Source organism: Antennarius striatus, chromosome 13, assembly GCF_040054535.1.
Source record: "Antennarius striatus isolate MH-2024 chromosome 13, ASM4005453v1, whole genome shotgun sequence".
Lineage (NCBI taxonomy): Eukaryota > Metazoa > Chordata > Actinopteri > Lophiiformes > Antennariidae > Antennarius > Antennarius striatus.
Window position 1 is genome coordinate 14747517 of NC_090788.1, and position 139984 is coordinate 14887500.

General features: G+C 40.3%; 12 protein-coding genes across 24 annotated transcripts in view; 6 read left to right on the forward strand and 6 right to left on the reverse strand.

The window, feature by feature from the left end:
* Positions 1-990: 990 nt before the first annotated feature.
* Positions 991-11118, forward strand: adad2 (adenosine deaminase domain containing 2). The gene is made up of 10 exons (XM_068331754.1): positions 991-1028; positions 2105-2243; positions 2565-2703; positions 3322-3462; positions 3976-4111; positions 4855-5073; positions 8768-8982; positions 9142-9370; positions 10363-10495; positions 10653-11118. The coding sequence occupies exons 1-10, from the start codon at positions 991-993 to the stop codon at positions 10761-10763; spliced, it is 1500 nt and encodes a 499-aa protein (XP_068187855.1). The 3' UTR covers positions 10764-11118.
* Positions 11119-11862: 744 nt separating this feature from the next.
* On the reverse strand, positions 11863-20594 carry LOC137606426 (adhesion G-protein coupled receptor G4-like). The gene is made up of 17 exons (XM_068331677.1): positions 20463-20594; positions 20207-20336; positions 19356-19456; positions 19059-19263; positions 18796-18961; positions 17962-18108; positions 17006-17131; positions 16873-16918; positions 16681-16784; positions 16098-16219; positions 15608-15876; positions 15399-15513; positions 14655-14733; positions 14292-14493; positions 13635-13736; positions 13297-13461; positions 11863-12518 (listed from the first exon to the last, which is right to left on the reverse strand). Exons 1-17 carry the CDS (start codon positions 20578-20580, stop codon positions 12391-12393), a joined length of 2325 nt encoding a protein of 774 aa, XP_068187778.1. The 5' UTR covers positions 20581-20594; the 3' UTR covers positions 11863-12390.
* A 187-nt stretch (positions 20595-20781) lies between these two features.
* On the reverse strand, positions 20782-27730 carry LOC137606495 (uncharacterized). The gene is made up of 14 exons (XM_068331755.1): positions 27652-27730; positions 26545-26669; positions 26200-26434; positions 25777-26067; positions 24690-24787; positions 24540-24601; positions 24378-24426; positions 24162-24187; positions 23817-23971; positions 23613-23732; positions 23444-23517; positions 23294-23361; positions 22008-22050; positions 20782-20906 (listed from the first exon to the last, which is right to left on the reverse strand). Exons 1-14 carry the CDS (start codon positions 27728-27730, stop codon positions 20787-20789), a joined length of 1545 nt encoding a protein of 514 aa, XP_068187856.1. The 3' UTR covers positions 20782-20786.
* A 492-nt stretch (positions 27731-28222) lies between these two features.
* On the reverse strand, positions 28223-41915 carry LOC137606327 (four and a half LIM domains protein 1-like). The gene is made up of 6 exons (XM_068331539.1): positions 41794-41915; positions 31505-31688; positions 31243-31417; positions 30442-30611; positions 30016-30202; positions 28223-29450 (listed from the first exon to the last, which is right to left on the reverse strand). The coding sequence occupies exons 2-6, from the start codon at positions 31658-31660 to the stop codon at positions 29299-29301; spliced, it is 840 nt and encodes a 279-aa protein (XP_068187640.1). The 5' UTR covers positions 31661-31688; positions 41794-41915; the 3' UTR covers positions 28223-29298.
* A 568-nt stretch (positions 41916-42483) lies between these two features.
* On the reverse strand, positions 42484-58033 carry LOC137606277 (sodium/hydrogen exchanger 6-like). Its single transcript, XM_068331468.1, has 16 exons — positions 57647-58033; positions 56880-57079; positions 55721-55798; positions 55395-55471; positions 55133-55245; positions 54869-54974; positions 51362-51503; positions 50992-51097; positions 50471-50559; positions 49305-49418; positions 48985-49096; positions 48170-48323; positions 48033-48063; positions 46906-46994; positions 46595-46700; positions 42484-45957 (listed from the first exon to the last, which is right to left on the reverse strand). The coding sequence occupies exons 1-16, from the start codon at positions 57921-57923 to the stop codon at positions 45634-45636; spliced, it is 2118 nt and encodes a 705-aa protein (XP_068187569.1). The 5' UTR covers positions 57924-58033; the 3' UTR covers positions 42484-45633.
* A 2720-nt stretch (positions 58034-60753) lies between these two features.
* LOC137605962 (cytokine receptor common subunit gamma-like) lies at positions 60754-65812 on the forward strand. Its single transcript, XM_068330945.1, has 8 exons — positions 60754-60869; positions 61840-61930; positions 62643-62812; positions 63051-63184; positions 63271-63436; positions 64082-64187; positions 64544-64601; positions 64908-65812. The coding sequence occupies exons 1-8, from the start codon at positions 60812-60814 to the stop codon at positions 65157-65159; spliced, it is 1035 nt and encodes a 344-aa protein (XP_068187046.1). The 5' UTR covers positions 60754-60811; the 3' UTR covers positions 65160-65812.
* A 1377-nt stretch (positions 65813-67189) lies between these two features.
* snx12 (sorting nexin 12) lies at positions 67190-72382 on the forward strand. 3 transcript variants are annotated; one of them, XM_068332031.1, is made up of 5 exons: positions 67190-67620; positions 69048-69143; positions 69444-69568; positions 69693-69783; positions 70232-72382. In XM_068332031.1, exons 1-5 carry the CDS (start codon positions 67462-67464, stop codon positions 70235-70237), a joined length of 477 nt encoding a protein of 158 aa, XP_068188132.1. In that variant the 5' UTR covers positions 67190-67461; the 3' UTR covers positions 70238-72382. The 3 variants fall into 3 exon arrangements, with proteins under 3 accessions (XP_068188132.1, XP_068188131.1, XP_068188134.1); XM_068332033.1 differs by lacking the exons at positions 67190-67620; positions 70232-72382 and adding exons at positions 67732-67924; positions 68691-68719 and having other exon boundaries at positions 69693-70191; XM_068332030.1 differs by lacking the exon at positions 70232-72382 and having other exon boundaries at positions 67191-67620; positions 69693-69835.
* Positions 72383-78771: 6389 nt separating this feature from the next.
* slc7a3a (solute carrier family 7 member 3a) lies at positions 78772-91149 on the forward strand. 2 transcript variants are annotated; one of them, XM_068330856.1, is made up of 12 exons: positions 78772-79091; positions 85333-85912; positions 86058-86219; positions 87129-87309; positions 87407-87522; positions 87782-88004; positions 88095-88234; positions 89880-89982; positions 90145-90374; positions 90497-90663; positions 90794-90902; positions 90992-91149. In XM_068330856.1, the coding sequence occupies exons 2-12, from the start codon at positions 85546-85548 to the stop codon at positions 91141-91143; spliced, it is 1950 nt and encodes a 649-aa protein (XP_068186957.1). In that variant the 5' UTR covers positions 78772-79091; positions 85333-85545; the 3' UTR covers positions 91144-91149. The 2 variants fall into 2 exon arrangements, with proteins under 2 accessions (XP_068186957.1, XP_068186958.1); XM_068330857.1 differs by lacking the exon at positions 78772-79091 and adding an exon at positions 79845-79933.
* A 2405-nt stretch (positions 91150-93554) lies between these two features.
* LOC137605923 (ras-related protein Rab-39B-like) lies at positions 93555-98366 on the reverse strand. Of its 2 annotated transcripts, XM_068330859.1 has the most exons (5): positions 98088-98366; positions 96874-97106; positions 95629-95899; positions 95163-95348; positions 93555-94925 (listed from the first exon to the last, which is right to left on the reverse strand). In XM_068330859.1, the coding sequence occupies exons 2-4, from the start codon at positions 97086-97088 to the stop codon at positions 95193-95195; spliced, it is 642 nt and encodes a 213-aa protein (XP_068186960.1). In that variant the 5' UTR covers positions 97089-97106; positions 98088-98366; the 3' UTR covers positions 93555-94925; positions 95163-95192. The 2 variants fall into 2 exon arrangements, with proteins under 2 accessions (XP_068186960.1, XP_068186959.1); XM_068330858.1 differs by having other exon boundaries at positions 93555-95348.
* A 1516-nt stretch (positions 98367-99882) lies between these two features.
* On the forward strand, positions 99883-106108 carry rab38c (RAB38c, member of RAS oncogene family). Its single transcript, XM_068331213.1, has 4 exons — positions 99883-100178; positions 101471-101601; positions 101808-101945; positions 103243-106108. The coding sequence occupies exons 1-4, from the start codon at positions 99986-99988 to the stop codon at positions 103402-103404; spliced, it is 624 nt and encodes a 207-aa protein (XP_068187314.1). The 5' UTR covers positions 99883-99985; the 3' UTR covers positions 103405-106108.
* Positions 106109-106961: 853 nt separating this feature from the next.
* Positions 106962-130775, forward strand: LOC137606700 (phosphatidylinositol-binding clathrin assembly protein-like). Of its 4 annotated transcripts, XM_068332086.1 has the most exons (19): positions 106962-108194; positions 114443-114585; positions 115504-115579; positions 116080-116182; positions 116685-116778; positions 116859-116970; positions 118365-118471; positions 119785-119826; positions 121611-121696; positions 122980-123082; positions 123532-123665; positions 124390-124487; positions 124703-124816; positions 124908-124938; positions 125071-125212; positions 126101-126124; positions 126477-126533; positions 126673-126792; positions 128285-130775. In XM_068332086.1, exons 1-19 carry the CDS (start codon positions 108065-108067, stop codon positions 128297-128299), a joined length of 1731 nt encoding a protein of 576 aa, XP_068188187.1. In that variant the 5' UTR covers positions 106962-108064; the 3' UTR covers positions 128300-130775. The 4 variants fall into 4 exon arrangements, with proteins under 4 accessions (XP_068188187.1, XP_068188184.1, XP_068188185.1 ...); XM_068332083.1 differs by having other exon boundaries at positions 126673-130775; XM_068332084.1 differs by having other exon boundaries at positions 125074-125212; positions 126673-130775.
* Positions 120090-139984, reverse strand: part of rbm14a (RNA binding motif protein 14a) — a 21875-nt gene continuing 1980 nt past the window's right edge. For 2 of the 6 annotated variants that reach the window (XM_068332087.1, XM_068332088.1), the window contains exons 3-8: positions 139484-139668; positions 138761-138931; positions 138558-138658; positions 138039-138320; positions 137706-137929; positions 133505-137510 (exon numbers count right to left, since the gene is read on the reverse strand). In XM_068332087.1, coding sequence (XP_068188188.1) covers positions 137027-137510; positions 137706-137929; positions 138039-138320; positions 138558-138658; positions 138761-138931; positions 139484-139668 — 1447 coding nt within the window. In that variant the 3' untranslated portion in view covers positions 133505-137026. Of the gene's footprint in view, positions 121364-121819; positions 123068-133504; positions 137511-137705; positions 137930-138038; positions 138321-138557; positions 138659-138760; positions 138932-139483; positions 139669-139984 lie in introns of those variants that run through there. The other 4 variants (XR_011037899.1, XR_011037900.1, XR_011037898.1 and 1 more) reach the window with 4 other exon arrangements.

A 139984-nucleotide genomic window follows, 5' to 3' on the forward strand; every position in this document is an offset into this window, starting at 1 on the left:
ACACACTCATAACATGTTGTACAACGCTAAAAACGTTGTATAAATGTTGTTTATGTCATGTCACTGTTTTTGTTACGTAGTTAAATATTGTAAATGTAAATTAAGAACAATAGATGGATTTTTTTTTTATATTCATATGACACAAACTGCCCAATAAAAAAAATTGATGATGTGTCCAAATATCTATATGACGGACGGATGGATGGATGGAGGGATGGATGGATGGATGGATGGATGGATGGATGGCCAGTGCCTCCTGGGACTCAGACAGCTGAACACACCACCACCACCTCCTCTGAAGGATTTGAATTAAATTTGAAGGTAAACGCAATAATATCTGACTATTGATGATTTATAAGTGAAAAAAAAACCTGATAATTTATAAATGTAAAAAAAATGTGTTTCACACAAAGTCGTTTTGAAACGTGATTTTCCGTGAGAGACACAGACTCGTTGCTAGCTTAGCAGCTAGGTTGAAGTTTGTTTTAATGTTATTTTTTTTAAAAAGTTATCGTGAAGGTATAAACGGTGGAGAATGGAATAAAGACGTTCACGTTCGAGCGGACCACTGGATTCAGTGATGGATGTGGAGGGACAGCGGGACGTTTTGTTTGAACACGTGTTGTCTAAACATGACTCAGCTATCTTCACACGTGCTAAAGATGGCTAGCTAGCGTTAGCTCCAGCCTGCTAACCCTCATCAGTCCCTTAGGATAAACTAATAATGTCCGATCAATAATAGATAAAACCAGCTGGGGATTACGTTTTTGTATAACTATTATTTTATTTTCTCTTTCTGCTGACAACCAAAATCATACTAATGTCCAGTAATGAAATTGTGGAATTAAGGGTTGCTTATAAAATCGTTTGTAAACACACAACAACAACAACAACAACTCGCAATCTAACTTTGTTCATATTTCCACAGGTCATTTTAAAATAATGGCAAATCGTCGAAGACAAGTTGCTGCTACTTTACATCCTCGGGTGATGGATGCTGAGTTTGATGAAGGTGATGCTGAACTGAGGTAATGAATAACAATAGAAACATGAAGCAGGTCAAGGTGAGAGATTTTATTTATAGCCCATCGTGTACCTGAAGGATAACCATGTCTTTGACAGGAGGATAAAGAAAATAAGAGTACAAACACTGTGATGAAGTCTTATACACATGTACACGCAAATATTCAATATTGGAAGGCAGCAAATAGAAGCACATATTTTATAAACGCTGTGAGATTTGTTGTGAATGTGATACTCAATCTAAACCCTGCTTTCCATGAGATATTGATGACTTTGATGAAACGTTTTCTCTATGAATAAGATGAGCGGCTTGACGATTTGACACCAAAACACTAACAGACTGAATCAATATTATTGATGAGAACAAGTTTTTTTAAATCTCTTGATGTTCATTCACAAAATAATTATGAACTGTGTATTTGCCGACCCGGGTGGGGGTCCTGATGGTCATCTTGTCCGGGTACATGAGACTAATCAAACCATCTGTTTGCTGGTTCTCCCTGAAGTTTCCCTCAGGAGAGATGCACTCAAGAGTATCTCAATTTTATCTGCTAAAGCAAATAATTGGCCGAAATTATTTCAACCTACTCTCAGCCATGAAAGGGGTAAGGAGACCGGTTCGAAGCCAGGCTCGTTGGCCTGCAGGTTCAGAATAAAAGTGCAAATCAGAATATGTTAGAGGTTTGGATAGATTCTTGAAATTTACATCACCAGACCTTGGGGCTGTGCAGTTATGACTTTAAATCAATATTTCTTTATTTGATATGCTGACTTTGACTGGACTAGATCAACTCAAATGCTAATAATGACCTGTTGGTTTGGAAATTGCTAAAATAATCACATTTTGCATTTAAAACTGGTTTTCCTCAACTAAAATTTTAAGATTTGTATGAATTTAAAATATCAGAGGCCTAAGATTAAATTATAACTAGATAATTAAACTAACTAAAGTCAGCACCTGGTCAGAATTCTTCTTTAAAATGGTGTTAGTGAAAATTTTAACTATTGGTTGATATTTTTATGATCAGCTGTTCAATGCACTGATAGTTAAATCTAATTGTGGTTTGTGTTGCTTTTACAGACAAAATCTGCCTCCTTCAGAAGATCAGGAAAAAACTTTCCTTTCTGGTAGTGCTGAGACACCCGGAGTGGAGAAGGATTTTATCCACGCTGATTCTGACAGCGTCCCGTTGGGAGACGACATCAAGAAATTAGAAGAGGTGAAGTCCGGTTTTCCCACTATCAAACACCTTACATCTGGTATATTTCTTCTTTCATGTGGAAGGTGTGGTCGACAGGCCAGAACAATGTGAGAGTAGGAGATCACATGTGTTACCAGAAAATTAATTTGGGCAGCTCTTCCCACCATTAACCTTAGGATAGGACAGAATTGCATTCTGGATGGGAAACAAGGCCCTTCTCACAAACTCACATTGCACGCATGACACCAGCTTTCCTAAATTTACACTGGGATGGACTGAAGCCTTAGAAGAGGAGTAAAACTTTGCCCTCCTATTTACTATTTATTTTGTTTTCTTCAGGATGACTCAAAAGATGACCAGGCTATCATCTCTCTTCCCAAATCATCATCATCCGCTGAAAGCCTCACTCGAAATGAGGAGCTCTTCCCTGAGCAGATGGTGGACTTAAGTGATCAAGATGAGAGCCCAAAGACTGAAGGTTCAGTAGTAGGATTCTCACCGACCGACCCTATTCCAGGTCTAACTTGAGTCTTGACGGCCAAATAAGCTGCAAGGCCTGACCTGAAGCACTGAAAACTATTTTGATGGCAGGTCATGCTAATATGTGAAACAAAAAGCCCTCAGTGAACAATCAAATCACAGTAACGTGTGACAGGTTCATAATTCTCAATGAAAGAATGAAGCAGTTGATGATACAGTCATAATGTCTGAAAATAGAAGTGGGAACTATATTTTTGTATATCTGAATTACCTTTTCCACACTCTCAGAGATTGTTTAAAACATGTTTGTATTATAGAAAAGTGTTCCTTTAATATATGGAAGTGCGCTGCGATCCATGAGTCTCGGAACGCAGCGCACTTCCTGATGCTGTCAGCCAATAGCATGCGCGTACGGTACCACGTGACTACCTACTAAAAATCCGCAATGTAGTGAAGTTGTACATCTTGAAGCAAGAAAAAGCGAATGCTGTACTTGTCATCACTCAAAGTTTGAAAAAGTGTGTTCAGAACGGACTTTACAGTGTAAAGTTCAAAATACAGCATTATCTATCTCTGGTATATGGTTTTCCTTCCATTTTATTTATCTTTTATTCAGTTTGGCAAAGTGCCTGGCATAAAGATCACATGGCAGTACTGAGTAGCGAGAAGTTTGACGACCTTTTGAAGATGAGTCCTGATTTCTACAGCTGTAAGAGCCACATTTCAGCGTTCGTCTTGATAAGAAGTAAGTATGTCAGTGGAATCTTTTAGATTTCTTTCACAGATCTGTCTTTTTATGTTTTTAACTTGATGAAGGAAGCTGTGCTTCTTTGCCACGGTCATACAGAAATACAATTACCAAGGATTTCAAGTACATATAAACATTCTTGTATCGTTAAAACTACCTTAAGAGGAAGTCCAAATGAAATCGTATTTAGTCCTCCAAACAGGTAACACAATACTGGCATGTGTGGGAGAGCTGTGTGTTTTGATCTCAAGAAAACACATATGGTATTTGTTTTACTCTTTAGTCTGTCAGTTTCTAGCTCTTTGAGACAGAACCAGAATCAATGGCATCTTGGTCTTGCTTGCTTTCTTCTAGGTTTTTTGTATTTTAAATACATTTTTTTAGAATGTATTTTTAATATTTGTGAACACTTACTGTAAACACCCTTATATTTCCGTATCACCCTGTCTCTGGTGGTTGCTAGCGACAACATTAGTATTAAAAATGAAAGAAAAAAAAGATGTTCATTTCCTCCATTGAAAGTGTCGAAGACGGGTGCGCAGTACGAGGTGGTGGCATTGGGAGCTGGCCATTCAAGCGGCCAAGAGTGGCTGCGCTTTGATGGGATGATGGTTCATGACGGCCACGCCATGGTCATCGCCAAACGTGCTCTCCAAAGGTACACACCGCTGTTAAAACATAAACTAAGTAGAATCACCTCACAAAATTCAGTTTCAAAGGCAATATGATTTATAACGTCCCCAGTTTCAATACAGTACTCATCACCTATGATTAGTATTTGACCAATCATGGGTGATTTCTCCTAACCCTATTTAAGAGGTGCCTTTGCTTTTTTCCGTGCTACTTAAAACATGCTTGAACACACTGCACAGAAATAACTGATTCTTAAAAGTTCGTTCTACAACATGAAGCCTGGAGGGAAATACAGAGCAGTCCTCTCAGACTTTTACTCCAGGATAAACGATTCTAGGTTGTTGGATAAACCTAAATAAAATAGTGTCATAAAATAATTTCAAAACATTACAAAGAGAATATTTCAAAGCGCTAGCTCATCAACTTGCTGGCAGCTTATTTCAAAAACTTGAGACAGAGCCAGTAAGATTGGAAAAGCCAAAAAAAAAACCTTTTGGGGAAATCAGAGTGACGGTTGATAACAGGATGACTGTTTAAAGCAGACTCTTCAGTCACAAAAGAGCAAACAGTTTGTCTTTCCATTGTTTTATTTTGTTTTTATGTATTACACAACATATGAAGAGTTTCTGGACTGAACGTGACACTACAAAGTGTAAACATTCCCTTTCCCTGATGATCATTCATCCTCTGGTACCGTCGTAGGTGTTGTTGCGGTCGACATGCCGTTGTGGCTCAAAGTGAGAATGGTCTTTTCTGGCTTGTGTCCAGGTTTCTGTTTAAACAGCTTCTGTTGTTCTTTGATGCCGATCCAAAGGCCAAGAAGGACTGCATTTTCCAAACTGGAGCAGACTGCCAGCAGCTCCAGCTCAAACCTGCCATCAGTCTTCATCTCTACACCAATCACTGTCCTGAAGGAGCTCCAAAGAACTCCCAGTACAGCAGCTGGTTCCTCCCATCTTTTAAATGTTTCTGTTCCATGTGTTCTGTGTTAAACATTATTTTGCAGTGTATAAGCGATACTCTTTAGGGGTTTTTAATGTTGCTACATACAGAGCTACAGTAATCTCTCATTACTCGCGGGGAATGGGTTCCTGGATCACCCGCAAAAAAATAACTCGATAACAAACTATTATTTACGGTAATTTAAATATTTCTGAACCAGAGGATCCAGATGATTGCCCACACTGACATTTAACCATCTTATATCTCTATTACCTTTTCCCACACTTAGACTTGCAGCACCCCCGGTGCTTCTTATGCTGGGCAAGGATGCTGGGCACACGATATTCCATGAACGGTCTTTATTATCTTTATTTGCGACCAGCCTCAACAAGGAACAAACAAGAACTGACAACAATCTCCCGCTCGTGCTTTCACTCTCGCTCTCACGCCCCCTTCTCGGTCTTGCGAACACATGCAGAACAAACACACAGACGCCAACAGACACAACAGAACAACACAGGTTATCACAGACCGTTTAAAACACTTCGATATTAAAGAAAAATCTTGAAGCACAAACAATAGAGGGATTACTGTATTACTATGTAAGGGCAACAAAATGCAGTAGTTGTTCATATCTTTTGAATAACTTGGTATACTAGCTTCAAACCTATATTGAATTTTATCCAAATATAATTTTATGTCATTTCCATGTCAGCAAAATTTTGAAGGTGGATCTAAACTGTGATTTAGTTGCTTATAGTGTTCTACCAGCTACTTATGATATACTCGAAACTAAATATACTCTACAAAAATATAAACGCAACACTTTTGTTTTTGCTCCCATTTTTCATGAGATGGAATTAAAGATCTATAATTCATTCCAGATACACAATATTACCATTTCTCTCAAACATTGTTCACAAAACTGTCTAAATGTGTGATAGTGAGCACTTCTGCTTTGCTGAGATAATCCATCCCACCTCACAGGTGTGCCACATCAAGATGCTGATCTGACATCATGATTAGTGCACAGGTGTACTTTATACTGCCCACAATAAAAGGCCACTCTGAAATGTACAGTTTTGTCTCACAGCAAATTGCCACAGATGCCACAAGCATTGAGGGAGCGTGCAATTGACATGCTGACAGCAGGAATGTCAACCAAATCTGTTTCTCGTGCATTGAATGTTCATTTCTCCACTATAAGCCGTGTACAAAGGTGTTTCAGAGAAAATGGCAGTACATCCAACCAGCCTCACAACCGCAGACCACGTGTAACCACACCAGCCCAGGACCTCCACATCCAGCAGGTTCACCTCCAAGATCGTCTGAGACCAGCCACTCAGACAGCTGCTGAAACAATTGGTTTGCATAACCAATTTCTGCACAAACTGTCAGAAACCGTCTCAGGGAAGCTCAACTGCATGCTCGTCGTCCTCATCGGGGTCTTAACCTGACTCCAGATCATCACCGTAACAGATTTGAGTGGGCAAATGCTCGCATTCGATGGCGTCTGGCACATTGGAGAGGTGTTCTCTTCGTGGATGAATCTCGTTTTACATTGTTCAGGGCAGATGGCAGACAGTGTGTGTGGCGTCGTGTGGGTGAGCGCTTTGCTGATGTCAATGTTGTAGATCGAGTGGCCCATGGTGGTGGTCGGGTTATGGTATGGGCAGGCATCTGTTATGGACGAAGAACACAGGTGCATTTCATTGATGGCATTTTGAATGCACAGAGATACCGTGATGAGATCCTGAGGCCCATTGTTGTGCCATACATCCATGAACATCACCTCATGTTTCAGCCAGATAATGCATGGCTCCATGATGCAAGGATCTGTACACAATTCTTGGAAGCTGAAAATTTCCCAGTTCTTGCATGGCCAGCATACTCACCGGACATGTCACCCATTGAGCATGTTTGGGATGTGCTTGACCGGCGTATACGACAGCGTGTACCAGTTCCCACAAATATCCAGCAACTTCGCACAGCCATTGAAGAGGAGTGGACCAACATTCCACAGGCCACAATTGACAATCTGATAAAGTCTATGCGAAGATGATGTGTTGCACTGCATGAGGCAAATGGTGGTCACACCAGATACTGACTGGTTCTGAGTCCCCAGGCCCCAATAAAGCAAAAAAAACCCCTGCACATTTCACAGTGGCCTTTTATTATGGGCAGCATAAGGTACACCTGTTCACTAATCATGATGTCAGATCAGCATCTTGATGTGGCACACCTGTGAGGTGGGATAGATTATCTCAGCAAAGCAGAAGTGCTCACTATCACACATTTAGACAGATTTGTGAACAATGTTTGAGAGTTTCAAGTTTATTCTTATATAGCCTAGATTCACAATGTCTCAAAGGGCTTTACAATCTGCACATGGGCGATATCCCTCTGACCTTTGTGCACTGCCTTCGAGCAGTACGACCCTCGGATAAGGAACAACTCCCCCCAAAACCCTTTTAACAGGGGAAAAAATGGATGGGAGAAACCTCAGGAAGACTACAGAGGAGGGACCCCTCTTCCAGGAGTGGACAGATGAAGCAATAGATATCGCATGTACAGATTAACAAAACAGTAATAACAACAATAACAATAATAAATGTATGACAAAGGCACGCTGATCCATCCAGTAGAGCGAGTCACCACCAGCCGATGAAGCACACAGAGGTCACCAATTGCCGAGGATCCACCACTCTGAGGACAGACCAAACAGTGCCTAAGTCATTGTTCTCAAAAAAATTACAGTGTAAGATTACCCTGCCAAAACCCAAAAACCACAGCAGAACCAAATGAGACGAAACCAGACTCCCCTAGTGGATGGTGAAACAGGACCATTGTGCAGCTTGTGATATCACCGGCCATGGAAGCAGACAGAGGTAGTCGATTGCCGATGATCCGCCACACAAAGGCCTGAGAGAGAGAACAGAAGGAGGGAGAGAGATAGAGAGAGAAGGGACAAGAGTGGTGCTAGAGGGACCAGAATAGCAGAGGATTAATGGGAGGCAGGGGTCTAACTAAGAAATCCTACGGCTCGTCGGCAGGACTTAAACATTGAGACTGCCACCCCGGATATTACTTGTATGTTAGGTAGAACAGATACGTTTTGAGTCTAGATTTAAAGATATTTACGGATTCAGACTGTCTAATACCTATAGGGAGATTATTCCACAGGAAAGGGCACGATAGGAGAAGGCCCTCTGGCCAGCTGACTTCTTTTTAACTCTAGGAACACACAAGAGACCTGTATTCTGAGAGCGGACAGAAATGGTAATATTGTGTATCTGGAATGAATTATAGATCTTTAAGTCCACCTCATGAAAAATGGGAGCAAAAACAAAAGTGTTGCGTTTATATTTTTGTTGAGTATTATTTTTACAGGCAGTGACCCCTAAACCATTAGTCCTGAAATTAAGGTTTACTAATATTAAAATGATCATCCACCTGCAAGCCAATGTCTTTCAAACAACTTGAAAGTTTCTCTCTGTGAATTTCTGCATGTGTGGGTTGAGGGGAAGGAGGCCATCAGCAACAAAACATCCTTCACTGGCTTTTGATAACATCTGAGAGGGAGTTCTCCTTTTAAAATCTCAAGAAACAAACAAATTCTACCTTTAATCTGTACTTTTGCTTCATTTGCTCTTGAAGTCCTTGTTATCATGAGTAAACAAAACTTTTTGCTCTGCATTCAAATAGAATCAAATTGAATGAGATGCTATGTGCTGCTTAGGGAACCTGTGATCAGCCTCTGGGACACTGCAAACCTGCATTATCTCACCAACGGCTTGCTGGTGCCCGTGAACTACATGGACCCGAGCATCTGGGGGGCCAAAGTGTGCTGCGTGTGTGGTAGTGACAAGTTTTACCGCTGGACTGTGACTGGAGTTCAGGGTGCACTGCTGAGTCACTTCATCCAACCGCTGTACATCACCAGCGTGGTTGTAGGTAGAGAGCCTCAAAGACGTTTGACACTGGAGTTGTGGAGCCACAGCTGCAGCTCCCTGCTCTCAGCCAACAAATAGTTCAATCAAATCAATTTCTTCCACTTCTGGTTTTTTTTTGTTTTTTTAAATTCCCCCTAAAAATATCATTCCTTTTATTTAGGGAGCAAGAAAATCCTCCACGAGGAAGTATTTAATACCAATAAGCGACCTGGTGATAAATCACAGGAGGTTCTGCTGCCGCCCTCCAAACAACGTGACATCCTGTTCTGTGGTGACTATGTGGGGCCACCTTCTGCCTTGCTGCAGCATGAGAACCTCAGCATCAACTGGTGCCTCGGAGACAAGGATATTGAGGTTTTGGACGGCAGCAAGGGCTTCATCATTGATGGGTAAGACACAGATGCATTATACAAGAATTTCGTCTTTGTTCTGTCTTCTGTCCTTACGTCCAGTAAAGTGATCCTGCATCACGTGGGTCAGTAATGCAGGAAGAATATAGCAAAACTGGTGATGCAGTTTGTTCATTTGATGGTTTCGGTGCAACCTGAGGTTCGAGTCCTGTCTTGGTTTCAGAACTTCAGACTTCAGTTGCTGGTGACCTGGAGCTAGACGGTGGCACCGATGTGGCTCCCACTGCAGGCTCTGTTGTCCCCCAGCCCAGATTACTGCCAAAAATAGATTTCAGATCGCGCTTGGCGCTTGCATTGTTGCTGATAATTTCAGTCTGTCCTGCAAGGCTGATCTGTTAGTTTAGTGTTTGGTGTGCTTGTTTAGCGAAGGCAGTTCTGTGGTTTAACATGTCAGGATGAGCATTGTAGCCTGTTCCAAACACACTGCGCAAATAGACAAAAATAGGCTCCTGAGAGCCGATGAGAGAATAAGAATGCCTTGTGTCAAACTAAGATCGCTTGAGTTTAAAAATTGGAAGATTTTTTTGTGGAATATCAGTGATGTATTCTCAATCCAAACACGTCTGCATGTTTGAAACAGATGTGAAATGCAGCGCAGAAATGAAAAAAAAACCACTAGAAAGTTAGTTTTTACCCTGAGGAGTGGAAACCTGCAGGGACATCCTCCATCCTCCACAACTCTGATGCTAATCAGCTGGCTGGCATCTTTTTTAAAACAGCTAAATTCTTTGTAATCAATGTGTGAGAACATGTATGTTTGTGTGTTATTTAAACAGCAAACTTTTTGATCTTTGGTATGCATGTAAGACTGTTGAATCATTCATTCATTCATTCATCTTCCAACCCGCTTAATCCGCTAACGCAGGTCGCGGGTTGTGAGGCAGCAGCTCTAACCACTGCGCCACCGTGCTGCCCCTACTGTTGAATCAATGAAAACGTATTAGTCATTATTAATTTCTCCTTTCTCCCAGCTCTCCCTTTGTGAGTGGACCCGGCCTCTCCAGCAGACTCTGTAAGAGAGCGTTCTACAGTTATTTCCGCCGGGTCGCGCAGCTGGGTGGGCGTAACACCCTGCTGGACTTCCCCACTTATCGCAGCGCCAAGGTGTGTGGCATCTACAGAACTTCATCACATCAGGACCAGGAAGGACAGATTGTCAGCGTGGTGACTGTGGCTGACTTGTGTAGTCTGCCACCGCTTTTAGCGTAGCTTTGTTTCAGGGTGTGGTGCATAACTTTGGTAACAGTCAGTTGTTTTGCAGGAAGGAGCCGTCACGTACCAGGAAGTCAAAGATCTGGTCAAGCAACAGTTTGTCTGCAACCGTGCGGGTTCCTGGAACTCCAAGAAGCTGGTGGACTGCTTTGGTCCCTGAATGTGCTGCCAGTATCGAGCCGAATTGAAGTTCCTCTTGAGAGATTGTGCAGAGTTCTATGCACTTTGTTGATTTCTATTTGCACTTATTGAGTTCTGTTTGTATAAGAGTTTTTGCTTTTGGTTTGTGTAGGTGTGTGAGAAAAATAAAAGACCTCGCCATAGTGAAGTATTCAGTTTGAATTAGCTGTGGGTGGGAAAACATTTGTTTGGGGTTAGTTATTTTTTGCCCTGTCAAGTAGGTTGTTTGTTTACCGACCAAATAAATCTCTGGCACCGCGGTGCACCGGTGTCCCCCACCTCTCGCCTGCAAGTCTGCTGGGATAGGCTCCAGCAACCCCCGTGACCCACGACTGTTAAAGGACATGTTATAGTTCAGTGGTTTTCGTCTCACTGTCAATGTATAATAAATACAGGGAATTTAGAATCAGTAGGTTGTGTCATTATTTGCAATACAGTGCGCCTTCGTTACTTGTGGTTAATGCGTTCCAGGAATCACACGCGAATAACGAATTCCACGGTATAGTGACAAACTACCTTATTTTTTACAGTAATTTTAAACGTTTATGAACCCCCCCATACTGATATTAAACCAGCTATTACCTTTTCCACCACTCTTATAGACTGGTTAAAGCACTTTTGTGTCTCACAAAAGTTCGAGACACGGAACGTAGCACACTTCCTGATGCGCTTACGATATCAGGTGACTACCTACTAAAAATCCGCAATGAGGTGGTCACGCGTGTTGATGCGCGAACTTGCAAGGGATTACTGTAATGTGTTTTCCAGTTTTTGATCACTACGGTACAAAACATTTTGTAACCATGTTTTAAATTATACTGGAATTTGTCCAAGCCACAATCTAAAGACTCACTTGTAATTGTCCATGAAGTTGATTCAAGACTCGAAAAAGATCTGTGAAACATTACAGAGGTAGTAAAGGTAGGAGTTTTAAAATCCTAACATGACATGACATTAAAAACTACAGATTTATTTTTTAATCTGAAATATGCACATGCTGCACGATTTGAAAAGTAATTGTACTAATCCTAACAAAAATATGTTAGAGTGGGATATTTACCCCCTCCTGTACTCTATGTTTATCATAAGTCAGAGTATTTAAATGATGCATACAAGCACAGAAAACCAATTCTACGTCAACACATTAATGGAGTAAAACATGTAATCAGTTTGTTTATCCTAAGAGGACGCTTTCTGCAAAAGTGGAGGTAAAGACAAGGAGACTTACATCATGGAATTAAAAATGTTATATTTTCATGCAAACTGTGTGGTACCATGGTTCATTGTCACCATGGCTCCACTAACCAGTTGCTTGGCAACCATCTCCTCCTTGGATCCAATGCTACTGCTCATGTCCTCATAATTACAGGCTCTTTTACAATATTTGGCAAAAACAAGAAACAAGAAACTGAATTGTGTGATAAGATAACCTAATGAAACATACAACAGAATACAAGCCTTTGCTATTATTAATTGTGGCACTTTGCTGCATGCGTAATATCTCCGGTTCTGTTTTAAAGCATTTCACGACATTTCTAGGATTTCCAAGTCTGCATGTTCATGTGTGCAAAAAACACATCTACATCTGTCTTATCTTTTTTTTTTTTTTACTGCTGGCTGAGCAAGTGATCCCTCCAGCCAGGCGTTGGGTTCAGTCCTCGGTGGGAAGGCAGAGCTCCGGTTCCTGGGGTGCTTCTCTGGGCTCGAGGGAGAACCACACAATTCACAAGAAGGTCTGCAAGATACATAAATACCCATCAACAATGTGACTCTTTGAAAAACATGACTTTTGATAATGTGTGGTTGAAGAATGTGTTTCTGAGAGCTAAGGGTCAAACTAGAATTGTACTAGGAAAGGAAACCTTTGAGAAGTATTGGTTATCTCCTTTTATTTGTTTTTATTTGTCATTTTCTGCAGTTTCTTGACTCCGCAGTCCTTCAGGGCGACCCCCCCTTACATCGGCAATGGTGGAGGACCCTGGAAGGAGTATGTGGGAGGAATAGTCTCCCTTACCTAAATAAAACTTGCTTGCTGTAATTCAACTCATTTGAGTGACCAGTGAGGCCCCTGATGATTTCCAATCCCCCACTGCCAAAGGGATTTCTCATACATTTCATGCAGGTTGGGGATGTGAAATCTACCTGGGCCATCTTCGCAGCTTCAGGCTGCTGCTGAAAGTCTTTTCAATGTGACTGGTCACGTGTCACCATGGAGTAGAGCATCCTGTCCTGGTTAAGAAACCTCCTGGGTGCCTACCTTTAAAGGTTTCCTCTGTATGCGAGATCCTGAGGTTTGGTATATATCATCAGTCCTGGTGCCTCTGGGTTCCTCAGGAGGAGCCAGAAAGTGTTCCCGGGGAGAGCGATGGCTAGAAAAAGCCTATTTGACTCCACCGCCGATGTGAATGAATTATTATTTTCTGTGCTAAGACGTGTATGAAAATTATAGCAGTGCTTCCAGATAGTTATGACTATGTGTGGTGCTTCTAAATCCCCTCTGTTTGTGTCCTCACCCAGGTTCGGCCTCTCGCAGGACGAGTTTCTCTGGCTGGAGTCTGAGGAAGCTGAGGTGCTGTCCGTAGAGCTGGACTTCACAGAGCGGACCGATGGCACTGATGACCTCGGAGGCTTTGCTTTGGGTTTGACCACAACTCCAGTCGATGCTGAGTTGCTCCATTCTGAATGAGCGCAGCAAAGCCAGGTGAAAGTTATCATGCATACGGTTACTTGTTTTTATTAGTTAACCTCACAATGGTTTGTCCTCCACAACACGGTGAGTGTGATAGCAAAATAATAAGTTAAATGTGTGTGATACGATGAAGTTAATTCTTATTATAGGTGGTTGCCATACCAGAATTTTCTTCCATTCTAAAGCGACCAAAGCACAGGTGGATTCTCCACTCTTTTCTAACGTTCTCCTTCATCAGACAGTGGAAGAAAAAAATAAAAAGTCCTGCAATACAAGCAAAAGTGAGATGTGGTTGTGAGCTTTGGAGAACAACTAGTGGCTTTGAGTTGGTGACTCTCCTCTTTTAGAAGACATATTTAATTTAGACTTGAGCAGTGCAAAACAAAAAAGTCGTGCTCTCCTGTTGCGTCAGTCTGACATAAAAGAGAGACCGCTAATACAAAGACCAGCCGAGGTAAAGGTATTCATGAAATAGTTACATCATTCTGCCTCCGTTTGATTTCTGTCTGTTTTATTGGAGAGTTTAGTTGGTGCCGTGCACGCCGTCAGCAAACTTCCATTCAATAATTAAATGCGCTGCAACAGAAACAATGGATCTCATGGAAGAACAAAGCAGAAGATATTTAAGTCAAGTCTATGAGAGTAAAGACGTTTGCAAATGTTCCAAGTCAGATCTTGCTAGGAATTAGGATTTAAATCCACCAGAAACCAAAACATCTCATCAGTGGTGCTACCTTCTGGATGCAATGTGAGATCAGATCACTTCTAATGTGCTGTCAGATATTAATTATCCTCCATGGCTTCCGGTGGCTGTCTAACCTTGTAAGCTGTTGAGTCCAGCAAAAAGGTACAACAGAAATATTCTGGCTGGTCCCCAGGTGAAGAAGCCAACGGTCCACGTTAGTCCGAGTAACAGCGTGAGGCTGGCGACGCCCTTCAGGTCGTGAATGACGCCCCTGTGGTTGTAGGCTGGGCTGCTGACCTGCATGTGTCGCATCTGGATGAGAACCACCACAAAAATCTAAAAAGAAAGATTTGTCAGAGGACAAAAGACAAAAGTATGTATGAATACATCCTGTATACATTTGTGTCCGGTGTCGCCATCAGAAAGGTCATTGGAAGGATTCTGTGATAGACATTTTCTTATCGTTTGCTTGTCATCGTATTTATATAACCACTTACCGCAATGTTGAAGAGGAAGATCAGCAGAGCGTAGGCAACCACAGACACATAAAATGTCACATCGTCCTGGAGCCAGCAGCTGAAAGGTTCAGTAGAAAAAGGAGACGGAGAAGATGAAGGTGAGCCTTTTATCGTCCCAGGATCACAAGAGGCTTTTGAATGGCTGATCACTATTTTTGACATCATGTCATGTGACACAACACTTTGGCACCATTATGACCTGCTGGATATAAGATGGAATCATTAGCTGTAATACAAAGCAAATCACAATTTGGGACTAACGCAGATGTTTATTCTAATCTATTAAGAAATATAGATAATTTAAAAACATATTTCATTTGTCCATTCCTCTCAAAAATAAATATTGTTAATATCACAATTTCTGAATATATACTAGTATATTTAACTGCTGCACACATGATGTTTCATACTTCCTGTTCCAGTCAGTGCATGAGCACTGAAGTCCACATCACAATGGTGCAATTTTCATTTTGGATCAGGACCTGCTTTTACAAAATAATCAGTTGTCTCAGATTAGATTTGAGGTACATTTCCCTCTTGTACATTATTGTTGTTGTTGTTGTTGTTTTTGTTGTTATTATTATTATTATTATTATTATTATTATTACTATTATTTTTATTACCATGTAGTAGCAATGTTAGAAAATACCATGATAAAGGTGTCTCCCTACAGACTGATACCACTGTTCAAATAGACATAAACTATTGGAAGCCACAGCTTACAAGTTGTCAGAGTTGTCCAGTGACTCTAAAGTGTGCAGACCATCAGTGTAGAGGTGGCTGCCATAGGCGTCTCTATTCATGATGAACACCAGGATGCAGATCAGCAGAGGAATTCCTGGAGGGATGGAAACACTCAAGTTTAAACTGTGGCCTTAGCCTCGAATAATCTGTTTGTGTGTCTGAAAATCAGTCAGGCACACATGACTTACCCCAGCCTAGAGCACAGAACTTGAGGATATAAGAGGGAATGTAGACATTGAAGACTTTCACAAGTGCAAAATACATGTTCACAGCCTCTAATCCCATCCAGGTGAATGAAGCCAGGAGGAAGTAGTGCAGCGTGGAAGCCACAGCCACGCACAGGCCATGCAGGCCCCAGGAGGACAGCCATGAGTCGACAAGGAACACCAAGTTTAAGCCCAGCAGCGCCAAGGAGAGGTTGATCAGGATCTGAGATGGGTAGTCTCGACGAAGCTTTCTGATGTGGACAGGAAGCAAAATGTAAACACAGCAAGAAAAAGCAAGAATCATTTGCAATCTAACACAAAACATGACGAGGAAAACAGTGTAGTCATGCATGGACAGTGTTGTGCATTGTTCAGTAATATCTGTTAGTGTTGACACTATCTGTAAGCCCTACCAGCAGGCTACCAGCCTGCAGGTTAACACCTATGACAGAAAGCTGAAAACCTGACTCACTCGAAAGCCGTGTACGTGAGGAGAGTGACTCCCAAGAACAGTGAAGAGAATCCACAACCAACATAGGTGATAATAGTCAGGATCTGCTCATTAGCCAGGTCCACCTGAGTCCTGGAGACGTCCTACACACACACACGCGCACACACACACACACACACACCACACACACACACACACACACACACACACACACACACACACACACAGAGAGAGAGAGAGAGAGAGAGAATTACAACCCTGATATAATTACAGTTCTAGAATATCTACAACACAGATATGTCGAAGTAAACATGCTTATTCCACTCTTTAATGTAATTTATTTATAGTCTTTACTCAGGTCTATTCTGACATCAAGTAACATACCTTTGCTATTATTTAAAACACATTCCCATTTTATTCAAGTCTGTCAAAGATAATGAATGTGTTGAAGTTTTCTCACAGGTGGCTCCTTTCTAAATATTATGCACTGAGCGCCCTCTAATGGTGGAGTCTGAGCTTCATGCCTTTGCTATCAAAACCCTCTGTGCTTTATCTGTCAGGCAAAAGCACGCTTTCCATCAAAGAGAAAATAAGCGGAGCAAACCATGAGAACTCCAAAGTGTGTGAGATGATCACACAGGCACGTTGTGTGGTCAACGCTGCTGTTGAATGTTCTACAGCCGGAGTCATCCCAGCCTCCGTTTCCATCTAGATGATGACAGGCATTTAGCATCCCACAGCCGATCCAGCGTATATTTAAAAAACGATGTTAGTGGTAACTTAAATCAGAACCTACTGTTTTTATTGAAGTTCCAGTAAACACACTGGACATCCTTATAGAGCTTGACCAGAGAATGAGAAGTGTGTTATTTATTGTTAGTTCATTATGCTGAGCAGCAACGAGTCAGCGCTCTGAAGGGTGTGTTTACTGTATTGGGTGTTAGGTGGTGCAGCATCACTTTGACATCTTCCTTCAGGTTTGTGATTGGAGAGCTCACATTGGTGACACTGGCTGACACTACAAAGGTGTTGAGCCTCCACCCCCTCTGGTTGTTCTGGAAATGAAAGTCAATGAAAGGGTAATTTGCAGGCAATTCTAAGTAAAACATTAATAATTCAAAAGAGGTTCATATTCTGATTAGTTTGCACCTTTGTTGCACTTGAGGGTTTTCTGTAAAATCCATGTTTGTGAATTTATGAGTCATGGTTGTCCTACTGGAGGTCATAACAGCCCTAAAGTGACATCATGTCATATGTGTAAAACCACAACCAGTACAATTTTGGATTTTTTTTGTTTTGTTTTTTTTATTTTAAAGTAGTTAACAGCTAACTTTGAGAGTTTGTACTGTCAAACTGGGGAGACAGTGGGAGGTGTGGGAGCTCCATACCAGTTGAGAAGAGGAAGAGATCTCCAACCAAGGAGCAGGGAAGGTTTCAGTGTTTTAGAGTAGGTTAAAAACCTTCCAGTCTGATAAAGCCTACATTCAGGGCTGACACAGGCTGGCCTGTTGTTAAACTGCTGCAGAAAAGACCGCTGGGGGGGGTCTCATGACACGCTGACACCCTTCATGGACTTTTTCCTCACCCAGTTGGAGGGTCCGAGATGGAGGTTGTTCCTCTGTACAGATTGTAGAGCCATCAGATTGTCATGTGTGAATTTGGGCTATACAAATCTATTGTTGACCAGTAATCATTGTCATGTCACGTCTGTGGTTTTATTGAACTAGATGACAACCCTGCTATTTCACGTGTCATGCCTGTGGAACACCACAGTTATGTTGTCATTTTGTTTGGTGTAAATAAACAAAAAGTGATGAGAGAAAGGATCTTTGTAGCAGTGCTATCTGTGTTAAATGGGCTTTTGAGAGGAAGGAGACATGCAGACCCTGAAGAGCAGTGGGATGCCGTAGAACTGGAACATAACCCTTGATGGGGGTTGGTTCCAGCTGTTCTGAGGGAAGTTGTGCTGAAGGACAGATGGCAGGGAGATGAAAGCCACCGTACCGTTGAATGAATACCTGTTGATGAAAATCTACGGCATAAAGAGAGATGAGTTCATTTTCTATGCAACTCATGGTGGTTTTTTTTAAATTGTATAATAGATCATGAAGTGTGATAACTGAGTAACAATTAAACAGTGATTTTTTCCTGTTTCCTTATAACATTGTAGAAGGTGTGGTTCTTGTGAAGTTCAGCTGTCAGATATAACTAACACAAATGACCCTAGAATTGTATTCACTTTCTGGGGTAAAGCCGTATAAAATGTGTGTTCATGATCAGGTGATAGACGTGTGACTGTCACGGCGTTTTTATTTAAATTGTGCTATATAAATAAAGTGGATTGGATTGGACAGTGTTGAGAAACATGACTTTCCCTATCTTCAAGCTATTTGATGTGAAATGAGGTGAACAGACCCGAACTGCAGCAGGAAACAACTTTCCTCCTATCAGATAATGAGAGATGTTTTTACATTGAACTCGGAAATAAACAATATAATTACAGTATAATTACATAATGCAGTATAATACAGTATGATTAACATAAGGGCAGACTTTGTGGCACGTGAACACAACAACACAACGCTGGTGGTTGTCAGACTGGTGTTGGTGTAACAGTCCCATCTGCTTTCCTTTTGTTCATGCGATCAGTATCTTCACCAACCTCAGACGTCAGACCTGATGTCTCTGAGGACGTTTGTTGCCATCTGTGGTCACTAACCTCAGGCTTTGTGCCTTCACGATCAGAAGACACTCCGAAAGTCAACTTGCTGAACTGTCCAGGAACCACATCGACCACTGCGATGGCAATGGCTGGAGCAGCCAGGGTGGAGGAGCCCTCGTAGCCCTCCATCCTGTCTCCCACTGCCTCCGTGATGTTCAAGATGCTGCAGAGAAACATGGAGATGGAGGGAAAACAGACACCAAACCAAAAAGCTGAGCAGAACCTTTCTGCATAATTTCTATTCATTGTTCCATCCTTACGTATTCGTGAAAGGCAGCAGGTTGCTGTCAGACTCCAGTATGTCTGAGATGATGTTAATTAGAGCTTGGCCCAGTTTCGTTGTGACCGCGTTGAGATTGACAACATCCTGCAGCTTCTTGAGGACCGTCACCAGCTCCTGGTAGTTGAGGGTAGTGTGGTCGGTAAGTAAATCCTCAATCATGGCCACCACATCCAGGGCATTGTCTGGAGATGGAACGATACTGGATTAAATGTTTTCAGAGCCATCTGATTCAACTAATGTTGTTTTTCGTGGGATGGGATCTTTTGATACAGACCAGCGGTGACTTCGACTTGATCCAGATCAGGGATGGTCTCCACCAGTAGAGAACACGGCTGCAGGTCTGGGACCAGCCAGTGGGTACTAATGCACAGTTTACTGGGGTGGAGACAGCAGGAGAATATTTTAATCTGTCTTGTAATTACTTTTTTAAGTTTATAGTTTCTCTAGAAGTTTGCAGTCAATGATTTGACGTGTTTTCCACATCTGTGTTTGTCCAAGATTGGCTTGGGCCGAAATAGATCTATTACACCAACTCACTAGTGACACCAATCTTCTAGTTAATGGTTTTTATAGCACAGCCACCTTTAGGTTTTATCACTGTGACTCAGCGCAGAGAGAAAACTGAATACACTGTAAATATAAACCAACGGATGTAATCAGTACCCAAATAGGCCTGGACTCGTTCATGTGTTAAATTTAAGTTGGCAGCCAGATAAGTGCTTGGACTCTTTTCATTGGAGCTTCATGATGAATTGTCTGTAGTTTTTTTTTATTCAGAATGATTCCTCCTGGTAATTATTGATCAAATCAAATGTCATTTCAGCAACTTTATCACTTTGAAAACGTTACCCTGTGACTGATTTAAGATTTAAGAAGTTCTTCTTTGCAGTCGACAGTCCAAATCAAAAATATTCCAGAAATATCTTGAAGAAAAGCATGTTCTCAAAAGTTATATTTACAACTATAGGGAACAGAAATATTTCCAAAATGGGCAGTAACTTCTCTTTCAGAAGTTTGGTTTGTACACTCAGATCCTCTGGACTGTTCTATATTTGTTTTACTGGGTTTTCTCTCACATGCCAAAGAAATCCCATCATAGAAAGTCTAATAATAAACTGTGCTCACCAGTGTCGGGTGGCATAGCAGTTTGGGTTTTTTGGGCATGGCAAACTTGCATTTTCCCCCCCTGAAGTGGTGGGCCATTCAAACAGGCCTTTCCTCGTCTGATGGGATTCTGCATCGCATTTTACTATCACTACCACACAGCAGCGAGACATAGAGGAAGAGAAAGAGGAGAGTACGTATAATGAATATAATCTCAATATTTGAAAGGAAATATAATGTCAGTTTTCTTGTTTTATGCATGGGAGCCGCTCCTTACATATACGGCTTATTTGTATGTCCTCAGTTGCTATGGAGATGGATCCATTATTGTATGGTGTCAGCAGTAGGTCTCTTATCCGCTCCTCCATTTCCTGTGTGTCTGATTGAGACATCATGACTTGAATTTGAAAAACACAGCTCTCTCTGCAGACGGAAAAAAAGAAATTACTGGTTGCAAAAGCCTCATTACTGGGTTGATCTTAATATATCTTTTTTACTGCAATGGATGAATTCAAATGTAGAACGCCCCATATTGCCATAGATGCAGAGTGAGAAAGTAAATAAGCCTCATAAGTGGCTCTTTGTTGTGGTTGAGTCTCTCTCAAGGTCTTATTTTATATGTTTGACAGTACGTCTTCATGTACTTCCTGTTTTGTTGTTGTTCGAAGGGAAATTGTGTAGAGCTGCATGATCCATACCGGGAAACTCCGTATACAAACACCTGGAAAATAAAGTAATAATTTATAACTACAGCAAGCAGATACGTCAACACAAAACCACATTGTCCTCCTTCAAGGCATCTTTTAGTCTTCTAGTTTCTATTTTGTTTTTTACCTGTACCCAGAGAAAAAGGCTAACATTCTGCTGCAGAATCTGAATAGCTTCAAATGTTGAACTCCAATACAATAGATAAGAGTGTTGTAATGGAAGACTGACACCACTCCCACGTCTGTTCAGTAACTGAAAATTGAAAATCAATAGCAGGAGCTAGCATGCTCACTCCAGCACTAAATAAAACTTTCTATCAGCAAATATCACAAAGTGTGATCAGCAGATACCACACTTTGTGATATTTTCTGATAGAAACTTTGACATTCTTTGACTTCCAACATTATGGTATTGGTTCCTGAATTCTATATGAGTTTCCAAGTGAAAGATCCAACCCAATCATTTTGAGTGAGTCAGAGCTTGTATTTACACAACGGCAACCAACCCTCGTGAGTCACTTTGGACATTGTTGTCCACAAAGACTTAGGAGGGTAGTAAATAAAATTATGCCTGTCTCTGATATAATCTTGTTTTAGGTCACTTTTAAATTTGACCATTTTCTCCAATGTACACTCGTGTCCTGCCTGTACGAACGAAAGTCACCCAATATACAATACAGAACCCAATATGAACGTCTCATCCACAGGAAGAATGCTTTAACTGAAGATGACAACAATGAAAAATAATACATTTTCTAGCTTTCATACTTCAGCTGCTCAGTTAAATCAAGCAGTAAAAAGGTCATTCATTAACCGTAGGGGTAAAAATAGGAGTCAACCCTAGATTAGGAGTTACATGCTGTTACTATCGATCTGTGATCGTGTTGCTACGCAAGCAGCTGAGACTCCAGGAAGTCAGAACACCTGGCTGTTGGTCAGTCTATTACTAAATAAATATTGGTAATAATGCAAAAAAAAAAAAATTTCCCAAGATGTTTGACTATTATCAATGGTTGGTTAACATGGAGCTGCAGAACCAAACAGCTTTTACAGTCTCAAACTTACATGGCTGTTGTTTCATTTGCAACATGAAAAGTTTTTTAATCTTTACTCACCGCTTCAGACGCAGGGAGGTTTGACTTCAGTTCACCCAAATCTCTGAAAGGGATTTCAGTCACTAAATCAAACTGGTTACTTTGAAATAAAGTGAGTGAGTAGTTATGGAAACACACAGTGGTTGGCAAAAGTATTCATAACCACTGAACTCCACATTTTGTCACATTACATCCACAAACACAGATATATTTATCTGGAATTTCATATGAGAAACCAATACAGCGGTTCTGTGACGTCCTCAAAGTTTTGTTAAGAGAATACTGGGGAGTATACAGCTTCATGTAGTCTAAGTAACACACCAGACAGATCAGGGATAAAGTTGTAGAGATGTTTAAAACAGGGATAGGCTATAAAAGAGCTATACTATAAAAAGATTTCCCAAGCTTTGAACGTTTTATTGTGCACTGTTCAATCCATGTTCTGGAAATGGAAAGAGTATGGCACAACTGTGAACCCACCAAGACGCGGCTGTCTACCTAAACTTACAGGCTGAACAAGCCTGAATAGGAAAGTGGCTAGAAGAAAGCTGTTGTTAAAGGAAAACTATAAGAAATCCTGTTTACACAGAAGGAGGACACAGCAAACATGTGGAAGAAGAAGCTCTGAATACACTCTGAATACACCATCCCCTCTGATAAACGTGGTGGTGGTGCATTATGCTCTGAGGGCGCTTCTCCTCAGCATGGACAGGGAAGATGGATGAAGTCAAACAGAGAGCAATAGAAAGACAACCTGATGCAGTCTGCAAAAGACTTGAGACTGCAGTGGAGGTTCACCTTCCCTGAGGACTATGACTTTATACATAAAGCCAGGGCTACAAAGGAATGGTTTAAGCATATTTACGTGTCAGTCAAAGCCCAGACCTAAAACTAATTGAGATTCTGTGGCATAATATGAAATCTTACATTCACAAATGTGCTCCATCTCAAGTGACAAAAGTTTCAGCTGTTTTGCAATGAAGAATGGACAAAATTTTCAGTCTCTAGATTCAAAACAGGTAGAGACATACAAAACACTTGCAGCTATAACTGCAGCAAAAGGCAGTTCTGCAAAAGTATTGATTCGGAGGGGTTGAATACATTTACACATTTTTCAGTTTTTTTATTTGTACAACAATTTGAAAATCAAATGGAATTTTTTGGGGAAACAATTTTGTGCCACTTTGTGCTGATCTTTCACATAAAAATACCAACAACAAAAAAAAGTATTTATTTGTAGTGGTAACATGACAATATGTGAAAAATTTCAATGAACACTTTTGCAAGCCAACTGCGTCACACTCTACCTGTGAGCTCTGGGGAGCAGCTGGAGGTCCAGTAGTGTCATCATGTCATCGGGCAGGGTGGAGTTGAGCTGCGATGTCAGAAGTCACATTAAACCCCCATGAAGTCACATATTTAAACTGTTTAAACTGAAGGAGCTATACCAAACATACCCAGGATGAAATAGTCTGTTGAGCATCACAGTCTCCTGTTATGGAAACATTCACGTGAACCTCGAAATACAGATCTGCACAGGGAGATGAAACTAAACAGTAACTATCTGTAACTGGGGTTAAACACACACAATAATCCATTTCTTTGTCTATAAATAATCCAACTGACTAGAGAGATTTGCAGAACTGGTGGAGGAAATGGTTGTTGTAGTGTGAAATGTTGCTGTTGTAGCTGAAGAGGGCTCTGTCACCACATCACCAGGGCTGATGGTGGCATCGTTGAAAGTTTCTGGAAACCAAAAAAAGATTAAGATCAACCAGCTTTTTTTTTTTTTTGTCGAGGCACATAAAAGTAATAAAACCCTTTTCTTACCGACAGGCGTGGTTTGTATGCTCGGTGCATCAGCTTGTAGCTTCAGCAGGCGGCTGGGCTGGACGTAAGGCGCGCTGAGCCTCAGCAGCATCTCATTTTGAACAGCAGCCACATCCAAACTGGGGATCACAGTTACATGAACCAGGCAGCTGAACCTAAGGGGGAGACACTGTTTTCAATCTGCTGCAGTAGTTCCACTCATTTCAGCTGGTGATTCTCAAAAGTAATAATAAAAAAAGTTAATTTATGTTTTAATTGATCCTGCATCCCATAGTTGATCACCTGATTAGCCAACCATGACTGAATGCTTGAAACACAGAAAATCAAAAGTGTGTATTATGTTACCTTTTAGGAGGGACAATCCACCAAACCTGGAGAATTAAAAACCCACAGATTACAAAGGTAGATTTGAAACAGAATTTACCTTTATTATAGTAAAATACTTGTAATATGAAATCATAAACTTGAAATCCCGACAGTTTAAAGCAAATCCAGTTCCATTAACACATGCTCCACTACAACCGTATCATCAGCAGCTCTGACTGTCATGTGTTTGCTCACCTGTCTGTCTTCTTGTGATGTTGTTTCCACGCTGTCCTCTGCACTGGATCTACATCAAACATCACACGGTCATAAACTAAACACAGACGGAGACTGACATTCATAGGCAGTTTATTACCAGACTGCACAAATTTGTTGTTGTAAAGATGGTTCTTCTCATACCTGATCACTTCAAACACAGACACTTTGTGCAAATACATGCTGGCGGGCAGAACCTCTCTGAGCTATAAGAACAACAAACAACATTTAAAAGCACTGAGATTTACTGCTGGACATCTTTATTTGCATTGTTTGTTTGTTTGTTCCTCTTACCCAACGGTGTGCGATGTCTCTGACCGTGTAGGGCTCAGTCTTGTTCCCATCATAACAGAAAATGTCAAACATCAGATTCACTCTGTAGGTGGACCACTCTGCACACCGGCCAAAGGGAATGGAGAGTATAGATCACCATTAAGTACACAGTACACAGATATACATAAACAATTAAAACACGCAACAATACATTTAGGTCCAGCAGCAGTTTTCAAACATTTTTTTTGCATAAAATTTATTTTATGCTCTATTGTCCATGATTTACACTAAATCATCATTACGTATGGAAAATCAATCGTATACTGAAGTCATTGTGTTCTAGAACCACTAGGGGTTTGGGGCCCGGAAAGTAGTCGGTTCCAGATCAGCACAGACTTCATGATGGACAGGTAACTGGAGAGGTGTCAGTTTAGGGCCCTTGAAAAAGGCTCCAACCCCCTGAAACTGCTCCTAGCATCACGCATGCCTTGTACGGGACTTGATGTTTTCAAAATTCAAAATTTGATCCTCTTTTCCAAACAATATTTTCAATCAAACAAGACTGAAGGCTTTAAGGGTCCATCATGTAGGACTGAGTCATATCTAGCAGATCTCATGGAGGCGGCTACAAACACCAGAAGCCCTCTGAATAGTCAGAGTTTGGTTCAACTTTTCTGGACTCAACTCAACAGTAGATACAAAAGGGTCCTACACACTTTGAGTTAGCATCAGGTTTAAGGCTAAATTAAAAGCAGTTTCCATGAAGCAGAAAAGTTTGATGGCCATGCAGTCAATACTTCTGATTGTAAAGTTCTAACAGTAGGGCTTCCGTATTTACCTACGTGACAAAAAGACGGGGGTCAATATTTAATCCGATGGTCAAGGACAAACAGGAAACTAAACGTAATCCCAACAAGCTGTAAAACGCTTTATGAACCAGATAAACCGCCAACTGTGTAAAAGTCACTGACTGAATGACTACTGGGGCTCTCATGTGACTGTTGAAAATGCAGAAATCCCAGGTGCTGATGAAAATGTTTGAAAGCAACAAAAAAAAAGGGAAAACATTCTAAAATATTCAATCAAAAGATGTTTTCGGTGGACTCACCACAGTGAAGGCTGGGATCCGGCAGAGGAGCACAGGACTTGGTATTCCAGTCACCTCTCTGCCATCTTATCAGCTCCCCCTCTGTACATCTCAGGGAGGTCACTTGTTGTTCGCTGCGTTCTCGCCCCCACAGCCGAAACAGAGATAATTTTCCCGGCAAAAGGGTAAATGGATTAATGAGGATAATCCCATTGACCAGAAAATGCTCTGCACCCAGGGTGAGGGTTCCATTTGGGGCCAGTTTGCTGCAGGGTGAGGACGAGATGAGGGGAGCCGTATCTTTACCTTGAGCTAAAAGAGAAGACTATTCATATTAATACATTATAGTATACTGCAGCATTTATAATTATTCTTGGCACTTTATTTGTTTAAATCTTACATAAAAACTGAGATCAGAAACCTGGTTGTCGTCATTTAACACACCTGACATGATGTTCTCTGGCACACCATCGATGTACAGGACAGGTCTGTCTTTATCACACGTCCAGGTCAGACACAGCGAGTACCAGCGTGAAACATTGAAGTTGATCGGATTGGTCGTCCACTCCATTCCAAAAATCCAGACCACTATACGACCACTCATTCCTCCCAAGCCCAGTTCGGCATACGGAGCCTCAGGGTGACGGTATATGAAGGCCGTCCATAAGGAAGCCTTGGCCTAGATAAGGTCAATGATGGCGTGGTACATGACGTACGTACATAACACATCAAACTCAGCAGAACACAGTCCAATAAGTAGTTATAGGAAAGCAGGTTTGTCACGAGTACCTCTAACTTCAAGTCAAAGCAGAGCGTGAGCTCCCGTAGGGCTGGAATGGAGACCTGAGGCTGGAGTTTCCAGTATCTGCAGTCAGCAAAGTCAGCCACTTTCCCCCATAGGCTGGACCAGGGGCCTGACAGACACGAGCACCACAGAATAAACCATTAACATACAGTAACAGTATGTAGAGCGCTGAGGGGGAACGGTGTTGTAAAGTCTGTGTAGATTAGAAGGTGGAACTGAAAGCTTTTCCAGGGTCGTCATCTTATGCTGTGGAGTCTGATGGATGTCAAGGTGTTTACGACACGTCCACTAGGGTGAATAACATGCTTTTGAGCTTCCCACTGACAAAAAATGATTTTAAGTGAAAAAACATTCAAACGTTGTCGACTGAAGAGACCGCTACGCATGAAGGGGTTGAAATTCTGGCGTTGTTTGTGCAATGCTTAATCAGTACATCATCTTTAAGTGTAGGATAATGTAGGTATTTGCAAAACGGCTCTAATTGGGTTTTGAGTCCAATTAGATCTGTTTTGTAAATATCATACACCTAAAGATGATGTACTGATTCAGTATTACTGCTATTGTTGCTATTAAAAATCATGTTATATCCTTACTTCAGGTACTAAACTATTTTAGTCATATATTTAATTAAATTACTTACTTGGTTACATTTATGTGTCATTCCTTTTATTTGCTTCCCTGAAACATTTTGCAGATTATCTGCAGTTTGATTTGTTACACCATGTAAAACTGATATTTAATTTAGATGTAGAAAAGGAACATGGGATGCTTTTATTTGGTAAATGATGATTGTACCATTTATAATTTGGTGTCAGTTGCTTTGATCAATAAAAATTTGAATTTCCATTTAAAGCTGGAATTTTAAACGTAATGAAAGGAGATGACAAAGATAAGTTTGGTTGTCTTAAAATCATTTAAATACTCTTATTTCTTGACTATTTATCAACACTGCAACTGTTTCATAGAACTTTGTTCATCCTTGTAAGATAATGAGAGTAACATGCAAGTCAAATGATTTTCTAATTGTAAATCGTTATGAATCCACATTATTGTCATTCCCAAAATGTTATCCATTGAATCCTTTTTCTTACCTCTTTCCTTCATGGCAACAGGATCGCTCAGCAGAGACAGAGTGATGTACACATTCAGAAGTTTTTGAACAAAAATCATCTTGTCTGGAAAAAAAATCTCCTTGGTATTTTTCAGTAAGAAAATATGTGTGCATCAACCGAATAAAGCAAAATCAGAGCGGCGACCCTTCAGTCTCAAACGGACTCTGACACAGACGAGAATATGAACCACACACCTGCCTCTGCAAACAGATGTGGGACGGCTGTGTGATGAGCTCTGGCCAGTGTTGTTGCTGTGATTGGTCACTTGTATGATTATGTGCACATAAACCTGTGTGCGGGTGAGAGAATGAGACTGCAGTCAAAGAAAGAAGCAGGAATGAAAGAAAATGCATTTCTAGATCTGGAGTACCGTCACCCCAAAAACCAAAATCAGACTTCTGTACATGGTGGATTTTAGCAAACATTCTGTGAAGTTCAATAACTCTATCAATGTCATTAAAGCCAACCTTTACCCCTATTTATGTGTAACATGACAAACAGCACACTTTAAAATCAATCAACAATTTATCAAGAGAAACAAGCACAACACTTAATTTTGCAGGTTTATTTCAGTTTAGCAACACATCAGAGCATACACTTTGTATATATTCCAAGTTAATATTTAAAGTTGCTCTTTCCTTGGAGGCAAAGTAGTTACGAAAAGTGCATAAAAATATGTTTACTAAAAACATACAAGCGCTGCAATCCCTGCATTTAACAATAACAAATATTAGGGCTGTGTGTTGGCAAGAATCCATACGACACATATCACAATATGCGGTTACAATTTAAGAAATTGTGATATTGTGTGCAAGGTTTATTGTTTCACAGGCCTGTGGCTTTTGACACTAGCAATATATAGCCACTTCCATTCTCAGTTGATACCCTTACAATAGAGGTAATTACTGAATACAGATTACAACATTGCAACCTAGTGGTGGGAGGCTGAAATGCAAGCTAAAATGAATCAGTCACAAATTCTGTGTCACTCAATCCTTATTTTGTGATATCCCTAAAATATGTCATGTTGGTAATTAAAAAAGTTATTGGTCATAAGAAAATATCATTTTTAAATATAAAAGCAAGGCATCAATGATACTGACATAGCATTTTTTGTATTTTCTTTTTATTAACACTGCTGCAAGGTTCAAGCACTGCATTGTTTCTTTTGAAAAATGAATGACCGCTTCTACCTTTATGCTAACTCTTAAGCGTACGCAACAGTAGAACAAAATGACTCTCAGACATCCCTTTAGAAATTGCAACTCTTTCAGCATGTAATTAGACCTCAATTACTTCAGCTGATCATATTCACTAGCGGTACATCCCTTTGTACGTTTATCATTTACGTGACACAAGGCTCACAGAAAACGGCCAGACCTACTTGCTATTTATTATCTGACACGTATGTATTAATATATTTTTCATTTCCACTAATCAGCACCTTTTATGTTTTAATGTTATTATGCAGCATCAGAAAATACAGTCAACAGTGGACACAAATGTTCCCATCATTGAGTAGAATATCTCCCAAAACCCATACTAATATCAAACATGTTATTGAAATGGAGCTACGGGTCTTGACATAAAAAAGACGTTGTTAAACAGCGATCAGGCTCTCCTTGTCTACTTTTCTCCACAGCTGGGGCAGAGGATGTCTCTCCCCTTGGTTACGAAGCGCTTGTTGGACAGGCTGAGGGAGCACCTCTTACAATTGAAGCAGTATTCATGCCAGGAGTTGCCCTCATAGTTCACCACGTTCACTCCTTTACCAAAACCTAAGAGGACAGGAGATGATAGGAGTCAGAGACTGATGAGAAGACCTAGAAACACTTTGGAACCTCATTCTATCGGTCAGTTCTTGGCAACCTGGTCACTAATGAACAAGTGGGATGATTTGGGTGTCTGTACTTCACATGATACTTAGTCTTTTACCTGTTTTCAAATACAAACAAATACATGGTAAATACATTCATTTGAATACAATCATTCTGTGAAATACCAACCAAAATGTGTTGTCTGAAACGATAAAAATCATCCAGATAAGTTTTTGTCTGCCCGTTTGTATCCAAATCAACATTTACGTCATCAGGAAACTATATTGTTTCCCACAGCCGTATATCTGATCTGAATATCAATCTGTCATTTGCCCCACGTTTCCTGGATCTAGTGTTACACTGTAAATGCACGATGGAGTGAACGCTCACGGGTCATAAACCTGGGAATCTGTTCCGTTTGTCCCATCCGTCCAGCTACACGAGTATAGATGAGACAAAACTGGGCTGGGCCTCTTCTTTTATTTCTATTTGACCGATATTAACTGGGATGTGAAGTTAAACCAACCGGTGATGGGCTTTTGGCAGCCGCTGCATTTCTTTGCCACACAGCTCTTGTAGCAATCAACACAGAAGACCTGATCCTGGTGGTTGGTGAAACCGGACCCGGCCAGAGGCTTTGAGCAGGAGCTGCACACGAAGCAGTGGCCATGCCATGGCTGGTCCTGGTAGCTCACTCCTCCAGAGTTGATGGGCTGAAAGTTTATGAAAGCTATTTTATTGTCTTCAATGCAACACAGTAATCTGTATCATAAAAGACGTATTTCACGTGTCGCTCAAACGTAAACCATGATCTACCTTTGTGCAGCAATCTCTAATTAAACCTGACTCCCCTACAGAAGTCTATATTACACCTTTGACGCTCAGGTCTTAGCTCATGCTTTTAGAGGTCAGAGGAAGGTCTGCCTGGCCCTACTTGAAAAGAAATACTAACCTTTTTGCAGCTGACGCAATGTTTGGCAAACTTCCTGTCATAACAAGGGCTGCAGTAAACATCACTTCCTTTGGAGAGGAAGCTCTGTGATCCTATTGGTCGTTTACAGTTGAAGCAGGTGAAGCAGTCGTCATGCCAGGAGTTCCCTTTGTACTCCACGCTCTCTGTGCCTGCAGAAGATGACAGGTGGAGCAAACAGGTTGGAGAATGTACAATTAGGGAAAACCGGCTCTCGGCTCTGAAATACAAAGCTAAACACGAGAATTAGAATACAGTCAAACTAAGCAGTGGGGGGGGTTTATAATTGAGATTTTGTTAAAGTTGTGGATGAAGTGTCGTTTTTTTGTATTTGATGATGTAAAGTGAAGAATTTAGAGGTTAGGTTAAATAAATTAAGCATCTTGAGCGGATTCAAGGTTTTCAACATCTTATAAACGTAAGAATCTTGAAATGAATCATCAGTTTCAGTCTTAAATTCAGCTGAATTTTAATTAAAGAAAAGGTTTGCAAAGTGGTCTTAAAGTGATTGGTACGTTTTCAGACAGTGGAATGACCCCGTTTTGAAATGGAGAACAGGTTCACCTCCCCCCGAGCCTTCTTGGCTCTGGATGCTCATCAGCAAACAGTACTTGTGAGGAACGGAAAGACTACCGACACTAGAGGTTTAAACATCCTTGTGAATAGTGTCACAGGTTACATAGCTTTTTAATGACATAATTTTATTGCTTGCATAAGTTTACGTGAGCTAAATTCCAAAAGCCACAACAGTACAACCAAAAACTTTTAAACTGATTGACTTACCGGCCAGAATTGGTTTGTAACATCCGTGGCAGCGAGGAGCATCCTCCCTGGAGCAGCACTTCCCACACATGATGCGGTCATCCTTGGTGCTGAAGGGCTCCTTCGCCAGAGGTTTGTAACACTTTGCACAACGGAAACACTCCTCGTGCCAATACCGGCCCTTATGGCTGAGCTCCTGATGGAGGAATGAGGGTGAGTTCGATCAGAAGTATGAGGGGAAATACAGGAGTTCCACAGACTCAGCTGTGAAAAGGTGACACACCTTGGATTCCACGGGAATGGGTCGGTGGCACTCGGCGCAGGAGTTGGCGCAGAACTTGGTGTGACAGCGGACACACACTGGCTTGCCTTCGTTGCGGACGAACCGCTTTCCCCCGAGGTCTTCTCGACAGTAGAAACAGCGTGTGCCATCCGCCATCGTCACTCATGGAAGAGACTCACTAACACTAATGAAACAGGAAGAGAAGCAGAAGTGAAATGCTAATTATTAGATGGTCTTTTTTTATGCTTCTTGGGTCCAAACAAATTTTTTAAGGAAGTATTTATGAGGATATAATTGAATCTTTTCATCTTGTAGTAAAAGACAAGATGAAAAGACTGTGACGTACATAAATAACAAAGATTTATGAAAAGTATAATTAATACAAAGGAAACATGAAGAATGGAACAGATATAGCATACCATGGCAAAGTTGGACAAGGTTTTATGTCTTCTTTACAACACAAAGGCACCACAAGGGGCTGCTGTTGGTTTTGGGTGAAAATGACTTGAAATCAAGACAGAGATCAGAATCCGAAGAATTAAACGTTTGGTCAAATTACCAAACAATAGAATTGTTTGAATGTCATGAAAATGTAGATTTTATTGTTTCACATAAACTCTTGATTGGACAACACACTTCTCAAAAACAAAAAGTGCTCCATAAAAAATCCATCTATGACCGAGACATGACCACAAGGAGGCGCTGCTGACTTGCATTTGCTGGATATTTTTGGAGGCATTCATGATGCAGCTGCAGATGAATGATGAGATGCATTCATTCTGATGATGAATAGTACAAAAGAATTTGTGTTGTGCAAGAGGGAGGCAACCAGGTGCACACACCTACATTTGTGTGTGTGCACCTGTGTTTTTTGTTCTGTGTGTCACATGACCCTTCTAGCCTACATCTTATCTGTGGCCCATAAAACAACTCAACTGATAACTTTGACAGAAAAGCTGTCTGAGAGGCAGACTAGGCTCAGATAAGTTCAAATAAGTCGAACTACGCTCATGTGACGTCTACAGATAAGATTTTAAATCTTGTATTTTAATACAGCACATAATCATGATAAAAATAGCCAACCAAAATCACTGGTGATGGCCATTGATCACGGGACTGAATTACAGGGTGAGCTTCTCAGATGGCAAATTATATACAACATGGCAGCTAAAGCAGGACCACATAAACACACATAGGGAGGAAGACACGTCTGTTCATCGACTCGATTCCCTCCTCAGGCTCACGCTGGCCAACTACCAGGAATTGTCTTGTGAGTGTGAGTGAGGTGAACATATGAAGGAATGTCTGGCATAAAAATGTAATGAGATTTGGAGCGTTGACAAAGCTCTGGCACAACTTCCTCATGCGAACAAACGCACACTTCACCTCCTTACATGGACCACTCCCTCGTAGACCAAGTGTTTTTTCCTCCCGGCTGGAGCAGCACATCAGCACATTCATTATAAGGTTCTGGTTCCACATTAGATAACATTTTCATTGTGTTTGTCGATTAGTATTTGGTCATAAACCAAAGTATTGGCTAATGTTATGATGTCATGTGATCAGAAGTCATCCTCTTGGGACCATAACTCTACAATTCTTGCCAATCTGTCTCAAGCATGAATATTTTAGTCTGGAATGCAGTGAAAGCTGGCGGAAATATTTCCTGATGGGGCTCTGATGTGTCCTATCAATTTCAGCAAACATCCCAGTTTCGTTTAAACACAAATAAGACACACAATAGTACTTTGTAGTTAAATAATGACCTCTCACTCCAAACACACATCAGATTGCAGTGATGTCTATTGGCTCCCCTTTAGTCAGAGTAAATATAGAGCCCAGAGCAAACAGTTCCAACTTCACCCGAGCCTGGAGCCACTTTATGGTGACAAAATAATCCTCCCCTCTGGTCTGTGATTTGGCTTATTTAAATGCTATTCCATTGTCACCTGAATCAGTCGTTGCCTAAACAGCGTTGGAATCCCACTGCTGGGGGTGATTTTTATGTCACCCACAGAATACAGAAGAGAGAAAGTTGAGATATTTTGCAGATTATTTCTTTCATATTCTATGTGCATGTCACTGTTCCATTCCATGTTTCAAATAGTTATTAACAGTGTAATTTATTATTATGATTTGATTATGATAATACTAATACTGACCTCACTCTTCAAGTCTCCAATCACACCGTACTAACTAAACTTCTTCCCTGGAGTCTCTGTGCTCTATGTTCTCCCAGGTTTTTCTCAGGTTCACCCCTCATCAGCCCATCTGCTATGGACCTGCTCTTCCCATCCCACCAGTACCACCCCTAACCTAATTATCGGCTGGGGTCCGGCTTCCTTTTTCCTCCGCGCCACCATACTGTTCCACCCCTCATCCGCCCATCCGCTGTGGACCATCTGCTGTGGACCTACACCTCCCAAACAACAGTATCACCCCTCACCTATCCATCGACTGGGGTCCTGCTGCCTGTCTTCCTTGGTGTCATCTTACTTTTCCACCCCTCATCCGCCCAGCCGCCGTGGACCTTCCTCTGTGGACCTGCACCTTCGAGCCCACCAGTATCACCCCCATCTCTCCATGTGCTGTGCACCTTATCCTCCAAGCCCACCAGTACCACCCCTCAACTATCCATCGGCTGGGGTCCTGCTTCCTTTCTTCCTCCGTGCCGCCATACAGTCATCCACGCAGCTGTAATTGTGCCTTGACTTTAGCAACCTTAACCATATTGATACTGTCTCTATCTGGCCTATCTGTCACTCTCTCTGTCTCTCTCTCTCTGATGCTGTTCTTGTCTTCCTTTGATTTCTTTTCCACCCAACCGGTTGAGGCGGATGGCCGCCCAAAAGAGTCTGGGTCCTGCCCGGAGTTTCTTCCTCATGGAGGGAGTTTTTCCCCGCCACTGTCGCTTATGCTTGCTCTGGAGGGTTCAGTTGGGTTTCTCTGTCTGTTAAAGCGCTTTGAAATGTCTGCTGTCATGATTAAGCGCTATATAAATAAAACTTGATTGACTTGATACTGTACTAACGTTTTCTTGTCTTTTGCTGAGTGACTCAGGGAGGGAAGTGCCCTCTATTGCCCAGCCCCCACTCTTGGACTAACAGCAGTCCTCAGACCTAAAACTATGTTGCTTGTTTGAACTTATTTTTAAGTATCATTAGTAGCCCAAATATTCTTAAACAATGTGTTTTCACCAAAGGAAAGCAGTCAATGAAATGCTTTGTAATTACCCCAAAGGTATGCATCTTGTAATGTTTTGGTTCTCTTCTTTATTTTTAGACTTTTAGGTAGGAGTGAACAATCGTGGGGGGTGTGGGCTATTACATCTGCAAAAAGTGGATATAAAGCTTCTGACAAAAAAACATTTTTTTCCAATGATGAAAAAACTGTCAGCACTGATGGATATACAACATAGCAGTTTGGAAAAATAAAAACAACTTTTGATGCCAGAGAAAAGCCTCCACAGACACACTGGGAGCAAAATGTGACTCTTGGACTCTCCAAATAAGTAAAATCCCAAATGTTTAAAGAACATTTTCCATGGACTCTGATCAGGGAGGAAACAAATTCATTTTTGCAGTTTGCAGAATTATTTGGAAGAGTGATCTGAACAGACTTCCATCCGTTACAGAGACACAGGTCTGTTTGACAAGGTTAGAGGCAAACATTGATTAAGCAGATATTAATATCTGCCACAACAAAGGCAGATTTCAATAACTTAACTACTTTGCAGACGATAAGGCTGCAACCTAACGGTGACATCATGTGTAATGGACATACATCTTCCTCTTAGTAACCTGCTAACTCATGGCTTTTAAATAGAAAGCAGCAGTTGGTTTATTTGTTAACTGGGTGAGATTGTCATCTATCTCTACTGAAAAGACACTTAGAGAAGAAAAGTATTTCCTTCTTTCTGTAGACTGTGCCACAGCAGACAGAAGTACTTTTCCATGATTAGAGCAGCAGGAATAATGTTGGTTAGCAGTATCATGAGAGTATTATCTGATGGGACGCAAACAACGGCTGACAGGAAGTATCTACACAGGTTAGAACCAAATAAATCAGGCCGTGCTGACATCGAGCAGCTCTGAGGACAATGGTGCTGCTTGTTTTTGTGCCATAAAAATATTCTCTCTCTGTTGCGGCACGTACATCATACTCTCGTATCCAAGTTACTGAAACAAAACAGTGTTTGTTCACCATGGTAACAGTTAAATTATCATTTAAGCTGTGGCACAAAAAGTAGCTGAAAATAATGCTGCATATATACGTTTATGGGTGGCATTGGGGATGTAAATCTATATGTAGAGCTCTGCATCTGAAGAGCTGTGTAGTTTACACAAGGGTTTGGTAAGGTCATACAGTGGTGAACAGGTAAAGTTCAACACCGAGGCTAATCTCCATTTTACTTGTTATCAACAAATCAACTCAAATGGGAGTAAACGGTACACTTACTGGTGGCTATTTAAACTAGAATAGAGCTCAATGGCACGGGGGTATGAGCTCCAAAAATAAAATGCAGGGAAGTGTATGATGTAACATGCATGAGAGGAAAATTGTTCACACATTAAAAAACACATGAGGGATGAAAAAGCGGCAGCACAATAAAGAACCAGAGGGAACGAGGATGGGACAAACATGACCAAACTAAAACAGTCTGTTTGTTGGTATGTCTGCTCTGCCCTTACCACCATCTGTGTGTGTGTGTGTGTGTGTGTGTGTGTGTGTGTGTGTGTGTGTGTGTGTGTGTGTGTGTGTGTGTGTGTGTGTGTGTTGGCATGAGCTTATCACTGAAGAATGTAGTAGAAAACTGAGAAACAGGAAGCCTCCATCAGACTGGTATTGTTGGCACAGTACAGTAACACACACGCACGCACGCACGCACGCACGCACGCACGCACACACACACACACACACACACAAACACATAAACACACACACTAAATCCTCTGCCGCACTGCCTATTCCCTACAGGACTGTCATCAATCAATGATAGATATCAGTGCTGCCAATAAAATAGTTCCAAGTGACACTTCCTGATGGTTTGAAAATATATTTACTTTAAGGACCTGTGAAGTACAAATTAAAAATCACTTGTTTATTTTCATCATGAATTGCTGTCCAAATCCAAGTATTGATGTTTACTGGTATTTCCACAACCCTCCTGCATCTATTTATCCACGGCACATGTCCTCCCCATGGTTTAAAACATCAAGATAAGTAGCAAGTAAATGCAAAATGCTGTCATATCTTAGTGGATCAATTAAGACTGCAAGAATCTATTTCACTATAAAATCTCCAGTATAGCATTGTCACATTGCAAAATCTAAAATACTGTATTAAATTTCTGCTTACAGATGGCACAAAACCTCAGCATATTAAAAAGTGAAGAACTAGTGTGTTTATGGCATCTTTACTTTAAAAAAACATGTCAATGAACAGTTGGTGAATAAATCAATTTGTTAAATTTGCTTTATTGGCTGATTAAAATTAATTTTCATTATTATAGATATTTACAAAGTTACAAAGTCAAAGTATTGTTACATGTTTATATAAGCTTACATGGTGGCTGTTGCATCACCATTAGAAATATCAGCCCTCAGTGCCAGTTGATGATTCAGAGTCCTAAACTAAGAGGTAAGTGTACTAGTGATATGGACAAGCAGGTCTGATGTGCAAAAATTTCCACAGTGATGTTCCAGGAAGCGTTACAATAATGAAAATCCAGAATTAAAACCAAAGTTACCTCGGTAACCTCAAATCCTGCATCAGTAGCAAAGGTCTCAGGTCATACTATGTTCTTTGCAGTTAGTGCGTTCCAGGAACCACAAGCGATTGACGAATCCCCGATCGAGATCATGATCTATTTATCTTATTATTTACGTTTATAAACCCTCCCCATACTGATATTGAACCACCTTCTATCTGTATTACCTTGTCCCACATTCTGTTTAATCTAATTGTGTAAAACACTTTTGTGTCTCACGAAAGTCCGAGACTGACGGAACAGAGCGCACTTCTGGATGCCGTCAGCCAATAGAATGCGTGTACGGTATCATGTGACTGCCTACTAAAAATCCACAATGAGGTGGAGTTGAAATCGTTGATGTGTGAAGGTACAAGGGTGCACTGTATTACAAACTTGTCTTAATTTTTAAATTTATCTGTTGCTTTTTCGACTGTTTTCCCTTATGCTGATGATGCTCTGTAGTACACCTCTTTTGCTCGATGCATACAGAATCACCTTCATTGCTGCCCTGATCTGTAATCGCTGGACTGTGTTCTGTCTGAAGGCCCATTCAAGATAATAACTTCACTGTGAGTCATTTGATTCCTTGTTGAATAAAAAGGCAAGAACAGCTATTAAGATGTCTTTAGCTTCAAATCACTGAACTGCAGCAACATCAAGCCGGCAGCCTTTCCACCCACTCCAGTAACATTATCTCAGATAAACATTTGTACTCCAATCCATCCAACAAAAAAACTGTGTTGTTTAGTTCTGGTGAGCCACATTCCAGACAGTGGAATAACGCCGATACAACAGATTTGAAATGAGCAGAGTGATGAAGGAGCACACGTTCCACCAATGCTGGACAGATGGCTTTACCAGAAGCTGCTGGCAGACTGCATTTCAACCGACCTCACTTTGTCTGTTCCGTTTCCCTCGAACCACGACTTCTATTTCTGCATTCTTCATCTGTTCTTTCTTTTCCCTCACTTGGTTTGTGACTCAGTAGAGGAGAAAAAAAGACTTGAAACTTTCAGCACCAGCAGCGAAATATTGGTCTGTTGTTCTTCGAGGTTGTGTGTAATATTTGGGTAGCATTCTCTGACATTGGAACCACAATTGTTGTGTATACTGTACATAGCATATATGCTTAAAAAGACATTAAGGGACGGTAAAATCCTTATAGCATTCTAGTCCCTTTGAGAAAGTGGTCGGAACAAATTCCTAAAAGAAAAACAGTATTTTTCAACCACAATGCTGAATGAACACACATTCAAAGAGAAAACCAACATAGTCTAGTGCTTTTGTAATATGTTGGGCTTCTCCACACCAGAGCAGAAAAAACAGTCGAGAAATACCTTTACTCATTCACTGCTTCCATATGACTTCTGAAAATTTTCCCAGCTGAGATCTGGTAATTAAAACCTTACACATTTTTACCCGTCTGTCATTTTAATAAGTAAAAATCGAAGTGAAATATTGGGAAATGTACTCTCTTCCTGACAGCTACTTCAAATAATTGATGAATGTCTGTGTTTTCCACTGTCACACATTTTTGATACGATTTCTTTGGGAAATGGGAGGGATCACCCCCCCTTCGGTTTTTATATCTCTACATCTACTGAATCACATCCTTACTGAAGAGAAAAACAGAATGAATGTGTCCACACCAATGTCCCCTCTAATTTTTCATGTGTCTGGGCAAACACACAAGCGTCCTGAGCACACTGAAGACCACTATGAGCAATATCAGATGTGCACGCTGTCCAGTGATTGTAATGTATGCTGACTTAATTTTTAATTGGTAAGAATTATTAACTTGGCAATAACTCCAAAATATTTATTGTCCTTCTAATAGTAAATGTTTTACAGTATGGTTCTATCAAACTAAACTGCAAACAGCACTCTTTAATGAACTAGTATCCACTGGTTTCCTGGCAACCTCACGGTGACGGAAAGATTCCAGGAATTCACTGTTCCCTAAAACCCCCAATAAAACCACAAATTCTTATTTTTTACGCTTTAGTTATATATTATTAGTTATATATTATTATTATTAGTTAGTTACAGTATATATTATTTAGATGGATTGAACAAATGTTAAGGGGGTTCTTGATGCCTCTGGACGGAACCAGGCTAGCTAACCTTTCCCTCTTCATCATTTATGCTAAACTACAACCATCAATCATTTGTTGAAGTATTTCCAGTTTCTCAGTAACTACAAAGCATTCAGCGAGTGCATTCCTTACCCAGTGCCAGGATTGCTAAGACCTGAACAACTGGAAAATAGTTTCCAGGTTATGTCAGAACAAACCCTTGTAACAAATGTTAATCAGAGGTGTATCATCAATGACCTGAAAAAGACCAAGCACATTGATCCTGGAAACTTCCTCCTAGCATTTAGCATCCTGTTTCTATCATCAGCACTTATGAGTTACAGAACAACTGATGTTGCTACCCCTCTCTGATACAGCATTCAAACTCCCAGATCCAGATTATAATCCCTGCCCTGTGGTGGAACGCCATGAGCTGTCCACTCTTAAATGAAACCATGTCTGTAACATTTACCCTTTTTAATGTTAGAGCAGCTGCTGACCTGTTTGTCCCAGACAGAATACATCTGTTTTCTTCCCCACCTCCTCCATTTCACATACTGGGCAACACAAAAGCTTTGCCATCCACCGAGTGCTGCCAGTGATTTAAAACGCATCACAACATGCAGTTATGGCTGCAGGTCAAACATGACAGACAAGGCAAAGTTTCTCAATCAGAGAATGGAACTCTATGAAAGATTCCTGTTAAAGATTGTTCTAAAAATAAAGACTCTACAGAGATCTATGAAAATAAAAAAGTGTACTGAATTAGGCCTTCAATCCTCATAAAAGTGCAACAGGAAAACACAACATGGAGTTACCGTGATGTGAAGTCAGTTGGTTTTATGAGCCTGTGATAGGTTTTATGGGAATGAGCTCATGGTAATTTCTTTAACATGCAGAGTCAAGTCAGATGAAAACGTGTGTGTGTGTGTGTGTGTGTGTGTGCGTGCATGCGTGTGTGTGTGTACTTTTCATGACTATTAAATCAGTAACATTTACTAGTCTTGGGGCATCAGTGTTACTCCTGTTCCAGCTATGGAGGTGTTATTTCCCTTCACCTCCAGCATGACGTTTCCTTTCACCGTCTCTATTCTAGTCTTGTCTTGTACTGATTTTCATGTAACGTGACATTTTATCCCCAACCACAAACAAAGCACAGAAGAGGGAGATCAAGATTTTCTTTTTTGTCCAACCTTCAGTCTGTCATGTTTGGCTTCTGATGCATAACTCACTAACTTTCTACACACGATAACCAATGACCGGTGAGGTTGGCGGTTGTGTCCTGAAGTTGATTTTTTTCAATCTCTCATAAGATGTTTTTAATTTTTTTACAGAATAACTATGACATCATCTTACACATCATTTAGAAAGCCATTAAGGTAACAGACAATATTACATATTAAAAAAAATTTCTGTTTGTCTCCATAGTTACACATTGCCTATTGTCTCAATTTTTCAAACCAATTTGTCTCACATGAGGGTTTCTGGGGTAAAACAAAAAAAAAAAAGTATTTGTACTGCAGCTATCTTTGATATCTTGGTAATATTAGTCACTATTCACGGGTTGTTGTTGTTGTTGTTTTTTTTATTTCAACGCACAGACCTGCCTGTAGGTACTTGAATAACTCATAACTCTTTTTTTCACTTGTGTTGAGAAATCATGAGGATTCTTGTTGTAAATCAGATTAGTGTGTGTGTGTGTGTGTGTGTGTGTGTGTGTGTGTGTGTGTGTGTGTGTGTGTGTGTGTGTGTGTGTGTGTGTGTGTGTGTGTTTACTTGTGAATTTACTTGACAACCTCTTACGGAAAAACAACTGTTGTTTTAGTCTCTGAATAAACCACTTACACACACACACACACACACACACACACACACACACACACACACACACACACACACACACACAGGGAGACCTAGAAATGAAAAATAGCAGCGCAGGAATTTTAATTGACCTCTGTGCATTTTTGCCTCAGTGTTTCCATAACGGAGCGAAAAAATGGGAACTAACTAGAAACAGATTTTCAGAGTACAAGTCAGCATGTATGTAACTGTAGCTCTCACACACACACACACACACACACACACACACACACACACACACACACACACACACACACTTCAGCTAGCCAACGCCCCTTTCAACTCTGAGACTTGTTTCCTTTAAAATTCTTCTTCTGACATGAAAACACAAGATGCCGTGAATGAAGGACAGTCACGTGACGCGTGTGTAACGGAGCCGCCCGCGTGGGTGGTCGGCCGCGCGCTGGCTCCTCTGTGACATTAATGACTTCATCAACAGGACATTAATATTTAAACAACTTCGCGTAGTTTCCTAGTTGCAGTAAGCATCACAAACCTGTCCGCTAACTGCCCCCCCCCCCCCCCCCCCCAGTCAGCAGCGACTGGTCCGACCACCGTGAGCAGGTTAACCCCTGATGACCGCCTCTCGTCACTCGGCTTACCTGGTCTTGGCTGATGCCTGCTGGCGCGCGAGCGGAGCTCCGTGCTGACTGGACGCTCCGTCACTGGGACCCTCGCGCACATTGAGCGCTGCCTTGCGCGCATGCGTGGAATCGATGCCGAGCCACTTTCAAAATAAGAGCATGATCTGCCAGAGATCACTGAAGTTTAACTGATTACTATGCTGGTTGCCATGGAGTTATCCTGGCTGTTTTTACCATTAACTATGCTGGTTATTATAACGTTACTGTCCATTTCAGTATAGCTGAAAAAAGGACATAAAAGATATCAGCAAGTAAATTTTCAACAAACATCAATTATGTTTATTCTTTACAATGAGTAAATTGTTAACTTGGTAGCCAAACCTGTCAAAGTGTGACTGTGCATTAGATTTTGTTGAATGCACACCTTGTGAAGAACTAATCACTAATCCACGCAGAACAATAAACAAAAGTTGTTTAAGTTGGAATTTCCATCGTCACAAAGGTGAATCATGACTCCTCAGATAGTTTTGTCAGAAGAGGAAACCGTACTTGAGAACTTTTATGAAAAGATTTCTGAAGCATAAATAATTGATGGTAAATAAATCCAAAAACAAGTTTTAGCCTGATGCAGAGCAGAATGGGTTCACCGAGGTAATTACCAAACAGCATCAATCAAAACATTCATTTTCAACAATGATTTTATTCTCTTTTTTTTTTTAATTCCACTTGCAAGATGTTTGAGGAGACATTCTTGTTCATTTTGGGATTACACAGGGGAATAATCTGTTAATCTGAGATCATGTTCCCCTCCACAGAAGTGCACACTTTTAGAAGCACTGACATACAGACACATTGCAGGTGTACTTTCCACAAACACGATTATAATTTGTTGTTCCCACAAACAGAAACATTTTTCATATTTTTAATTTTAGGCAAAGTCGCTAAAATTTCAATAAAAATTGTATAATTAGGTTCTTTGTGGTTCGGTTACAATCAAGCAACAAAAGAGAATTATAGAGTACCTTACTTTTAAGAATTAAAAGCTAATTCACTCATGCCTATATCTACGGATGACAGTGCACAAACTCACATGAAAGTGAAAATAGATAACTTTTCTTCTTAAATGTACAGTATTAAAAACAATATTGATCACACAGTCTAATAGAAAAATGACACTTTACATATTATATAGATTCCCTGTAACCCTTGATTTCAGAATAGTGCTATTACAGTATATGCATCCTACCAGACTTACCCATTGACGGTAAGTCCATCCACCTGGAGCAACAAAAAAATGTGTTTGTTCTTAGTCAATACATGTCCCATGCAAAGACTTTCTCACACAGTTTCAGTAGTTTAGCACAATTAGGGAAAATGTTGTTGTTGGGTAAGAAAATAAATTCCTGCATCTGGATCGTGATCTGAATTCACGCTAAACACTAATGGGTTGTTTCCAAGTCTACACTGCATTCTTTCATAAATTTTCATGAAAATTCCTTCCGGATTTCTTACTTAATCCTACTGACAGAAAAAGAAGCAAACTAACAAACACTGGTGGAAACAAAACAAGCATTATTTGTCTGGCTGCAAATCTTAGGTAGTTGTCCGTTTCCAGTTGAAGAAAACTATTCGAAGATGACTTGGTTTAAACTTGACACAATAATTTTTTTCAAATATTTGAAAATGTGGATTGGACCAAAGATTTGTTTGTACCTCATGAACATTGAAACTACTCGAATGAAACTTCTCATTTAGCATCAATGCAAAACACAATACAATCCGGAACAGAATGACGGTATTCCTGTGATAGTACTTTCTGTTTTAATTGTACCATACTGCTTATCCAATATCTTGTACTAAAATTCAAAAAGACTTTTTGAGAAAGCACACACAACATGTTAAATATAATGCTAACAAAATAATTACAAATGGTGAAATTTAGTTGGACATGTTAATTCTCACTATCAAAAGTTGTGTTTAAACTCCAATTTTTAATATATGACAAATAAGTTGTTATAATATGAGAAATGTAATACTCAACAGCAACCAAGGGTCAATCACGTTTAGTGTCATAAAAATGTAGAAAGTGATTCTACCGCACAATAGCAAATCAAAATATGTACAATTCAGGAATTTCTAAACAGGCACTTGGATTGAAAACAGTTTCGCCAGCGCTCAGTCCTTTTTGAAGATGCAACATCACAAAGACACTGCCCTTTGTTGTTCGGGGAGATTGAACCCAGTGACAGAACACAGCAGGAAACCAACATTTACTCTAAAAAGTATGGGTAGATTTGAACAATGTCAGTCTGACAAAAACCACAATCCACCCACCGCACACGCACACGCACACATACACACACACACACACACACACACACACACACACACAGGAAGCTCTCGTGTCCGAGTATAAAGAAGGATCTGCTACAGAACAGGAAGGAGATATTTTAACATGAACACACGGTAAAAAATAAATATCCACCTCCTCGTGACAGCCCCCCCCCCCCTCACTGAACAAAGTAACTTGTGCAGGTACAGTAGTGCTTTTTTAGTAAAAGGTGCTTTCCATAGAGTAGTCCTAGTTTTCAACAGAATAATCATTAATGTTACATAACAAACTGATAAATGGAGAATAAACAAAACAAACCATCACATATAGAAATCCTTTCATTAAATAAATAAACATAAAAACAGATCAGGTAGAGAAGTGGTCGGCAGTGCAAAGAACTTAAGATAGTGCTTTTAGCTTTAGATACCTTATCATTTCTAAAATTGTAGTAAGGTTTGATTCCTAAAAATTGCTGACATTGTTTTGGAGCTTGTTCTATGAATTGCATTTCTTAGCTTTTACCTCATGATCTATGAACTGACCTGAGGACAGGTACCTTTCAGTTTCATCTTATGAAATATGTAACTATGTTGAAAGATAGGATTACAAGTATGGTAGCAAATATCAACACTAGGTAGCACATGTCATTTGGCGGACTAAATAGCCAAACATGTAGCTACAGAAGATGTCACCAGAATCCTAGAACTGTGGTTGATGTGAATGTGAAATGATCTGGCAATTTATCCTCTCCCCTTTCAAGAATGACATTGTTCATCATGCTCATGCAAAAGCTCACTACAGGCTTAAACATATATTTTTTCCAATCTACAAATACCGCTATAAGACATCTGCGTCAAGACTGGATTGTGTTTGGTGTTGAGATTAACTCTATGTCAAAGTCAGGTTTTATAAAAACAGTCGGGTCCACAGTCCATCAATCTTACTTTTTTTTTTTTTTTAATTCAACACTGTTGCCAGCTTAGAAGATTACCTGATTTAGCTAGTCCATATCAGTCACATGTGAACCCTCTAAGCCAATAAACCTAAAGGGGTGTGAACATACTGGACACCAGTCATAACACCTGAATAAATAGAAGGATTACTATCTTACAAAGGCCAAAGAAGATCCTGTAATGAGTAGCAACTCCAAACCAGAAGAGACGTAAGTGCTTATGAAACATTTAGGAACATTAAAGTATAGACTTAGGGACTCTGTTTGAGGGAGTAAGCCAACAGCACTGGCGTATCAGCAAAGTATTAGATTTAGGAGCAAACTCTATAGACTAATGCTGAGCTTCTACAAACAGCAGCTAAATGTGCACCTCAGATGATGTCAAGTAACCTTTAAAACTTGAAGTGCTCTTGACCAATAAGAAAAGAAACACACAAGAGAGATGATGACGGCTGTGACTTGGACTCTTAGAGCAGTTTATCGTTTCACACAAACCGGTGAGTATTCCCTGTAAAATGAAGTTCAGTGACTTGTGTTTTGGAAGATGAAAACAACAAACTGAATGCTAACGGCCTTACAATCTGTGCCTGCGAGGGTCGGAGTGTGGCGGGGATGGTGGCGGGGGCAGTGTGACGGTGGTCGGGGGCTCAATTGGATCATCCATGGGGAGGACCAGGCGGGTGCCCCTAATCGCCACTTCATGCTCCGCCAAAGCCAACTCATGATCCAGACCTTCATCGGACTGCCCCCCCCCAGTGCTGGCTGTGGAGGAGCGCTTGCGGTTGATTGTGTGGGACCCGGAGGCATCAGTTCTGACAGTGACGTCTGCGTACATGGAGCTCACACTGGCATCATTCAGGATGAAGTCAGAATCGTCATCATGGAGCTGACCTTCATTCTGATGTATGGAAAGGGAAAAAGAGGAGCAGAGAAAAGTAAAGCAAAAAGAATGGACAGATCATTGACATCACTGAAGTATAAACTGATGGAGAACAAGATCTCCAACACCACTAACAGATGAGGTGAAGACCTGCTCAGACTCCTGTAAATACACAGACTGACACTGGAAATCAAAATCCCTTTTAAAACAGTTACGATATTCATTCTTAACTGAATTGTTTGAATTCTGTAGCGGACCATCAGCACAAAGCTGCAACTATTAGCAAGCTGATACAGCAGTAAACAGTAATTGTAACCTTGAGCGGGACGCCTGTTCCTGATAGCTAGTTTTACTTGTGTTTATATAATTACTGTGCTGCATTTACCAAAGATGTTTAATTATAGTTCAGTGTTTAACCAAGGTGTCTTTCAGATTTATAGGCCTTGTTGTATGAAGTTAAGTCACTGTTGATATATTTTTTCAGCTAAAACTATGGCCAGTCAGTGAATGTTAATTTATTTGGGAAGACTGGTTTTATAAGAAGATATGAAGGGAGATGCTGGGTTTTTTAGATGAACATTTTGAAAATCTGCAAAATTCTCCACCTTAACCAACCCCAGCTTTAAATGTTTTATATCATGCTCTGTGTCCAAACCTCATAAGCCTGTGGGCTGGTCAGACATCGAGCCAGCGGTCCACAACAAGCAGGCAGTGTAGCAGTAAGTGGAGGTCCACTGTGAGTTAACAGGGGCTTCAAATAGCTGGTTGAAAAGCTTTGTCAAAGACTATCAACACTTTCAAGATTCAAAGACTTGTTTGAAATGTGATTAATGATGGAAAATACTTCAAAAGTGAAATATAAACCTTCAGTGTAGAAGTTGTATGGGTCTTAAATTTAAGAAGAAGAACGCCCTCTGGTGTTCACTGAATCTGGCATTCAGGCTTGAATCAACGGGTAAAGGATACTTGTGGTCAAAGTTATACCACATCCTGAAGGGCCAGGCACTCTCATGTTTGGTATTCCTCCGCTGTGACCCATCTAACATCGCTGAGCCCTGTTGAGCATAACATTTATCAGTCAACAATGTATTATTCTCTAACTAAGCAACTTACCAATTTAATAAAAGCACTAAACAATAGATTATCACAAGAATACAGGAAGTCGTCAACGTATGAACATTGGATTTATGAACATTCAGAAACAAGAACAAATGCACACCACCATATCCGACTATTTTACTGCAGTTCCCCTTCCTGCCACAACCCCCACCGAGCAGCACTGCTGCATTCGAACATCTCCAACAGTCAACTCCCCCTCTTGTTGTTTGTTTTTGTCTTTATGAGCATCTCAGAGTGTAAGGCTTCGTACCTTGGATATTTTACCGTTCATCATGGATGATAAAGCAAAGGCTAGTGAAGATAGTGGTAGTGGAGACGATCTTTCTAATGACAAATCTACCTCTGACCGATAATAACTCCTCCTTCCTCCTTCACTCTAAAGGTAAACTATGTGCGAAAGGCTTCACTGCCATACAGATGCACTTAAAAACTGTTAAGAGAGTTCTTGGAAGTGTCTTATTATTCTCCTCAGGGATTAAATTACAAAGACAAAAATCTTAAAGCAAATTAATCTGAATTCAAAGCAAACACGCAAAACACAAGTGACGCTTAATGGTAGATATTGGAACTATGCATACGTATTTTAATATGATTGGAGGTTTTTATTTTTGTTAATTGCACAGTAACATGATATTATATGCTTTTAACTCTTTTGTAGTGATTTTAAGAGTCAAGTGTTTGTGGTGGATAGATGTTGAATGAAATGACGCAAACGTGATTATTATTTTTCAATGTATTTTTCAAACCAACATATAATCAGAACTATTTAAATCGAAAGGATCTGTACCTGTATTTTATTTTATTATGTGTTGTTTTGATGTCCCGTAATTGTTTCTGGGAAGTCTTAGAGAATAGTACTTTAGCAAAGAGAGTAGAACTGGTATTTACTGTAAATGATGAATAACTCAAATAACAAACAACTTCTTGGAACCAATTATGTTCGTATGTTGAGGACTACCTCTATTATTACTTACAGTGGTGTCTTGATCAGAGTCCACACCCACCCTGAAAGATGAAAGGTTGAAGCATTGACTTGGGCAGAAAAATATTCAATAAAGGGGAAGAAACAGTGCTACTACACAAAAGCATCCAAACAAATGTACTGCCTTACGGTATGCTCATGAGGGACAACATGGGCATGGTGCCACCGCCACATATCCAGACAGTGAAGAAGACAATGAGGAGGGTGGTTGAAAACATCATCTGACGAGCATAAGTCGCTGTGTCTCTGATCGATAGAGCAAAGGTCATCGCACCACGGAGACCTGGAGGACGTGCAAGAATGAGACACAGCATGTTTGTTACACCAAAAAATATTTCATCTATTATTTTCTGGAAGTGAGCCTGTGGGTTCAGAACCAGCAAAATATGTGCAGAGACATGTGAGGGATTAGTGATTAGCTTGTTTCCAGTAAATATCGATTGTCATAACAACACTGTGAGTAGGAGTTTTTTTGTCTGACAGGACACTGGCTGAGCAAAGCATTATCTAGTCAAAAGATTGTCAAACCACAGGGTTGGAACCTCCCTATTCTACTTTGACACATTGTTTTAATGGAACCTGGCCAAAGCTGAGAAAAAGCAAAAGAAAGGACTACACCACTCTAGTCTGTATGACGGCCATCAGAGGAGGCTGGTGTCTTTCAGGCTCCCATTAGGTTTGTAAGATAATTTCCTCGTATTTAATTAACTGTATTTTGTGTTGGTTCCACAGCATCCATCACTCACACTTCACTACTGACTTTCACATCTATTGAACTTTACTTGATTTAGTTGGTTAAATCTTAACATAGTCATTTGCATATTTGCATATTACTGCATGGACTTTCCCTCTTTGTTATGCTCTTGAACGAGTTGTGCATAACGTGAAATACCAAATTTGAGAAAAGGGTTGAAGAGTGACATTTTATCGTCTCAGTTCTTTACCTGCAAACATCATGACATGCTGACAGTTGGACCCGATCTTGTTCCTGCGGCCCAGGTTGAGCAGGAAGGACAAAGGGTAAATGTTTGCTGCCCTACCAAGAAACACAGCCACCTACGCAATGCAGAAAAGTCAAGGAAACAGAGCAACTAGATAACGAATTCAGTCAACCTATCTTTCTTTATGTGTTCACTTCTTTAGCTGTTTCCCAGGCTCCCTGGGCACTTTTACAACAACATCAGATATCCAATCAGCCCCAGTGCATCCTGGAAGCCTTTCATGTCTTTATTAGCACATGAACACTAAGCTGAGTTAAGGATACAAAGGCTCCAATAATGAACAACGTGTTGAAAACGTGTGACTGGAAGGAGAAGAGAGTCAGACCCATGTAGGAGAAGATGAAGTTCTCTGCCAAGAAGTTCAGCAGTTCAAACAACTGATGGGGAGAGAAGCAAACAAATGAGCTGACAAATGTCATGAAAACATGTCCTACACCACAGGTGCCCCAGCCAATTCTGAAAAATCTATTTATTCTGACGTGGAAGGACAATAACGTTACAATATAATAGATATGAAATATCTTAATATGATAAGTAGACTGACGTGAAGATTTCTATAGTTCACACACCGCTAGAACTTTCGAAAGAAGCATATTAAAAGATATATACATGTGATGCAAATCTTTGGTTGTAGAAACTAGCATGCGATGTGTTGCACCATTAGAATAAATGTAGATTAGGGTGTTCTGCAGCCAGTACTCAGATGACATTTTGCCACATCACAACCCACTCTATTTACAGACCACTGATATTAATATGTAGTTACAGAGCATGTCATATTCAGGTATGCTTAATCTAATAAATAACTTCAACCAATAAAATGTCAAATAAATCCTCCATAATGAAAAAGTTACACTTGCTCTAAAAAGGGTTAGTTTGGTTTAGCCCTGAAATTGAGCAAATTTCAAACAGGATGTGTGTCAGCGGGTCATAAATATGACTGAGAAGATGATGTGCATCTCATTACCATCTCAAAGCATGTGGGTGAAAACAACTCTGGCTTGAGTTGTGACCCTCAAACTAAGTGGCTATTGGTTTTTATCTCTACATCTTTATAGATCATGGTCTTCAGACTCTCTGCTCCAGACAGTTTCCTCATCAGGTATCAGTTTGCACTTGTTTCAAAAAGAAAGTGGGTTTCTCAGAATTTTGATCAACTTACAAATATGTTGAACATTTACAAGAGAGGTACCAATGTGTTAGAACTTCCCCTTTTCTGAGTAACATTAATTCAAGGTACATCCTTCTTTAACTGATGAACATGTGACTGTTTCTCTGTCTTTTATTTGTGAAATCTCTTGTACAAACTTCAGATAAAAGTTTACTGATCGTTATCATCCTTAATAGCGGTACTAAAAATGTGTTGATTGGTGAAAAAATGTAGACACACCTGGATCAAATAGAAAAGACATGTGGAATCGCGTATTACCTGTTTGGTCCTGTCCTGAGATTCAGGGGAAAGATTGTTGAAGGTGTAGTGAGCCTGGGTGATACCACAGAATAGCACAGCCACTACGCCTAAGCAAAAACAAAAGATCACAGATGGCTTCAAAATGACTGCAAATGCATCAAGGCAGAAAGCAGTCAGACAGCGTACACCTCCACCAACATCATTCACTGAAATCTGCACTCATTTAGATATAACCAGAGGTGTCCTGGCACCTTCTGTCAGTAAACAAATCTGTTTAACAATAAATCATCTTGAGCCACCTCAGTATTAACAGTTTACAGTTTAGTGAAGCAGTGGTTTCTCTCTGTGAAAATGTCAAGTAAACATTCGGCTGTCACAGTTGGACAGGGTGACACACTCCTTCAGTCCCATTAACACACCCATTGTCATTTATTTTTCATGCACGCACATCCAACATGCTTCCTACTGGTAAAAGCAAAAAAAATGCTCATTAATCTGCTACTTTGAACTGCCTGCGTGAGCGCTGTGTGCAGATGTACCTGTGAACCCGCAGGCTTCAGCCAACAGAAAGGTGCTCCATGACATGAGGAAAAACAGAGCTGTCTCTAGCAAGGGGAAGTCCCTCAGCTTAGTGAACTTGGTTACGTAATGAAAACTTAAGGAAGTACATGTGAAATTGTAAATCGTAGGCATGTGAGTGACAATAGCAAATGTGAAGTCAAGTCAAGCCTACTGGAACAAGCACACATTCGTATCTAGTTCATACCTGGCTCAATGCAGCACATATGTGTTCTTAAACAGCTAAAGGCATTTGTTGTGAAACTCGTGGTGTTGTTCTTTTGCTACTTGTTCACACTGTGTGAATAAATATGCAGACTGTATGATGGTGAGCAACAAGTGAAAGGATATAAGAGCTGTCATGACCCCTGTGGCAACCCCAAGAGCAAAGGACCCACTGAAGACGCCCAGAAAGATGCCGAAAGATTTCAACAAGGCCATTGCTTCAAAGCTGTGGCTGTTGTCTCCTGCAGGCTGGTACGCCACAATGGAGCTGAAGGACAGAGGCAACACATGAATAAGACATTTGCATAAAAAAATTTAATACTTAGATTAAAATGGGTTGGGAGTCATAAAAATTGTTGAATTTAGGGTTTTGCATCTTGGTTTTCAATCGGATCTGGGATATTAATAGGAATAATTGGTTTATATTGACTTAGAGCACAGCCAATTCGGGTAAATCAATTCAGTAAGTCACCAGCATAAAAATACTTTATACACATGACCAAAACTCAAGAAAAAAAATTGTTTTTCTGGTAATTCGCAATAAGTATAGACTATGTGGAAACTTGTGAAATGAAAACAGAGGCCTGTGGTAGTAACAGGGTGTGGGGTCTCAAGGCTTCATTCAAAAGAAAAGATCAGCATCACATCCACTGATCTGAGGTGATCAGGTTCTCACACTACAAGTTGTTCAGGCTCCACACTAACATGCATCTTGGGTTAACCAATGAAAAGTGGACAGCTCTGAGTACGTCAAATTACATTTGGTATTACCAACGGTCTCCTCTTGTGAGTTCCTGAGGGTGGTCCTCCAACTGAAGACGTTATAGTAATGTGGTCATATGTGTGTCTGACCTTCTCTACTTGTGGTTTAAGTGATGGAGGCTCAGTCCATCTCGGGTGCATTAAAACCCGACATGGACATGAAGCGGTCCACCGGTCACCTAAGATGCATGATAGAGACTAAACAGCACCCTAACTCAAGGACTCAGCAGAGTTTCTGTTTTTGGTGCGAATGCATGCTTTCTGAAAGACTGACTGTAAGGCCACAGAGAGACAAGAGGAATTCAAATATCAGTTTTGAAAAACACGAAGACTGTCTAAGCTGCACTTTGACAAACCAAACAAGAGATTTGACACCCAGAGAATGAGCTTTAACAACTAATATAATCTTTAAGTACATTTCAAATTGTGCTTGTGTTGACACAAAAACCAAAGCAAAGTTTTGCATTGGATGGCAATAAGTTTGACCATGGGATCATTTTTGTTATTCACTACAGGTTACTGCATATCTTATAAGCTACACTCTTGCCATAACAGCAAGAAACAGCAGTCTGTGTGTGTCCGTCTCTTCCTTATCTCCTCACCTCACAGGAGCACTCAGCGAGGACAAAGGTAGACTAATTACAGCACAGCTCAACCAGGAATGGAAATGTGAGTGAGGGTAAATCTACTTCTATCTACCTCCTGAGTGTGCTCTTAATTTCCCTTTGGGGATCAAAACACTACATAAAATAAATATATACAGCAGTGGCTCAGTGGTAGAGCAGGCGGTAGAGCGGGTCGTCCAATGTTCCTAACATTGGCAGTTCGATTCCCAATCCAGCCCAAAAAAACACCTGGTGTGCGAGCTGACAGTGGGAGGTGCCAGCTCACCTCCGGAGCACTGCTGAGGCACCCCTGGGCGAAGCGCCCCTGAGCAAGGCGCCGTCCCCCTTACAAGTTGGTCATTTGGGCGCACCACGAAGGGGCTACCCGCCATTCTACCTTCCCCTGCATGCCTACAGGCCCCCTTGTGTGTGTGTGTGTGTGTGTGTGTGTGTGTGTGTGTGTGTGTGTGTGTGTGTGTGTGCTACAGGGCCCTGAACAAACTAACATGTATGCATGCATTTGAAGTATGTACTAACTATGTACAGTATACTGTGTATATACAGTATATATACATATATACATATATATATATATATATATATATTAGTATTTATTCGTTATGTAATGCCTGAGCAGTGGACATGTGCAATTTCCTCCGGGATTAATAATCCATTTATCTACTGTATATATATGCTAACTAGAGCATGCTCTTAATTTGCTTTCTAGGATCAGATCAGTATCAAAAATTTGAATAAATAAATAGATCTAAATAAATATCAGAAGAATTTGATGGTTTATTCCTCCACTCAGCTCTGCCTCCATAGCTGAATACTCTGTCTTTACCCTAATACACACAAATGTTTTTCTTATATTACATTTTTTAAAAAATATTTAAATTAGCTTCTTAAATAATCAGGATATGCATTAAATTTGCTTCTTTTTTTGGTGTGAGCACAAGCAAGTTATTTTATTGGACAAAATGACAGATTTTTCATTTTCTTTAAAAAAAAAAAGGTACCACGTGACAGAAACTGCACTGAGCACTCAAGAATTCTGAGCATGCAAATAATCCACACACCCCCTGGATGACAATGTCTGGTTTTCTCCAAGCCCTTCCTCTGCCCTCTCTGACCAAACTGGTCCATCATCTCCAACCCCCTGCCTGCCCTGCTTCTCCCAGCGGAGAAGAACACTGATACATACGTACAGATGAATGACAAGGACGGATGTAGAAAGGTAAGCAGTGAAATGACAGGAGCTGATGTTAATGGACACGGATAAAAAAAACAACAACACAAAAAGTACCATATACAATTTTCAAGTCAACCTCAAAACTAAACGGAAGTTTGTATACTCTACCTAGTAATATTTTTCTCCTTTCTACACCAGCCATGAAAATATCAATTACTAATCCATTTATATGAGAGATAGAACCGAACTTTTCCACTTTGTGTAAAAATTAGTTCCAAAAAATCAACAGCCATACAAAATAAACTTGTGAATCCCAGATTTAAAGCCTTCCTGCTTTGTTTTCTTCAGCTGAAAAAAAAAAAAAACACTTCAGAAGTGGCGTCTGACTTTTAAAATAATCATTTAATTTAAGACCTCGTTCTTGACCACTAGTATGTGTATGAAAACCTAATATTTGAAAACTGAATGTATTTATCCTTTGGTACAGCTTCTAATGTGGATACAGAACATTACTGAGTGATGTTAGGTGTGTCCCCTGGTGGCTTCTCATGATGGCTTTATCTTTTTTTGCTTATTATGTGACTCTTAAGGGGTTTCATAGCCAAAGTTCCTTTAAATTTTCTCTAGGAATATTTTAAACGTGCCCTTACCCATATTAGATAAATGATATCAACAAAAAGGAATTTTAACTTTTCAAAGTAGCTTTTTGAGGCTATACTAGGTTAAAACAAACACCAAATCAATCAGTTATAGGTTTGATTCTGAGTTTGCATTAAATCTCGGCCAAAGCTTTTATTTTGCCAATATTAATTTATATAATTAACCTACAGAAGTGAGACTGACTTAAAGTTACTGATATTTTAGGCCTTAAAATACCATTTTGACATTTCATTCATTGCACCAACAGTAGTATATATGAAACAACAAAACCGTTTTGGTGTGAAGCAGGAGCATTAAACAATCATCCATTGAGCTCTGAACAAAATTAGGACTAGAGTTTTAAAAGTCTTTTACAGTAAAATGGAAAGGGCTTTATTCAAAGCCAAACTGACAATTCTTAAAATTAATGCTTACGAAGAGAGGACGATGGCCACAGCATCATTCAGGACGCTCTCTCCAAAAAGTAAAGCGTATAGGTCCACGTCAACCTTTAGTTCATTGAAGATAGCTAACACCGTCACTGAAACACAAGGGGGAAAAAGGGTTGTGTGTCAAACATACATTAGCATACCACAGTAAATAACAGTCAACCAAAGAGGTTATCTAATAACAGCAATAATATACATCTACAATTCTGTTAAATAAAAAAAATATTCTGTGTTTAATAAAAGTACCTACCTGGGTCTGTAGCAGAAACTATTGCCCCAAAGAAAAGGCAGTCAGTAAAGAAAAAATCTCCCCCAAGTTGGCCCACAACTTTCATGAAGGACACAAACCCATACATGATCAGTCTAGGAGAAACAAAGGGGAAAATGAATGGGTTCCAAGTCATAAAGCAGTTCTCACAGAATTTGGCCTAAATCTCTTATTCCATCAGAGTCTGAAAGTAAGGCACCATGATAAAAAAAATTATAATTTCACAGATGACAAAGTGATTTACCCAATAACAAAGCAGGATATAACTGTTCCCATGAAAGCATAAGCCAGGATGGAGCCAATGTTTCTGAAGAAATGTCTCTGCGACACAGAAACACAAAATGATTACAGAGAATGTCTAGTTATACTAGTTGTAAGTTTAGGGAAATGCAGGTAACCCATTTTTTCATATTTTCATAATTCATATTTGAAGAAAATTTAAAACAAATTTTTTTTCTTTTATTGTGCTGAATTTTAATACTGTACAAACCTATGAACTAATACATGTAATTGTTTATTTAGAATATTTATTTATTGGTATGTTAAAGTTATTACTCTTTTTCCTCTTACCCTTTTCAGACTGTACCCAGCGTGGAAGATGATGGGAGGTAACAAAATGTTGAAAAACACTTCTGGGTCAAAGGTCACCTGCAAATAGTTGTGATATATTGTGAAAGCTTATACAGTGATACCTCTACTTACGAATGTCTCTCCTTACGAAATTTTCTACTTACAAAATTTCTCAGCAGGAAAATATTGCCTCTACTTACGAAAGAAATTTCGACTTACGTAATGTAAAAACACAGCATCGGCTGATACTCGAATCTCCCACAGGTTCCTGAACGCAACATTCTCATAGCTGCTCTACCATTGGCTATTACGTATCTTCCTGGCATCCCATTGGCTAACTCCACCTCTGTGTGGAGCTACTGTAGATCAGGGCTTATGCAGTGTCTTCGGCATTCGGCTCTCGACCCGTGAGGTAGTCTGATAGTTTTGCGATTGGTTGATCTTGCCAAAGAATATGGCCGTAGTGTATTTACAGTCGCCACGTTATTAAAACAAAAGGAAGTTTAAGGAGTTTAAGGCATCGCGTGGGTGGTTGGAGAAGTTCAGAAGGAGGACTGGAATTCACTCTGTTGTTTGGCATCGTGAGATAGGAGCGCATGAACCAAAGAGGGAAAAAACAATGGGGACAGTCATGTAAATGACCGTCATTATTATTCTTTACTCTATTCTTTGTTTTTTACGTTATGCACAACTCTCATTTATTGTGCAATAATCTAATCGTAACATGTATTTGTTACATGTTTTGATGCATTTTTATGCTTTATAAAACATTTATGTCGGAAGTTTTGGGGGCTTGGAACGGATTAGGGCATTTGCATTGAAAAAGCATTTCTACTTACGTAATTTTCTACTTACGTAATTTCTTCCGGAACCAATTAATTTCGTAAGTAGAGGTACCACTGTATCTGGTTTCAAGTATTTCTGTTTCAATGTGATGACCCTGGCGCAACTTAAAAGTCAGACCCCTAGTATCAGTTTAAGTCCACAAAAAATGCAGTCGAAAATTATCTACAGTAGCTGTTAACATTTTTTATATAAGATTAGTCAAAGATAATACTTTTATTCACAAAAAGTAACAGAAAAAATCCTCAGTTTATGAACATGGTGTTTTCTTCAGCCATGTCAACCCAGTCGATCCCATTTCTGCTCATCCTCTTACCTTTCTCAGCATTTCATCATCTTGAACTTGGTGTCCTTTGACCTGGCTGACTTCTCCTTTCAGAGTGTACTCGTAGAAGCGTCCACTGAAATTGACCAACAGTGTGGGGGGACTGGCATTAACAGCACAGTTAAGGATCACATCACTCAGGCTCTGAGGCACATGGACCCCAAACCGCAGGATTACACCCACCAGCAAACCTTCAGGGAGGAAGAGAGAGGTTTTCAACTGTGCTTGTGCTTAACCAGATTGTTTTATGTATCTTATTGTTAATGACGCTGACATGAACGCATCCATTCCTAATGAAATCCAAATTCAAGTGACAGGTGATCACTTGAATTTTATTTCTTACTGAATTAAAAATAAAATTTAGCTCAGTAAATTAGATTTTTTTTTTTTTTAAAGTTCAGCTGCAGCTTAGCTGTTGACATTCATACATAACAAGCAACATTACAAAACACTTCAACTCTAATATGAATGCAATTCGACAGATATGTTAAGTTCATACTGGGGGGAAAAATGTAAAAAATACATTACATGTACCATAATAATAATTATTTATATTCATTATTTATATATATATTCATATTTACAGTACCAGCAAAAGTCTATTGTCCATCTGTCATAAACTACAATTCCCTGCTCAGACTGGTCCCACTGTGTGGAAATAACCTCATTTAGTTTCTATTTGAGCTGGGCAAGCTAACGGCATCACCGCTAGCATGACGGCTAAGTTAATTAACCTTATCAAACCTTTACTGTCTTACCATAGATCATGGCAAGTCCTGTTTCGTGTAGGAACCTAAATCGCCGGTGTTTGAATAGCCATATAGTTAAAATTGTGAGCGTTAGGAGCATAATGAATATGAGTAAATTGGCACTGTCCTGTCGGTGGCTCTCTTCAGCCATCCTCTCAGTTGCGACGTTGTCCATCTCGTAGCTCTCGCCTCTGCTTCCAACGAGCAAGAACGTCAACGCAAAAACAAACAACAGGAGCGTTTTGAACGATTTAACCCCAGGGAAAAGTCTCAGTGTGAGTCTCATGGTGACTCTCTGTAAAAAGGTCGCATCTGTCTTGTAATTCGTATGGAATAACGCTGCTTGTACAAGATATCGAGACGAGCGCCAATGGCAGCTACTTCCGGAGCGACTATCAAAACAAAGCAATTTCCTCCACTTCAAAATAAAATACTCTTCACAATTTTTGATTGTGAAGATTTCAGTGTGATTGTGTCCACACTGAAATGTGCATTCGTTTGTTCCTTGCTCAGAACTTGACAGAGATGTGGATTATAAAGAAGGATGAGACACTGCAGATGGTGCACCAACAGGAACGAAGAAAAGACCACAAGAAGTCTGACATCAGAGCAAACTGTTTACTTAGTCTAATATTTCCTTATTTTGACATGATAATATGATGTTAAATCTTCATCTGTGGGGTGTTAATGTGATGTTTTAGAGATTGTTCGCATTAGGCTAAAATCCTCTTGCCATGTTGGGGTTGTCGACCCTTATCCTTAACCCTAGCCCTCAACCCTTATCCATGATCCTGAAGCTTAATTGGTTCATCTCCACATCGTGGCCAGCACAGAAAATTAAATGTTTCATGTCTTTTTAGGTTTGTATTAAATATGAATGTTCACCTTCCAATGTTTAGGCTCATAGGACATGCCATTAATCTAAAAAAGAATTAGACCTGTTGATTGGTTTAATATGAACGGCAAATGTTGTATAGATCATGTAATGTACAAGCTTAAAGATAATACTTTCCTGATGAGGAAATATCTGGTGCTTAAATATTATTATTACACATAATGATCAAAACTTTAAGATGACACTTGCTGATTCACTTTTATCTTTTCTTTAGAAAAATTTTTTTACATGTGCGCATCTTGTTAATTAACTTGCTTTAACAAAAATCATTCAAATAGCCAATCAAGATGAGACTGCAGCAAAGAGTTACCCTATTATTTCATAGAAGGAAGTTGATTCATATGTATAATAACCAAACTTTTACTGAAACATATTTCATTCACAAATTCGTTTCATGGCAAAGTCAAACAAGAGTCACAAATCTCTTTAGGAGTGCTGTTGTAGCCCTCTTGGGTCTGTTAGTGTTTCATTCTTGATTTTTGTGCATAAGAAAGATTCTTTGACTATAAATAAAAATAAAGGATAAAAATTAAGTTACCTGTTATTCATTTTCTAAACTAGGTATTCACCATGGAGTTAGTTATGTTATAATGGAGAGTGAAAGTGTGTTATTTTACCCACTTTAGTCGTAGCTATACCTTGACAGTGTTCTGAAACAGTTTCCTCAAACAGGAAACCAAACCCACAAAGCTAAACTTTGGTGCAGCACACTAAGAAAATGTTACACATATTTGATGTAACATAATTCCACTATCATGCATACAATACATTCTAACTCTCAAGTCCTTTTTAGCATTAATAAAGTGCAACAGTAAACTGACAATGCTGACACAAAAAATTCAATTCAAGACATTTTAGTGCACATTTTGAATGAAAGCAAGCAACAGATCTGGAGTCACTGCTATAGCAAATATCATTCATACTGCGGATGATAAACACGATGTACATTACGCAGGCCAACCCGGTTAAAGCCATGTCATCGCTAGTGGTATTACACCTGTCAATGACATCACCTGAAATTATTTACTACAGGTTTTACCTCATTCAAATGCCAGCAGCCACCACTAATCTAAAGCAACTTGAATTCTGTTTAGATAGTATTCGACTGAGTGGGGAGTTTCAAATATTTAAACTCTTCTTAGATCATAACACAACAGTGATTAAGGTCACACATTACAGCTGACCTAAAATCGAAATGCTTTCTTCTTTCTAGGGGCGGCTTAACAGAAAATGTTTGAGATGCACAGTAGAAAAAATAATCTACTTGTTTTCAACAACTGTGATGATCCACACTAGTGTCTTTATAGGTGAACCACAGTGTTGACGTGCTCCAGCAGTATGCACACGTCTAGTATATTATTCTATTGACTTAGTTCATTCACAAATACATTAAATGCATATGTATAGCACACAGAATGTTGACTCAATAAATGCTTGGTGTGGTTTACAAACATTCCTGTGGCAGAGGGTTTGGTTTGAGCTCTCTGTCATGGCGAGAGACTCGATTATAATACGTGTTTTGCATTTTATTAGTTACTCTCTCTCCACAGAGCTTGTGTGAAACTTCTTGAGACTGAAGACACTGTGTCATCATAGATTACTGCTGTATTTACATTTAAAAAAAATATTTATGTACATCCTGCTTCAAAGCGGTGATGCATTGTAATTGTCAGTGTTTGTGTGTTCGTCCGTCCGTCTGTCCGTCAGTCCGTCCGTTAGTCCACCAAATATCTTCATAACCATTGCAGATAAAAAGATGAAATAAAAGGCACATTACTCGGGCGGCAAAGGGGATGAAAATGAGATGATGACCTTGACAAACCTAGGTCAAGGTCAAATTTCGACTTTTGTACACTAAGGAGCTGGATAAGATAGAAAGATGAGGGAGAAGGCCAGTGTAAGACCGTAGATCAAAGCTAGTGCTTTGATCTATGAAAGTAGGTCAGAGCAATAGCTTTGATCTTTGACCTGTGCAAGTAGGTCAGGGTAAAATTTTGAATTCACGGGTGTCGCGGGATGTTGCACTCTCTGACTGCATTGGTTCTTGTTAGAACTGAGTTATTTACATGATATACAGTACATAATGCAGCATAAGGCGTGACTGCACATACAGTGTGGAAAGATACAGACTTCTCTCATCAGTTTGCACTGAAAAAAATTAACCAATGATAATCGAGCAGCAAACAAGGAAGTGAACTGTGTGATGCATTGATACTCAGTTGAAGATGTGGTTCCGTAGCTGAGCAGAGAACATCCTGTTTCCCTGTTACACAAAGGCAATGAAGCTGCTTTTACTTCTCTGTCTGACAGTCTGTGTGTTTGCCAAAGAACCACCAGGTAAGAACATTTAAAGCCTGGGTTTTATTGTAAAAAAATCAATTATAGTCAAATTCTGGTCCAAATAATTTATATAATTTGAAATATTGCTTAACTTTTTAAAGGGTTTTTGGGTAATCTAGTAAATTCATTTTTATATCAGCATTATTGATTAACGATCTAGACAAAAACCTTTATCCGACACGGTTCTTTTAAATTAGAGATGAAAAAATTATTGTAAAGCCTTGGACAGTAAATCTACCTCACACAGTGGTGGAAACCCCCAAATAACAGCCTCACTCGGGAACTAATACGCAGCACTTTTTTGTCAATTTGAGTGGTGCTGGACATTATTGTAAGTGTCTTAGAAGTAAAACTAACCTGAACAGTGAAATCACATTCAAGTTGAATACAAAAAATATATATATCGCAAAAGTCTCCAGACATTTTCCTTGGAGAATCTTTTCAAGAAAAAAATTATCTTAAATATTAAATATTCTTTACTTCATGTTTTATTTGCTTTCTGCGTTTGTGAAACTGTTCAACATACATTCACGCTGCTTGAGATTTGTGTGGGGTTTAGAAATTGCACTTTTGAGATCCAAAATCTTTGGTTCGATAACGGCACATGAGTCTAGTTTCTGGTCATGTGACAAATTCCACCATTTTGAGACCATTTCCTATATTGATTAGATTAATATAAAATCAGTGCTGTAAATAATTTATTGATTGCATTACTAAACACTGGTCATTTTGAGTAGATTCCGTTCAGCACCGTTTCTATAAAGTTTTGTGTACAAAGTGTGTGTGTGTGTGTGTGTGTGTGTGTGTGTGTGTGTGTGTGTGTGTGTGTGTGTGTGTGTGTGTGTGTGTGTGTGTGTGTGTGTGTGCGTGTGTGTGTGTGTGTGTTTGTCAGAGAGTGATTTAACAATGGTTTGCTGTTTGATGCATTTCAGTAAAGATTTGTTTAAGTTTCTCTTGTGTCTCACAGATGTTGATTGTTTGGTGATCCATCTGAAGTATGTTCACTGTTCCTGGAACCAGCAGGGGACCCCAGAAGTCAATTATACCTTCCAGAGCCGGTTTGTATGACTAGTGAAAGTAACTCCAAAAATCACAAACCATAAAATAGGTTTTTACAGCATTGTTTAATATATTGATCTGTATTGAAAAGAACTTTGGGCTGATGTTCTAAATATCAATCAAAATCTAACTATTTGCACTTATTTTCCAATTTAGCAATGCAAAGTTTAAATTATTTAAGAGATTTCTTTCTACCAGAAGTTCTTTAAATTAAATTAGAGTAAATCCCCAATGATTTCCGATCCAGCACATCAACTTTTCTAAGGTTGGAAGTGACAGCATTTTTCAGTATAGCGCATTGCTGAGTAAAAATTACAATTTAAAAAAACCATTAACAAGATGCAGGGTAAACAACTGTCTGAACAGCCATATTGTTCAGAATATATGCCATGGATTACTTACAGTTGACAGAGGAGCAAGTTGATGTGAACATTTAATATTTACTGACACGACGAAGAGCATTTATCCTGAGCAGGTTGGTAAACACAGACATCTTTTATCAAAATCAAAATATATTGAAAATATTTGTCAAGTAAATGTAAATAACTCTTACATTAAGTTAAACCTATCCCAGGTGAACTACGTGGGTATTTATGTTTCAAGACAAATAACTACCATCAGTTACCTAACACAACCTCAACAGATCACCTACTAAATACGAGTCAATGTTTACGTTTGTGTGTGGATGATTAAACAGAATTTTCTACACAGGTTTTATAAATACAAATTCAGTGAATGTGCTACTTATTTGCTGGAGAACAACACAATCGTTGGATGTAACCAACCCTATCAGGATACACTAGACAGGTTCTCTACGTTTTACACCAAACTGTCACATGGCAACAAGAGCTTTCTGAAGGACACCAAATTAAAAGAAAAAGGTAAGTCAGTGTTACAACATTTTGGTTTAGGGGTATTTTCCAAAATAGTATATCAATTACTTGTAATTTTATTCAATGAGAGTAATTTTTACATGTGAATTCAATTACTGTAACATTTACAGGAAAAGAAAGATAACTGTAATACTTTGCCAAAACACAGGCTGTAACAAAATCCACAAATGTATTGACTTTGTCTGCCCTATTATGTTGTGATCACGCTGAACGTCTGTTTCTATAGTCAAGTTAAATCCGCCAACCAATTTAACGGTCCAGATTGGATCTGACTCCAACCTGTGGTTTTACTGGAACCAGACTGCTACAAACTGTGTTGAGCATGAGGTTCGCTACAGGATCAATAACAAAGAATGGGAAGTAGGTGGTTTAAACTTTTTTCATTCTACATTTCTTTGTGTTTTCTATATTTATTTTACACACATGCCCATTTTTGACTCTATCAGACTTCGGCGGTTTCAGCTGGACGACAGAGCTTCTGCATCAACTTGCCCTCCGCGAGTTCCATGCATGAACTTAAGGTGAAGAGTAAAATTGATGAAGACTGTGGAGGATCTTTATACTGGAGTGACTGGAGTAAGCCTGTGGTCTGGGGATCCAACAACAGCACAGGTATTGTTTCAAAATGTCTTTTGAGAGAAGGTTTGTGCAACAGCAGCTTGTGCAGAACAGATAGGATGGCAGTTTATGCTAAATTGCCATCCTATCTGATAAGTGATTCTAAGTTCTAGTTCTTAAAAGATCATATTTGGTACAATAATCATCAGATTGTTTAAATGTGACTAAAATCCAACCAACTGAAAATTGAAGAATGAAGAATATAAAAAAATGAAGAATATTAAAGAAATATCAGTGTTTTCCATCCATCCATCCTTCTACACCCATTTCATCCGCTGTCTCGGTTCACGGGGTGCTGGAGCCTATCCCAGCCGAATGTGAGCGTGAGGCAGGGGACACACCGGGTACGACACCAGTGCACCGCTAGGCCATATATACACACAGAAAAACACACACACACACACACTGACACCTACGGGCAATCTAGGACTATCCAATTAACCAGAAGTGCTTGTTTTTGGAGGTGGGTGGAAGCCGGAGAACTCCTTTAAATCTGCACAGAGTAATTTAACAAATCAAACTTAACATCCTCAATGAATGTCGTCAGCTTTTTTTTGTTTTTTTAAACCAAAGCACAAATGTATAAATGTCAAACGTGGTGTAAAAGAATTATAATTCTGCTGTCTGTCCACCGGACAGACCCCAGTCAAATGAATGGTTTGACCTCTGCATGGATACCGGTGCTGTATGTGTTGGGCATCCTCACCCTCATCATTCTGGTCTTGATGTTGCTGCGCCAGGAAAGGTTGGTAGACTCATATGTCACATGAAAATCATTTGCAAAACACTTCAGCATTTTTCTGTTTTGACAGTAAGTTGATTTCAGTCATTACTTGATGCTGTCAAAGTTTTTGCTTAATAGAATGTTAATTACAAAGGAATACTCAGGCAGTATTCTGCCTTCAAAGCCTACTTCTGAATACAGCTGTACAAATAAAATGTTGATAGATTATATCAGAATAGACCAACGGACGTTTAAGCACAGGGCCTGAATCCAACTCGTCATTCTGTGCAGTTAAGCAGAGCTACAGGAAGCAACAGAAAGTGTAACATTGGTAGTGTAGTGCCCTGAGAGTGAAAATGTGTTTACCTCCCACACAGGGTCAGAATAATCCTTTTGCCCGTGGTTCCCAAACCATCCCTCTTTCCTGATGTCCAGGTCAGTAGCTTGTATATTATAGATATGTTTTAATATTTGATCCAGATCTGGATACAGCTGTTCCTTGTGGTGGAACATTATTATATCTGCATGTCTAGATTCTTTTTTGATAACCGTAGTATTTTTCACGATTGGGGCAACATATTAAAAGGCTAAATCTTGAAAGCTGGGACAAACAATCCACAATCCATTTCTGCACCCAGACTAGAAATTGTGACTTGAATGTGACTTGAATAAATGAAATAAGTGGCAAACCTGTATCAACTGAGGTGACAGCAGGACATGATTTTTCCTCCTTCTTTAAAGGATTGGAATCAACTCTCCAAAGGCCTGAAAGAGAGTTTTAGCTACAACGAGCGGGCCTGTCCAGTCAGTGAGTACTGTCATGTCTCCCAGTCTGACAGCGAGAGCTCTGACAGCACCACCTCCTCTGTCGCCTCCGACCAAACAAGATGCTCTCTCCTCGTCCCCATGGAGTCAGACTTGTTCCCGCCCTGCTCCTCTTCCTCTTCCTCAGTTCACATCTCATCTGAGCAGGCAGAGAAGATGTCTGTTTAATCTTGATCGTGGTTGGTGTTGTCAAAACTTTAAATCCAGATGTTTTTGTCCTTACGTATCTCCTGCATGATTCAAAAGATCAGAAAAATGCATAAAAGATGTGTGGTCAGTCTTGACTTTATCTTTCATGACATCAGGAGGAGAAAATTGATCGTTTTCCTCACATGAATGCCAAAAAGCTATTTATTAGATCTACATTTACTCCTTTATAATCTCTGGTTCAAGGTAGAAAAAGAAAGATGGCACAAATCAGCTGCTAGTCAAAAATAATGTTTGTTAAAGAAAAAAATATTACACACAACCGGAATTTGTAATTTCCCCAGGTTTTTGCCAACTGAATGTGAATAATTAGATTGTGAGGTGTGTTTGGATCAACTGTAGTCTGGTGTTGGTTTTTTGACCTACTTAAAATATATTTACATATGAGAAGTACACATACGTATATATTCTTGTTTTTTATGTCTTTATTGTAGATAGATAATTATGAGTTTGATGTTTTTTTAATGTTTGAATGTGCATTTTTTAATCCAACCACATGTTTTTGTTACTGTATGCAATATCTTACTGCTCATTATTCACTGTATTCTGCCTTGCCATTAAATAAGATGACTCTGCTGTTACTGTCAATTTACAAAATAAATGCATTTATATCAGTGACGTGTGGTGAGGTTTATTTCTGGTGAGGCACTGACTTCATCATAATCAGATTTACAAACATATGGTATGAACCTACGGTGTAGCTTATTCACCATTTAATTAGCAACAGTGAGTGGGTTATTTTTAAAGTCTCATAGCAGTATTATTTATATATACAACCTGTAACATACAAATAAGCACATTTGATTAAAAAAATGTTATGTTGTTACCCACATGTTTGTTTATATGTTATGTTTACCTATAAATGAAGTCCATGCGCAGCTTCTTCTGAAAAAATGCTTCGAAAAATTTTGAGTTGAGATATGTAATCCTCCATTTTTATAGTCAGGCAAGGCTAGCAGAAAAAACCATATGAATAGCTTAACTTGACTTGCTGACTATAAATTGGAGCTTGCTGACACTTATTCTGTGGCTGAGGAGTCCCAAGAAGAATCCCTGGGATCACCAGCGTCCCCCACCATGAGGCAGAAGAACTGCGTTCCTCACTTTGTGACTCTTCCCAGGGGTTTTAGGATCGCTCAACTCAAGAAAGATGTTACACACATACAGTTGTTGACAAAAAACCCCACTGTACATTATATACATTAGCTAAACTATGGAAATTTAGTTCATATAGCAAACATTTTTGAACATTTTAATGGCGACATATAGAGAGATAGCATTACAATCTCACTGTTTAGCTACCAGCACAACTAGCCTCACCATTGATCAATCCATGGTGAGGCTAGACTGACTGCTGCCTCACCATTGGTCTCTTCTCAGTATTTCAGTGGTAAATGTAAAAATTCAGTGATTTTGAGTAAAAATAATCTAAAATCGGTGATGTTAAACGGAAAATAACTTTATAATACACATCATTGGATTAATATAACCCTTTGATTTATTTCTTCCATTCTCCATTTTATTTCTTTCATGATAGGTGAGGCCATGCCTGATTTTGTATCCACGTCATAGTTAGATCCCACTGCTGTACAGTGGCTCAGTGGTAGAGCGGGTGGTAGTGCAGTCATCCAATGTTCCGAGATTGGTGGTTCGATTCCTGCCCAAAAACACCCGGAGTGTGAGCTGACAGTGGGAGGTGTCAGCTCACCTCCAGAGCACTGCTGAGGTACCCTTGAGCAAGGCACCGTCCCCCTCACATGCTGCTCATTTGGGCACTCCACAAAGGGGCTGCCCGCCACTCAACATGCTCACAGGCCCCCTTGTGTGTGGTTGTGTGTATTACAGGGGCCTGTACACGCTAATATATACATGCATGTGTGAGATTAACTAACATAAAGTGTGCATTCTTAATTTCGCTTCGGGGATCATAATCAGTAAATAAAAATATATATTGTTGTTGTTTGGGGTGCAGTTCCCTCTCTGTCCGTTGGAGGCAGCGCAGGGTGACCCAAAATACGACGGAACAGAATCCACGCAGTTTCTAAGATTCTAGAAGGGTAGGGCGCAGGACGCTTTACACTATCGTGGTGCCTGCAAGAGTAATAATAATAATAAAAAGGCAATTCTCGTCAGCTACTTCTTTAACTGAACCGATCGGCCATCGTCATCAGTCGATGTCTTCAGATGACTTTTAAGATTCTGAGGCGCATTTTGGTCTGACGCTAATTCGCCGTTGGTCATCCAAGAATTACAGCCCAACAAAATGTCAGAGGTGGCCGACACTCGCCGGTTGAACGCTAAGCCCCAGGACCTGACAGACGCATACGGCCCCCCCAGCAATTTCCTGGAAATAGACGTTTATGACCCACAAATCATGGGAGCTGGACGGTGCCGTTACACATCTTACGGAGTTCGCATGCGGGTATGTGTTCAGACACATTGCAGCATTAGCTCGTACCTGCTAAGCTAACTTGTAACAACACTGTTGTTGCTATCCGGTTAGCATGTTGCTATCCGGCTAGCATGTTGCTATCCGGTTAGCATGTTGCTATCCGGCTAGCATGTTGCTATCCAGTTAGCATGTTTAGCTGCCGTGTGGAAGTGAACACACGGACGGGCTGTGGGTACCGTTATGAGCACGGAGCCGTTCAAGATGGGCGCTAGTCTAACGGAGACCCGGGGGGAGCTAGTGGCCTGGATCCGGGCGTCAGTAGCGGGGGAATGGTGTTGGTAAACAAGGATAGCATGAAAGCTATTTTAACGTGTTTCGATCGTTTTCTGTGCTACGCGAGAGAACGTCATCTCCACATTTAATTCATGTCTTTCATATAAAGTTGATGTTTACATTTTAAGGACAGATTATTGTTTCAAACTAATTTTTATGTTACTAGCCAGTTAGCTTTACCAGTAGTGGTAGATATAACATTAAGGACGATGTGGAGGAAGTGAAGCTGCTGGTCGGGTCTCCTGTAACCTGTCAGCTGGTGGTGGTGGTGGGGGGGTTAGTTTCAGACACTGAGATCGCAGTAAAGAACCACTGCTGAGTTGGTCGTTTCTTCACCAGGAACGGGATATCCTGCAAAAGTAAAATTATAATCTTAGGATCAGTTAAATATATCAAGAATCGCTACGTCAGATACGTCATTGAAGAAAATTCTAGTAAGCTGGAATGCTAACAGTGGTAGCATGTTACCATGGTACGCTTATTCTTATTTATATTAATAAATATAATTATTTATATAGTTGTTAATTACATAAGACTAATGTATTCATTCATTAATAATTTTGATTCTAACAACAATAGTTGTTAATCGCAAATGGATGCGATTATTGCTTCAGGAAACCACTTTTCTGTTTGTTGTTGTGTTCAGTATTGACATCTGTACGTGTATTCATTTCAATGGGCAATAATTTTTGGATTAGAGGTGGGGAAAACGGTTTTGTTTTGTTTTCATCTTGCAAATTCTAATAGTGCTGTCTCACAACTTACAGACAAACAAACCAAGATTCTTCACAAAAAGGTTTGATTCATCTCATCACACTCACTGTAGCACATAATCAATGAGAAAGTCACACGACAAGGTGAGGGATTCTATAAGCACTGGGACATTGTAACATTCCTGAGGGAATTACTGAGTTTAGTCAAACACAATCTGGGTTTTTATTATTTTTGTCAACTTTTTATTTTGATTGGTGTGCCACAACAGTTTAGTTAAAGTATGACAGAGAGAGATATTTGCTTTAATTATATAATAATTTCTTTTCCTAAGGCACCTCCACAGTACCTTCCTTACTGCTGATACAAGAAGTGTTTTTGTTAATTTTGTCATTTTCTTGTCTTGTGCGCAGACAAATCTTCCCATTTTCAAATTGAAGGATTCCTCTGTGAGAAGAAGATACAGTGACTTTGAATGGTTGAAGAATGAGTTGGAAAGAGACAGTAAGGTGAGTGAGCAACAACAGTACGCTTCAGGCTGGTAATGGCTGGTACAAACTAGTAATTACTATGATTAGACAAGTGATACTGTTCATGCTCTGGAGTGTCAATTACAGTAAGCAGTAGGGTACAATGAAGGTTTTGTCATCTATCAATATGATGAAACACATAGCCTAACCGCGTTACCTCAGAGTTTATATGCCCCTGGCTCATTGTTCTGAATCTGCATGTGTGAATTATGGAGTTCATTTTTCAGGGCCATATACTTCATCTTTCCTTTTCTTTGTGTTGACACTTGATGCCCTCAGATTGTAGTACCATCTCTGCCAGGGAAAGCCCTAAAGAGACAGTTGCCATTCCGTGGAGATGAAGGCATTTTTGAAGGGACCTTCATTGAGGAGCGGCGATCGGGCCTGGAGCAGTTCATCAATAGGTCAGTCAATTCACCAATCCTATTTTTTGTTGTTTTTGTTTTGGGGTTTTGTTTCACCAGGTTCCATAAAAAGCATTTAACTTTTTTTAAAATCTAATGTCCATCCTTGTGTTTGTTTGCACAGAATTGCAGGTCACCCCTTGGCCCAGAATGAGCGCTGTCTTCACATGTTTCTCCAAGAGGAAATAATTGACCGTAACTACATTCCTGGAAAAGTACGACACTAGGGCTACCGAGGGGGTGGGGATTAACCTCGGGGGAGTAGATTGGACCACATCTTGCCCCTCTCTTCCCTCCTATCTTCTCTTAATCACTCTCTTTCTGTCTTTATGCTTTACCTCTCCCTCTCTATCTCTCTGGATGTCATTGTGAAGTCGCATGATATCTTGTAGATATAGTTTGTGCTTCTGCTAAACATGAGGACATGTTGTGTCTTTTATTCCCCTGTGCCTTTGTTCGTAGTATGAAAATTTAGCTTTTAATCAAAATAATGTACAATATGTTCAGTTTCTCTGACAAGTGTCATATATATGATTGTAATATAAAGTGAATAAAGTAGAATAATGTCTAAATATGTGTCGTGGCAGTAATGTGTGCCGTATATTTGTAGACTAAATGAGGTTACTGATCATGCTGCTTTCTCTGTTTTTGTTTTTCTTTTAGGTATGAATGAAGTAAGTTTCCTCTACTTTATCCTGTCTCCAAGCACTTTCTGGAAGTTGAAGGGGCTGCATGGGTACTATAAACACCAAAGACGATAGTTCACAAATACTGAAAGGATAACATTTTTAGTCCCATTATAAATATCAAATATTGGACTTTGATCTGTCCTCTTGTTTCAGTCAAACATATTGCCTAGTTGTCAATGAAATTACCAGTTATACCTCCCAAAATGTGTTGTTTTTTTTCTGAGCCCATTTTGCATTTACAGATGATAAATATCAAATCTCACTTGCAGTTCAGTTTTCTTCTTGTTTTTTTTTGTTGTTGTTTTTTTATATGAGGTTGGAAGAATTAGTGTTTCTTCTCAGAAACGGACTTGCAGAAGTTTTTCAGTCCACTGTTGTGAACTATTGTTTGAGGGGAATAAGCACTGTACATCACCCATGACTGTAGCTGTTGTTGAATTACTACTTCCACACTAACTCTGACGTATCATCAGTATCAAGTGTACTAATCATTGGATGCATGGCAAATTTGCACGCTTTGCTATATTTGTGTGTTGCAGCCTCTAATGCCTTTGTCATGTTTTTCAATCTGTTGATTGAAATTTATCTTTCTTATATTTATTTGTAGACATGGATAGGTCTCTGAAAACAAGCAGATCTTGATATGTCATTCAATTTTGTTCACCTCTGAGTCCACATCAGTGTCTTGAGTTCATTAGACATAGTTAATGTCTAATGACTCAGATGAGTTGAATTTATTGAATCAAACACATAGCAAAAAAAGATATGGCATTGCTCCTAATGCATATTGGTCACAGGGAAAGAATATATTTCAATATGTTCATGTGAATAAATAAAGATTTATCATGACACAGCTTTGTGCAAAAAATTGATGGATTCATTTGGACTGCATGGTGCTTAATGGTGAAATCTGGTGCGTAGCAACCCGCCTGCTGTGCTGGTCACAGAGAAAGAAAAAACTGCATGTAGTCCTGTGTAATTTATGCTTGATTTTTACTGGCGCCGCCATCATTTCTTTCATGTGGCTATCTGTGCCTATGAGTCGGTTATGTTTCAGTCCAGAAATTGTTTTCCTTCTTAATACGTTGCATTGAGAAAATATCTGTTTACAGTTTAGTCACACACATTGAAATCAAGCAAGAATTTTTTGCAGCTATGCTGGACGGACCCACAGTAGTTTCTCCCACTGCGATATTGTCTGTGAATTAAGCCCAGGCCTTTACATTAGTTGGTGCATCTGATGATTGTGCTGCATGAAAGCTTGAAATTGTTTTTACATTATTTCTAATTTTTTTTCTCCTGTTTTCTGTCTTTATCTCTCTCATTGCAAAGACAGTCTGCTGCACCTGCCCTGTGTACTCTTATTTCTACATCATGCCATTTCAAAAGTTGGTGGAAATGTCAGAACTGGTCAACGGTGTAGGGAAAACACAGCTATTGCTCCTGGATAAAAAGAAGTGGTCCAATCTATAAATTGTTCGATGTTGTGTCTTTATTCAGTCATTCCACGTGCTTTATGTACATTGGTAATCGGTTAAAATGAAGACATGTTCAATAAATAATTTTATCATGATTAGCTTTTTTTTTTTTTTAAATTGTGTTTCTTTAATTGATTTTATTCACTTTTGCATGTTAGGATGAGGTCCTACTATTGGTGATTTTACTTTTGCTAGAGACGTGAGATGGATGACAGCCACCCAAAGTCGAGCAACATGTAGCATCATGAAAAAGACAGCAAGGTGTCATTACACTCATCCCCCCTTCCGCCTGGACATCATAGACATGCTAATTTTATGATTAACTGTTTTAAATATGATATCTTAGTTATATCACTGCACTTGGACTGTCAATCGTCAAATCAGCTATTGGGAATGTTAAGTTAGGTAAATAGCCGTATCTAAGCACTGTGACAAGATTTCATTATATGAACAATATTTCATTGTTTAAAAGAGTAATCAGCATCTGGTTTACCTGAAATGAAGCTTATTCTGCGCTTATTTTCAGCTGTTTAATTCTGTCAATATTATTGTGAAGTGTATTAATACATGTTACCATTGCAGTTACACTACGGTTACAAGGAATCTCCTTGTCAGTTCTGTCCACCAATTAAATTTCTTGCTGCCTGCGTGTTTGTGTCTTCAAGTCTTGTTTTCCTTCAAAGAATTAAAAATGGAAGCAAAATCAATGAAAAAAAACATGTGAGGAGAGCTAAGAATAAGATGAGCAGGTTACACATGAGCTGGCACAAAAGTGTACACATTTTAGGCAATTGTCAAGGCAAACTGCATATTTTTGCATGATTAATATGTTTTTGCACAACAGCGACTTGTGTCGCGACATCAAAAGTATTTTGTTTCACTTTGTAGAACTACTGCGAATGTGTTGGTGTTCTTCCTTGGAACTACAGCGTCACAATGTTAACCTTGTACAGCTTGTACCACAGTTCAATATTTAAGTTTGCAGCAATGGATTGGCAAGCACATGCACTCAAGTCACAATTCAAACATAAATTCCCACTTTCAGTTTTTCATAAATGTGGACTTTTGTCATGTGTAGTTATGAAAGGAAGATCTTTGAGTGTCTGACTCTTGGTTTGGTAAGGCAAGCAATCACCAATAAATAATAAAAAGTGAAAGTTGCAGTAGTTTCACTTCCAATAACATGTGGGTTCAAGTTTTTTCAGAATAGGGTTGTAGTAAGAAACAGAAGAGCAAGAAGGTTATGTCTTTACCTATCACTCAAAGCTGCATTTCAGTTAATAAGCCTAATTTTTTTGGTTCACATTGTTAAGAGCTATCATAATGAGCACATAATGGAAAATGCAATTTGAAAAGTGTTCTCTGAAGCCTGGGATGCTTGAATCAGCCTGACCTCTCTGACCGGTGGGAGCTGTGACCTATAAAACTAAGCTTTGATGTCCTCAGTGATGAAAGTTGGCAGACAGGATGGCTTCAGTGGGCCAAAGCAGAGATTACATGATGTTTGTTTTGCGCTTCCATTGCTGGAACCCAGTGTGCAACAATGACTTTTGTTGTGTTTGCAGAGTCACCTAGCTTGCCAAGTCTGATAAAGTGGAAGTAAACTAAAAGAGCAACCTAAAGCACTGTGACTGGGCAAGGACAAAAGATGAGACGAGTGGCTACTAAAGCACCGTTAGAAAGTGATGGATGGAAAGAGGGAAAATGAAGTTTGCGATTTTATTTTATCTTAAGAGAACTGGTTGCAGTTCAAGGCCTGAAATTAAATAAATTTAAGCTTTACCAAGAAAAATCAACAGAAATTCAAATTTGTCCATAAAATGTTCATAACTCACAGTAATTAATCATTTATACAGCATGTCACTGTCCTGGTATCAACATCTAAAGGAGCTGCACACCTCTCTACCTCTCACTATACAGTATATCTGTCACAGAGTTCTCCCACCAGCAGGCAGCGCGACTCAGTGTGACCCAGAACTGGTGTCGGCGAGCAACGTGAATGAATGAATGAATGAATGAATGAATAGATCAATATAAAATCTTTCTGACTCACAAAGAAAGAAACAGACGAACAAATATCCAACTGTCAAGCATGTTCATCAACGCATCTTTGACGTGGAGCTGTTATACCTCAGAAAATAGTCGGTTTTAACTCCGTCCATTCTGTGTGTATACGTAGACACAAGTCACACACAGTAACGTCACAGGGGTTTTCGGCGCAAGGAGACGCCCCCCGGATAGAAAAAGTTTCCGTTACAGAGTCCACATGACAACGGAGGCCAAACGTTTTAAAAAAACTTCAGTTTGGCCAGCGTTTTTGTCCCGGTTATCTGCGGTGTGGACGAAAGGCATAACCGCAACAAACTGCCTTACGCCATATAGTTCATGTGATTCCTAGGTGTGCCGTGATTGGTTGGGCGCTGTGATTGACAGGTATTGGGTGGGGTTAAAAGCGTGATGGAGTGAGGTTTTCAAGTGAGCTTATTCAAATATATAGGTGGGGAGATATAGCTCCTACATTTACTCATACATCTACACTAACTCAGCTGACATAGGGCGTGAGGCGGGGGACACTCCGGGCACGACGCCAGTGCACTGCGAAGCCACACAAAGACTGACAACCATGCATGTACTATTCAGTGAAATTTGTTGGCAACCATTAAAGGCCAATGTATTGACTCCATAGAACGTCAATAAAGACATTGAAAAACTGCTACAGAACATATTACAAGTGATACGAGAGACAGTTATATAATGAAACCTATTTAAACTTTTGGCGCAGTGGGTAGCGCTGTCGCCACACAGCAAGGCGGTTCCGGGTTGGAGTCCCGCTCTGTGTGGAGTTTGCATGTTCTCCCCGTGTCTGCGTGGGTTCTCTCAGAGTTCTCCGGCTTCCTCCCACCTCCAGAAACATGTGCTTCAGTTTAATTAGCCGGCTTCAAAGTGTCCGTAGATATGAGTGGGTGCATGTGTGTTTGTCTGTGTTAATGCGTGGGTACGCGGTGCACTGGCGTCGCGCCCGGAGTTTCCCTCACCTCACGCCCAAGCCAGCTTGGATAGGCTCGAAATCCCCGTGACCCGCAACAGCAGACAAAGCGGACGAAGATGAATGAATGAATTTTAGTTCAGGGGTCAAGCAGCCTCGGTTGCCATGGGTAACCACCCAAATAAAAGCCATCAAAGCATCCTATGATGTATAGTGGATATGTTAGAGTGGATTTACGGATGGACACAAGTGAGTTATTCAAAGCCTTTATGCTACTGACCACATCTACTGAGTACTGACCACATTACAGTCTGTTGCTCAGGTAAGTCAATACATCCGTGAGTCATGAACAAACTCAGAACACTTTGCCTTAAGAAGTTAGCAGTTTTAATGAATGAGATACAAACATGAAAGACAGTATTCTTCTGTGGAGACAGTACAGTAATTGAAAGCTTTCCGTCACACTCCACATCAGAAATGTGCTCTCATCTACATCAGTAACTGTTAAATAATAAGTTAATAATAACTTTTTAATTTTATTTAAATAAAAGATTAAATCAACATATACACGTAACAAAAACAGTTCAAACGAAGAATATTCAAACCCAGCTGCTTATAACAAACAGCTTTTAGGCATTCCAAGTTTTATTACATCCCGCTTCAAATTGTCAGTGTTTGTGTGTTCTTCAGTCCGTTTATTAGTCCACCAAATATCTTCACAACCGTTGCAGATAGAAAGATGAAACAAAAAGCACATCACTTGGGCAGCAAAGGGGATGAAAATGAGATGATGACCTTGACCTTGAGAAAACTAGGTCAAGGTCAAATTTCAGCTTTTGTATACTCAGGAACCAGAAAAGATAGGTCAGGGTAAACTTTTGAATTCAGGGGTGTCGTGGGATGTTTCAGTCTCTGACTACCTTGGTTCTAGTTTTCTATGTTTTAGTCACATGATACACATGTGTTGTTCTCCTCTGAAGGAGGCAATTGTATGAAGAACAACACAATTACATCACAGGCCTTCTCAGGAATCATCCTGGACTTTGAGCAGGGCTATGGTCATCTCCAACCAGCCTCTCATCCTGCAGTGAGCCCAGTTGGAGTTCAGGGGAGGGGGAAGGGTCCGTGACAGGGGTCAACAGCCTCGGTTGCCATGGATAACCCCTGTCCTCCAAATAAAAGCCATCAAAGTCTTCTATGATATTTTAGTGGATTCATAGTGGATTAATGGATTGAGACAAGTGAGTTATTGTGCAAATCTTTAGGCTACTGAGCACATTACAGTCTGTTGATCAGGATCATACATTCATGAGTCAGAAACCGCCCCAGACTCTTTGCCTCCACATCAGAAATGTAGCCTGCAGCATCACATGTGATCTGGACAGATGTTAGTTTATCTATGATGGAGTCTTTAACATTTTTAAAGTAGTGCTGTCAGGTGATTAAAAAAATTAATCTAATTAATTACAGGATTTGTAATTTATTGATCTATTTAATCACATATTAATCTCATACCTGCTAAAGGCCCCCCAAATAAAGAACTTGAATTCTAGGACATTACAAAATTGTAGTGCATGACTAATCAATAGAATGCATCAAGAAGAGAAGATTTGAAATCCACATTTTTATTGGTTAAGTGTGCTTTATAAATGAAATTCAAAAGAAAAAAGGTCAAGCACATCAGCAAACCAATGAGGCCAGGTGCATTTATCAAAAATGCAATACAAATACAGTTAAATAAAATCAATTAAATTCAGAAATAAAATAAGGCCGAGTCTCAAATAGGCACATAAGCAGACTCTCAATCAAAATGAATACTAAAGCTGACTCAATACAGCAATTCAAAATTATTAGTATAACATGCCTCTAAATAAGGCACCATCAACCAACAGGCTTTTCCTTTAAAACGGTAAGCTAACGTTCAACTCTGTGTCCTTGACATGTTTTTGCATTTAAATGATACGTTAGGCTGGAGCTGCTTCGGTGATATGAAAATTGTCTTTTACCAAAGGTATAAATTATAACAACAACAACAACAACAACAACAATAATAACAATAATGGATTAGATTTATATAGCACTTTTCTGTATACTCAAAGATGCTTTACATCGGATCCATTATTCATTCACTCCTCATTCATACTTGGTGATGGTAAGCTACGTGTGTAGCCACAGCTATCCTGGGGCAGACTGACGGAGGCGTCTACAGCGCAGAATCGCTGCGTTTTTGTTGATGGTGGGGCCGCAGTGGCTCAGTGGTAGAGCAGATGCCTTGTAGACAGATTGCCCCGCCAGGATATCATTGGAGTGTGAGCTGACGGAGGGAGGTGTCAGCTCACCTCCCAGCCACTGCCGAGGCGCCCTTGAGCGAGGTGCCGTCCCCCCTACAAGCTGCTCAATTGGGGCACTTTCCAAAAGCCGCTGCCCATCACTCTGCCTCCCGATGTTTGATGTTGCAGCCCCCCAATGGGGCCAAATTTAAAATGCTTGCGCATTGACTTGCCACTCACGATTGTGTTAATTTTTATAGCGCGTTAATTTGCACCGTAATTAATTAATCTAACACGTTAAGGTGACAGCCCTAGTTTAAACATGTACCTGCACATTTATGCTGTGAACAGGCTTCCTATTCACATCATCAGCTTCATTATGTGAGGGAGCCTTGATGGGAATGTGGGTACCATCTATGCAGCCAATTACATTAGGAAATCCTAATAGAAACTAGAACCAAGGCATTCACAGACTGCAAAATCCTGTGACTTACCCTGACCTACTTTAAGGGTAGCTCAGGGTCAAAGCTTCAGGGTAGGTCAAGCTATGCATAGCTTTGACCATAGATCAAAGTTAGTGCATAGGTAGATCAAAGCACTAGCTTTCATCTTTGGTCTTACTCACACAGGGCCTCCGTCGTCTTTCTAGCTCATCCGGTTCCTCAGTGTACAAAAGTTGAAATTTGACCTTGACCTTATCATCATCTCATTTTCATCCCTTGTGTCGCCCGAGTACTTTCTATCTACAACGTTGCAAAGATATTTGGTGGACTAATGAACGGACACATGGACATATGGAGGGACGAACACTGACGATCACAATATATCACCGCTTTGAAGCGGGATGTAATTTAAAGTTACTAATCCAAGTCTGAGGTTGCGGCACAATGTCATGGGTAACCCGTGTCCCCCAGATAAAAGTCATCAAAGTCTCCTGTGACATTATAAAAGCCATCAAAGTCTCCTATTATGTATTGGAGTGGATTAAAGGATGAAGACAAGTGAGTTATTTTGCAAACCTTTACCCTACCGACAACATTACAGTCTGCTGCTCAGGTAAGATCATACATTCGAGAGTCAAGAACCGACCCATACCACGTCCTCCACCTCAGAAATGTAGTCTACAGTATCACATGATCTGGACAGTTGTTAGTTTAAAGATTTTTTTTAAAAACTAAACGCAGTGTTATACATAATACTTACTGGGATGTCAGGGCATGACTGATTTGTTCTGCTGCAGATGTCAGGATGGATTAGGTCGTGGATGTGTGCCGGTACCGGTCAAAAAGACATCTGAACGCGATACAATAATATTCTCTTGTGGGTTAGTGGTGACACTTGATCAATGGGGTCATTGCCAAACAGACATGCCATGTTTGCCTCTAAAATACTTCCAAAATATGGAGTGTGTGTTGTTGTTGTTTTAAACTAACTCCGTCAGGCGGAACCAGGAAACGAAACGGCGCGAGCGGCTGTGAAAGGGGGCGGAGTCAGATGTCCTGGGTATGACGTTCAACTGCAACTGGGCTGGGGAGGGACGGGCGCCGCCAGGTTCGGTTGCCCAACACCATATGACGACAACCGCGAGTTTGCAGTGCCCCAACGACACTCTGGGGGTATGGGCTAGGCTAGGCTAGGCTAGGCTAGGCTAGGCTAGGCTAGGCTAGGCTAGGCTAGGCTAGGAGTCAGAGGAAACCCTGGGTTTCTGGACTTCCACCTGCTCCCGACCAGGTTATTTCCAGAGTCTGTTCCCGCGGTGTTTCTCGTGGAGAAGTTTAGGGTTACTCCTCTGACTCTGAGTTAATCTACCCCTATTTGTGAAACCGAAAACCCTGGGTTTCTCCTAATTGCAGGGTTGACATACCCAGGGTTTCCACTCAACCTGCGTCGTGAAACGGACCCACTACGTCCATTCTTCCATTCATGAACAGGAGCTCCACCTCTTCGTGACGTCAGTTTGTTTATACTCTCGCCCCGCCCAGCTAGGGAAAGGCTCAGGCGCTGAAGCGAGCGCGGTATTTCATCAGAGACCACAGAAAACCTGCTTCCTCATCCTCTGCTCTGTATCTGTTGATCGGCATCTACTTGAATATATTAAAGGTAATATACTGAATCATTTTTCATATGTAAAAATAATCCATCCGGTTATAACGACATTTTTCCGTGTTCTTTTATCGTATTCTTAATATACTAATATACTCTTTCGAACGGACTGACGCAATCCTCCCTCGTTTGATGCCATTTGTGTAGGCGCACCAAATGTTTTAAAAGGACGTAACTGTGGTCTTTTTTACTTTGTGGTTTATGTTTTTAGTCAAATGTAGATATTTGTCATCAACTTTTATACACATTTTGAGTCAATTTAATTTAATTGCTTAATAATAAATGTGATTGTCTGATGCAACGCTATACGGAAAACAAGAGAATGAGTGAACACTGTGAAAACATTTAAGTCGTTGCCTTTTTAAAAAAAAGAATACACGGCTTGGCACATTTCAGCAATAAAACTAGCTCGTTTTCATTCATTGTTTTGATGCGATTTTACTTGATACAATCATGCAAGCAGAGATGACAGTTAGAGAAACGTTACGATTTCGGAGGTCTTTGAAAGCAGCACGAAGGTCTCCATCCAACTACAATCAAGTTCCTGTTGTAAAAATTCTCCTTTCGGAAAAAAAAACCCTACAAGAATTATTACAACAGGAACATGGTTGTAGTTGCGTCTTGTTATTTATATCAAGCGACAGAATTTCTTAAACTACACTGCGATAAATTTAATTTTTATATTATGCTATTTTCAATTTAAGGTAAAATACGTGTTATTATGTTAAAATGCACTTATCACTAAGCCAAGATTACGATTTTTTTCCGTGACTCTGAACGCACCATTGGCACCGCACGAGATCGAGAGACACGTAACTATCTGCTGGACGAGCACCGAGGTGCGTATCTGAATATTTACCAGTTAGTAAGCCATGTTAGCAATGAATGCTATTTTAAGTAAACGTATATATTAGGTTTCTCCGGTTCCAACTGCCTGAGCGACACAGCCTGTCATCCTTCCGGGTAATTTGGACAACGTGCGCCCAGGGTGTTACCGCTCTCGTGTTGCATCAGCCAATTCAATGTCACTCAACGATGTAGACACTACATTACTATTAAGCTAAATTATCCACTAGAACCTATTCTTTGTACCGATCGTGTGGAGAGAATGAAGACATAACCAGCTAGGTAACGTTCTCAAAATGCATGCGTAACTTACACGCTAATTCACTTTAGTTCAGGAAAGAAAAAGACAAGCCTAAACGTCTGGATTTATGAAGTTATAGCATCGGTATTACAACACTTGGACGCCAGGTAGCCAGCACATTGTTGATGCAGCTTGATCATCGTTTTAGCGCTGTTGGATTGTATTAGTTTGTAACAGAGACAGTTGTCTGTCTGTTCCCTATAAATAGCATTAAAATAAGAGTCAGCGGTGTCTGACTTTTTCGACTAGTTAGGGAGACGTGAAGTTTTAAAAACAAACTATTTTGAATCTATTCTGTGTTAACTGCAATGAAATTTTGAACATGCCACGTCCTTGGATCATTCCACCAGGTTTATTCTCATGAACTGGAGCGTAGCTGGAGGTAAAGCTTTGCTGGGACACAGCCCCACATGCTTACCTTACTGTTAGCACACCGCCATGAAGCTTCTAGGGGTAGGACTGGGCAGGGAATTGGAAGTGCATCAAAACCTTTCATGGACTTTTAACTTAAGCGAATCAACGTTTACCCAAAAGCTCTCAGTAGTAAATTGTTCTTAAAATGTTTCCTCGTATTCAGGTTTGCTCATTTGCCCTGTGCATCAAAATAACAAACACTTTGTACTAAACTGTGTATAAACATTGGGCATCCTGAGCGAACAGACAAAAGGAACAGTGACATTGAAACTGTGATTTAGAAATTAAATGACAAAGAAAGGTTAAAGGTTCTTTTCCCTATTTCTGTAGTTTAAGAAAGGTTAACCTTCCTTTTCCTGTGTCTGTAGTTTAGGTCTAGCTCTTAGCGTAGCAGGTAGTAGAATTCGTATCCTGGCAAACTGGGTGGATTTGTTAGTTTGCTGCATTCCTTTTCACAGGGAGGGCATTTTTTTTGGCAGGAGTGGTGATCTTTTTGCTGGGTAAAGGCAAAGGGTTGTTCGGTACGATCTCAGTGGTTGGTCTATTCTCACATTCCTGCACATGCATCCAGGAACAACTCCCATTATGTGAAGCCGCACCTCAAGCATGAAGATTTGTATTTCTGGTTTGTCTGTGTGTCCGTAATATATTAAAAAATCCACAGTCTTTGTCAGTTTTTAATTAGGTATATACAGTATCTGTCTGTTACAACATAGTTACTCTGCACAATCATAATGGAAGATATTTCTCAGATCACATGCATTCAGGTGTTCAGTCTGCAATGTTGACACGCAACATTTTTCTTTTTTTTCAGCTGCCATGAAATAAATCTACAGACTTAGAGCTGAAACAAGCTTGCAGCTAAAAATGCCGAACTAAAAACCTTAAGACAGTTGACATCTGTGACGTAGTTTTTTTTGAGTAACTTTTAGATTAGCAACTTGATTCCGGGTGGAGGAGTTTGGACTATAGCTTTTCATTCATGGTGGTGCAACAAAACTTTCTGGTGCCAACATGAAAAGCAGATATTAAAATTTATTTCTAAAGGTCTTATTTACCTTGCTGTACTCAATACTAATTGCAAGAGGATGCAGTGCAGCATGTTGGGTTAGTGAACTCCATTTTTATTTTTTTAATCTAGGGGCAGATTTGAGGAGAAACATTTTTGTTGTGTGCAAATTTCCATTTTGTGATTCATTGCCAGATACTTGACAATGTCGCAGTAACACTGCAGAAATGGTCATATGTACCGTTGTTGTTGTCAACAATGGCAGTCAAAACAAAGCCATGTGTTTGTGTGGATGGAGTGAGGAGCAGCAACAAGCTGTAATAAGGTTAGCAGGTTTCTTACCTCTGTCTAATCCTCTTAGAGTCTATGGCAGCAGTTGCAACACTGTTAAGTCAAATAACAGGACCATTATCCTCAAAGCCAGTTGTAACCGGAGTGAGGGCATAGACCTACAAGCCCACATTAAAAACAACTTTAGTTGTGTTGTTGCCGAAGAAAGTGTTGTACAACAAAACAGAAGAACTACCCATTGACTGCACGGATGTAGAGGACAGAAATGACATTCAGGACAGTCTTGTGATATTTCCTAATGAGTGTGGTGTGATCAAAATGGTGGCAGGTAGCACACTAGTCTTTTCACGTGGGTGTGTGCAGGCTGTTGTCTAGAGGAGCATACAGATGGCACATTAGTTACTTGGTGCCAGCTTTCATAAATCCATCCCAATAACGCGAACAGGTGCCCTCGTGAAAACCACAAGGAAGAGATTAGCGAGGTCAGCAAGCAGGTCTGCATTTCTGCAGCGTTTTTTTGGGAGCTCTTACATAAAACGTTAGATTTTTTTTTTTAAATTGTCATAATCAATCCAGTGTTGAGGCCTCTGGGTTTTATAGCTTTGGGGTTTGCATAGTTTCAGTTAAGCACCATTTCCTGCTTAGCAAAGGTACCAATCAGGCGAACTCCTGAGGAGATCACAGCCTGCTGGGCAGAGCAGTTTAGTTGTGAATATTTATTGACACAACATTGACACTCAGATCTAACTTCCTGTTGCGCAAGTGGAAACGGAAGTAGAGTACGTTCACCGTGGACCAGTTTCCCATCGGTCTTCAGAGCACTCAGTGTTTATTATTGGGTTATTTCTGTTGTTTTTAATTGCATTGTTTGGCAGTGTTTGTATTCTCCCAACACTTAACTGTACTAGAGGATATTCTCTTTTGAAATAGTACAGGTACATAGGCTTTGATTAATAGTTTATTTTTGTGTGTATTGATAGAATATTGCCATTGTACTAAAACATTGTGACAGCTTGTATCCTGTGTGCTATGAGGAAGAACAGGCTGAAATTAGACCAGAACATATTCTGAAGCTGAAAGACTTTGTTTCCGTCTTCCTTTTTGAAATTTCCCTCAAATGCCGTGTGACTTGAAGCTGTGGACGAACACAAGAAGAACTTGGACTAGGTAGTTAATAAATTAAAATTGTGTTACCCCATTGAATTGTGAATTGGAAGTTCCCGATCATGCTGTCCCTGTCCCTGTTGCTGGGTTAGGGTTTTGTCCTCCTCTTTGCTATTTGACTGGTTCTAACTGGCTTGAAAGGTCCGTCCGTCTTCTCATGGACACAGGAATCAGGTGTCGGTGACCTAATGGCTTCAGCACAAACGCAGAGTCTGGGAATCTAACGTCAGTCCTCATTTTCTCAGAATCTGATTCTATTGTACAGTTTGTTCAACGTTTCCACACAGTGGAGTCCTTTTAAACCACCTAAGAACAAAGGTAATCATTCTCTTGGTCCATTTTATGGGTAGTTAGTTTTTATGAGTGTTGTAGCAGTCACGAAACTGGTGTAGTATTTGCAGATAAGATAAACTTGAGTCATCCTTGGCTTTGTGAGTATGATTTTGCTTAGGTTGTATGCCAACATGTCAGTCACGTCAACTCTTGCTCAAGAACTCACAGGATGCAGTGACCACTTTAGGCATTCAGCACAGAGATTTTACTTTACCTGAACAGGAGGAAGGTAAGAAAGCAGGTTGTGCTTTGAGACATTTTAACAAACCGCAAATGTCACGCAAATAGTGTGTCATTGCTTTAGCTCTGAAATCAACTTAAGTTTGTGAGAAAATGAAAAGAAGAGAAGCTAAAAAACTGCATGAGTCAATGGTACAGCGTTTCAGACCTTATGTTTTCTTGTTGGTTTGGCACAAACTGTTTTTGTGTTCAATGTACAATGAGTTGAACGTCAAACCTGTCCCTGGATGATTCATCTGCTGGGGTGGATCGATACGCGTAGACGCATCTGACATCAGCTGCAGGGATCTGACTGACAAACAGGAGATGTTCTGTGGAATGAGTCCTTGGCCTTATGAACCGTTCCCTAGTTTGTTTGTGTGTGTGCGTGTGCGTGCGCGTGTGTGTGTAATCTTATCATTCAAGGTAACAGCGTAAACACAGCCCATCCCATGGACTGGTGGTGTAGCCAGAGGAATATCTTTAGCTGTATTAATCCATTGAATATATAGAATTTAGAGGGACTACAATCTTTCTTCAGATATCCAATTTATTTTCGTGCTTTGATTTTTTTTTTCTGTTTGGCGCTCAGATTATAGCCATCAACTGGAAAATGCTTTTTTACACTTTGTATTCTGTTTCGCCCATGATTCTGCTTGGAGCAACATGCCAGAGAAGCTTGCTGGCAACAACATAGTCTAAAGAAAGCAACGTGACACTGAGTGGCATCGCACCAAGCAGACACAAGCTTAGAACCTGCATTAAACAGGAGGGATCACAGCACAGCCGTTGCGTTTACTTGTTACTTGTTTCTTTTTGTCAGCCGACCATTCACAATTTAGGGATGAGTGAAGGGCGGCTGTCCACTGGTTAAGTTGCTATTCATTTCAAAGTACAGCATAACTGTAACATTTTTGTGGTTTTTAGGCAGGTAAATATTGATAAGCGCGGTATAATATTTCTACGTATCAACTTTCACCCTGTTCCACCTTATCGAGCTGCTGGTTCAGGCTGTCCTCCATTCTCCGCAGTAGCTCTCTGACATTTACTATATCTTTCCCTTATGGCCTCTGGCGTTCCCAGGCTTCTCCCTGTCATCTTATGTCTGCTATAAAAACACACCTCATGCAGGGGAGTGTGTTCTTTCCAAGTGAGGGCATAGTGTGAAATCAGTGTCCTTTTTATTTTTATATGATTGTGCACCTGGAAGGGTTTATGTTTCAAGGCAAAATTAAGCTTTTATTTAAAACCAGTGGGATAGGACTGATTATTTTATGCCTTCACGCTGTCTCTCGGTGCCGCGCTCTCAAGCTGTGGGAGGTTCAGGTATAAATTCCTGGAAGTTGCTTGGTCTACAAGTTCTCGTTAGTAAAAGAAGGCTTTTTTTCCCCCACTATCTCTTGTATTGTGTTAAAGAGAAGTCTGAACCCCCGCCGTAATATCGTGTATGATATCAGATAATAAATTCAATACCCTGTGCTATAAACTTTTCAAATCGACACTGAAGACCGTGGCGGCGTCTCCCATGAAGTTCAGTGATTGTTCGCCTTGGAAATTCTTGACTGTATCATAAGGGGGCTGCTATTCTGTGTGAAATGTAGGCTCTCATAGTTATTGAAGATGTTTGTTTTGAACACTTGTCTTCTTGTGTTTCCTCACAGGTCTTGATCTGCAGCTGCAAAATTGTGTTTCCATAAACCTACTCCTTCCTGTTTGCTGTATCCTGAAGTAACTGTTGCCAAAGACAACACTCCTACACAGTACGATCCATAAGTGCTTTGTTTGCATACCCGTAAACCCAAAGCACTTTTACACCCAGTCCAGTCACACGTTTCCCATTTAAAGTTTGAAGCGGCTCCCCAGTCACAGCGAACATGGCCAGCAAATTCGCAAAATTTGGCAAAGTCCTGCTGCGTCGCCGGGCTTTAAACAGCTCTGGTGAAGAGTCCCAGTTTGCCCGTTGTCTCTCTACCCTGGACCTCATCGCCCTGGGTGTGGGCTCCACACTGGGTGCTGGTGTGTACGTCCTTGCCGGCGAAGTTGCACGAGAAAAGGCGGGACCCGCAATTGTCCTTTGCTTCCTCATCGCTGCTCTGTCATCCATGCTCGCTGGCCTGTGTTACGCTGAATTTGGTGCTCGTGTTCCCAAAACGGGTTCTGCATACCTTTACAGCTACGTAACGGTTGGAGAAATCTGGGCCTTCATCACGGGGTGGAACCTCATCCTCTCCTATGTCATAGGTTAGTTTTCTCAAGTTTCAGTTGAGTGTTCCTCTTGCTGTTGATTTAGTAACAAAGCTGACCAGTTCGATTCATTTTTAACCTAGAACCTTAGAAAGGATCCCAGTCACCACACTGACTTCTGAGAACATCTGTTATTTTTTAGGTACAGCCAGTGTGGCAAGGGCGTGGAGCTCCAATTTTGACAACCTGGTTGAACAAAAGATCTCTGGCTTCTTTAAATCCTCGATGTCAATGAAAGTGCCAGGAGGAGTGTTGGCAGAGTACCCTGACCTGTTCGCCCTCATCCTCATCCTACTGCTAACTGGTGAGTTAGCCGCCATTTTAGCCTGTATAATCTCTCATTTAAACCAGAATATAGTTGCCAGATCATGAGTTCATTCAAGGAGGTCCTGTCATGTCACTGGTAGCCCCCTACACTCCTACCAGGCCCATCAGATCAGTTGATCAAAGACATTAAAACGTTTCCACCAACGAGACTAAAAACTAATGACAGGGTATTTCTAGTTATTTCCCTTCAGTGCAGGACTCAGCAGACTCCCCTGAGCTTGAAACGCATCAGTAGAACTCTCTTCTCAAGCTGGACCAGCCTCAGTGTTTTAACTTTTTTACTACATCATGTCTTCTTTCTTCTATATGTTACTATCTTAATGGGGTTCAGTGTAAAGCCGAAATGAAAAGAAGAGTGTAATTAACATTAATTAACATAATGTTAACGTAATTAACATACTCAAAGTGCCAAGAGGTTTCTTCAGTTCTTGTGGTGGTTGCTATTTTCCTAGCTTATTAACCCCTTTGGGGTGTGGTCAGAGGTTTTTAGAGGTTATAGTTTAATGAAGAGGTGAAGGGGAAAAGGGATTCGAATGCATTCCACAATAGCTTCCCAGAATCTTTTTTTTTTTTTTTTACATTCTCATTTCTAATTAACAACTAAACAATCAAAGTTCTTTGGTTGACCGTCATTCACCAATCACAAAAAAACTGTTGAAATGGACATTTCTTCACTGGATCACAAGCACCACTAACTCTCATTCACTATTTTTGGCATTTTGTCAAGATGTTACATAACAGAACAGTTGTCACACTAGTGTTGCAGCCAGTGTGTTGTTATTAGCTGGATGAACACTTTCGCCCACATAGCAGGAAATGTTATAACTGCTCCTAGAACTGAATCGTCTTTCTCTCTCGCCTCAATTTTTGTACTTTGTGCCCTCAGGTCTTCTGGCTTTTGGCGTGAGTGAGTCAGCCCTGGTGAATAAGATCTTCACGGGCATTAATCTAGTGGTTCTTGGCTTCGTCATCATCTCCGGCTTTGTTAAGGGAGATGTGACTAATTGGAACCTCACTGAGCAAGACTACATCACCTTCAAAAACTGGACCAACATCTCCAGAACTCAGTATGTGACAGCTTCTTTTCCCTGAAAATGAAATAACAGCTTACTTCTGTCTGTGTTTGATTGATGGCTGATGTGTTTCTGTGCTGCCGTCACTCAGGATTGAGAAGGAATTTGGCTCGGGTGGTTTTGCTCCATTTGGACTCGCTGGCATCCTGTCTGGTGCTGCTACCTGCTTCTATGCTTTTGTGGGCTTTGACTGCATTGCAACTACAAGTGAGTTTTTTTTTTCCACTGTCCTTGGTAATCAGTTTATGGAAGGGATCACTAAGTTGGTCATTTAAAGAACTGACCGGTATTAAACTGCTGGTCAGGAAGCATAGTATGGAACAGAGTGCTATCAGAAAGTCTAACTCTGGTGCCCCAAAAACTGTTGTGTGTATGTTTTATACATACTCAAATTGGGTTTTCTGTTTCCTTCAGTTACTCAACTTGTGCTAACAAGTCATTTTTCCATTTCCTCTCATGTCCTCAGGTGAAGAAGCAAAGAACCCGATGCGCTCCATACCTATTGGCATCGTGGCATCACTGCTCATTTGTTTCTTTGCATATTTTGGCGTGTCTGCTGCTCTGACGATGATGATGCCCTACTACGCACTGAACATCCAGAGCCCCCTGCCTGAGGCCTTCACACACGTTGGCTGGGCACCTGCTAAATACATAGTGGCTGTGGGCTCTCTCTGTGCTCTGTCTACCAGGTAAATCAGAAATGGTTTCTCTCCAAAGTCTATATCGTCAGGCAAAAAGCTTTTGATGTGAGCTTGTACAACAACTACTTCCTGTTTCAGTCTGCTCGGCTCGATGTTTCCCATGCCTCGTGTTATCTATGCTATGGCAGAGGACGGACTGCTGTTCCGTTTCTTGTCCCGGATGAATACTCGCACGAAAACTCCTGCCCTGGCAACTGTAGTTTCTGGCATTGTTGCAGGTGAGGTCTGGTCATCTGTGTGTCACTTGTTCTCTTTGTTGTGTGCATATTACCTTTATCTGTTTGTCTTGTCATGTTTGTTCTGGTTGGGTCAGTAGCTTTTGACTTGCACAAAAAATTGTGTCCTTGTTATCCGATAGTATTACTGTACATTATTAGTTCAATAAACCTCTCAAGGATGCAGACACTTTTCTTTTGTCAAGCTAATTTGTGTGACTTTTTGGAAACGCTAATTGTAATTGAAGAATCCAGACGTGTATTAATAAAATAATTAAACCAGATCAGACAGGTTTTATACCCAGAAGGCAAGAAATAAATAACAGTATGCAAACCCTGAATATAATTTCATTGGTTCATTGGTCTCAGCAAACATCGATGCTTCTCAGCTCAGATCATGAGAAAGCATTTGATAGAGTAGACTAGCTATATTTGTAACCCATATTAGAACAAATGGGCTTTCACTCTGATTTTATTTACTGGGTTAAATTGATGTATAAAGGACCACGTTCACAGGTCTGAATTAATGGGTATATATCGGGTAATTTTGGATTACAAAGAGGCACCAGACAAGGGTGCCCTCTTTCAGCGTTACTGTTTGTGATAAGCATCGAACCTCTAGCCAAAATTATAGGGGTGGGGTCTTGAATACATGGGATACCGAATGGAGACGGAGCCCATAAAATTTTGTTGTATGCTGATGATGTTATTTTGTATCTTAGTGAACCCCTTACTTCTATCGCAACACTTCGTAACCCTTGGGCACTGTTTGGGCCCAAAAGTGACAATTTTATTGTTTTGACATGTTTTTCTCCCAATAAATCAGTCAGTTAAAAAGGCTAAATATATGGAATTTTGGCAGTATTTTTAATTTAATGTTTATTTTCTAAATTCCTCAATGCCTGTCATTGCAAGTGTATAAAATAGCAGATTTTCACTATGTACACACAATACTTGAAATGATCAAAAATGGTCCAATTGACTCCCATTATAACCACATATTTTTCCTATACTACAACTTTATAAATGTTTACAAGCACAGATATCAGGAAATACTCTCAACATAAAAGAAAAGTGGAAGCTGGAAATGAATGTTGTTGAGGATGAGAAATGGGAATATGTGTGTGAAGAAGGGCATAAAGGGACCAATAGCCCGTTATTGAGAGAATTCAGTTGGAAATTGAAGATGAGGTATTTAAAAACTCCATTCATGATAGAAAAATTTGATAAAAGCAAAACGAATCTATGTTGGAGGAATTACCAAAAAACTGGAAACCATTCTCATATTTTCTGGAATTTTCCAAAGCTAAAATCATATTTGGAGGGGATTCGATCAGAAATACTGGCAATTCTGAATATTAATCTATTGTATTTTGTTATGTGTTGTTGATTTTATGTTCTGTTAAAATTTCAAGACTTTGATAAAAAGAAAGTTAAAAAAAGCCCAGAACAATAAACATTATTTCTGCTAAGCAGCTGTCTGCCAAAATGACTATTTATTTAAACACTGTCGAAGTTTTAATAACAACTTTTTGTAGTTCTTTTTGTAATCGTCACAGCCTTTCTTTGCTGTTTTTTTTTTTTTTTTTTTAATAGACAGTTACAGCATGAATGTTTCTCAGATGTCTGGGTTTGTTTGTCCCAACAGCTCTGATGGCTTTCCTGTTTGATTTGGGAGCTCTGGTTGACCTCATGTCCATTGGAACTCTGTTGGCTTACTCTTTAGTGGCTATCTGTGTCCTCATCCTCAGGTGAGCAGTTTTTCTGCACATAAACAGTCCAGATGCCTTCTAAAGCGGGAAGTGTTTGTTCCATACTTTGCCAAGTATCCAGGCAGACAGCTCATGAACACAAAGCTTAGGATGATTTTTGTAGTTCATCCTTAATGTTAACTCACACACCTCCCACCATAGGTACCAGCCGAGCGACCTGAATACATCCAGCCAGATGGAGAAGCTGGTGGAGCTGGTGGAAGGGGAGAAGGTGGCTGTAGGTGGAGGGGACAATGGTGAAGATTACAGCATGGAGACTGAGGGGAGGCCGCTCCGAGAGACCTTCTCTTTCAAGATGCTCCTCTGCCCAAGCAGAAATATCCCAACAAAGATCTCTGGGAACATTGTCTATATTACCACTGCTGTCATTTGTAAGTGTTTCATTGTAGAATTCTAAAAATAGTGGTGTTGGTTGTGGGGGTTTTTTCTGATATATATTTAATCTGCTGTAATTTACCACCATTATAACTGACTTTCCCTCCTCTCCCTCCAGCGGTCTTTATCACTATACTGTGCGTCATCCTGGCCACCTGGCTGGAAGAGATTCTATCCGGTCATGCAGGCGTGCTGGTGGCCTGTGTCTTTTTTGTTTTGCTCTGTGGCGCCTGCGTCATCATCATCTGGAGGCAGCCTGAAAGCAAAGAGGCCATCAACTTCAAGGTAAACCTTCTCGTGACAGTTAACTGGCATGTCACACACGATTTTGAAGCTGTCCCAGAAAAATAAAGATGATCATAGCACACATTTTTCGCAGATTCTTTTTCATGTTGTCTGTTTTTCCATTCATAAGGTTCCTCTGCTTCCTTGGTTGCCACTGTTCAGTGTCTTTGTCAACATCTACCTCATGATGCAGCTGGACCAGAGCACATGGATCCGCTTCGCCATCTGGATGATTATTGGTACTGTTGACCAGTCACTTAAATTATGTACATTTGTAGGGCTACACTTTCATTTACCTGCTGTGTAACTCAATGTTGCCTCCCACCAGGTTTTGCCATATACTTCTTCTATGGTATTAAGAACAGCAGTGAAGCCACCAAGAGGTCCTCTGCTGGAAAATATGAGTCTGCTATGCAAAGCAAGGCCCCAATTTACACAGGCGCTCCTGACGACAGTGATATGGAAGTGGGCGGCCCCTGATACAGACAAGTCGCATGAAGACCTGGGGAGGGTTGCACCAGACTCACGTTTGGCAGGGTAGATGAAATGCCAAAAAGTGCAGTGAGGACCCTGGGCTTAAAAGAAGAGGAGGCAGGAAAACACCTAGCTGGTCTTTTGAATGAAGGCTGATTGACTTGACGACTGGACACTGTGACAAAGCCGTTTTCCTGGCTTGTGTCGTTTATCTCCCCGTTTCACCCACTACAGATCCCAAAAGAACACGTTTTCATTAAGCTTGATGAAGAAAAACTCCTGTGGCGTTTGTCACACAGCTCTGCTCTCAGCCACGGCTGGAGGAGAGTTCCACTACCAATAACGGATTTCATTTCTGCTTCCCCTCCAGTGTCATTCTGCTGTAAGTATGTGTGGAGTCGAACGGCGCGAACACACATTACTACATAAGTTATCCATTGGGTTTATGATTAAGATAAACTTGAATCTGAATAAAAACAGTTTAGCAGAGTAACCCATTGCTAGTGTTTACATTCTTGTTCATTGGGCCTGCTGGATTTATTTGTGTCAACAGGGTAGTACAGAAGCGGTGTGGTTGACGGGATCAGACATCTCATTGCTTGTAGGTCGATGTCGTCTACACTGGTTTGGTGTCATGCTTTACAGATGTGAGTGTTGAACCACACGGTTGCCTTTGTGTCCCGCTGCTCCCAGAGGAGCGCCTTACTGTACGTCTACGCATCCACATCTTAGGATGGTATGAAATAAGTTACTTATCGTAAATTATCCTTTTTCGTATTGTCTTACGTACAGATTGTGCTCAATAGAGCATTTGCAGGCATTTTTGGTCCGACCTGCTGAATCAGATAACTATTTGCACTTGTCAGTGTGTAATACTTCACAGGTTTGCACCCAGATGTGTTCTGCATATCTGAGAAGTTGTTGGCTGCTTACTTACCAGATATCCAGTGAATAGAGCATTTAAAAATTCAGCCAATACACAATTGATTCTAATTTATGTGTCCATGTCTGTGAGATCCACTTTGGATCTCTTTCTGAACACCGTTCACCTAGAATATATCTCATTATTATCTCATTATTCTTCTCTGTGAAAACACAAAGAAGGATAATATAGTTTCTTTTGAAACTTGTCCTAGGCAGCATTGTCTGTTAGGCTCCTATTGCGTTTTGTATTTTATTCGACATTTATTAACTGACTTTTTTCTGGTAGATTGTTAATATTTAAATATTCTTAGTGTTCTTTTGGATATTTTTGGTGTTGCCTATTGGTTCTAATCAATTAGTAAATTTATAAGATGTATTTTAATTGTTACATGTACAGTTTTTAGCACCTTTGATTTTTCTTGGTTTTCTTTTTATCCATTCTGACCAAATGAAAGTGTCTTTGGAAACCAAGGTTTTCGTAACAGAGAATAAATGATAGTCTTTAGTCTGTAAAAATTTTTTACCCCAGTCTAAGACAGTATAACTTATTAAGTGTTCTTGTCATCTTTATTAAATGCATTACTGTAGAATCTACAGTACTTGTTTAAAAGTCTCTTCTAAATATATTTTGTATAATGCTACAAATCATACAAACTTATTTTCTTTCAAAAATGGCCTGAAGTATAATTTGGTTTGGAGATGTTTTTGTTCAAGTATACTTGAAGGGATTTGATATGTGATGCTGCTGACATCCAAATTATACAAATCCTCGTTCCTTTTTTGTTGCTGTTCATGAAATGGTTCAGGTGGAAGTGGAATCAGAGCATTTATGCAGATGCTGAAGAAAAAAGATGTTCCAAAACATATTCCAGACATGTCGGAATTTTATTTAATTACGTCCCAAAACAGTTTGTGGAGAGTGCAGTTCAGGGCAGATTCAGAATGATTATCGATTATTCGGTGCCTGAAAAACTACCCTTCTGCCTGAAAGGCACTGGGACTGGTATTTAAAACCCCAGCTGTCAGAAATCAGACACAATCTGAGGCCCAAGCCTTTGTTAGAGAAGAATTTTCTAGCTTATGATAAATTCCAAGAAAGACTAATTCTTCAGTCAAACGGTGATTTAATTCGGCCACATCTCACGCCAGCACCCGGTGCCTTTCCAAATTCATTATCATCTACAGTCTCAGTGATATCTTGATCTTTTTTGGTCTCTCTTTTATATCCTGTACATATCACTGTCATGTATAAAAGAAGTTGTATTTTCAATGTTTTTTAATAAAAAAGACGATAGAAAATGTTTTATCTGTATTTTTTCAGGCTGAACTTCATGCTGTTTATCATTGGAACAGCCTGACTGAACTGTGTTTTGCAACAGACTTGTAACTTTCCATATTTACATGCAAAATATTTATCATTTAGACAGCGTCAGAAGACCGAAAATGTAAAAACATGTACGGTAGTTATGAGGTGATTCACCCATGTTTTCCTTTCCTGGCACTAACACAAAGAGCTGTTCTGAAAATTCCTGTCTGAATCTAGGACTGGGACGAGGACTAGCTTCTTGTGACCAGGGCTGTGCTGTATTATAATAAAAATTTAAGAGAAGTACAATCCACTGGGCACAGGCAGAGACGATTGTCCTTCCTAATCCTGCTTCCAGTTGGATTAGCAGAATGTGGAATTACATTGGTATCATTATGTGTGATAATTACAAAAACATATTCCATGTGTTGTACATCATGATGATTTATTAGATAAGTTTAGTCAAGGCAACATAAAAAATTGTAACTTCTATCATTTATTTTCACACTAATTTTGTCACTCAAGAGTGGTTACAGATTTTACTTGAAAAAATGGTTTTCAACAAAGTTCAGTGGTTTAATGAAATAACTAAAACCACACTAAAGTAAATTATTTTCACTTATAAAAGGAGTGTATAACCATAAAATGTATGTAATCCTTGTTAAGTATGGTCATTTAAAAATGTCTGGTTCCCTTGATCGACCTATGGCTGCCCACTAGTGGTCACACGAGGTATTGCGTCAATCTGTCATAACCGCTAATAACCTCTGCCATTGGCTCACGGCTCAGTGCGCCATCCTTCCGTAAGAGGTCTTTATTAATGTCTCCAGAATATTTTTATCTGAACAGGAATGTGAGTGCATGTTTGGGCTTTTCCTCCAAAAGCCACTGGAGAGAGACGCTGCAGTTAAAACAGAACACCTCACTCAGTTCTTTCAGATGAGTTTGTCAGGACCGAAGGCACCAATAAGACCTGAAGTCTTGCATTTACATTTGAATAATCCTAATTTATTTGCTTTCAGGTTTTCATCAACATTCCCACTAATTTAATAGCTTCCAGTTGTTAACATTGAACATCATGTGGTTCCACATGAAAGACCTCAATATCGTAACTTTTCTTACCAGTTAATTAAACATGATAAATATGACCCGGGTACATCCTCCAAATGTGATACACCTTGCTATAATCACACTGAATAATATTTCCCTGCAGCAAGTGTTCAATTACACATTTCCACAGTGCAAACTCTTCCTGCAGCAGTCATCAGCAGGTCACAGACTGGAACTTTGGTTTGATCAAAAACTCGATTGTGAGTTAGGTCACTTGAATTAGAAATGCAGTCAAAATCATCGAAGATCTTTTCTACCTCGTCTCTGTCACTGGATAAGGTTACAATGTGTTCTGAGTATTATGTATTAAAACGAAGTATAGTCTTGTTTTCACTGATTTGAATGAACACAAGCTCAGAGCATGTTTCATTGATGGTATCCATCTTCAAGAGACACCAGTGGAGTGGAACTGTTCACATCTGGAAAGGCCAAACGCAGTCGGTAAGAGCTGCAGAGACAAGACAGTCACACACACACACACACACACACAAACCAGTGACGAGGTTAGAGTGGTTCTTGTGCTTCTACTTTCCATAGTGTGTATTTGGACACATTGTCAGGGTCGTGACACATCAAGCACGCACCTTAAACATAGATGCAAATTTTAAAACAGAGCATTAAAATATGATGAATCCCCCAAACCCGGTAAAAGAGATCTGTAAACAGTTCCGTGAAGTTTGAACACCTGCCAGGACAGACGCTGCAGCCTGGTAACTCAGCACAAACACTGCCGGCTCCCCTTGGCGACCTCCTCAGAGGAATGGACGGTGTTGGGAACAAATCCACTCTTCACACCCTCCCAGCCATCCTGGATCTTGATGTCTCCACTCCGTACCAGCTGGAAGATGTCTCTGGTCAGGTCCACAAACGCCTTGAGGAAAGGAATTCACAATTATAATTTGGTATTATAATTTTATTCCTCATTTAAACAAAACATAGATCCACAGTTTAGGAAAGTATGTGAAAATAATTGTATGGCAGGGTCCAACGATATCAACGATGCTGTAATCCTACAGGTAGTAGAGTATTTTTTTAACCATCAATTTGATGCTGCTAGCCTACATCGGATTCCGTGTGATGTGTGATCAACCCTTCCTGTCTGATGTTTCAGTGATGGAGCTGATGGAGAGAACCTTAGATCTCATACCCACCTTCTCCACATTGATGGCGTCTCGTGCTGACGTTTCCACGTAGCACATCCCGAAGGCCCCTGCCAGCTTCTCCGCCTCCTTCTGGGTCACTTGGCGTTGGGCCTCCAGGTCGCACTTGTGACCGACCAGCAGGAAGATGATGGTATGTGGTTGGACGTGACTCTGGGCCTCCTCCAGCCAGTTATGCACATTCTGGAAGGAGCGTCGGTTTGTAATGTCGAAGAGCAAGAGCCCGCCCACAGAATTACGGTAGTAAGCTCGCGTGATAGACCTGGATAGACAGACGGATTGCTGTCTGTGAAAATCTCATGTGAAGTGAGTGGAACATACAACCATTTTTAAAATTTAGAGAAGAGTCAGACTAGTTTCAATTTAGTCTGGTCTATCTACAGCTCTGTCTCTCTCCTGTCCTTTCTCTATCTGCATTTGATTTCCTTTTCCACCTAACCGGTCAAGGCAGATGACCTCCAGAATCTGAGTCCTGGCCGGAGTTTCTTCCTTACTGAGGGAGTTTTTCGCTGTCGCTTCTGCTTGCTCTGGAGGGTTGTGTTGGGTTTCTCTGTCTGTAAAAGCGCGTTGAAATGTCTGTTGATGTGATTAAATGCTTTTCAAGTAAAAGCTGATTGACTGATTTAGTCAAGATGTTTGAAACATGAGAATTTGGTTCAGAGCCTATGATCTGATCATGAAGAGTGAGTCGTTGGTTGTCCCAGAGGAAGAAGCTGCGGTGAAACAAGCTTGCATTAACTTCTGTTAGCGGCGTCAGTGTGGTTTTTACATCAGCAGATTAGAGTCTTCAGTACGACCAGGAACATGGATCAATCAGTTTGCAGATCTTGACATTGGTTTACCATTGGTCAAGTGATTGATTTCTGAATAAAGCTATTTTTTTTAAAAAGCACCAGGCTGGTTTACACCACAAACATACATTCCTGATCTGCTTCTGTGTTCAGAACCCTCAGAGTATCTGGAACTGTTTTTTTATCCCAAAGAGAAACCTTAAGGCGGAGAAGCTGCTTTTGAATTTTTATGCTTCTTACATGTGCAACAAACTTCTCAAGCATTATGAGTCTGCTTTTAAATGAAGGTTAAAGACCTGTCTGCTGGCTAGTGCTGTTGATTCAATCAATTAATTACTAATATCCTATAATCGCTCTATGTAGAGCTGGAATAGAGGATCTCCATTAAAGATCATAACGTTGTTCTGATGTTGGACCATGAGGGAAATAAGATAAATGTGTTTACCTGAACCTTTCTTGTCCTGCAGTGTCCCAAATCTGGAGCTTGATTCTTTTTCCCGGTTCAATCTCCACCAGGCGTGAGAAGAAGTCCACTCCCACAGTGGGATCAGACACCTGGGCAAAGCGGCCCTCCGTGAACCTCCGGATCAGACAAGACTTACCGACCGTGGAGTCCCCGATGACGATCAGACGGAACTGATACAGCCATATGGTCTCCATGTCTCACCGGTGTCAAATCTGTACATGTGATAACAGTCACTCGTCACCGTCATGAGCATTGAGCCATAACAGTTCAAAACCAGCGTCCTGGTTTGACATCATATGAAAAATAGCCGCAATTTAGGATAATATTTTTACTTTTAAAAAAAAAAATCCACATTAGAATTATTAGATTTTAAAACTGTCTTTGTTATCAGGGATTACTGGGCCCATTAATGAGTTGTATTTATTAATCAAGCTGGAACAAGATTTAATAAACCGGAGTTCACAAAGCGGCTGTATAGAAAACAACATACAGTACAGTGTATGATAATGGTATAACAAACACTGAAGAATTATCGAATCTATAACATGTTGTCATTTTTTAAAACGAAAAGTAACACAAGAAGCAGCAGTGTGTGTGCGTGTGTGTGTGTGTGTGTGTGTGTGTGTGTGTGTGTGTGTGTGTGTGTGTGTGTGTGTGTGTTCTGGGCAAAGCTTCTAGGAGGCCGATGAGTGAAAAGGAGACGTCTTTAACAGAGGATGTGTTTAAATGGGTTTAACACAAACATGCATTTAATCCGCAGTCTCTGGAGATTATTCCTAGATTACAGCCACCTTCATGGGGGAGAGACATGGACTCAGACTCAGGGCGTCCCATCAGTGTCAAGGAGATTTACAGGAGTGGAAGGAGGGAGGGGCTGGCCACTCCTATCAGAGTCAATGAACACTGAACCCCCACCCTCTATACACACACACACACACACACACACACACACACACACACACACACACACACACACACACACACGCACACACACACACACACACACACACACACACACACACAGGTAGTAAGCAGGTTGGCTGGTGTAACACACATTTAGGCTTTGAAAGGATCTCCATAGAAGTTCAATGAGCAGATAGATGTCAAAGAGTAACCCCAACCCAGCCCACTGTTTACTTCAAGGATCAATAATCATGATAGAAAAATAAATCAATGGTTCGATCATAGCTAACCTTAGAGGGAAGAGCTCAATAGCGCCAAGAAGCGAACCCCATACCAATGCTGGTGCCTCAAACGATCCAGAGCAGCAGTGGCTGTGATCGCTGACCCGCACCCAGAGCATCCATCACTTTAACTGGGCTTCTTAACCATCCGCAGCATCCGAGGCGTCTGGATCGGAGCCGCACTGTTCAGGGCACCGACTGGAAAAGGGGTTGGGGCCTGTGTCCAGGTCTGAGCAGGATCGTTGAGGTTGTGTTTTGTTTTTTTTTACCCCGTTGAGAGTCTGCGGACGAAATGGCAGCAGGACACAACAGCAGCGGCAGCGGCAGAATCCCACACACGTCTTCCTCATTAGCAGCACTACCGTAAGTGTTCACGTAGCGGCGCAAAGGCAAATCTCAAGGCGCTGCTGCTGCGTTCACGGAGTGTGGGAACACAGGGACAATATGACGCACTATAGGATCTACTGGTGAATGGTTATATGATTATAATTTGTTATAAACATAGTCAAGAAACATGAACATAGACGAACAACCTTTAATGATCTGCCAGGAATAAGACAGGATAACACCAAAATAACATTTTGGCATAATCATAGATTAATTATTACAGCAGTATTGATAAATGCAGTTCATCCACAAAATGTCTTTTGCTTATTATTGCTTCACTATATTGTAATATCATAAATTTGAAGAGATATAAATGATATGTTTAACACTATTGTATAATAAACAGCTAACTGAGCAATTTATAGAATCTGTGTGAAGAGCAGATTAATGCTAATAAGATCAACTATAATCATTCAGTTGTAAACCAAATGACTTCATAACTGGGTGACACAGTGGTCCAGTGGGTGGCGCTGTTTCCTCACAGCAAGGAGGTTCCAGGTTCAATTCCTTTGTGCGCTGAGTTTATAAGTTATAAGTTCTCTCCGTCAGTTTATAAGTTCTCTTCACTGGTCACGCTAAATTGTCTGTGAGTGTGTTTGTCTATTTGCCTTTCATGTGGCCTCTGATGAGCTGGCGTTTTATCTGGGGTATACCCCACCTCTCCCCCGTAGCAGGCTGGGATATGCTCCAGTAGGCCCATGACTCGCAAGGCGGATAAGCAGAAGATGGATGAATGGCTTCATAACAAACCTAAACACAAAAGATAAAATATTATATGTGACAAAATGAAGATAAAATTTAAAAAATGAGTACATAACCTAAAACCATTCAAGATTGAAAATGTAAGTAAAACACCAAAAAAGTAAAAACAAAAATCTTAATGGTAAATATTCTTAGATTAAACTCTTTCTTAATGTTATTTCCTGTTATTGTGTTAGATGCTGGTTCTTATCTAACCTTAAATGTTGCATTTATACTAATCAAATTAGTTGCTTTGTAAATCACAAGCTGTACAAACTGTACAAATAAACAATATCAGCATTAAATATGTCAGATTCAAGCAACAAGTTTACATGTTACTGCGTATGTGATAAAAATTGAAATACTTTAATGAATTCTCTAGAATACTGTTCTGAATATCGATTATTTTATGTATTTATTCCAGTTTTTTGTTAATTTGCATCTATATTTAACATTTTTAGTTGACTAAAAATTTAAATAGATACTTATTCCATCTACAAAGTGCGTCCAACCATTATGAAGTGACAGTCTGGCGTCTTACAAAGGCTTCAGGACGTGCTGTGTGAAAATGTGAACTGAATTTTTCCGAGGGGTACTTAAACGCTGCAGCCTGTGGTTGGAGTCAGCTGTCCCTGAGGGCAGACACCCACATGTTATTTCTGGTGAGGCAGGCAGACTCTTCACAAGTCCCTGAGGTCGGATCATAATATAATGTCTTAAAACAACTTAAAAATCATCGTTTAAACATTATTGATAGCTTCTCTGCGGGGGCTGCAGATATGCAGCAAGAACTTTTGTTCAAAGTCCTGGTCATCGGGGACTTGGGAGTTGGAAAAACATCCATCATCAAGCGGTACGTCCACCAGATCTTCTCCCAGTACTACAGAGCCACCATCGGGGTGGACTTCGCCCTGAAGGTGCTTCAGTGGGACACTGACACCGTGGTCCGCCTGCAGCTGTGGGACATAGCAGGTCTGTGAGGATTCTGGTTCACAGACGTACTGTAGAACAAGTGATTGACCAAATTCTAAAGCTGCATGTACATCTGTGTGTGTGTGTGTGTGTGTGTGTGTGTGTGTGTGTGTGTGCGTGCGTGCGTGCGTGTGTGTGTGTGTGTGTGTGTGTGCGTGTGTGTTATGCTCTTTGGAGACAAAATCCTGTTTCCCGCTTCCAGCAGATATGGAGGATTTTAAATCTGTCACTTTTGAACGCAATCTGACCTTAGAATAAAGTGTAATTGCACATCCACTACAGTAGTTGGCAGTGGCGCGCTCATTGTCAGGTGTGCGCAGGGGGTACTAACTGGAGGAACTATGAAGAAGCGTCTGTAGCGCTGAGCTTTAAATCACTGCCGAAACGATCTCAATATAACCATTAATCCTGACTTCCTCATTTGGATAAAATACAGAGAAAAAAAATCACCACAAATCATGTCATTCATTTTTGTTTTGTAGGTTAAGGTGTTTTTATATATTTTGCTCCTCAGTTAATGTTGCTGAACTGAATTTGTATTTATTACTATTTATTGGTTTTGTTTAATTTTATTTTTCAGTATCAAATGGTGCAATAAGTTGACCAAAATATTTACAGTTTAAATAAGGGTTTTTTTTTTAAATTTAAGGCAAATTGATGCACTTAAAACTTTTCTGTTATAGACCAAAAAATAATGTTAATAAAATTCTTTGTTGTAAATTGAACTATATATATTTTTTCTTTTCTTTAATGTTAACAAGGATTAAATGTTACGCAAAGGTGTACTTAAATTTTTTATAGATAATTGATATTATTTATAGCAGCAGCAGAGAGTGGGGGCGCAAATTGTTTTCTTCTTGCTAGGGGGAGCATGACAGAAAATAATTGAGAAGCACTGCCTTACAGCAAGGTAGCTGCATGGATGTAAAACATCTACAACTTCAAATTCTGACCAATAAAAATCTTTTTTTTTAACCAATATGTAAACATTATAACAGTCCTTCAGTTTGATCAACTCATGTCAAGATCATGACAGGAGAGGAGGAGAGTGTGTCCCTGGATCCCTTGGTGCCTCCATGTCATTTAAAGCCTGGTTGAGGAATGTTGATCTTAAGCCTGACTGTGACAACGAGTCCATGTTTGTAATATTACTCACATGATGGCAGCGACTCTGGAATAAACACAGATACACACACTAGCGATACATGTCACAAATACACTGTGCTGTGTGGCTGACTGGATTTTCCACAGGAATATACAGTATGTGTGTGACGGCTGTCCGTGTGTCTCAGGACAGGAGCGATATGGGAACATGACTCGAGTTTATTACCGGGAGGCAGTGGGAGCGCTGATGGTGTTTGATGTGACTCGAGCTTCCACATTCGATGCTGTGCTGAAATGGAAGGACGACCTGGATTCCAAGGTCAGGGACCTAAAGTTACTCAGCTTCTGGTCAAATTTCAAAAACTGAGGACATTAGAGGGCATCACTATTTTGTCTGTTCCAAGTTTTTTTGAATTTATTTTGTTTGGCCAATTTTCCTTTTATTCACACATCCAGCTCAAAATTTAGTCAACTGTGCTTTTGTTAATTTGCACAACCATCCTATGACCCATCTTCTCTCCCCAGGTTACTCTGAATCATGGTAGACCAGTTCCAGCTGTACTTTTGGCCAATAAGTCAGACCAGCTTGCTTCCCATCAACCTAAACTGGACTCCTTCTGCAGGGAGAATGGATTTGTTGGCTGGTTTGAGACCTCAGCAAAGGTACTGAAGAGGAGATACTGGAATAAAACTCTGAAGGAAAATACTGCAGATTCTCAAAAAAAAAAAAGAATAAAAAAAAGAAAAGCCAGACAGATCCCGTGGTTTCTATCCAATTATAAATAATGAATATAAAAGATTGGAGGTTGATTGATTTCCTCTCAAATGGAAATTCAGTTGTGTTGTATATAGTATACACAGTTTACCTACAGAATATACCTGATAGGCTATAATAATAGCGCTGTAATTAAAACCAAAGTTCAGCGTGAAAATGAACAGAAAACATCAGTGAAATTTTTGAAAACCTTTGGTGACGTGATCTCACCAGTCCAACAGGAACGCCAGCAGTCTGGTGTGAGCTAGCTGCCCTCCGTGGGTCTGAGTTCCACACCAGGGTGTAAGTCAGAGAGAAGCTGGAGAAAGTGAAGGCTCAGCAGGCATCAGATGTTCGCCTACATTAAATTAAAAATCCCTTGTGTCTCTACCAATTGAATGGGTTCCAATATTAATCTGTAGCTCATCAAAGCTTAGACTCCCAGAGTGCTGCAACACCAGCACCAGGGTGTGTACCTTGCATCGTTTCCACTACATCAAACTGTAAGTAGCTGGAGGTGAAAACTTGACATTTTATGATTTTTTTCTTAATGAAACCTTTTCAATAATATTCCAGTAGGGGACTTTAATTCAATGAAAGTTAATGTGCTTAACACTGAACAAGCAGAGCTTTGTGATCGTCGATTCAGTCGTGCAACAGGAAGAGATTTTATGTGAGGAGCTGCAGCTCTTTATCAATTAAAGACTCACACAGAAAACCCCTCCCCAATGGAGATGCAAACCCCTGCTGCACTGGACACACATCAGCATCAAACCAAACCACAACAAGAGAGGAAATGCCCCATGAGATACAATCAATCAATCAATCAACTTTTATTTGTGTAGCGCTTTATCACATCAACAGACATTTGAAAGAGAAACCCAACAGAACCCTCCAGAGCAATCATAACCGACAGCTTATTAATGAATAAATTTAAAATTTGACCTTACGGGTCTACTTGATGAAAAGTTAAGAGATCCACAAGAAAAGTTGGAACAGGCGTAAATCAAACTGATAGCTGTCAAAGATATTTTATGATAAAAACCACATAAACGGAATCATGACAGCAACAGGGAAGAATTCAGAGGATCTAGAAACATCATTGTTTTTATCCTGAGAACAACACGTGTCTGTACTGCAGTCTGTGATAACAGATGCATGATAATTCATCCCAGTGGAGTCAGTAGTTTTTTTCCTGTCCTGCAGGAGAACACAAACATCGAGGAGGCGGCACGCTGTTTGGTGGAGCACATCCTGAACAACGAGGAGAGTCTGATGACGGAGCGCGACCCCGGTGCCCTGGTGTTGTCCGGTTACACTAACACCACAAAGGACCGTCTCAGCTGTTCATCATGTCTGAGGCAGTGACCGCCAGTCATTGACAGACATTTAATTCTTTAATTCTTTTGGAGCCTTCAGTTCCTCCTGTTGGACTTGTTGCGTCTTTGGTCTTTGCCACCTGAGGTTCTCCGTGATATGATCAGAGGATAAGTTTGAGTAAGAGATTTGAAAACGGCGAAATTCGAAACTGATGACAGTTAGCTTCAATTTGATGTTACATTAATATGCAGCATCTCAGTGAAACACCTTGTATATTCATAATCACCTACTCATACCTTAGTTGTCTTCTTTCACACCTGATCAGGAACTGATGAGTGGAACATCACATCTGTTCTTGAAGGCTTCAGTATGTAACCCTAGAGCAGCTGCAGAGAGTACATATCTGCACTGAGGCCATGTTTTAGCACACAGTGTTTTAAATGCTATGTCATGCACACAATAATCAATTCATTCCCACATTTTGATTAATTCCTGGACACAAGAGACAATTTGTTCCCAATTTGTGCGTGTGACACGAGCGTATACAGCAGAGCCAGAGCAGCAGACCAGCTGTTTATCACTTTGACTAATCTGAGATTTAACATTTTGAGTACCTGTGAGTGTGAGGGTTTTGTTTTTCCCAGCTGGTTTTTAAAACTGTCTCTCTACAGACACTGAGCACTGTACTAGCTTAGTTGTGGTGGGGGGCAGTCTGACCAATGGCATGACTTCAATCACAACCCCCCCCAACTCCCTGATTGTGGTGGGTTTTTTTGTAAGAGTGGGTTACTTTAACTAGGCAGTGATCACTGAATTCATTATATCATTCTGGCTTTTATCCTATTTATGGATGCACAGTCAGTTTCGGAATGGACCAGGGGTGGATGAGGGGAGTGAAGGGTGGATTTGAGTGCATTCTCCCCCTCTCGGTGGGGCTCTGTACCGTTTAGAAAAATACAATTTAGCATTTATGTCCCCCAAAAAAAGAAACATCAGTAGTGTCACTTATTATTGTCACTTATGGCTCCTTCACTACTGCTGCATAACTTTATAGCATCACTTCCTGATTAAGCATACATTAAGCATACAAACATTTCCGCTTTATTTATTTAAGTGTAGTTTTAATCTATGCGAGTTCATATTATGGATATTTCACTCTTTGATGAACAAACCTGCACTGTAAATCTTTTGTCATATGTTAATGTAGTTAAGTATAATTAATTTAATAGTACTCTAATTTCTTTTACAGTGTCTTACTGTATTTTAGGATTATGTGTTACTAAAATTAAATATGGTGTACGTTACTATATTCTTGTAACTGTAAAACAGCAAACTGTAGAGACAGACAGACAGACAATAACTCAGCACGGCAACGAAGGAACAAATAAATACAGACCATAAATTGACAAAGAAGACAATTACAGAGACACGACTGAGAACATATAAATACAAACACATACGAGCACACATAAACAGAAATATGTCTAACTTTATTGGAATCTATGGTGTTCATCCTGCCTTTAACGGTAATAAAGAATATTATTGTAATATTATTACTGGAATGCTGAATGGGCTGCACTAATGTGACTTTACAACAGAAGCCACTGTTCACCCAAACACACCACTTATCAGGAGTGACAGCACTTCACACATTCACTGGGGGGATAGACCCCCCCCAGGTTCAAACCACCAACCCTCCAGTGAATGACTCCCTCTGTCAGAGTACTCTACCATACAACAAAACAACTAATACTAATAGTATTACCATAAACCATTTATCAAATGGAGAATCTACTTTTGAGGTATACACTTTGTACAGGATGTGTTACTCTTGATTATTATATCCACACGTATAGAACCTTCAGCATATGGATAAAACCCGCTTCAGATCGTAGCGTGTCTGAATCCTGACAGTTTTCATTCTCCTTCCCATGATGCTCTACGGCTTACAGTACACTCCTGTAAATAATGCATTCTGGCATTCACGCTGCAAAATAATTCTCTGATTGACTGCAGTTCAAAGCTTCTCACTTTGTTACGTTAATACAGCAGAATGATTGATTCATCGTATATTTCACAGTAAATTGACATCAAAGTTTTACAGTGTGGCTAAATGTCAAAATACTGGTTCTAGTGTTGCTATGAGACATTTTCTCCAAGCATAAAATCAATTTTTTGCCAGTCAGAAACACAAAAAGTGTTGCTCTCTTCAGCGCGGCGAGGACAGAGTGGCTTGTCTTTGTGCAGTTTGCCTCCAGCGTTTTTGAAATTCCATTTTCCCAAATTAGACTTCTGCTTTATATTTTACTTCTCTGTCTTTGATGTGTGATATTGCAGCTTTTTAATGCATTTGTAACTGTTCCCTGTGTGACACGGCATAAAAGCACTGTAAATATATGTGCTGCTGTTTCCTGTGCAGCATCTTTTGACTGTAAACACGTGCGTCAGATTAATAATTTTAAACATTATGACCTCAACTAGTCCTGAAGGTTTGATTGTCATACTATTTACCTTTGGGTATTTTTTATTGGAATTACAGCACATAAATGACTTTGATTATGACTCTGGTTTCACACGACACATTAAAATTGATAGAAAACACTTCTTTTGTAAAGATCTCACTAGCAATGTGCTTTATTCCTAAATATACCTAAAGTCCTGCTTCAAAGGAGTGTCCAGTGATGGTGGATCGAGTCAAGGGAAGTGTGACGAAGATCTGACAACCTGTTGGGTTCTCTGTTGATATGACAACCGCACACACTATAAATAGATCATAATTTGTATTTTACCTATTTTTGTATTAACTAAACATTGTTCTTTGGAAAAATCCTCCGTCTTATGCCTTCATTTATTAATTTATTCCAACAAAACATTGCCTATGTTACGGCAGTTATGTCTTGAGGTTTTTTTTGCTTTTATCTGTACAATGAAAAGTGATAAAACACAAAAATAATTTGCCAGCACTATTTGAGAAACTCAAAGACAAATCTATCTATCTATCTATCTATCTATCTATCTATCTATCTATCTATCTATCTATCTATCTATCTATCTATCTATCTATCTATCTATCTATCTATCTATCTATCTATCTATCTATCTATCTATCTATCTATCTATCTATCTATCTATCAGACTGCAACATCCCGCAAAACCCCTGAAGTCAAAATTTTACCCTGACCTACTTGCATAAGTTGAAGATCAAAGCTTGTGCTCTGACCTACTGTCATTGATCAAAAAACTAGCTTTGATCTATGGTCTTACTCACACTGGCCTTCTCCCTCATCATTCTATCTTATCCGGTTCCTGAGTGTATAAAAGTTGAAATTTGACCTTGACCTTGTTTTCTCAAGGTCAAGGTCATCATCTGATTTTCATCCCCTTTGCTGCCCGAGTAATGTGCTTTTTCTGTCATCTTTCTATCTGCAACGGTTGCGAAGATATTTGGTGGAGATACGAATGGACGGACGGACGGACACACCAACACTGACAATCACAATACATCAGCGCTTTGAAGCGGGATGTAATTAAATTAAAAGATAAAAGAGGTTTTCATTTTCCTACAACACAAACTATCAAAAGAAATGTCCAAATAAACAGTGATGTGTTTTTTTTTAAAGCCCTTTAATCGCACCAGTGTAAGAATGGAGTCAAATGAACTAAAACGCAGACAGATGTTCAGTCCGGATGAGAACATGGGATGGATTGGCACAGACCAAACCTCTGGTTGACATAATCTCCGTTTTCCTCCCCATGTGTCTCCTTTTCATTGGACAGCAGCTTATCAGTGAGAGTTTCCACATCCCCACGCACCGAGGTGTGGAAACAGCTGATGCCTTCTGCTTTAAGACACCCTCCCCCGGACTCGAGAGGTTGCCCAATCCCCCTCCTTCCACAGTCACCTGATTCATGTACTGCCATTTTACGCACAAGTTTGACTGACCCCCAATCACCTCACCCCCTGGAAGAAAAAAAAAAAAAGGAAAAAAAAAAAGGCATATCGGTATCCTCATCACAGAAATCCTCCCTTTTTTGTGAGAAGATTGAAAATAAGGTGGGGACCACTGAACAAATAGCTGCCGAGGTTAGATGCGGCCAGCGCGGGGTGCTGTGCGGACCAGAGAGGCGCCTGCGGTCGGATCGCTGCAGAGATTCAGAGGAGAAAACCGGTCGAACAGCAGCGAACAACGGACAGGACAATGCTTTTATATCGACTGAGAAAAAACGAGCCTTCAGTCATAGAGGATGCTGCATAGATCCCGATAACCTTCACCTGTAGTGGTATTGGCTTTATTGGGCACCTTAGCAGCAGCTGTTCGGGGATCATTGGGCCGACTGAACACCGTCTTATTCCCAGCCATCATCTCCTTTCATTCTCCGGTTCGTCCTGAACATCAGATGCTTCTCTGGATGTGATCCTCATATGTTTCATTTGCCGCCGCATGAATTCTACCACCGGATCCTCGCCGGTGTACTCTACTGTCCTCCTCCTCTTCCTCCTCCTCCTCCTCCTCCTCCTCCTCCTCTTCCTCCTGCTCAGACGGCCGATTCTCGCAGAGGGCACTACCCTCCTCCCTGCCGCTAAAGACATTTTGATCGTCCTCCCCGGTATCCCCCACCCGGACTCGACCAACACTCCGCCTGCCTCCTGTTCCACCACCACCACCACCACCACCTCCTCCTCCTCCTCCTCTTCCTCCTCAGTATCATGTCGGGACAGTCTTTAACGGACCGGATCGCAGCCGCTCAGCACAGCATGACCGGGTCTGCCATCAGCAAAGCAGTCTGCAAGGCCACGACGCATGAAGTCAGCGGACCCAAGAAGAAACACCTTGACTGTAGGTTAAACGTTCCTCTCCAATAATATCACCTGCATGCTTCACAGTCTTTCCCCACAAAGGGTAGCTTGAATAAACACCACTTATTAACACGCCGTCACATGTTTTTTTTTTTGTGTGTGTGTTGGATTTGGCACCATTAACACACATTCCCTTACATTTAAAATGTGATTTACGCAGCGACGCATGCGGGGAATTAAAGCATCCCGTAAAATGTTGATATCAGACAAGCGTCAGTGTGGGGGTTTTTTTTTCTTTTCTCATCATTCCGGGACAAGTAGGCCGGTCTGTGTGGACTAATCTTAATGCAAGCAGCCCTTTTTTTTTTTTTTTTTACAGTGCAGGCCTGTTCATTATTAACGCCACTATCAGCGGCAGCGCGTCAATCCTCTGGTGACACCTCGGCGCTCAGTGCGCGTTATTTCTCATCTCGTTCAAGTTCACTGTCTTGTCCTCTGGTGCATTATTATCATTAATGAATGTGATGTCAGTGCAGAGGGGATGAAGGAGCGGGTCGCGGGTTCCTGCTGGGTGCACTGGGGCTCTGCTGGTGGGTGTTAGAATGAGGCGTTTAAAAGCGGAGTGGAGCTGATGTCAGTACAGATTCTTTATCTCCACATCGGGCCAATTGGCTGTGCGCGAAATGCAGCTCCTGTGGACACACAGAGAGAGAAGAGAGGACATGTAGGGTTTTCTTTTTCTTTTTTCATCATTTTTATTTATTTATTTATTTTTACTAGTGATTATTAGGTTAGGTGGCTTTTCTGCTTCATTATAATTACTTGAAGCGATCGATGGGGAAGCATGGGGGAATCGATGGTGCTGCCAGTTTAGACTCACAGGCAGCAGCTACAAAAGATAGGCGGACACAGACAGACGGAATAACAAGGTGGCTACTCAAGAGGAAATGTGGGCAAATCAGACAGAGAAACAAGAAGGCAGGTAGCCAAACAGCCGGAGTGGATCTGGCAGTGGATTTGTCAGTCCTGTCCACAGCAGAGGTGACTGGGAATTCTAGGCTCCCTCCCAAGATGTGCTTTGGTGGTGCCTCAACATAATACATATAAATTAGGACTGCATCGCTAAAAGGCCATTAAAGCAAAACCCCCCCCCAAAAAAACCTTGTTGGGACTCTGAGGAGGTTCAGTCACACACTTTAGTGATGTCAAATGTCAAACCTGCTCTCTGTCACATTCAGCAATGACACCTGATTTTTTATTTTATTTTTTAACCTGGAAAGTTAGTCTTGGCAGTTAGAATTGTGTTTTCATCACCAGTGGTTTAGGAGTTATTGACTAAAATATGATTGTCCATCAAGACGGAAATGACTCTGAAATGACATCAACAAACGACTCCTTCCCTTTTACAGATTCATGAAATTTATTGGAGTAACTTTGGGTCTGCTTTTGTCTGAGCTGCGTCGCTGCCTCTCTGTCACCAAATTGTGAGCCAACATTGTGATGGAAATGAAACAGTGAAATACCAACGTGATGACATTTTTGATTTGTAGAACTGTTATTTATTTCCTTAAATCAGACTTTCTACTAGTTGAACTTTGTTTAAATGTTGTTCCATAAGAGGACTTTGCCTCAATGCGCCATGACTCAAGACAAAGCCAGCTGATGAGTCCAAGAATCAGCGAATCTGTCAATCACCTAGTGATTGGACCAGTACTGGTTACAAAAGGTTGAAGGTCGCTCATCTTCAACAATCGCCACGGGTCTGAGTCGGTCAGAAATAAGGAAATTTCAATTAGCTTATAGGTAAGAACATAATAAGAGAACGATAATGACTTCCTGTACGTGACAGTTTGTCATCTGTGAAGTGGATTATTAAAAGTTTTAAACTACCACTCCTAAGGACAAATTGATTTAGATCAGATTGGATCATAATTGTTGGTGGTGACAGAGTTATCAGTGTATTCTGATAATTCTACTTCTGATCAACAGCAGAATAAAAAGCTTCACTCCAAAGCAGGAAATGCAGACCAACCCACCTCCAAGTTTGAATCAAAATTTTAGTTGAGTGGATATTTTGTACTCGAGCCACTTAGATCCACGCATTCACAATAAAACATTTTCCATTTCCTCTTAGGAGGGCCCTCCTTCTTCACTCAAGACATACAGGACATAACACACAGCTTTCTGGAGTGCCAGCGTTGCACTTTTAAGGTCGGGAAAAGGAACAGGAAGTAAAGGGTCTTTTTGATCAAGAGGTCAGTGGGTACTAATACGTCCACTGGCCAAAAGAGAATCAAGAGTGGAGGGGGGGGGGGGAAGCCAATGAACTGAGCTGCACTGAATGAAGCTCGGATGAGTCAGCTGCACAAGACCGTGGGTCGATGTTAGATACAGATGTGTGCAACTCAACCCAGACCACAATTGGATTCAAGAGGCTTATTCAACCTGAACAGGGTCATAAGTAGTACAGATGTTTGCTCTGTATTTTGAATTAATGGAGGAGTGCGTGAAAGCCGTCATGTGGAATGACAGCAGCAAATGAAACAAAATCAATGTCAAGACTGAAAGGAGCAACAAAAAATACAACAAAACTTGTTGCTTGACACTTATAGGGGAGAAAAACAGAAATTTGCTGTGACGTTTCTCGAAATGTAATGTATGCCTAATGAAGCTCAGGACTCATTCCTGTTTTCTGCCGGTGTCGTGACCTTGACAGATTGTTTGGTGACTTCAACAGCTAGCATTGATGATTTACAGCCCCATTGCAAATGATACAGAATAATGGGATTTCATCTTTACTAGCCAATATTCTGCATGGTTAAGATTGGAGAGAGCGGTGACAGAGAGGTTATCCAGCACCCTCAGGTCAAAATTGACACCCCCCCCCCTTCCCCCGAAAGCACTGCTAGCTGTGTTATTCAGCATGTCGTCTCTCAGGATGTGTGTCACGATGATATTCAACGGATGTGTTATTTCACTGGCAAGAAGTTGAAATGGTAAAAGAGGAACAAAATTACCATCAATGCAAAAACGTTTGTGTCAGCATTAACGGCCTTAAATTTCAATGCAGTTTCAGGTCCTGATAGTGACTTGTTGTTTCTGGAGTCAAGGTCACAACAATCTGCAAGAACTCTCTTATTACAGTAGGAGTCTTTATGAGAATTATACCCTGCAGCTACGCATACTTTAAAACACTGCTTCTATTTTATAACCCATCCAGCATTTCAAATGCCTTCATGGTAACTTTTGCTGTCATTTTATTTTTTCGAGAAATGTTTTCTCACCTAGACCTTATTTCATTTCGGACATGACGTACGTTGCTTCACACATGTATTGCAGTTTATCAATAATTCCATCGGTAAGTCGCTTAATCAATACCTCATCACATGCATGTGGCTGGTGACACTGTCACATGTAGGAGATTAAATCCTAGCAGATGAATTATCACTCAAAGGAGGCTGAGCCACTATGGGAATATTTGAAGAGGGTCTATTATCCCGTGTGTGTTTTTTTGTTATTTATTGCTCAGTGCAATGTAAAAAACATCATAAAACAAGTAATGCTATTGTCTCTGTGTGGCTGAAGTTAGCCTTTGTGTTGAATGCTAACATCGCCTTTTTAATAAGCTCATAGGAACCACATTAACCGGATCATTATCTTGTCCTTGTGTTTTCTCAAGGCATCGGTAACACTGGTGTCCAATAAAGACCTGGTACCGGAAGGTGTTTTCTTTCTATTGAATTAATATGATATTTAATTTACAGTAAAGTGACTCAAAATGCAATTATGCAAATTTAAACTCGTGTTTATGGGGCAATAAATCTGCATATATGTTAAATAATGCATCTACATTGGGACGTTTTTCAATTTGCGAACCGTGTTTGTTCTTTATTTGTTAGCATTTAGCAAAATTAGACTTACATAGTCTTACAGCATCAACAAAAAAAATAGCATTAAATGAAATGAAAATGTTCTGCAGTACCTAAACGTATAAGAAATCCTAGATGAAAAACAATGAACTCTATGCTTGTTAACAACATGCAGCTAAACAGAAGTTTTTTTTCCACACTGATGTTATTTAGTTTGCCTTCTATCTTAGTATTTTGGCATGCTAAACATTTTCAGACAAGAACCAAGCACTTATCTTTAAAGATGTTCCAAAAATTTCTTAAACTTGTACATTTAAAAACAATCGGAGTGGATGACGGTGTTAAAGAAGTGACCCTTCTCACTTTTTGAACCCCTTTTATAGCTTTTGAACTTGTGCTGTATCCGCCTCTCTGATGTGTTTGTGTGCTGTCCTCTGATAGGAAACATAAATTAGTTGGAATCAATACACTCTCATTAATTATTCCGCCAGGAGGAAATTCTCAAACAAACCATTAAGTATGTTTAAGACATGACTGAATGCTACCATTACTATCTGTTATTAATGTCCTCAAATTCAATTAAGGAGGGAATGGGGGAAAAATCCTTACATTAGAATTACATAATAAATTGTTGTAAAACCAATCTTTTTGCCACTTTTATGTACTGAGGTGGTACGGTCACATTCAGAGGTGTCAGCTCAAGCTCAGTTATAAATTTGAGGTCATTTTTTTTAAATGTCTGAACTGTATAAGGACATTTATTTGAAAGTATTTGTTTGGTAATCATTTGATAGATTTCTATATCGTTTCACGCATTTCTTCACACAAGTAGTCAATACTGATCAAACGTCACAGCATTCATGCATCACATCTAATTGTCTGATTGTGCTGACAGCTCATGAGACGGCAAAGTGAAGACTATATTATCATTTTGGTTATGTAGTTTCACATTTGACTGTAAGGTTCATCAATGAGCTGTGATGAACTGCCACTGCTCAGGACGCCTCTTCAACATGCATTAAACATTTGACCGTGGAATCAGACGGGATTCTTGTATCCAGTGTTTCGGCGAAGTTCCAAAAACATCACAGAGCTTTAAAAATAAACCCTGATAACCTCTGATCCTGTGGAGGAACCAGACCAAAGATTTGCTTTAGAAATCAAAGTGCCTTGAATTTTTTCTCACGGTGAAACTTCTTCTCCGTCTGTCTGCACATTCAAGCTCACTTCTTCCCAGCACCTCCGGGGCTTTACTGACTGCATCAAGCCTTTTTATTTTTAATTCACTTCTTTTTCTTATCTAGGGTGTTTCTTGTGTTCCAGTCAGGTTCACATCTGATTTTTTTTTATAGCTTTGATAGTGATGATTCACTTGTTTTTCATCCTTTCAGGTTATATTGGTAGTTTATTCTGTCCATCAATGTCATTTTATCATTTCTTTCATTTTAGGTCCTGTTCTTGAATTGGTTTAAGTAACTACAAAATAATAGTTATTCTACTGAGTGTTGTGTTTTATCTAAATATAACAGACTTCAAGTTACTGCTGTACTGATATTTATAAGTCATGAGTTTAGTGAGTCAGTAAATCTTTAAGATCATATGGGTGCTGAACATGCCTCACATTTTGACCTTAAACCGGACAAATCCTGAAGGAATTCAGCCTATTTTCCACCTATTTGTTCTACTTCTACAGATATTGCTCACTGCTGAATTTTATCACCTTTCATTATTTGTATCTATATATCAATGAAAACATTTTTTTTTTTTTTGGCCTGTAAAATGATTTCTGTAGACATTGGATGCGTCATGTTCTCTGAATTCAGCATTCAGCAGAGCTTTTATCCATTCGAAACATCTTTTAATAGTTGCACTGAAAAGACAATTTACATTCAAAATGTGAATCTCTGAGGTTAAACATCTGGGTCAACTCACTTCTCAATCATCAGCACTAACGAAGATGTTCTAGAAGAAAAATCCAATTTATTATCCTTCATCAGCTGTTGAATGTGATGGAATAGAATGGAATAGAATGTTGGTGGAGCAGGTAGGTAGATGATGGCTGTTGAACTACAGCCACTGAATAGATTTTGTGATACGGTTGCCCTCTTACTGATTCATTTGTCTACGCAGTCTCTTTTATGTAATAATCATTAGTGTATTGATTTGTGTTGATATTGATCGATGGCTAAATCGATTACGCTGCATTCATCGTGGTTGTTCATTCATTTCATCAATTCATTATAACTGAACCAGTGAGCTCTTTGGTATCAATTATAACCTGACATGGGGCCGATGCTTTTATTCTGGTGTTTTACAATCACTCCCATGTTGCCAGTCTTGCCCCTTTACAAACTCTAACCTCTTCTTAATTCTTACTTTTATTCTAATTAGTTCTCTGTTCTCTTTCTATCCCTTCCAGACCTGATCCACTGCACCAATGAGCTGAACGTCAGCATCCCACATCTGGCAGACACTCTGCTGGAGCGCACAGCCAGCAACAGCTGGATAGTTGTTTTTAAAGCGCTCATCACCACACACCACCTCATGATGTACGGCAACGAGGTGAGACCAGCGCACAGACAGAGGGGCACGTGGGAAAAGACCACAACGAGCTCTAAAATAGTTTCCAGTCGACATTCAGGAGTCAGCAGAGGTTAAGACGATCAAACTGATTGCAGACATGTTCTGTGATTGAAATGAAACAAAGATGCTGATTTCAGTCACGTTCATATTGCATTATGAATATTTGAGTATTGATCTGCAAAACAGGGAATTGAAGAAGGTCCTGGGAACATGTGATGGGAATTTTACACAATTTAGGACATTCAAGAGTTTTATTCACTACACGATTCAATCAATGTGATCAACTATTAATTTAGCATCAAACTAGTTCCCAATGGACAAAGAAAGGGTGTTATCTAGATTTTTCCAGTATAATATTCCTCTCTGCACCTCAAACACACGAGAGAGACTGATGTGGACATTTTTGCACGGCTAGCTTGAGTTGTTGACATTTTGAACATCAGGCTATGCCGGTTTCCCTCCAATTCTTGCAGTGAGTGTCTCTGAGGTGGCCATGTGTACAAGAACTGATAAGGTGTCTGACTGACATTTCTATGGTCGTTGTGAAGACGTATGACAAGATCAACGACTTGAACATCAGAAAATGCTACATAAGTATCTCTGACTAGAAAGTGAGGCCGTGTGCCTGACGAGAACCTTTGTCCTGTTAGAACAGGAACCACTGTAAATTACAAGCCAATGGAATCTCTTTAAAAGAGAGCATCCTCCTCTGTTATATGAATGAGTATGAATGGGTGACTGCTGGCTTGTGTAGCAGCGCTTTGAACAATCGGTCAGACAAGAGAGCTTCAATGTAAGTGTAGCCTAGTTATTTGTATTGTGTCTGTGTGATTTCGTGTCAGGAAATCTGATTATCTGCTAACTCTACCCTTTTGTGCCATTTTTTTTTTCTACCAGAGATTGATGCAGTACCTCGCCTCTAGAAACACGCTCTTCAACCTCAACAACTTTCTAGATAAGGCTGCCCTTCAAGGTGATTTGATGTCATTTGGTTGGTTGAAGAAAGTATGTAAAAACGGTTTTTGTGGCTCCCTTCCTCCAAACTCCATGTGACACCATCAATTAGCCCGTTTTAAAGCTTATTCCAAAGGAGCGCCACGGTCATGAGTGATACCACTGGAAACACCTGATTGATAACTTTCAAAGAGCAGAATATTCGATTTATGTACAGTTAAAAATGGTACAGTCATGTGTAATTTGTTCAGAAGCCCTTATGAAGCCCAAGCCCAACCGGGTTAAGTGTCCTGCTCAAGGATACGTCGGCATGTGGTCATATATGATAGTGTATATCGCTAAAAGACACATTAATGTAAGAGGGTGGGAGGCACAACTTTGACACAGTGGGGAAAAGCAGATTTCTTAAGGAGAGCTTAATCCATTGCATATGAAAGGACTTATGTCTTCTTAACCTGGTTTGAAAATAGGCCAGTGGTGATCGGTGCGTAACTCCAGTGCCTCCTCTCTGTTCCCAAGGATATAACATGTCAACTTTCATCAGACGCTACAGCCGCTACCTGAATGAAAAAGCCATGTCTTACAGACTAGCTGCTGTGGACTTCACCAAGATGAAGAGAGGGTAACAAAGTGATCACACGCTGCAGTCACATGTCACCTGCATTCAGGCACATTATGGTGCTTTTTAGCTGAAATGGATGTTATTTTTCACTTTTTAGCATAAGACAATTGCACTTTATTTTATTACATCTTAAATATACAGCAAACACATTTTTATTTCCCTTAAATACAGTATTTTGTAATGAATTCTGGTCATGAGTGGCAATGATGGGTGAATACGAAAACATGTACTGTAAATATATACTGTATTATAACAGGAGCACATAAATGATGTGTAAAATGTCAGTGAATTGACCCAGTTAGTATCAGTTTAACTAGTTGTCCTCCAACTGATTTAACATTAGTCATCTTGAGGTACTGGTCCCAGGATAAAGCTGCCGTTCTTTGCTTGTAAAGAATGCTGTTGTGACTGATCCCCACTAATCAGCACCTCGTCACACATAGTCTGCAGGTCTGATAAACCATGTGTGTGTCTGTGTGCATGCATTGTTGTTTGTGAGCAGGGCTGATGGTGTGATGCGCACCATGAACACAGAGAAGCTGATTAAGACTCTGCCCACCATTCAGAACCAGCTAGATGCACTGCTGGACTTCCAGGTAAATGTCTGCCTCAAAAAAACAAGACGTCTAGATTCTTGATCCATTCTCAGTATTTTTGTCCTCGGTGTTCCCTTCAGCCCAACTCAAACGAGCTGACAAATGGAGTGATCAACACTGCGTTCATGTTGCTGTTTAAGGACTCCATACGGCTGTTTGCTGCTTACAACGAAGGGGTCATCAACATGCTGGGTAACGCCTGCAAACAATACTGCCGATCTCAAGTCGATCTATTGATTTCATTCTGGATTTGTGCTGTAGTCCATCTCTAATGTCGAGATCTCAAGGCTGTGATTCCACCCGATCCGTCGTTAAGGGGAAATCAATTTTTACGCTGAGTCCCTCAAGGGTCAATCGCAAGCTAGTGAGGAGTCAGAGACTGAAAACACATCGGCAGGTTCTTTCGTGAAGAATAATTCAAATCATTAATTGAAATGATTTGAATTATTTCAACCACGATTATTCGGACTTTACCTCTGAATGCGTGGGATTATCAGTACAAATCAATACTGGATTGATTTCATCTAATGTTTTCCATTGCTTTTATCTGTCACCTCAATGGACTAAAATAAATGTAGTGAAGTATTTAATAGGGATGAGCTGGTTGAGATGAGTAACAGGTACAGGTAATGTACTTTTAATGACTCACGATGAAGAAAATGGTCATCCGTGCTCCAGCGATCTGTTCCATCACACAGAGAACGTCCGTAGGGTTCTGCTGCGCTACAGTCACAGGCTACAGCCTGAACTCTGGCTGCTTCTATCAGTTGTATTTTCTTCACGCAGATTGTTTCTTTATTTCCTCAGTACCTCAGGAAAATATCTTCACTCAGTCGAGTGCTTTTGACGAGAACTGAGTGGCGAGGCTAGATGAATATGACATAAATCACATAAACATATTCTTATTACCCATCACAAAAAAATGAATAAACAAATAAATCAATAAATAGTCTTGTGATCACACACACACACAAAAATATCACAGAAACAATTAATTTAAATTTAAAAACAGTTTTGAAGTACCTATTGAAAAAATATATAAAATATTCAGTTCTTTAATTCAATATAAACCAACATTATCAGCCCCAAGCTGTGATCAAACACAGAAGTATTGGTTATAATTTATTTTACAATATTGAATCGATCTAATCTTTAAGGATTCTTTACCGTAAAAACTAGTCATACCTCATACTCCATATAACCTTATAAGTAAAAATAAAATACAACAAAATTTGGTAGAGTAGCCGAAATCTGTAGAAAATAATAAGCCCTGTGATAAGCTGGCGACTTTTCCAGGGGCGAGGCTCAAGTGTGACCCCTGACCGGGATTCAGATAAGACGATTATGTGGAGAGAGACAAGAAATGAGGAAGCATTCAATGGACTTAAACACAAGTTTAGGAAGAGAAAATAATTTGTAGAAATGAGCAATGATGAATGAATAAATGGAAATCATAATGAATATTAGTAGTTTAATACAGATAACTTCACTGGTTGATCAGACAAAGATATTGGCTACCTGCTGCTGCTTTGTTAACGTTACATCTACGTTTCTCTTGTTTCTGATTCTGATCATTTGACACACAGAGAAATACTTCGACATGAAGAAGAACCAATGCAAAGAAGCTCTGGAGATCTACAAGACATTCCTCAACAGGATGACCAAACTGTCTGAGTTTCTCAAAGTGGCAGAGGTAACGTCTCTTCGTCCTGCTCCTCCTCCTCCTCCTCCCCCTTTAGAGGAGCTAAAGAGGGCAAGATCATGTGTCTGGAGCCAACCTCAACGGCCCCCCTCCCTCTCTCAACTTAAGGCAATGTCTACATTTTGTGAATCTCTTTCTTCCCTTTGTTGGACAAATTGAACCTGCAGAGAAAACAACCCCGTTCAGCCTGTTGAGATTTGCTCCAGACTAGTGCCGCCTCTGGAATCTGACTTGCGGTCGACATTTCCCAAACTGAAACCGACTGCAGATCAGCGTCCAGGGGTGGGGGGTGGGGGGTGTCGTTCTTCTCCGTAATCCTCCAAGACTTTATTTTTTTCAACTCTAGATTTTTTCCTGTTTCTGTCCGTCTCTTGCCCTGACCCGGGGAGGGGGTTTCTCTGAAGCAGTGATAAATGGCTGACCTTAGCCATCAGAGAGCCACTCATGTAGCGCTTCCAGTTGACCCCTCACGTGCTGCCTGGTCACCTGCCTGCACTGCATGCCCAAAGCTAGCTCTTTCTCTGTCACTATCTCTGTATTCTCTTATTTTAACCCCTCTCTTAACAAAGTGTTTATATCTACTGTTATTCAGTTAACAGTTTGCCGACCTCGCTAGGCTTGTCAGCGAATGTAAACAATCTGATCACCTGTAGACCACGTAGCATCCACCGTCAGGCTTTCTCTCTGCTTGGTTTCGATCCCATTTGGAAGAAGGTTTGGGGTTCAACCGCTTAATCCAAAGAGAAAAACAAAACAAAAAAAAGAACAGACTAACGTTGACTTTAAGGACCCATTCATTTTACCTGTCTAACAAAATGTGTTTGTCTGTGTCATCTGTGTCCCTTCCTTGTCTGTCTGATCAAAGTCAACATTAGTTGAGTGTCTCCCTTTTGGATGTTTCTTACCTCGCAGTCATGTGACCTGTGGTCTGCCTTTTCCGTTCAGTCGATGTGCTTTGCATTCATTTCACTATCAGTCTCAGATCTCAGTGTGCGTACTTATAGGTGTGTGTGAACATATAGAATACTGTGTATATCGGTGTTTGTATGTGTGTGCATGAGCCCCCCTCCCCTCCTCCTCTGTTGTCTTTTGTTTTCCAGCCACTGCATGAAGTAATGAATGCCTGCATTTGATTCTTCTTTCTCCCTCCTCCTCCTCTTCCTCCTTCACACGTCTACTCCCTTTTTTTAATCTGTTGGGTTTTTTGCTTTATTCCTTGTTTTGTTATTACATTTGGTTTATTTTTTATTTTATTTTGCCTCCCTCCTCCCTCCCCTACTCCTCCCTCCTTTTTCGTGACACAGCGAGTTGGGATAGATCAGGGCGACAGCCCCGATCTCACACAGGTCAGTCTACATCTCATCTCAATCAGTCAATCAACCACTCAGTCAACCAGTTTTTAAATCTGTCAGTTCAATCCATAATGCTTCATCCTAAACGCTCCCGTTCCCTACTCACCCTACAGACCTGCCCACACTGCAGCTGCCCCGTTCTCCTCCTCTTCTTTACTCTCCTTTACACCTTAACGCCTTTTCTCCTTTTTTCTCTCTGAACAGACTTTAGAATAGAGAGAAAACGATAAATGAAGACCAGCAAATAGCCTTGAAGCACATTCCCCCCACAATTTCTAAACATCGGTGCAGTTTAATTTTATTTTTCTTATCTGAACCATTAAAGAACAAATTCTACTCTCAGGTATGATTTTTAAAGCAGCATTGATGTGGCTGAATTGCAAGTTTGTAGCCTCTTTTTGCAGATAACTATTTTAGATATCCAAGTCTGAGGCTTAGGATATGTAGTCTTTCTGGAATTTTCACAAAATAAATATCAAGGCTTGTCTCTTTATTCAGAGGCTTATCATGCAATAAGTCAGCACAGTTCTGTGAAATAGGTATTACCCCCTACAAATCGTGTTCAAATCATCCTGAAAAAGATTATGTCCCTTTGCATTAGCTGTGGGGAGAGCAGCGAATGGTGTTTATTAAGTAGGTTCCTGCAAATATGACTTGGATAGGTGTAGATAATGCCATCATAAGTACTGCATATCATGTTGACAGCCCCAACTGCAACTTCCTCTTTCAGGTGACTCATGATTGGATGTTTCTAAGGTGATAAATCAGGTAACAAACTGGCACACATAAACACAAATGCCATGTTTGCAGTGCTTATGAAGACCTTATATGCCCTTATTCAACAACATAGTGACCCATGCCTATACTGAGTTCTAGATATGTGTCTGTTTTACTTTCAAACTTTTAGCATATTCTAGATTTCTCTGAAGAAGGATATCCACAATTCGCATTTTACTCTCTGTCCCCCTTAAAATAAGTATATGAGAAATCTTTTCTTTGCTTGTCGTGTTTTCATTGTGTTCTCTGGTGCCGAAATGGAAACTTCTTGATGAAAATCCTGGTATCACATGAACCCATCCATCCTTTTTGTTTTCCAATAAGGAGTGCCAGCCAGCTACTAAATGTGCATACCTGATTCTCACCAGATGTTTACATTTCCCTGAGTTAACTTCCTTGGCTTCCAGCGGGGTGAAATTTTAATTCATAACTCTATTGTTTGTTTTCTGCCTGATTTCCACATGAAATCAAATAAATAGCAGACTAACGTGACTTTTTAATCTGTCATGGAATCCGCGAGTTAACTCTTAATTTCTGGATTGTGATTTTCTTTATGTGTATGCGTGTGAAAGTGTGTGCATTTACAAGTGATTCTGCACTGCTGGCCTCTGCATGGGCTCTTGAAATGGGTTTGATATTGTTGTTTCTGTTTTGGAGCCCTGCAGCAACGGTGCTCTGCCCTGACCTGATCGGTTCTGCTGAGGACAATGCTTGCATGATCCAGTGCTGATGTGTGCATGCTGGTCAACCAAACCTGATGAAACCAAAATAAAGACATTAAAAAACAAAAAACAAAGAAAATAATCCAATGAGCTGCTTTATAGTAGATAATGAATCTAAGGATGTCTTAAATTTGCTGCTGCTTTGTGTGTGTGTGTGTGAATGAGTGACATAATGCAAGGTAGGTGGAATGTGTGTCCCATTTTATCGACTTGTCTATGGTTCTAATGATACCCTATAAAATACCCCCTCCACCCATCTACACTTCCCCCCTCCCTCAGGCTCCCAGCTCTCTCCTGGAGGCTTTGGAGCAGCATCTAGCCTCTCTGGAGGGCAGGAAGCTGAAGGACCTTTCCACAGCCAGCAGGTATGATCAGATCTGATACAACAAAATGTTTAATACAACAAATTAAAATACTTTTTAAATGAATATTTCTAATGCCTGAGAAGACCTTATATGCACTTAAGCAACAACATAAAGTGACCCATTTTCCTTTATTTCCATAATTTTTCTTAATTTGTGAAGCATATTTCAATAGCTTCCTGCATTGTTTCACAAGGACAACAAAAATGAAACAACAAATACATTGTACAGGAATGTTAAAAACATTTAAAATGAAATAAAAAAAACTGAATGAAAAAGTTCACAGGAAAATTACAACTAAAGTAAAATCCAGAAAGGGATTTAAGATCACCAAATCAGCCAACCTGACTTTCTCAGGTAGAGGGTCTTCAGCTGTACCCCTGCGATAGATTATAGACCTCTGCTGGGACGTCAACGAGCTTGTACAACACTGAAAGGTTGAAAGTACAGCTGAGAATGAATGGCCTTAAAAGTAATCAGTAAAATCTTCCCTAAAAAATCTAAATATAAAAATATAAATGCATGAAAATGGTCTCTGCGTCTTTAAAAGTTCAAATAATTTGTTTCTTTAAATATGTCTGAGATGATAAAAGCAAGATTGCACAAGTTTTGTGGTATGCTGCTCAGATTACTGTCAGCTAGAGGCCGAAACTCTTTGCAAAAGGCTTTTATATTATGTAAGAGGGAACAAGCCGATGGCAGAATTTGTCTGTGTTGTGATCCAACGAGAGGCTTCTCTGCTTTGCTTGAGCTTAATTGAAGAAAAAAAAAATGTTTTGACATGTTGAACCAACTTGCTAATGTTGCAACATGCACTGCGGCACTAACGCTGCTTTTATTATAAAGAGAACAATGAAAGCAACAAAGGCCCACTTTTTGAAAGTGATACTTCATGCTAAATGCTCACAATGCCCACAACGAAAATGCTAAAAAACTGATGTTTAGCTGCTATATTTTTGTTGTCTTTAGCTTTAAAATGCCTTAAATTAGCATTGCAGGCAAAGTATAACTGATGCTGTATTTTTATTGGCCTAGCAGGTATTTTTTGTCATATTTATCAATAATTAATTTAATTTCCATTTCCTTGCCTTTATAATGAATTGTAGCCCCACAGAGCTATTTGCATGGCTGCACTTGTAGTGTTGTTAAAATTAACAAAAGAAAATTACGGTTACAAAGCATTATAAAGTGAAACTCAATAAGAAATGCATGAGAGACAAGCAAATCAAAGCAATACAGAAAATGTGAACGCTTTGCATTAATATGTTTATGTTTGCATGCCTCAGATCCAGCACTTTGTCCAGTGCAGAGTCCTCTTTGTCCAACACTGGGATCTCTCTCAGCCGAATGGATGACAAGACAGAAGACAACAGACTGCAGCAACACAAGGCAGGAGATTTACAAGACAATCTTAAACGCACATGAACAAGTTTAGAATGCTAAAAGCGTCACACACTAACAGTACTGTACTGAATAAAACAACAATGATTGTGCAGCAACGTGATCTTTACACTGAAGCTGCAGTAGCTCATCTGACCTGTGATCAAGCCTCCTTACAGTCAAAGTAGAAGAAGCAAATACATCAAACAATATATTGAAATGTACCATCTGGCTACTGGCCCATAGTGTACAAAGAATAAAAATGTCACCATCACTTCTACTGCAGTGGATTTTTCATTCCATCAAAGAAGCACCCAAGTCAGAGAATAGAAATATTCATGATAGCTGCTCTACTTAATATGACAACTAATTTTCTAGAGGAGAATAATGCTATTAATGTGCACTGCAGAGCTTTTTCACACCGTGGAAATGTCATCCTGTTGATTCCTCTCTGGCAGGAGGATGGTCATAAAGTGTTCGACATTCAGACTCCCAATGCATCGCCCAGCACCCAGTCAGTGGGCAGCGCAAACAGCAGTGGGGGAGCCACAGACCTCTTCTCCAACTCACCCATCGTACCTGTCAGCAACCAGTAAGTCTAACATCTGTGTTCACACACAGCGCATAGGGAACGTGTTGTGAGTCCAGATTTTAACACCGCTGCCAAGTGATTGGTTTATCTGTCTGACAAAAGGATGAAAACCTACTTGTTGGGAGGGATGGGTAAAGAATTTTCCTGCACTTTTCTGAACTTCGATGTAAGTGGTACTGGGCGCTTTTGTCAGTTAGACTTGAAATGCTTAAAAAACACCATGAATCTGAGTAGAAGATAGCACGAGCCAAAATAAGGGACTGCTGAATTTTTGGAGTTGATCCTGAAACAAGGATTCAATATGCTTTTTTCCCCCTCTGTTAAGATTGCAGGAATCTTGAGGGAAGCCATTAAACTCAAAAATTTTGATTTGCATGAAGCTTTTTTCCATAGATGGGCAGCGGAGATGGGTAGAAATATGAAGCTTTGGGTAACCAAAAAAGGAATACTGACTCATGTGGAAAGCATCTGAACAAAAATATATTTGGATTAATGCTGTAGTTGTATGTTTCCATGTTGTGTTGCATTTAAACAAGAATTTATGTTCTGAGAAAGCACCCTTTAGATGGAATGCACAACTTTGGCATGGATTTCCAGTCTATTTTGCCGATGAAACATTAGCCATTGGTTTAATTGGAGACCTTTTAACCGTATGCCATGCTATCAATTTCTGATTGCACAAAAATGAATCGAGAAACAATCTGTTCTCCACTTTGCTTCCCAGTGTGCCAAATCTGACCAGTGAGCTGTTTACCCTGCAGCCTAACTTCACCCCCATCCAGACCACACACACTGTGCCCAACAATAACAATGCCTGGGGAGGTAGGCCTGTACACACACACACACACACACACACGCACACGCACACACACACACACACACACTATAGCAAACATACAACAATGAAGGCAAATAGGCAAATAAATGCTCTCGTAAATGCTCAGAGCTGCTGTGACAGAGATGCTCATATTTCATGCTTTTGACTCATTTCCCATCTTTTCTTCTTTCATGTTACCATGGTGACATCTGAATGTCAGGTGACTTGTTAAAGCCAGCCCCACCAACTCAAATTCACAGCCCTGGAGCCCCATTACATTCTGGGAAAATGCTGCCAAATGACTTAGACTCGTCATTAGCCAACCTTGTTGGCAGTGAGTGTACAGCCTCTCTCTCCAAATAGTCACTCTGATTCAACTTCTTCTTTTTTCCGTGATGATACATTTCTTTTCTTCCTTCTCTCAGACCTGCAGTTTGGAGGGATGCCGGCTAAAAAGTGAGTGGTTTCTTCATGACAAAATGAAACGGCCACCAACAAATGACTCAGCTGTCCATCCAGTTTTATCACCACTCACACGCTCTTATGACTAATGATTTCTTTTTTTGTCTTTTTCCATAATTTGTTCAGCAGGCCGGAGCTCCAGTGGAGTCAGCTGGTCGAGAAAAAGCCAACAGGAAGCAGCTGGCAGTCGAAGGCCATGTGCACCAACACCAACTGGACGCATACCACCCATCCCATGACACCTGCACCCATGCCAGTCCCTCAGATGGTAATTACATCCCGCTTCAAAGCGGTGATGTATTGTAATTGTCAGTGTTGGTCCGTTTGTCCGTCCGTCCACCAATTATCTTTGCAACCGTTGCAGATAGAAAGATAAAACAAAAAGGACATTACTCGGGCAGCAAAGGGGATGAAAATGAGATGACCTTGAGAAAACTAGGTCAAGGTCAAATTTAAACTTTTGTGCACTCAGGAACTGATAGAAAGACGAGGCAGAAGGCCAGTGTGAGGAAGACCATAGATCAAAGCTAGTGCTTTGATAAATGACAGTACACCAATGACAGTAGGTAGTGAATTAAGGGGTGTCGTGGGATGTTGCAGTCTTTGAACGCATTGGTACTTGTTTGTGTTGCTTTCAAGCTTTGGTGAACTGATTCACATCCAGAAACCCATAGCTGTTGTGACTGACGTTACTATGTTAAACATCTGTATAAGACTGTGTGGGTATACAGTATATTAAACCATCTACCAGTAGGGATCTGCCGCAATAAAAAATATAATCCATGTCTACTAAATTTCATTCCATGACTATGTAATCTACAAAACCCATTTTAAACAGACGTGAGAAGAACACCAGTAGCAAATAAAACTTTATCTGCTGCATTTGGGGCTTCTGAAGAAGCTCCTGTCCTTTGTGTGTGACCCTAATTATCTATACGTCTCTTCCATTCAATCTGGTTTCATCTCTTAATTTTCAAATGATTGACCTCCCAGTTTAAACAGCTCATTGATTCATCAAATGGCTCAGAAAGCCAGCGGCATGGCCTGAATTGAAAATAGAAGCAATTGAAACATGAAGAATGGATGTGTCTGCTTTATCTTCGCTGTGTGAGCGTGGTTTATTGTTGTAATTCTCTTCTTCTTTAACTCTCCACAGAATGGGATGATCTATACTGGCTATGTAAGCTCCTTTATTCAGTTGTTACACTATCAATGATTTTTCAGCACCTAATTTTATCTCAACATCCACCATCTATGCCTGTGGCATATTTATTACTTAGTTTGTAATGCATGGAACATGAATTATCATAATTCTGGTGTTTTGGCATTGTTTCATCCCTTGTGGCTGCTCCAGGCTGATAATTTTGTATCTCAATTCATCACTGCTAAATATTTCACCTATTTTTGTTACTACATGCAAATGAGAATGTCAAGACTTGTGATTTTGTTTGAGGGACATCTATAATGAGATAGATATGAAGCCGAGTATCAGGATGCTGTTTGCAAAGATGTCCTCCCCTTTTTGTCTACAGGCTCCAGCACCAGTGGCTTTTCCTATGACAACACCCCAAGTGCCTGTATATGGAATGGTAAAGAGCAGTCTCACATCAGAACATTTGTAGCATGTTGTAATGGTCCTGTTCTAGACCTGACTTTATGTCTCTGCTTCCATGCCGTTATGTCTGCTCCCTGTATTCCCCCCCTGGTCTCAACCTGCCCTCTGACCAGCTCCCTCCTCAAATGAGTCATCAGATGGGTGGCGTTCCCATGATGCCTCCCCAGCCTGTCATGTACAACCAGCCAGTCCTGAGACCCGCCAATCCCTTTGGGCCTATCCCGGGGACACAGGTATCACATGTACATAAAAACTACAGTGTACTCTATGTACAACACGTAGCTTTCTTTGTTGTTTGCACACATAAATATGATGCCTGCTTAATACAAGCCAACAATAAAGACTTTTCAAGGACTTGCCAGTGCCCCTGGGGCCTGTCCCGTGTGTCCTGGCGATGACGGCTACTGCTTCCTCTGGGTCTCTGGGTCTACGTGGTTCTCAGTGCCCCTGGTGGCTCTTCGGGTGATGGCTTCTGGATGCCCCTGGCTGACAGAGTTGGGGGTACTCAGCTAGCGTAGCCCTGTTGGGTTCTAGTAGCCTATCTGGGTGTTGGTTTCCATCACACATGCATGTTGGTTCAGGGCTTACAAGCTACTGTCGAGTCCAGTTATTGAGAACCATTGGATCCCGTCAGAATGTGATGAGTCTCACTTTAGACATCACAATCTTATGCCCTCTATCTTCCTCCCACACTGTTTTCTTCTGGTGGCCTATTCTATACTGTCAGGACCTCCACTAATCTGGTGTTTTATAACATTGGTATTAAGGTATCAGTTCTTAGATATAATAAAACAGCCTAAACCTTTTTCACTCCAACAGCACTGCCTGTCTATCCATTGTTTATGTTTTCTCTCCCTGTCTCCTTTTGCTTTCCCCCTTAACTCACAGAGAGGTGCAGCACCTATCTCTCTGGCTCACAATAGGAAATTCTAATAAAGACTGACAATTGATTTCCCAGAGAGGACTGGTGATGGTCACATGCACGCATTAAAATATTTAAAAGATTTTCCTGCAAGACTAAAATAAGCATTGATCTCATAAAAAGTTGACCCCCTTACATGGGGTGAAACTATGAGAATACATACAGACAAGACAAAAAACAAACAAACCAATAGAGTAACAAAATATTAGGGCTGCTCTCACATTCATATTTTGGAAAGCTTTCCATTGTAGTTACAGAGCTACAGGTAGTTATCTTCAGCTACTTAAATGACAAACTAGACAGAGGCAAGGCAAATTGAATAAAACAGGGGATAACATTAACAGCAAATTTAATTATGTAACCACAAACTATCTGGAATGGACATCATAGATGGAAAACATAAGAAGACAAAAAGCACACATACTTCTACATCTAACTTCACAGCCATTCTAAACAATGACAAGTCTTGTTCAAAATGTCAATGAAATGTGTTGTCAGGTCATTCTAAAACTGTCCTGCTTTATGTTTATCCAATTGCCTCTTGGGGACAATGGTTTTTAAATTGAGTTGAAGCAAGGATGCAGCTACAAATCTATCATGCTAACAATCTAGTATTTTGACCAGTTATTGAAAACATGACTGTGAAATGCAATTGTTTACTGAACACTCGTGCTTACTGAGAAGCAGTTTTTTATGGCATTAAGGCAGGTAACATGCTCAACAATAGATTCCTGAACACTAGATGAGATGTTTTGTTGACCCAAATTACCCTCCATTTCCTGCTCCCTTCATATCCTCTGCAGATGCACTTCATGTAGAGATGTTAACCATGTAACCATGGCAGCAAAGCCAAGTGAGAGAAGGTGAGAAGACATGGGGAGAAAGAGTCGAAGAAAACAAATCCAGCACCAAATCCAGTGCTGGAGGAAGAAAGAAAACAACAGAGAGGGGAAGGAAGAAGGAGAGAGGACGAGCGGGAATGGATAGGAGAGGAAATGCCGATGTCTGCTTCCATCTCGCCTGGCCCTCTATCTCGTCTCCTCACAACATGATGCTACTGGTATCTCTGTCTTTGAATCTATTGTGCTGGGGCACCAGAGGCCCCTCATCGACCCCACTCATCCTGTTTGACTTGCAAATTCAAACCTGAGATAACGTTACAGACTGACAGCTCTATGAAAGTGCAGAAGCTCTATTGCCACTTCTTGATCTCCTCATTCTGATAGTTACCTGTATAGAAAAACTTCCCTCTTCATCACACGGCGGAATCAAACTCGCAGGACACGTCTCTTTCTCTGATTGGATTGTTTGCTGGCACTTTACTCAATGTGAACTTTGCCAAGGGTGTATGTGTGTGTAGGTAATTTTAGCATCTTGATTAGATTGGTTTCCCTGTTGCCTGTCACCCATCACCTGATGTCAGATGTCATTGATTTGAATGTGTCTATGTGTGTGTGTGTTTTTCTACATTTTTATGTGTTGCATCAACATTACTGTTTTTAAGTCTTGATCTACAATTTGTTCTTAATTGCCAATGTCACATTAAGAATCCTGTGTGGAACGATCATTTTTGCAGGCACATGTGTGTATGCGTGTGGATTAATGTGGCTGTGTGGGGTATGTAATGAGTTTCCCTTTTGGTACCTGATGTCACTGCTGTGTTGCCAGGTACCAATGTGTTACTGCACTGGAACTAACTGATGAAAGCACTGAGCCAGACCCAGGCATCGCATTTGGATGTAAACCTCTTACACTAACTTTGCTAACTTGGGTGACGTGCTGTACACACTGTGTATTTTGTTCTTTCTTTGCTCCTATACAGCTGTGCAATATCATGCAATCTTGTCACATCCTTTCCTACACATCTGTAGTTAAGAAACTGTTTCCTGCTGTCTTGTTGTATCGTACTTATTGTTTGTCCACATCAGGTTTCTGTACAGAATGCTGTTTTTCTATTTGTTATTTCTAACCTGTTCTGTTATACTTATACTGCTCTAAAAGTAGTCAAAATGCACTGAGGTAGAGAGATGACTGGAAATTATTTCAAGGGGCAATTTTCAGTCCAGACAATTCTACTCCCAAAAGCATGATGTTCTCCCTGCCCTTAGCTTTTATCCTGTCCAAAAGTAGTCACCTGTTAAGTCCTATACACATAGAGAAACTAGAGTAAGATACAGTAAATCTCACCTCCATTTGATGGAATTCAAAAATTGTTAACAAGAGATTGGTTTATGTAGTATTAACATTGAAGGACAGGGCAGCTAAGGGTCAATTGGAGAAGTCACAACTGTCAAAAAGCAACTAAGGTGAAGTCTGTCTATCACAAGCCTTCAGTTACAGCATACATATTCAAGCATAATTACAGGCAGGAGGCTTAATAAGGCGTTAAATGTTAATGTGTCTTTTCTGGTAGATCCAAGGTCAAGTTAGACCCACAGACAGACGACATATATAGCACAAACCTTCAAGGAGGGGACGCTCTGCTGCACAAAAATCATTGCTGGGATGTACAGTTGAAAGGGGCAATAATTGATTGGGGATGAAGTTGTTTTCTATTATGTCTGTTCTATGTACATGTACTGTATGTGTGTTTGCGTGCAAATGCCTTCTCATAGAGATATACAGGGTCATGTTCCTCGGTTAGAGATGAGTTAATAGAGTACTAACTTAGCAGTGTTACTGTAACTGTGTCTGTCCAACCCAACGTTAAAGTAAGGTGGCCTGAGGACCACTCGTCTGTGGAAAACAAAACATGGAAATAAAACAAATTGGACCAGGAATCCCAACAAGGAACTGAGGCAAACCTTTTGAGACATTGGAGCAGCAAGTGCTGGCGATTCCGAGCAAAACTACAAGAATTCGATGTTTAGTTGCTAAACAGACAAAAATAATCTCCCAGATGCTACAACTTACAAACAGCAGAGCAAGATGTCAGTCCTCACCAAGCAGATAGATGTTCTCTGATGTTTCTAACTTAGAGGCCAAAATGACATTTGGATATCTCTTTTGGAAAATTTTCACCCTCCTCCATTGCTCGTTGTTACAGTGGTTTGTCTTTATCCGTGAGCAGAATGCTCTTTTCATTGTTCACGTCGCTCCCACAATGCAGCTTAATCCATCCTGGGCCAACTTCTTGACTGTTACTGTGTCCTCTGTATATAGGTAATGCCGTTCATGTGTTTTTAGACGTGGTCTCTGTAAAGTGATCGAAGCCCCATTGGATGACGTACTGTACGTGGGACAATTTATTGCTGTGTCCGTGTTTGAATGGTTGTATTTTGAAGGTGTCATCATCCAGGGAAGGGTGGGTGGGTGGGCAGGTTTGATATTTGTGATGTTTTTGTCCATCTTGTGGAGGAAGAGGGTGGCGAGTGGGGGAAGTCAAGGGTAAACTATCACAACTGGTCTATACCAAGAGTGTCTTCATCAAGGAAGTGGACAGGACAGGGTCTGTCCTCTTCGAAACAGGAACATTTTTTTGCACCAAAGTCATCGTCCAAGCGCAGCTTCTTCTTATTCAAGGTCACTACGAATGGATGATATCAGTACTCAAAAGGACTTTTTGTTGTTTTAATTTTAGAGAAAAAGGTCTTTTTTGCATGATTAAGTGTCGTCTTTTTATTGGCTTGTGTGCCTGGTAAAAGCATGACCATTGTGTGAACTCTCACTTACCGGTGTGTTTGAAAAATGTTAAGGAACTTTTTTCATGAGATTTCTTTTTTACTTACCTCTTGACATTAATGTTCATTGACATTCATAATCAACTGTTTTACAATGTGGGTTCCGTAACTGTTTGAAGGCTGCCTCGCATGCAGTAATGCATCTTGCAAGTAACCCATCAAACTTCAAACCCAGTTACCATAACTGCTTCTTTGTAAAACACAATGGATGTCAATGCCAGTTATCACCTAGCTAGCTAAACATTGCAGTCTTGTAAAATCGCTCTTTATTAAAGCGTTGCTATTTTCCAATCTGTGTTTGAATGCTTGCTCCTTTTTCATACTATGCCAGCAACATCATTTGAGGGTTGTGGTTGAAAGTCAAAAGTACTGTAATATGCATTCATTCTGGTCTATATTGTGTGGTGTTTTTAAGCTTGCCCAGTTGTGTCCTGTCTGTTGCCATCAACTGGACGAGTTCACCCAGTCATTCCCCTAAAATACACTGATTTCAAGAAACCAAACCCGGAAATATCAGTTCAATCGAAGCAACCCTGGAAAACCATGCCCAAATGTGTACTGTATAAGCTTGGACAATGGGTTCTGTGATCAAAGACATTTTAAAACCCACTGTTAATTGTACAGATGGGTAAAATGTCTTTCCTACAAAATATAGAATCTCTATGACACATCTGTGTACGCTATTACTTTTGTGAACACATTTAATGATGAGTAATTGGTCCTAAAAAACACACTATAAATCAATAATGTGTTTGCTCGTACTTGTAAGTATTAAACCGTCTACATTGGAAGATGTCTGCCTTCCCCAATAGAATGCAACGAGAGTGTACGTTTGCTGTGCTCAAAGGAGCCAAAATTAATTACATTGAAAAAACTTGATCTTTCTAGAACTCCTCATATGTAACCAAAATTAATGAATTACTGTAATCAAATCAATCAGAGACCCTGTTTTATTCTATTTGAGAGAAGGCAGACACAACTACAATTTCTCTGAAATTCTGTAAAACAATGTGAAAGGTCGAACAACCCTACCGGTAAAAATGTTAACATGTGTTTAGAATTATATGCTTCCCTTCCATTATTTTTAATGATGTGGTACACAAGTCTTGAACTATTTAGAGAATCAAATTCTATAAACAAGAACCAATGCAGTCACAGACTGCAACATCCCACGACACCCCTGAATTCAAAAGTTTATCCTGACCTTGTGTAAGTCAAAGATCAAAACTAGTGCTATGACCTACTGGCATTGATCAAAGCACTAGCTTTGATCTATAGTCTTACATTGGCCTGCTCCCTTGTCATTCTATCTTATCGGTTCTTGAGTGTACAAAAGTTGAAATTTGACCTTGACCTAGTTTTCTCAAGGTCAAGGTCATCATCTCATTTTCACCCCCTTTGCAGCCCGAGTAATGCGCTTTTTGTTTTATCTTTATATCTGCAACGTTTGCGAAGATATTTGGTAGATATACGAACGGACGGATGAACAAACACACAAACACTGACAATTACTGTACATCACCGCTTTGAAGCGTGATGTAAAAATGACCATCTACTTTACTATTCAACACACCATACTTCTGTTACCTCCACTGCAATAACATGTAACTCAAAATGTAATGACAACAAAGGGTTTTTCCCATTGTATACCATATTAGAAGACAAACAACCAATGCAGTCACATGTTCTCAGTCACATCCACCTCTTGATACATCCGACTTTGAAGCGGGATGTAACAAGAGGAGCCTTTACTGTCCAAATTGGGTGCAGATGCTCAGATTGACATTCATCACTGCAGCTACTTCACACTGCTCTGGTGTCTGGAAACCAGACTTACAAATTACCAGGGTACTGCATTTACATATCATAATGTCAGGGAAAGGGGCATGATTTCTATGCATTTCCCACTCTACCCTTCGTTCATTTACAAAAAACAGTCTGTCTCATTGAATTACCTCTGTATCGTGTATTCTGCAGTCTCTGGATTCACTCACTTCTCTAGTGTCTATCTGTAAATGTTTAATTGTTGTTGAGGCCATGAAACTCAGCAGTGTCCATGAAAATGTCTTGTTAGCTGGGAGTGACTTTCCATATCTCCATTTTTTTCTCATATTCTTTTATTTTTGTATATCAAAGTAATTGATTTATCAAAAGGTCTGGCTTATTAAATTTCTGTTTTTATCTGAAAGGCATAGATTGATGTTTTTGGAGGAAAATGGAATAAAATGTCATTTGATGCTGACGTCTTAGTCACTCAATAATCCTGAGCATTTTAAAAAGATTCAGTATATGAAACACAAACAAAATTTGACTGATTCAAATATTCACACAGAAGCTACAGTTCAGTTGGAATTTATTTAATGATAATTAAACATTTCCAGGAACTTGGGACAAAAAGGTAATTTAAAACAAAATATTTGTGTTCATTCATACAAGTTGGATGTGGCATCAAAAATTGTTTTGGGGACAAGGGGAGTTGAGCGTTGAACCAGCAACCGATCCTGAGCCAGGTTATTCAACTCTGAAATGAAGGGCCTAGAGATGTGCTCTTAAGCAAGGCATTTGACCCCAAAGTGGCCCCAGGGGCACTTTTACAAAAACTAAAACAACCTAAATGTCCCACCTCCGGCTCTGGCTGCTGGTACTGGTGAATGATGGACTGTTAGATACAGGATGTACTAACATGGACTGCATCAGAAGGGCTTCAGGTTTGGACTCAAAGACATGTCCTCAAACTTGCGTGTGTGTGTGTTTGTGTGTGTGCACCTGTGTTCAGTCTGTCAGGGGCAGGAATGTATGAGCAGGATATGCTTGGTTAAAAATACAGACTGATCAAAAGCAGGGAAAAAGGACAGCTCCCAAAAACTAGGAAAAGAAAAAAAAACATCTGGGGATCCATTTCGAAAAATCGGAACTCCTTAAAAAAAATCCTTGAAGACATGTAAGGTATAGGAAGGGCACAAGTTTATCTGTATGGGTGTATGACTGTAAGTGTGTACGCTTGTTTCGGGGAGGGGCAGTGTGTGGTCTGAGTGTTTACCTTAGAGGGGGGGACACACCATCGTCCACAGCATTTTCAGGCCTAACGCTGCTGTTTTCCCCATCCCACGCTACAGCTGCGTGTGGCGTACGTCCAGGGCAAGGGCTCAGTTTGGCTCCCTCCCACTCTAGCTGCAATAATCAGCAAGAGGAAGAAGGTGGCTGGAGCAGCAGCAACAACAATGCATGCAACTAACAGTTCATATGGAGGAGGATAATGTGGAAATTTAGAGGCTATGTGTAACTTCATCCTAATGAAACACTACCAACTGAGGTGACGATTGTGGGAAAAAATGTAACTGGAGAGTGGTACAATCACCAATGCCACAACTTCTGTAAGTCACATAAAATAAAAGGTGGAAATAGGTCTGCATTAGTATCATTTTGCACTTGTAAACTTGTTTTACATCAATAATGCAATGAATCCATTCAGCATACACGTAAGTAGACGTGTGGGATTGTCTAGGTGTGGTAAGAACGCAGCCATTAATTCTGTGTCAAAATGAGGTGTGAGTTTCTGTGTAAAGAAGAAGGAAACATCGTTGGCCCTTCTCACTGCTGCTCGGGGGGGGGGGCATCCAGATTTGCTTCATCCAAAACAACCATGACTTTCACCCACTGCACCAAAAACTCATTGTCATTGTCGATAACCACACGCTATATACATCAGCAAACCGCTCCTGTACTAAACTCAAACTGAACCCCTGGTCTTTCTTTTCAAATTATATGCAGTTTCAAAGTTTCAGGCCACCACATCCACCACTCAAGTTATCTTTCTAGCCCTTTCCATGCATACCAGCATAACTCAACTGTCACATTGGCCATTTCCAACCATTTCAGAAGAAATACAATCACTTCATCTAAATATAAACAGTAAATCTTCTTACCATTCAACCAAATGTTGGTCGGCATTACTTTTTCAGTTTAAAATAAGGGTATTTTACAAATATGTACAGGAGTATCAGTTGTATATACTCTGGTATGACAAGAACCTCAACTTTCCCTCCAAAAATTACCAAAAGTTTCTCATTTGAGCAGAGATATGATCGCCGCTGATGGGACTAGAAGAGAAGCTGTGTCAAAAACAAACTTGGAATTTGATCACCAGTTACTACAATTCCTTTTAACACCATTGACTTAGAACAACTAATTTGGAAAAAAAATTCTTATTTTCTCCCTGAAAATATATAGAACTTGCGCATTTCAAATGACAATTACAAATCTGTCATTTTCTTTTTAAATCAGATGTCAGTATCTTGTGTTTTGGCTGGTCTAAATATTTAGGAGAAGCTAAATTTCAAGAGTGTGGGAGCCTTGCAAGTCAAAAATATTCCGGCTACTTTCAAAATAAAAGTCTTGACACAAAATCTGTGTATTTCTGTCCAATAAAATGCTAGAGGGCTTTTAATTTTAAACTGAAACAGGAAACAAGACAAAAAGCTGCATTTATACTGATGACATTTGTACGTTACTGAAAGGAATTGATGTATTCTTATTTATTGTAGCATGTATCACAGTGCTGGACAGAAACCGCACCAACACGCTACATCAAACTTCCAAATTCTAATACAAAACATGGGCGACCATTACCCTGTGGCCACAAGCTAATCACTAACTGACTAAATGACTTCTGTTTCTTTGGGGAAAAACATTGGCCTTCAAATAAAAACTAATACAGGGCGTATTCAACAATTGAGGGATTACACTCATTTCTATTTGTTCTGCTCAGAAACATCCTGGTTGAGCAAGAAAATAAAAGACGACTTACTGGAAAAAACTCCAGACGACATGAGAGCTATATAATCCAACTCAAATGGCTGAAAATGTCTACAAAGTCATATCAAATGTTGACTTGACTGACTTTCACTAGTGGAGCATCCATTAGAAAGAAAAAAGAAAAAAAAATTCCCAGGCCTGCACCAACCACTTCTCTACATTCTGAAAACATGGAGGCCATGCTGTAACATTAAAGCAGAATCAAAGAACCCAATTGTAACAGATTTTCACAATATCAGACTTTTAGTACCCCTCATTCAGAGGGACAAATATTTTACCATGAATGGCACAAACTGACAGCTTTTAAACATTGGATTGAAACACACTGATGATCTGGTCAACAACGGTCAACATTCTCAATCTTTACCGAAGTATTAATTTGTCAAATCAAAACTCTGATGCACCACTCATATCCCAGCCAAATTAGACTCCACAGAAGGTGCTACTAGGTTAGAAGCGAAAGTAGAAATGAGGCCTAATTGTCACATGTATGTCTCTTTTTGCCAGTACAGTTGTGAATCTGTTGTAATTGTTTGACAACGTAGTTTTGATACTGTGCCCACCTGAAATGTAACCATGCAGAGGATGTTATCCAGTCCTGGTACTACGCAATTTCATTGGAAAAAATCAGCTTATTTTTCACATCCTTTTTGTAGATATAAAAGGTCTTGATTCAGTTCAGACATAAGATGAGATCCTACCCTAGGCTCTGAGTTTAACCTTGTCCAAAGAACATTTCAGCTTCTTTAACCTTCAACAAAGAATCAGCGGTGCCTCTAAAACCGTTTTAAATAATTACACTCCCGGCTTCTCCAAAGACTAATTAATAATTTGTCCATTTAAAACCATCAGCAACAGGAACGCTAGTAAGCAACAAGGTTAAGATGTAGTAAAGGGGTGGCGCTTCAGATTTAAGCACATTCAATTTACAAAGTTGCTCCCTCTCTGCTATTCCATCTTTAAACTGTCCCTTGAGTAAATAATGCGCACACACACACGCACACACGCATACACACATCTGCCATGTGGAACGAGTGTTTGGGGGTGGGACTATCGATAAGGGGGTTCTGGCGTGTTATAAGGGTAATCATGGCGAGGGGGCATGGGTTGCCCGTGTGCAGGTGTCTGCTCATACGGTGTGGATGTGGAGTAGCTTCCCGCTGCAGTGTAAGCTCCAGATGAATCATATGCTCCTGCTGCCCCATAGCCTCCAGATGAGTCATAGCTCCCTGATGAGGCATCGTAGTTCCCCGTTGCAGCACTGTAGCTCCCCACCGAGGTGTCGTAACTTCCTGTCGTGTCATATGTTCCTGGGGCAGCATAGTCTCCTGATGCGGCATAGGTTGGGGGTGCCGAGTACGTTCCAGGAGGTGCGGTAGCAGTGGTGGAGGCCTGTGCTTGTGTGGTGGCTGGTGGAGGTGGTGGTGGTGGAGGAGGGGGATTGGTGTAGGCATACTGGAGGTACTGGTACTGTTGCTGATAATGTTGATACTGCTGATATTGATGCATTTGCTGGTAGTACTCTGAGTAAGACCTGGAGAAGAAACAAAGTATTAGTTAAACATCACAGGTAAGATAAAGGTGGATTTTCCAGAGTTTAATGTTGTCACTACTCATTTTTATAAATTATCAGTTCTGTGAAGACAAACCTTTCGAATTATATGTGCAAATATGAGCAGGATAAATATGATTTTTCATACTCTGCTATAATAAAATGCATTATGTGTACCTCGCAACAGGATCTGATCCTTCAGGATTGCTTGGAGGCGCTGGGGGCTCTTCGGGTCCTCCTGGTGGTGTCGGCAGAAGGGCTCTACGTTTGGGTCGTATCTGAGCAAAGGAACCGGGAACAGGGTCTGGGAGAAGGGGGGCACGGTTCCCTCTGATCGGGCTGCGATCTCGTTCGCTTTCTGAAGTTGTTGTCTTTCTCCCTGCCTGCTGCTCTGCTAGGACCTGAAATAGGATTTTTTTTTTAAAATACTTAAAAACGTACATAAAAACTGGAAAATACAAAAAAATGGAAAGAAAGGATTCTAGATTAATCAATAAAGTTTTAAAAGACCTTCTGTCCCTCCTGAAAAAACTTGGCTCTCGCTGCCTCGAAAAGTGTTGTGGGATCTGGTCCAGACTGTGGCTCCACTTCTTCAACAGCGACACTAGCTTCAGAGTTGTGATTGGCCATATCCTGATACACCTGGTCAGCAACAGTTCCATACACTTGGCTGGCAAGCGCACCGTATATAACCCCATCTGCACCTTTAGCGCTTGTAATGCCTTTTAAAGCAGCGTAGGTGGGGTCAAAGGATGTGGTGTTGTAGAATGAGTTATGAACACTTTGTTGAACCTGCAATTCAAGAGCAGACACTTAACATTTTGAATCAAGTCACTATATAGCAACTGTGTGAATACTCTTATCCTAACTAGCCCAAAGCCTATTTTAATCAATGATTAGGTTGAGAAGAGGTTTACAACTCAATGCCTGTGGTAGTTCATAAATTGAGTGAGATTGTTTTTCTGTAGATGTCTCAGTTTTCAAAGGCTAATTTACAGCCAGCAGTTTTTCAAGACAGTTTTCACTCACTTGTATGGGCAGTCCAGCTGCAGCTGCTGCTGCTGCTGCTAGCACAGCTGCTTGGCTCTGGTGGTGCTCTAATGATGGAGGAGGCCTTGGAAGAAGACCACCTGCAAGGAGAAAAAAGCAGAAAACATAAGAACATGGAAATGAATTGCTGTGCATGTGAAGCTCTGTAAATAAAAAGGACGTGTCATCTCTGCAAGTCACACCTGAATTTCCAGACGTTACAAGTTGGTTGATTAAAGGCTGGGCTTTGGACAGCTCGACTGCAAGCTGACGTCCCTTGTACATGGTCCCGTTGAGTGCCTCAATAGCTGCCAGGGCCTCTTCCTTCCTCTCCATGTGTACAAAGGCATAGCCAACATTTGAGCATAACCTGGCTGTAGAGTACAGGGATGCATATATGTGAACATACTTTTAAAATAAAAAGAAATCAAATAACACTTTCATTATAATTTGGTCATTATTACTGACTTCAAATGAGCCTATCAAGACAACTGTCTACGTCCAGTTGTCTTGATAACTTTGAAGCTTTGTACTCTGACAAGATTACTGTTACATACATTGTCAGGGGATATTTTTTCAGTCCAATACAAAGTCAGACATCTAATCTAAAATTTTAATATTTCTGTTGCATCAGTTTTACTAATTGGTCAGTGTTCCGTGAGTGGATTTCTAACTCAATGATTTTCAAACTGGAATAAAAAAACCAAAAAAGGGAATAGTTAACTTTCAACATTTATTCCATCAAGCAATTCCATTCAGTAAGTAATGCAAAGTCAAAATATGAACCTATTGTTTCAAACTTTCTTTACGATATAGCTGAAGTTGAGAAGGGGTACCTTAAACACAACAATCAACAAATGGGGGTAATATGGTATTTTTTTTTGCCATCAAAGGGTTACAGTTTTGAAATGAACACTCTGACTCACCTTTGACTTTATCACAGTCTAAAACTCTTCCAAAGGTTGAGAACAGTCCATGCAAGTCATCTGCTGAACATGTCGCACTGATGTTCCCCACAAACACTTTAGTGGAGTTTGGTGGGCGTGCGCGAGACTCCTCGACCACCAAGGGCCTGCCTCTGTACTCTTTGCCATCAAGATGCCTTATGGCCCTGTTAGAATCAGGGAATCATTTTCATTTAATTAACAACAGGAAGACCAGTCATCAGATAAAAGTAGAGAAACAGTGGTTTTATATGCCCTGCATTGGCTCTTCCTGTAACATGTAGACATTACACTGAGCTCTAAATGGTCTAGGACCTGGCTACATTGCTAATTCGCTACATAATTGTCCTCAGTCGACACTGAGATCATCTACTGCCGATTTGCTTAAATTTACCCAAAAAAATCCAAAGATGCATTGCTATTAAATATGGCCCAAAGTTATGAACACATCCACTTCATAATTATGAATATGTAACGTAACTT

Bases quoted from the DNA above. Each gene is read 5' to 3' on its own strand.
- slc7a3a (XM_068330856.1), top strand. From the start codon at position 85,546: ATGGCCAGCAAATTCGCAAAATTTGGCAAAGTCCTGCTGCGTCGCCGG. The intron at 86,220-87,128 runs GTGAGTTAGCCG...TTGTGCCCTCAG, and splicing joins CCTCATCCTACTGCTAACTG to GTCTTCTGGCTTTTGGCGTG. The intron at 88,235-89,879 runs GTGAGGTCTGGT...TTGTCCCAACAG, and splicing joins AGTTTCTGGCATTGTTGCAG to CTCTGATGGCTTTCCTGTTT.
- LOC137606700 (XM_068332083.1), top strand. From the start codon at position 108,065: ATGTCGGGACAGTCTTTAACGGACCGGATCGCAGCCGCTCAGCACAGC. The intron at 116,971-118,364 runs GTAACGCCTGCA...TTTGACACACAG, and splicing joins AGGGGTCATCAACATGCTGG to AGAAATACTTCGACATGAAG. The intron at 126,125-126,476 runs GTAAGCTCCTTT...TTTTGTCTACAG, and splicing joins GGATGATCTATACTGGCTAT to GCTCCAGCACCAGTGGCTTT.
- rab38c (XM_068331213.1), top strand. From the start codon at position 99,986: ATGCAGCAAGAACTTTTGTTCAAAGTCCTGGTCATCGGGGACTTGGGA. The intron at 100,179-101,470 runs GTCTGTGAGGAT...CGTGTGTCTCAG, and splicing joins GCAGCTGTGGGACATAGCAG to GACAGGAGCGATATGGGAAC. The intron at 101,602-101,807 runs GTCAGGGACCTA...TTCTCTCCCCAG, and splicing joins AGGACGACCTGGATTCCAAG to GTTACTCTGAATCATGGTAG.
- LOC137606277 (XM_068331468.1), bottom strand. From the start codon at position 57,923: ATGAGACTCACACTGAGACTTTTCCCTGGGGTTAAATCGTTCAAAACG. The intron at 55,799-56,879 runs GTAAGAGGATGA...AACTATTTGCAG, and splicing joins ATGATGAAATGCTGAGAAAG to GTGACCTTTGACCCAGAAGT. The intron at 50,560-50,991 runs GTACATCTGCAC...GTTTTTGCTTAG, and splicing joins TGAAGCCTGCGGGTTCACAG to GCGTAGTGGCTGTGCTATTC.
- adad2 (XM_068331754.1), top strand. From the start codon at position 991: ATGGATGCTGAGTTTGATGAAGGTGATGCTGAACTGAG. The intron at 2,244-2,564 runs GTGAAGTCCGGT...TGTTTTCTTCAG, and splicing joins ACATCAAGAAATTAGAAGAG to GATGACTCAAAAGATGACCA. The intron at 8,983-9,141 runs GTAGAGAGCCTC...CCTTTTATTTAG, and splicing joins CATCACCAGCGTGGTTGTAG to GGAGCAAGAAAATCCTCCAC.
- LOC137605923 (XM_068330859.1), bottom strand. From the start codon at position 97,088: ATGGAGACCATATGGCTGTATCAGTTCCGTCTGATCGTCATCGGGGAC. The intron at 95,900-96,873 runs GTAAACACATTT...CTGTCTATCCAG, and splicing joins GCAGGACAAGAAAGGTTCAG to GTCTATCACGCGAGCTTACT. The intron at 95,349-95,628 runs GTGGGTATGAGA...CCTTTCCTCAAG, and splicing joins ACGCCATCAATGTGGAGAAG to GCGTTTGTGGACCTGACCAG.
- LOC137606327 (XM_068331539.1), bottom strand. From the start codon at position 31,660: ATGGCGGATGGCACACGCTGTTTCTACTGTCGAGAAGACCTCGGGGGA. The intron at 31,418-31,504 runs GTGTGTCACCTT...TTCCTCCATCAG, and splicing joins CCATTCCCGTGGAATCCAAG to GAGCTCAGCCATAAGGGCCG. The intron at 30,203-30,441 runs GTTAGTATTTCT...ATAAACTTTCAG, and splicing joins ATTGCGTCAGCTGCAAAAAG to CCCATCAACTCTGGAGGAGT.
- LOC137606426 (XM_068331677.1), bottom strand. From the start codon at position 20,580: ATGATGTCTCAATCAGACACACAGGAAATGGAGGAGCGGATAAGAGAC. The intron at 19,457-20,206 runs GTGAGCACAGTT...TCTCCACCCCAG, and splicing joins TGCTATGCCACCCGACACTG to TAAACTGTGCATTAGTACCC. The intron at 17,132-17,961 runs GTCTGCATGTCT...TTTCATTTCCAG, and splicing joins GCATCCCACTGCTCTTCAGG to AACAACCAGAGGGGGTGGAG.
- snx12 (XM_068332030.1), top strand. From the start codon at position 67,462: ATGTCAGAGGTGGCCGACACTCGCCGGTTGAACGCTAAGCCCCAGGAC. The intron at 67,621-69,047 runs GTATGTGTTCAG...TCTTGTGCGCAG, and splicing joins CTTACGGAGTTCGCATGCGG to ACAAATCTTCCCATTTTCAA. The intron at 69,144-69,443 runs GTGAGTGAGCAA...TGATGCCCTCAG, and splicing joins AGTTGGAAAGAGACAGTAAG to ATTGTAGTACCATCTCTGCC.
- LOC137606495 (XM_068331755.1), bottom strand. From the start codon at position 27,730: ATGATTTTTGTTCAAAAACTTCTGAATGTGTACATCACTCTGTCTCTG. The intron at 26,068-26,199 runs GTGTGTTAAATG...CTTCTCTTTTAG, and splicing joins GCCAGAGAACATCATGTCAG to CTCAAGGTAAAGATACGGCT. The intron at 22,051-23,293 runs GTAGAGTGTGAC...AATCCCTTTCAG, and splicing joins CTGCTCCCCAGAGCTCACAG to AGATTTGGGTGAACTGAAGT.
- LOC137605962 (XM_068330945.1), top strand. From the start codon at position 60,812: ATGAAGCTGCTTTTACTTCTCTGTCTGACAGTCTGTGTGTTTGCCAAA. The intron at 62,813-63,050 runs GTAAGTCAGTGT...CTGTTTCTATAG, and splicing joins CACCAAATTAAAAGAAAAAG to TCAAGTTAAATCCGCCAACC. The intron at 64,602-64,907 runs GTCAGTAGCTTG...CCTTCTTTAAAG, and splicing joins CCCTCTTTCCTGATGTCCAG to GATTGGAATCAACTCTCCAA.